At 37.3% G+C, this 143123-nt stretch overlaps 6 protein-coding genes, 2 non-coding genes and 1 pseudogene across 9 annotated transcripts; 5 read left to right on the top strand and 4 right to left on the bottom strand.

The window, feature by feature from the left end:
* Nucleotides 1–27640: 27640 nt before the first annotated feature.
* Nucleotides 27641–46232, bottom strand: LOC131939235 (uncharacterized). Of its 2 annotated transcripts, XM_059297438.1 has the most exons (11): nucleotides 45645–46232; nucleotides 44111–44304; nucleotides 41394–41505; nucleotides 40500–40643; nucleotides 39944–40021; nucleotides 34305–34323; nucleotides 34053–34244; nucleotides 32670–33684; nucleotides 30824–31068; nucleotides 29781–29977; nucleotides 27641–28835 (listed from the first exon to the last, which is right to left on the bottom strand). In XM_059297438.1, the coding sequence occupies exons 1-11, from the start codon at nucleotides 45893–45895 to the stop codon at nucleotides 28511–28513; spliced, it is 2772 nt and encodes a 923-aa protein (XP_059153421.1). In that variant the 5' UTR covers nucleotides 45896–46232; the 3' UTR covers nucleotides 27641–28510. The 2 variants fall into 2 exon arrangements, with proteins under 2 accessions (XP_059153421.1, XP_059153420.1); XM_059297437.1 differs by lacking the exon at nucleotides 34305–34323 and having other exon boundaries at nucleotides 34053–34263.
* Nucleotides 37065–38848, bottom strand: LOC131939236 (nuclear transcription factor Y subunit alpha-like; annotated as a pseudogene).
* A 3715-nt stretch (nucleotides 46233–49947) lies between the features above and the next one.
* LOC131939240 (uncharacterized) lies at nucleotides 49948–62072 on the bottom strand. The gene is made up of 10 exons (XM_059297440.1): nucleotides 61690–62072; nucleotides 59462–59655; nucleotides 57705–57816; nucleotides 57345–57488; nucleotides 55799–55876; nucleotides 55427–55637; nucleotides 54026–55004; nucleotides 53312–53532; nucleotides 52768–52970; nucleotides 49948–51001 (listed from the first exon to the last, which is right to left on the bottom strand). Exons 1-10 carry the CDS (start codon nucleotides 61956–61958, stop codon nucleotides 50761–50763), a joined length of 2652 nt encoding a protein of 883 aa, XP_059153423.1. The 5' UTR covers nucleotides 61959–62072; the 3' UTR covers nucleotides 49948–50760.
* Nucleotides 62073–67317: 5245 nt separating this feature from the next.
* Trnam-cau (transfer RNA methionine (anticodon CAU)) lies at nucleotides 67318–67389 on the top strand. The gene has a single exon. It is a non-coding gene; the product is annotated as a tRNA-Met (tRNA).
* Nucleotides 67390–68291: 902 nt separating this feature from the next.
* On the top strand, nucleotides 68292–69259 carry LOC131939225 (uncharacterized). The gene is made up of 2 exons (XM_059297426.1): nucleotides 68292–68834; nucleotides 69011–69259. The coding sequence occupies exons 1-2, from the start codon at nucleotides 68292–68294 to the stop codon at nucleotides 69257–69259; spliced, it is 792 nt and encodes a 263-aa protein (XP_059153409.1).
* A 3264-nt stretch (nucleotides 69260–72523) lies between these two features.
* Nucleotides 72524–72595, top strand: Trnam-cau (transfer RNA methionine (anticodon CAU)). The gene has a single exon. It is a non-coding gene; the product is annotated as a tRNA-Met (tRNA).
* Nucleotides 72596–73483: 888 nt separating this feature from the next.
* On the top strand, nucleotides 73484–74524 carry LOC131939226 (uncharacterized). Its single transcript, XM_059297427.1, has 2 exons — nucleotides 73484–73939; nucleotides 74276–74524. Exons 1-2 carry the CDS (start codon nucleotides 73484–73486, stop codon nucleotides 74522–74524), a joined length of 705 nt encoding a protein of 234 aa, XP_059153410.1.
* Nucleotides 74525–103593: 29069 nt separating this feature from the next.
* On the top strand, nucleotides 103594–104603 carry LOC131939227 (uncharacterized). Its single transcript, XM_059297428.1, has 2 exons — nucleotides 103594–104178; nucleotides 104355–104603. The coding sequence occupies exons 1-2, from the start codon at nucleotides 103594–103596 to the stop codon at nucleotides 104601–104603; spliced, it is 834 nt and encodes a 277-aa protein (XP_059153411.1).
* Nucleotides 104604–128191: 23588 nt separating this feature from the next.
* On the bottom strand, nucleotides 128192–138302 carry LOC131939229 (uncharacterized). The gene is made up of 10 exons (XM_059297429.1): nucleotides 137922–138302; nucleotides 137178–137371; nucleotides 136398–136509; nucleotides 136019–136162; nucleotides 135646–135723; nucleotides 132926–133136; nucleotides 131270–132284; nucleotides 130690–130907; nucleotides 129518–129714; nucleotides 128192–128921 (listed from the first exon to the last, which is right to left on the bottom strand). Exons 1-10 carry the CDS (start codon nucleotides 138155–138157, stop codon nucleotides 128192–128194), a joined length of 3135 nt encoding a protein of 1044 aa, XP_059153412.1. The 5' UTR covers nucleotides 138158–138302.
* Between the last annotated feature and the right edge of the window lie 4821 nt (nucleotides 138303–143123).

The raw sequence follows: 143123 nt of genomic DNA on the forward strand, positions 1-143123 counted from the left end.
CGACTGCCAAAATCTTCCTTAATACAACCTCGTGCAAAAGTAATGAAAATAAAATAAAAGAAACAAGAAGATGTTTTTTTAAAAATGTTAAAAAAAATTAATTTAATGTGACTTACATATGGAAAATGAACGGCCTCCACCCTGACTAAAGCATTCGCCTGTATTAGCCTCTGGTCTAGTCAAGGCGTTTTTACAGGGCAGATTCTCGCTAGCAGACTGGCTGTTCAATCACAGGCCAAACTTAAGGCCTTTTCATACTTTAGCATTAGCTCGGCCCAGTGGGCGACACGTGATGAATGCTGCTGGTATTATGCAGCGTGTAGCTGGCGAGAAGACCCAGGTTTGAATTAATAGGTTTGTGGTAGAGTGTGACTAAGTTGAAGCAAGTGTTTATAGGTGTAGTGTAAGAGAGTGACTAACTTAACACCATTGTTAATAGGTTTGTGGAAAAGTGTGGCTAAGTTAAAGCAGGTGATGATAGGGGGAAGTGGAAGTAAGGGGGATCTTAGTTGAAACAGGTGATAATATGGCTGATAGAGGCCAACAGTAAAGATGGAGCGGGTATTGATAGATAACCGAGTTAACATTGTTACTTTTGGTATACCAATCTCTTGCATGCTAAAGGATATATGGGTTCATCTATTGTTTCTATTCATGCTCATTCAATGCCGTGTATAAACCCATATATATATATATATATATATATATATATATATATATATATATATATATATATATATATATATATATATATATATATATATATGTCTATTTTCTTATAATCCTACTTTGTGAATAAACTATTTTAGGAGTCTAATAACATAGTTTATCTACACATTTCAAAGTTTTTCTACAATTATTTGGCTTATAACTGCCACGTTTGCAGTTTACCTAAAGTTCACTATCCGTTTATGGTTATTTACAATAATAATATCATTACCCGTTATAGTTTACTTTAAAGGAATCTCCTTTGCTGAAAATTTTTTTGGCTATCAATGGAACTGAACTGTAGAGAAACGCCATGAATGATTGGTTGATGGGAGACTCCTTATAAACACTGTTGTAGGACATCATTAGGAAAAGACGAGAAGTAGGAACACACCAAACATCAAAATTTCCACCAGCGCTGTTAAAAGATGAACAAAATGATAAATAATACAGCTGGAGTGATCTCCCCTAAACGTTCTCGTGTATTCTTGTATAACCGGAACGGTATAGAACTTCAGGTAAACTCGGCCTGTAGATATATTTTTATTACTTTTATATATGATTGATTTTTAAAAATAGAATACAATCGCGTAGAAAATAAACCGGGAGTGATCTCCCCTAAACTTTCTCCAATATTCTTATATAAAACAACAGGGGATGGGAACTCGGGCTATAGACATGATTTTTAATCCATTTTAAGTACTTAAAGTTTTTAAAATAGAATAAAATCTCGTAGACAAAAGAATTGCACACCAAGTGAATGCCAAATAAAAAAGTGCATATTAGTGCGCAATATTATTAGTACTTTAAAAATTTACATTCGTTTTTTTGAGAAATCGGAAGTAGCGTAAATTACTACTTCCGGCCAACGGAAATTACTCAAAATTTAATAGAAGGTAGAAAGGTTGATCAACGCAAGCACCAAGAATGACAAAACGATGTTAACAGAAGATATATTAAAAACAATCCATGTACCTTACGTCTAAAGTATTAGTTGTGTTGGGAAAAGTGAAAACATATTCAATGATGTTTACACCAGAATCCTTTTCAAACAAAGGATCCAGTTTCTTCACTAAAGCTTCATAGTTGTCTACAGTAATATCGCAAGGGGTAGTGTAGGTAGATTCAGCCTTTAATAGCCTAGCATTTATCAGAGAGAAGAAAACCGACGCAATGAAGTACATTTTCCAACCGTCATGTACTTTTCTAATACGGAAAAAAATAAAAAGTTTGTAAAAAGTATATATATATATATATATATATATATATATATATATATATATATATATATCAGATGAATAGTGCTATAAATTATCAAAACTAACAGCAAGAAAATAATCTGATCGACTAGTTTGTCAAGTGGACCTAAATATAATTATGAAACATTCTGTTTTACAAAGGACTAAAAAGGAGACAGTTTATGACACATATAATTCAATCGTTCAAACGTTCGTGATGTGCGGGCTATGTTCGGATCAAGATCATCACGAGTTTGTACCTGGTTTGTTGAAAAAAAATGTATGATTTGTATTTCGCGTTATGCAAATATTGAATCTAAAAGAAAAAAAATATAATAAATATAATAGAAATTTTAAAATAATTTTAAAAATTAATTTAAATGATGCTTACCCAATTAAAATGAATGGGTGCCACTAACGAACCTGTCCTCAGTGGTCGACTAAACAGCCTCTGGTCTAGACCTCGCTGTCAGACCAGGTAGTCGCAAGCTGACTCAATGTTCGATTGGCACAAAAAACAACCATAACATGTAACTAGGTCGGTCAGGTTTTTTTTTGTCGGTAGCTCGCAAGGCTGATGTTGCTTGACGAGGTGTGAGGTCATTATGTTGGTACAGCTGCAGGTATTGGTATAGGTATAACTATAGGTATAGGTATAGGCAGTGGCGTAGGCAGAGGGAGGGGGTTATAACCCTCCCACATGGACCCCTCTGTAAAAAAATGTTAATGTTATAATACCACGCTAACTTATTTAAATCCGTTTCTGAATCAGAATATATATATATACAATTATATATATATATATACAATTATATATATATATATATATATATATATATATATATATATATATATATATATATATATAAATATATATATATATATATATATATATATATATATATATATATATATATATATATATATATATATATATATATTTATATATTTATATATGTTCCGAACTGACGCTATGTGCACTCTGAGTAGGTTATCCCCCTCCCCTCCTCACCACCTGAACGGGACAGGCCAGGTATACGCTGGGTGAGATAATAGACCTAAATAGACCATAAAGTGGTGAATGAAGTTGACCCCTCCCCCTAACATACTGATCTGTTAAATACATACCTGGGAAAATGCGGTAAAGCTGTTAAAACTGACCAGTTGTATTTCCATTTAAGATCTGTATCATTTATGTAAAAAGCAAAGGGTAAATTTTAAAAAAGATATTATGGTAATCTGGCTACTTTTTCAAGCTTTTATTTAACTCACTTGGAAAGTTAATGTAATATAATCTTTGAGATAAATCATCAAGGAAACACCTGTAGTTCTAATTACCTTTTGCGTTAAATCGTTGCAAAAATTAAACGCAAGAATGATATCAATAGAATATCTAGTAAAAGATAACACCGTACATCACCTTGTTAGCAGGTAATTTCCTCAAAACTCTAGCAGAGATGTCTTGTGGTTATCAAATTCTCGTTTGCCAAACGAAAGTGCACATGTCATTTCTGGTGCAGCCTATGTCACTGAGTTGGAATATTCTCGGGCTAGAGATTATTGTTGGAATAATGGACAATAGTAGCAAGTTTTTTACTATCTTGTATAGAGAGCATAGATAAAATATTTTAATCGTGCACACAAACAAATAATGAAACTGACATTTTTTTCTAGCTTTATATCTCCCCACTGTGTCGTATATGGAATACTAGCGTACCCGTCCCCGTGCGTTGCCGCGGGGAAAAAAGAAAGTCTGACAAAATATATAAGAAGGGTTTCACCAATGTGTTACCAATCCTATGTCTTAGACGCATGACCGACCTTGTTTTTTAAAGCGGAGTTATTTAAATGTAAACAATGCCTGTGCTTGGATCATAAATATCATGATACGGGTTTACCTACTCTACCGCATAAAAACATTGAATGTAGGTTAATCACTCACTGTAATAGTGAGGTAGAACACACTTTGGTGACCGCCCATGTGTCAGTGACGTAGAGGGGTGCTCTCGGGAGCCCCCGATTACACTACCCCAGAGGCGCCGCGAACGGCCCCTGGCTACTTAAAACTAAGGTAGGCGCCAAAGTGCTGACAGGACAACCCAGAGAGCGAAATAGCATCCTGAAACAAGGGACACAGATTGCGTCATTTGCTAAAGTGACACAACTCAATAGGATTTTTTCTTTAACACGTAAAAAAAATTATTTGACTTGTAATAAACATCAGTGTGACTGATGCTATTTGTTAGCGTTACTAATGGTGTGTTGTTAGAAGCCAGTGTTTCTTCCAGACTTTTTTCTCCGGGGGGGCACTTAAAATCTTCGGGGGGGGCGGTAAACTTTCTTCGGGGGGGCGGACACTGTTAAAAGTATATATTTTCTATATAAATTATATACATTTCATTTCGTTCGGGGGGGCGGTAAAAATTTTTCGGGGGGGCTTCGCCCCCCCGAAGAGATGCCTGGAAGAAACTCTGTTAGAAGCTCGATCTCGTTTTCTAATTGGATCGTCTAAAAATTGATGACAGTTGCATCATTTGCAAAATGTCGAAACTGTATAGAAAGATTTCCTAGCGTTACAAAGTTATTTTTAGAAGTGTGACTTTTATTTTTAGATTCGAGCGCCCTCTGAAACTTAATTTTTTTACGGAAATATTTTCATTATCTCGATAACTGTAGGCTTTGGAATTGTTTGGATTTTTTTATGGACAAAAGGAAACAACCCGGCTAATAATCTAACCTTGGTTAATTTATCTGATTAATAAAAAAAATTATTACAGGGTCCTCAGCGGTCGATGAGAGCCTTTCTGGGCCGAAACTGAAATTTTTGTTCGCAGCCAAATTGCACCCTACCAGGGCGCAGGTGCACAGGCCTAATTCAATTTAGTGAGCGGCTGTAACGCCCCATCTTATCCAATGTCTACTGCACATTTTAGAACGAACGTATTCGCCATAGCGGTCACGGGAAAGACGAGAAGCCGAGTCAAACCTGCAGGGGCGTCGGAGAACGTGCCTGGTTTTATACAGTCAACGATTATTGTTTCCCATCGTGTCTTCAGTATGTATCTTTTTTTTTAAACGAACATAGGCGCTAAAGTGCTCGCAGGGGGCCCGGGCGCTTCGGTTCGTGCAACCTTCAGGGCGCTGGCGGTTGCGCCTGATAAAGTTTTACGCTGAATTAAGTAGTACCACTTACCCGCTATGCAGGACGCACGATAAACGGATGCCAGGTGCTTATATAGCTGCTCGTGTATTGACGAAAATCCCACCCTCCCGGACGCCGCCCATATCAAATTTTAATTATTTAGTTCAAAGAAACCTTCTTGGGAGTATGCTCGTCAATTCCCCAAAGTTTCATGGCACATGAATGAACGGTGTCGAACCGCATCTGACTTTTTTTTAATAATCTGTATAGAGAGAAAAATTGATCGCACTTTCCCGGGGCGCTTCCCTTGCGAAAGTGTTCTAATCAACTCCCCAAAATGTGGACGCAATTGGATGAACGGTGTGAAACTGCAATCGACTTTTATTTTTTATACCGTATTTTGAGAAAAAAAATCGGGCCTTATCTGGGCGCCACCCCTGCGAATTTGAATTTTTTTTTTTTGCAGAAACCTTCCAAGGAGTATTCTCAACTACTTGCCAATGTTTCATAGCGATCGGATGTAAGGTGTAATAACGCATAAAAGACACACACACATACACACACACACAGACATACTTACATTGCTTTTTATATATAGAGAGATATAGATATAATGCATTGTAAAATGTGAAAAATCACAATCGGTAATTTGACAATATTTGACGTTTAACGACCTTTCGGTGCAAGAAAATCTTAGCCTTAGCAGGTTTCTGTCCACTTTTGAACGATTTTCGGTAATTGGAAATTGTATTTTTTTTCTATTTCCGTTGGAATACGATAACTTGAGAACAGCCTCAGCTGCGTAGGCGAAATTTCGTATATAAGTAAAATATCTTACACTTGAGTCACTTTCAATTTTGAGTGATTTATGATATCCGGCAGTGATAATGTGCTCTATTTCTAAAAGAACTAAAATAATATTTTTTTTTCTCTATTTCTAGTTTCAAAAATACTAAAAAAACAAACAACTTGAGTTCTGTTTCCGTAAGTTATAAGAGATTTTATTTATACGTGATTATTATTTTTTTTCGCTGATTTCTGTAAAAAATTGAGTAATTTCCGGTGACTGGAATTAATACTTTACACTATTTCGATTTCTCAAAAAAGACAATAAATGTTTCCCCCCGAAAGTACTAAATTTCCGCTCAATTGTTCTCTCACTGATTGATTTTTTTTTAAATAACAAAAAACATGCCCATAACCCTGGAAGTGCCATTCCCCTGCTGTTGAATAGGAACATTTGATAAAGTTTAGGTGTGATCAATCCCTTTTCATTTGAAGTACAAAAATAGATGCGTCACTTACGGTGTAAACTTTCACTTTCAAATACCCCCCCCCCCCCCCATACACACACATGCACATTCTTACCGGAGCAAAATGTCCGCAGACAACAAAAAAAAAACGCTTTTTATATAATATTTTATTATATAACTATATGAAACTAAAACGTAAAATATATCGAATAAAAGTGGAACAATAACCATGATCATTTAATGCATTAAAATATATTTGAAAGCTTATAAAGTAAGTATTTTACTAAGTAAATTACTTAGTACAGTGGGTAATTATCGCACCAATATTTTGGCTCAACATAAGATTTTTTAATGAGTAATCTGTGGGTTATCTTGGCAAAGCCCAAAGTAGCCAGTCCATCCACCTTCCCCCACCCCCACATCCAGTATATGAACAAACCTCTTTCTCCCTACACTCCTAAGAAAAATATTTATATTCTCAAGGACTGTAAGTACTACAACTTTGACGGGAAAAAAACTATACCCACACAGGAAAACAAATAGTATTTTGAGTTCCTTGTCTTGTTCATTTTTCCTAGAACCACTTGCCTTTCTCAACTGCTCACTTGAGTAGACGTTTACAAACTTACATAAGTAGCCTACTTCAGCATACAATATAAGAAAAGCCGTGTCTAGCCACTCTTTAATTTAAAATTTTGAATATAGATATTATTAGAAATAACCATTTTTTAAAATTAATAATAGAAGGCTCATCGTTTTCATAGATTGAATGCAATTAAATTAATTTTTATATTATTTTTCATGTCATTGTAATTAAACATCTTCGAATATTTTTTGATGGTAGAACTTGCTCAGTACTTTTCAGTGGAGTTATGAATGTCTTACGAGAGACAGGGTGCTGTTACAATGAGTTACAAATAGAGTTAAAGTATTTTCATGGTCTTCTTATATCAAAACTAGCCGTCCAGGCCAGGCCCTGCACTGGAGTGTGAAAAACATATCTGTAAAGGACCAATATTGGTGTAGTATTTATTAAGCAGATTATGCCCGGTATTGCCCGGGGCTAGGAAATACCTTACTTTTCCAATTAAATGTCTATATGCAAATATGGACGTTTACGAAAATAGAAACAGAAACATAATCACAAACACAAGCGTAAACACAAACACACAAGCAAACAAAAACACTAACAAAAAAAAAACGCAAACACAAAAGCAAACACAAAAGCAAACACAAACGCAAACACAAAGTCAAAAGATAACACAAAGACAAATACAAACGAAAACACAAGCACAAACACAAAAGCAAACATGGACGCAAATAATAACACAAAGAAAACGCTTCTAAAATGTTATTGATCAAAAATAATAATTAGTAAACAGTACATTCAGTATTTTAAAAAAAATAAAAGGTAGTATTTAAAATACTGTGTTTTAACTACCACAATTCACTTTGTCAAACCTGTTTTTCCAACATCAAAACAAATTAATTTTTATCTGTAAGTCATTTATCAAAGGAAGTAGTTGGTACAAATTAACGTAATGTGTGTACTTTTTCCAAACAAAGTTGGAATTTTTGTAAAATGTATGATATTTAATTTAATTTTGATATATACAAATTACAACACTCAAAATAATTAGTTGTAAAATTAAAATTTAATGACCAATATTGTGTTCTTTAGACATCAATTTAGATTTTTGTAAAAAAAATCAACACTTTAAAAATATTACACAACGGCGATCACATTTTTTTTGCTACATAAAAGTTTTTCACAATGCCTCCACAGTGGCACACGGTCCCTCTTATCTTTTTATTTTAGATACAAAATAATTTTCACTTGCACGTATTATGATTAACTTAAATATTTAGAAACAAAATTTAAAATGATCGTGCGCTTTCAAAAAATAAGAAAAAAAAGGGTAGAAATTGATTCATTGTTCAATCCTTAATGAAGTAGCTACCTGTATATGCAAATTAATTGTACATCCAGACCACATGATACGAGGAATCCTAACACAAGTTATTAAATCTAGAACTGACCATGATACAAACCAGCCAAAGGTTGCTCACATTATCTGTTTGTTATGCAATATTCCAACACTTTCATTAATGGGACTGTTTGTCAAACACATTGTATTTGTCCAACCCTGCTATAAACGATTTAAAAAGCTGAACGTTAACCACAAAACGTATGTTAATCGTAGCTTCCAAAACAAACTTTAAGCTTTTCTATTACGTTTTGAGTTTATTTCTAACGTAAAGACCAATGCTAGCTCCCTCTGTCCTGTACACGACATTCAATACCAGAGAAAGCTCTTGAGCTAAACAGACGGCAACATTTTGAAAATCGAGCAACGTTCCCTAACATTTGCCAACAATTGACAATTTCGATGGACAACCGTCAAGTTCGTGTATGAAATCGTGACTTTGAGTACAGTAAGCGGATATTCTTTTGTAAGATTAAGAGGAAGAAAAAAGACATCCTTAAAGGGAGTAAGCGTCCCATGGCTAGAATAAGTTGTCCACTAGACGGAATAAAATGTTTGAAGTGGTTGATATTGACAAACCCGATGCACCACCCCCATAACAAAAAGTTCAGACCCGCCAATGTTAGAAGTGTACTGGTGTTAGTAATTTAAACCGTCGCGACTGGCTAAGATAGTGAGATGAGTCACTTGTCAACTCACGCTTGATCCTGTTACCCACACAACTGAGAGTTCTGTTAATCATTTCTCCTAAAGACATGGGTAGGATGAGTTCAATCAAGGTAGCCGCGATCTTCGTCTGTCTCTGTTTCGTTCTTAGTCCACACGTGTGTTGGGCAAAACTTAACAACACGTCATTGTGTGAGTTGACGCCGATGAACGAAACCCATTTCGTCGACGGCATCTGCGAGTTCTTCAGCAAAGACAGCAGCATAAGAATAATTGACTACAACATCCAGTTTGTCAATGTCAGTTCAGGATTCGATCTCAGCAATAAGTCCAGCAGGTTTGCTTTTCAGCCATGGAGGTAAGCCTCTCTAACACTGCTGGTTTAAACGTACATTAACTTAATGTTTCCCTAGATAAAAAATTATCATTACATTTTTTTTTAAAAACCCACGTTTTCTGATTGAACAGTAAGCCAGAAGATGGAAAGTACCGAACCTTGTTTTTATCAAATTACAATTACTAAGTTATGTCCCTTTTTTGTACAAATCAATAGGAGTCTAAAGTGATCAATACAATTTTTTCCATGGATCAATTTAGTAATAATAATAATTGAAAATTGTATTGTCATCGGAAACAAAGCTTCCCTGAAAATTTCAGCGTGCTAGCTAACTGGGAAGTGCCCGAAATTTCGATCGTAAGATTCGATGGAAAGACAAACAGACGCGAAAATAAGTTAAAGAAAACGTGGGAATAAAAAACACAATTCCTAAATCTTAAAATGTACATTAAAATGAATCTCAATAACGTATCAATACATTAATTACGTTCTAAAATTGATACTCGAAAATATTTAGTACTAGCCGTCCCAGCCAGGCCCTGCTCTGGCTTCTGTGAAAAACCTTTCTATTAAAGACCATTACCTGTGTGTTTATTAATCATCATAAACCCGGCATTGCCCACCCAAACCACAACCAACCAAAACCTAAACAACAAAACGCAAACATAACGCTAACACAATTACAAATACAAACGAAAACAAAAACCTAACAACAAACCCAACCACAACCACAAACACCAATACAAACACAAAGAAAAAACAAACAAAAAAGCAAACGAAAACAAAAACCTAACAACAAACCCAACCACAACCACAAACACCAATACGAACACAAAGAAAAAAAACGAAAAACGAAAACAAATCAAATTCAAACGCAAAACCAACCACCAAAACAAATCCAAAGAAAAATAACACAAATGAAAAAGCAAACGAAAACAAACCAAATCCAAACGCAAAACCAACCACAAACAGAAATACAAACCCAAAGAAAAAAACACAAACGAAAACGAAAAAAGAAATCAAAACGCAACCACTAACGCAAACCCAACCTATACACAAAGAAAACACTAACGCGAACATAAACGCAAAGTGCTCACAGTCTAGCCCGGGGCGGAATCGCCTGTTTCAGCTTAATAAACGACTATAGTACCCCAACTTATTCATAGTCTTTTGCACTCACTTAAACTAACGTAGGCGCCAAACCGAACACGGGAGGCCCGGGGCCCCAAATAGCACCCTGTCTGGGCACCAGAGGACGCCCGGATTCGATTCACTTAAAGACTATAGTAACCTTTCTTATCCATACGCTATCGCACTGTTTAAAGCGAAATTATGCACCATAGCGCTCACATGATAGCCCAGAGCGCCTAATTGAACCCTGGTGGGGCGCCGGCGGACGCGCCTGTTTCAATATAATGAACAATTATAATATTCCAAGCTTAACCGTAAAATACTTACAACATTTGCACTTGACAATCCCCGCTAATTATGTAATTATTTTTTTCTTAAAACCAAAACAAAATAATAAAAAGTAAATTCTTTTCCACTAATGCAATGTTTTATAAAGGGAAGTAATAGTGTTTTCCTAATTTATCAAAGGGAAGTAAGTGCTAAAGGACTAAATATAAATAATTTTCAGACATAATTAGAATTTTTGTAAAAGATGCTATTTTTTTAAAATTGTGTTTAATGAACATGCCGACAATTATTACTATCAGTTTGAAAAATGAAAATTATTTCCCAACACTTTCAATAGTAATTTTTTAACTCATAAATTTAGACTATGAGCACGATAATAATCTAACACTTAAATCCATCGAAGTATGTCCACGACAAACAAACTTATTACATGTTACATACAGAATTGAGCTTTATATATTGGATACAAAAAAAATTGTATTATGATATATCTATCTGTATCTTTAAAAGTAATTCAAAATAGAAATAAAAGGATAAAGTATCTTCTGCGATGTCGTACTGAAGAGATAAAGTGTTCATCACCATACCCAGAAGCATGTACTTCCGTACCCCTCGGAAAAAGAAGAATGCCTTTATGCACTTTAGAGTGAAGATTGTAAAAATAATCTACTTGAGACTGCTTGCTTTAATTTTTTCTTTCTACCACGCAATTGTAAAAAAAAAATTGTTGCAGATGGTTTCGAACCCAGGGCGATGGCAGTTCCCAACTGCTGGTAGTCAGCGAGTTCTATTACGGCCTGCTCAAGTTGTTTATTGCACCTCGTATAGCAGAGAGGGACGTGGTCCTAAGCGTGAGCCCTTATGGTTGTCTGGAGCATCTGAACGGTGACCAGCTGGAGGAGGTGCTGAGGGACTACCTGCTGCAGGGTTAGTAGTGGCTGTACCTGGGGGGACATCAGTATTGGGTTACCTGGGTGAACACCAGTATTGTGTTACCTAGCAGAACAGGCTCTAGTCAGTGTCATGAGAGTTAGGTTTGGATAAAACGGTTCCTCATATGAAGCGATGATCTGTTTATTACGGGAGAGGGGGGGGGCATAGCTTGGGGGGGGGGGGTTAAATGTTAACATGTACATTTATTAGAGCCTGTTTTAAAACATGTCGTGTAAAGATCTATGGCAAAGCCTTACGTGTGTGGTGTGCAGAGTGTTCACATGCTTGTATGTTTTCATCCGTGTCCTAATTTAAGAGTGGTTGTGGATACGTTAAGGTCAACGTGTGCTACTGTTGTGTAACGTTCAGCAGAGTGAAATTGACGGTCATCTGGTTATTCAAATAATTTTTAGACAGAAAGCCAAACATTCAAAATGTGATAGGCGTTCTTGTGTATAGATCATCTATTGATGTGGGAGATTATATTAATTTATCAGCTTATGGTACTGGTATGTTCGCTAGTTGCTACACACGTGACTCAAATAATCGTATTACTGGACTAAATGACGCAATGTTTCTAAGAAAGAAAAAAACCGCAATAACCACCCACACAGCGTGAGATGCTGTCAGAGACATTGAGAAAACACTCTGCATTCAAACTAAACCAACCACGGCCTGTGTGTAACTACGTAGCTTAAACCTCTCACATATGTAAGTCCTGTTAGAGAGGGGGGGGGGGGGGTGACAAGATTAAATCTTAACCATCCACAAGTAGTTCACACAGAACACACTTAAACGTAAATATCAGGGCACTGAGCATAAAACTAGTAGTTCAATGCACACAATTATCAGCCTCAACAAAAGCCTCTCATAAATGAAAGTTAAATCTACATTGATCCATGACTAAACCCAGACCATCATACTACCACGTGGTCTGGATACAACAACCATTGAGACTTCTCAAAGTCAAAGTGACTAAATAGTACGCAGTCACTTCGTATACAAAATAAGAAGGAAAGCATAATAAAACACTATAAAAATAGCTCTACTTTACCATACACCACAGAAATGTGACACAGAAACACTTCCACACACAGGCCACCGAATGTCCCTCCCTGTCCACACACCACATTCGCGAACTAAAAACCAATACTCATCATCATTCCTTTTTGGCCACTGGGAGCAAAGGGCTGCAACCACACATCTCCATCGGACTCGGTTTTGGGCTGCTCCCTTTATCTGCGCCCATGTGAGCCCAGCTACGCACAAGAAAATAGTCCCTAATACAACCATAACTAACATTCAAGATACAAAACAAAGTGGAGCCACCCACCAAAACAAAGTTTGCATAAATAACATCAAAATATAAAAGGAACAGAAAAAGCGACATTCACCTTTTTGTAATAAAATAATAATTAAATTACTCCCCAGCCCCTTACACATACGGGTCATAACTGACATAAAATGTATTTCAAGAATACGGTACCCCTCTCTCCCCCCTCCCACCTACTTCTGAACCCACATACATAGCAACATAACCAAGTAACGTCTACTCGTATTATGAGATTCTATAAAACTAAACTATTATCCCCTTATAAAATATCGTTTAGATTGCTAGATTTTTATTTTCTCTTTAGAAGAGCAACATGGTACCACCTTGATAGGGTAGGGGACTGCTAGCACTGTATCTGCCGTTAATTGTTGTCGTCATTTAGTGCCAAAACGTCACAATGTCGTTCTTGTCGTCACCACTAGTTCACAAGGCCGAACTCACCTAAGCAACAACTAGGTTACTCACAACATGTGTGTCTGTCTGTCTGTGTGTTTGTTTTACACTCATTATCCACACATGTGACTTCTAAAATCTCTCTTTAAACAAAACACTAAGTATTGTCTATGAGTGTAGCTCTGCTGCTATTTACAGAACATTCTTGTCCGTTTCAGACTTTGGTGTAGGAAAATCTTCATGCGGGTCTATTATTCAGTTGTCAAATAAAGTCCAGATTTGCAATAGCGTTATTCGTAATATGAATGGATTGGGGCGTATGGTCTACAGGTGAGTGGATTAGTTCTAAGGTGTACAGAAGAGTGGATTGGGAGTATGGTGTGAAGTTAAGTGAATTGGTACGTCTGCACTGGTGAGTACATTGGGATGTCTGCGTTTTGTAGGTACGCCCACGGTTATAAATGGCGAGCGAAAGTTGAAGAGTCCACTGTGAATGTGTAAGGGAGTATAGCATCTGCTATCATAGAAGTGTAGATTGTAATAGTCAGATAAACGGTACTCAGTGCTGCTATTCATTTAAACGGTACTCAGTGCTGCTATTCATTTAACACATTTGTCGCATTGTGTTGTGTAACGTTGTGTTTGTAACTGTGTTTGTTACCATTGTGTTTGTAACTGTGTTGCCATTGTGTTTGTAACTGTGTTTGTTACCATTGTGTTTGTAACTGTGTTTGTTGCCATTGTGTTTGTAACTGTGTTTGTTACCATTGTGTTTGTAACTGTGTTTGTTACCATTGTGTTTGTAACTGTGTTTGTTGCCATTGTGTTTGTAACTGTGTTTGTTACCATTGTGTTTGTAACTGTGTTTGTTACCATTGTGTTTGTAACTGTGTTTGTTACCATTGTGTTTGTAACTGTGTTTGTTACCATTGTGTTTGTAACTGTGTTTGTTACCATTGTGTTTGTAACTGTGTTTGTTACCATTGTGTTTGTAACTGTGTTTGTTACCATTGTGTTTGTAACTGTGTTTGTTACCATTGTGTTTGTAACTGTGTTTGTTACCATTGTGTTTGTAACTGTGTTTGTTACCATTGTGTTTGTAACTGTGTTTGTTACCATTGTGTTTGTTACCATTGTGTTTGTAACTGTGTTTGTTACCATTGTGTTTGTAAATGTGTATGTTACCATTGTGTTTGTAACTGTGATTGTTACCATTGTGTTTGTAACTGTTACAATTGTGTTTGTTACTGTTACCATTGTGGTTGCTACCACTGTGTTAGTTAACATTGCGTTTGTAACTGTGTTTGCTACCAGTGTGTTTGTAACTGTGTTGCCATTGTGTTTGTAACTGTGTTGCCATTGTGTTTGTAACTGTGTTGCCATTGTGTTTGTAACTGTGTTGCCATTGTGTTTGTAACTGTGTTGCCATTGTGTTTGTAACTGTGTTGCCATTGTGTTTGTAACTGTGTTGCCATTGTGTTTGTAACTGTGTTGCCATTGTGTTTGTAACTGTGTTTGCTACCAGTGTGTTTGTAACTGTGTTGCCATTGTGTTTGTAACTGTGTTTGCTACCAGTGTGTTTGTAACTGTGTTACCATTGTGTTTGTAACTGTGTTTGCTACCAGTGTGTTTGTAACTGTGTTACCATTGTGTTTGTAACTGTGTTTGCTACCAGTGTGTTTGTAACTGTGTTGCCATTGTGTTTGTAACTGTGTTGCCATTGTGTTTGTAACTGTGTTGCCATTGTGTTTGTAACTGTGTTGCCATTGTGTTTGTAACTGTGTTTGCTACCAGTGTGTTTGTAACTGTGTTACCATTGTGTTTGTAACTGTGTTTGCTACCAGTGTGTTTGTAACTGTGTTACCATTGTGTTTGTAACTGTGTTTGCTACCAGTGTGTTTGTAACTGTGTTGCCATTGTGTTTGTAACTGTGTTGCCATTGTGTTTGTAACTGTGTTGCCATTGTGTTTGTAACTGTGTTACCATTGTGTTTGTAACTGTGTTTGCTACCAGTGTGTTTGTAACTGTGTTGCCATTGTGTTTGTAACTGTGTTGCCATTGTGTTTGTAACTGTGTTGCCATTGTGTTTGTAACTGTGTTGCCATTGTGTTTGTAACTGTGTTTGCTACCAGTGTGTTTGTAACTGTGTTACCATTGTGTTTGTAACTGTGTTTGCTACCAGTGTGTTTGTAACTGTGTTGCCATTGTGTTTGTAACTGTGTTGCCATTGTGTTTGTAACTGTGTTGCCATTGTGTTTGTAACTGTGTTGCCATTGTGTTTGTAACTGTGTTGCCATTGTGTTTGTAACTGTGTTGCCATTGTGTTTGTAACTGTGTTACCATTGTGTTTGTTACTGTGTTACCATTGTGTTTGTAACTGTGTTACCATTGTGTTTGTAACTGTGTTACCATTGTGTTTGTTACTGTGTTACCATTGTGTTTGTAACTGTGTTGCCATTGTGTTTGTAACTGTGTTGCCATTGTGTTTGTAACTGTGTTTGCTACCATTGTGTTTGTAACTGTGTTGCTATTGTTTTTGAGTCTTTGTGCATGCGACCTTGTCTTTTCGACCTTTTCTTTATGACGTTGTTTGTGACCATTAAATCCACCTCGCTGTGAGTTTCAATATATTAACAATTTACACTACATGATTTCTTGCACCAATAACAACTGGAAGTGTGAACGTTTCACCTGTTCCTTCACCAGTTGTTGTGGTTACGATGCCAAGAAAAAACTCCAATGTAATGACGTCCACAACTTTTACTGGGTCTACACCTTGGAAATTATAGGCGTCGTCATGACCGTTCTAATCTTTCTTTACATCCCCTTTGTGATTCCTCAAAGTCAAAGGTAAATATTTTAAGTTGCTTACACTACCTTACTTATTCCAAGTTAGAACTTGTGTCTGATTTGTCTTCTTCCAGTGAGGCCCTTGTAGAGCAATAAACTATGACTAAAACTTACAATGCGCACTTTTCTGGGCGGCTGTTTTAAGTTGAGTCCATATTAGTCCCGCGTAACTTGCTTCAATTTCTACCGTCGTCCTCCGTGATTTTCTTGGTTCCGTCTATTTTATTTCTCCCTGTGGATTTCACTCTAGTTCCTGCTTGGCTATAAACTGTGAGCCCGGTTTATCCCTTCTGACAGCATCGCACTTCACCACGGGTGTTCATAGTAGATCCTCTTTATGTTGAAGTTAAGTCTTTGTTTTTCACACTTCATTGTAAAACGATTAGTTGATTTGCAAACAGTGAAATTTATTTTACGAATACTTAAACAAACATTGGTTCGTGTATAAAAATCACAGTGTTAAATAATTTGCTTTTATTCTTTTTTATTCCAAAATGATCCTCCTATTATCAAATTAGATAAGCAATTAAAAAATTAAAGGTTTATAATTTTGTATGATTTACACATTTTTTCGAATTCAAAATCCTCCAAAAAAATTCATGTGTTGAGTGTCTTGTGAATTCAAAAAATTAAGTTTGACAGATTTTAAAATTGATGTAAAGATGTGATGTATGTAGATCTTAGCAATACCACTTGCAAGAGATGTTAACTTTTTCTAGATACCAGACCTTCTACTACACCCCAGCAGACAACATGACCGTCCTGATTGATTTAACGGAGTCTACGTTGTAAGTATTTATATGTTTATATGTTGTTATATGTTATATGTTTACAGTGTGCGTTGCGGCAGAGCGCGCGCTTGCTAAACTGTAAGTCACAAGTTCGGATACTGGGTTCGATACGGTAGCTCTTCCCTGACCCAACCAACTCTAACATTTTATCACACGCCTCGAACCGTCATCAAAACAGTTCGATTTAGCTAAATATAATAAAATACTAGATACACCTCATCTGATTTAGTAGTTAAATCACTTTTAAAGACGGGGACACGTTGTGGGTTGTCGGTCACAGGGCAGATGAAGTAGAGTTCCTATGTGATCTCGTCATTAGAAACTCTATGCCCATCAGCGTGTATTTTCTTTAATATTAGTCAGGGATTCATAAGAGTGGATTTAGAGACCTCCAACGGACTCACGTCTGTGTAACGATCTGGATACTTTTGTTATAAGCTTTTTGCGTTTGATCACAACGTTCCATAAGTTTATGAAATCATTGTATTCTCTAACAATATCCTTTATCTAAGCTCTCTCTTGCGTAGCCCGCGACATCTTGAGCCGACCCAGCATGTAGTGCTGAGACGCCGAGACTGTGATCGAATGCCCCAGGTGAGAGAACTTGTTGAAACTCTGGACACGGACGTCGTGCAGCTGTGTCAGGTGAAACGGGTGGAGCTGGGTGTCAACATGGACAATCTGCTGGTGGAGGGCGGGGCTACCATTCACTTCTCACGGGAGCTGTTTAACGCTTTTGTTCCCTGTGAGGTAAATCTGGGGGATTATATGTTCGATCATAGCTGCCACTGCTCATAACTGCCAGTGTTCTTTAAAGCACCTTTTCATTGGTGGGGTAATAACGACATAACCTCCCAGAGGCACGCCTATGGTATTCTGTGGGTGTGCCGAAGGTGGTATTCTGTGGGTGTGCATTATACACATACACAAACAGTCGAGACTTTTGTGCACAGAAAATGGACAGTAAAACCATTGTGTTTAGTGGTGATGAATGAACCTATTCTAGCGATATAAAACAATACAGTTGGTCTTAGTGATCTTTGTTTCAGCTAACGCTCTCTTTCAATTAATCTTGTTGTAATCGTTTTAACAGGGGCGACTACCCGAGCCTGTGTTGGACTGCTGTGACTGGCCCACATGTGGGACCTGCTGCTGCGCCACCTCGCCCCCATGGAGGGTTACCTTCAGGACCCTCCGGACCCTGTTCGTCATGACAGTGTTAGCCCTCCCCTCCTTCCCCTTCATGTACTACATGGCAGCGGATGATATTGAGTTCCAACATGAAGGTAGCCTCATCGAGTCTCTTGGATTCTCAAGGAAGTTCAACAGCTACACAGGTCCTATGTCTGGGAAATTGTGGGTTGGAGTAGCAGCGTTTATGTACGTCATTCACTTTGTTATTGTAATCATCGACGGCAGCACGTCAAAAACCTTCTGTCAAGTCTACAGTGACGTCTTTGATTTGTCTTCAAAGAGACAACTAAAACATAACCTCATCTGGTCTTTATCTAAACTAAAGAAACTTCAAATACCTATACGAAAATGTGGACTTTTTGCCGTACCGTTCTTGATTGTAACAGTCTTGTTGATTCCTTTTTATATCGTTTTCATCATCTTCCACGCCCCAACTGTGCAATTGGCTTTTCGGTTTTTAAAAAGAATTTGGGACCTGAATAAAGAAGCATCAAACGACTGCATAAAAAACACCTGGCTCTTATTTAAAGTCGTCTTATTTTTCCTGTCGGCGATATCTGTTATCGGCGTTCTCGCCATCGGCGTTAACTTCCTGGTCAATGTGATGGTCATGCTGGTCATCACGGCCGTGGTGGAGACGAACCTGACGTACCGCATCCTGCCTGTCGTCATCGTCTTCTGCATGTACTTCAGGGACGCCTACCGTCGCGTGGAGCTGGGCTACAATTCGTTCTTCAAAGTCCTGCTAAAGGCTGTCAAGTCTAAGGAAATTGGTGCACAAGGGGCGGTCATTCTTCCCCAAACTAATAAGGTGTTCAAAGTCGTAAGCGGGACCCCAGGTAAAGAAATAAATATTCGTCAATTAAAGTAAACGTTTAAAATTTTAATTTTTTTTGTCAACTTATTTTTACCGGTACTGTAAACTGCAGTAAGAAGATCTATTAATGAAAGTAAATGCAGTCAAATGTCTTAGTTTTTCTGTGCGCTTTTTAAAAAATTTGATCGCGATTTTTCGACTGTCGAGAATAGTGTTCTGTTGTTGTAAAATTTGTTTCTACGAAAGAAAAAAGATTTAAATGTATAGCTTGAAGTAAAATTATATATTCGTATTTAATTTAAATATCCGTTATTTTGATGGTTCTAATTATTCGTTATAGTAAAAGAGTGAATCTAATTTATGAAAATCTTATTTACGTTATTTAGTTTTTTATAGAAGGTCTTATAAAATTTGCAATCGTATAACAATTTACTCATAAATACAAGATACTGAATTTATTTCTATCCAAAAAAATAGCAGCTTGATTAATTTGTAAAGTAATATGAAATATGATGTAGAAAATTGATTCGTTGTGCTGACTTCTGTGTTGATTCCACTGATTTTATCAGCAGCGTCTCCCAACAATCTAGCAACAGCCCTGGTACCAGAAGTGGCTCTACGGGTCAACGCTAAACACGGCACCATCCGGTTACACCAGAACCAGCCTCTGCTGTTCATCAGCGGCGATAAATTTCTGCACATGTCCGAGAAATTTTTCTTTCATTGTTGTACCATGGACTGTGCTGGAAGTCCTGGTCCTATTGTAGAGAGTTATGTTAAGGTAACAATGTCCTGGTCCTATTGTAGAGGGCTATGTTATGGTAACAATGTCCTGGTCCTAGAGAGCTATGTTAAGGTAACAATGTCCTGGTCCTAGAAAGCTATTTTAGACGTATAACCATGTTTCCAAAATGCAAAAAATATTGTGTGCCACCGAGTCAATATTGTAAGGTATTCCTCAAAACTAACGTAGGCGCCAAGGCGCTAAATGTATAGCCCTGGGGGGTGCCCAATTGCACCCTGCCGGAGCGTCAGCGGACAAGCTTAATTCAGTTTAGTGAGCGAATATAACACCCCATCTAATCCATAGTCAATCGCACTGTTTAAAACGAACGTAGGTGCCATAGTGCTCACAGGAAAGCTAGGGGCGCCAAATCGCACATTGCCGTGGCACCGCCGAGCAAAATTGAAATTTTTTGTGTGCAGAAACCTCCCCAGTAGTATTCTCAACTTCCCAAAGTTTCATGGCGATGGAATAAAAGTAAAGGTATAGTGATGTATAAAAGACAAACAAAAAGACATTCAGACAGACATACATTGATATATATATATATATATATATATATATATATATATATATATATATATATATATATATATATATATATATATATAAATTTGGTAATACGAATATGGTAAGTGGTGTGATCATAGACACCAAACACAAACGAAACTTTAAGGTTAGACCCGACCCTTGTTTTTTATCACAAAATTATTGTCCGATGAAATATGTTTAACACTCATTCCAATAGTAGCAGCATTTAGCAATCTAACCCGAACGTTTCATACATTTACAAACAACTGTTTTCCTTTGATTGCGAATCATGTCAGTACCCCTCCCCCCCCCCCCCCGTCAAATTTTCTTAATTCTTTATTGAACAGCTCCTATTTTCGAACGGGTGCTACATCTCTGATTGCCCACAAGGCTTCGTAACCAATACCTCAATCAATGGGCCGACCACTTATGCTCACTCTGGTGCTGTGACCTTTTTCTATAACCAATTGGCAAAGCGTTGTTTTCTAGCAATTAAAAGTTTATGTCACGCTCTATCTAAGGAGTGCTAGGTACAAATCTAGAAGACACCGTAGAAGCCATCCACGACCTCCCCCTCCATCGTTATGCTAGGGACTTAATAATCTGTGCTTTTCTGTAGTAGTTCTGTTTAATCCTGGAGATCCTTCATACTTCATTTTGTTCTAAGTTGTAATACGCTTTTATCCTACTCTCACTGGTCAGGTGTAGCAGTTTAATATGTGAACGTTCAAATGTGTTTTCACAGGCCACTATACAAGTGGCTAAAATTGGCGTCTTCCTGTTCATCGTCTTCCTGGTGGTGATGGCGTATGGCAACACCTACAACATCTCGCCCACCAACCACCTGTTTGTCACCTTGTTGTCTGGCCTGGTGCCTTTGTTGATGAGAGACGTCTTCTGCTTGACTAAAGGCTCTAGAGTGGATACTGTCAACACTGACCACTACAGGTAAGTCAACACTGACCACTACAGGTAAGTCAGCACTGACCACTACAGCTAAGTCAACACTGACCACTACAGGTAGGTCAACACTGACCACTACAGTTAAGTCAACACTGACCACTACAGGTAAGTCAACACTGACCACTAGAGTTAAGTCAACACTGACCACGTAAGTCAACACTGGCCACTACAGGTAAGTCAACACTGACCACTACAGGTAAGTCAACACTGACCACTACAGGTAAGTCAACAATGGCCACTACAGGTAAGTCAACACTGACCACTACAGTTAAGTCAACACTGACCACGTAAGTCAACACTGGCCACTACAGGTAAGTCAACACTGACCACTACAGGTAAGTCAAGACTGACCACTACAGGTAGGTCAACACTGACCACTACAGCTAAGTCAACACTGACCACTACAGCTAAGTCAACACTGACCACTACAGGTAAGTCAACACTGACCACTACAGGTTAGTCAACACTGACCACTACAGTTAAGTCAACAATGGCCACTACAGGTAAGTCAACACTGACTACTACAGCTAAGTCAACACTGACCACTACAGGTAAGTCAACAATGGCCACTACAGGTAAGTCAACACTGACCACTATAGTTGACTGACTACTTACCACTACGGGGAATTTTAACAGGATGAGTAAATCTCGTAAAAAATTTCAGATAGTCTAAACAAAACATTTATTAATAAGTCCAACTATTGTAGACAAACTCCACACCTAAAATTAAGACTTTGAACAGGTCAAGCAACTACAGGTAGCACAAACAATAAAATCAACGTGGAAAATACTAAATCACAAGTAAAATACGTTAGCTTACTGTCAATCTGAAATATACAACGTTTTAAAATATATCTACATATCCTCAGATTTCAAGTTCAGCTGATTGAAAAAATGAAAACTTTCAAACAGTCCTGGGTAGTCGAGGATATGTCACTGGAACAAGTGGTTAGCAGTTCCAACAATCAAAACCACAATTTTAACCTAAGTATCGACCAGGCGTCAAAAGACACGTTCATATCCATTTTTAGTACAAATAATACCACACTTAACCCTAGCAATCACGCTATCGAGATATTTTAAATCGTACTCCAATTTTAACGTGTTTACAGGAAAATATAGAAAGTTGCTCCACGCAGAACGTTATGCAATCCTAGCATTTTTTTTTTTTGTGAATGTTTTTTTTCTAATTATTGCAACAAGTTGAAATGATGTTGTTAGGAGTAGGCATTAAATACGCAAACATACAAAGCATGCATGCAAACAATGCAGTAAAGATTGACGTATTGTAACTTTCATACCATCTTGCATAAGCCGTGTATGTATATATATAATGTATATAAACCTATATACAGTGATGGGCTGGGGAAAATTCCCGATGAGCCCCTAGAAACGGTTCTATAGGGTGGCGGGTAAAAGATAGGACAGTCTGGTTCTAAGGAAGCGATTACAGGGGGTGGGGGGGGGGGGGGGTGGGGGGGGGGGGGGGTGGGGGAGGGGGGGGCTGGTAGGATGGTAAAGACAAATTACTCACGCTAGAGATTTCAAGGCACCTGGACATAGTGCTGATCCCATTGTCACTGTAAATTTAGCCGGAAAAAATTTTAGAACTTTAACAGGTACAAACTTTAAACGAAACGGAACTTTATTCGGAACGGGCATTTTAACTTAATCCGGACATAAAACCGGAAATAAAAATGTAGTTTGAAACGATGTGCAACCTGAAACGAAATTAAAAGCGGAAACGTAAATTTATCCGGATACGGACATTTTAAACCGGAAACGAAATTTAACCGGAAACAGATCGTTATCCGGAGACGAAATTTTGCTCAAATTGCAATTTAACCGCAACCTAAAATTTAATCGGAGACTTAATGGAATGAAAGTTTAAAGAAAACGAAACTTTATTCGGAACCTGTATTTTAGCCTGATACGGAAATAAAACCCGAAATAAAGCAAACCCTAACCGTCTCAAAATACTAACGCTTTTTTTGGGGTTTTTTTTTTTTTTGGTATCTTCATGCACGTCTAAAATTAACCATATGAATCAGGCATTTAATTTTTTGTCTAGGTTTTCAATGACATTATTGTTATTATGTATCCATTTTAGCATTTGATGTTTTAAATTTCACAAGCTGACCCTCGACGTAGCATACGCCGTATATAGTTGTTATTTTCTATTTATAAACAATTCATAATTTGTGAATTCGACACTACCCCCCACCGCCCTGCCTCCCCCACCCCCACTCCTCCACCCCCCCCCCCCCCCCCCCCGTTTACAGACGACAATGAAAATATCAAGCAGAACTTGTTATCTGCCCTTAGTTTCAAATCGTTTAAAAACTAAATTATCTGCCCCTAGAAGCCGTCACTTATACGAACAGAACCGGCTCTACTATTGTAAACATTCGGGGTGAACCACAGCTCACCTGACAGGTGGGGATGAGGATGGTGGCTAATATGCGTGGTGTCTGCTATGGTCCCCATGAAGAGAATTGTATATATAGATTACTAATTCTTTAAAAAACTACTTAAAAATCGTATTTTTTAAATATATATATATATATATATATATATGATATAATTTGATTAGCAAGCATATAACTTTATAAAACAAGCACTTTTATCCCTGATACTACATTTTTTTGTCAATGTTTTTGTCAATGTTTTTTGCTAACAAATAAATCAACATTATATTGAGTTGGTGTGGTCGCTGGCAGGGGCGGATTAAGCTTGAGCGGGGCCCCCGGCTGAAGTTTTTTGGGGGCCTCTATAATATATATATATATATATATATATATATATATATATATATATATATATATATATATATATATATATATATATATATGTATATATATATATATATATATATATATATATATATATATATATATATATATATATATATATATCCGAATGTTTGTGTTTTTTAACGCTAAAGTAAACTCATTTTATTGACATAAGCGATCGCTGGTCCGGACTGTATTGTTATAGGGAGCGTCAGCTTAATATAAACAATGTCTGAGTAGGAGGTGTTAACAGCTTGTATTTATAATTAACTGTGTGTTAGTTTTGTAGTAAAACCAATAATTAAGCATTTAAATGTGGGGGCTCTAACTGCAGTCCCCTCACCCCCCCCCCCCCCTTAATCCGCTACTGGTGAAGCTTACATCTTACCTGATAATCTGAGTACACCGAACTGTGATGTTTACCTATATCAACACAGCTTGAACAAGAACAGAAGAAATTATCCGCTCATATGCCGAGGTCGCTGAAACAGGTGAAGAATTCGTCATCGCCCCTTCTAAAACACATCCACACACACAAACACATACACGTGTATTAGAAATAGTAACATTTATATGACATAAATGTGAGTCGATATGCATCAAGTAAATTGGCATGGGCCCTTATTTAAAACTGTCTTTGGAAACCACCATAGCTCTGTTATAACCATTAATTATTATTATACATAAAACTAAAGCCAGTAAAGTAAATCCAGATATAACAGTCCAATGTACTTATGCAATCTAAACAAGTAGAAAATGTGCATCAGCTAAATGCACTAGTAGCCATGTCATCTGACGGCCCAAGCAGTTTTAGTGGCTGACGATGACCACTTAGCACATCCTTCCTTTGTGTAGACCTACCGCTTAACCTGACTGTGGCTGGAGTTGTCGGTGGTGATATATTTCTTCGCTGTGGGTGCATTCAGCGGCCATGTTATAACACTGTGTGCAACTATGAACCTTCTAGAGTCTAGACCCTGCCAATAATAAACTGACACGTCAACCAACTTCTCCAGTTGAACGTTGTATTGTGGTGTAGACAACACATCTCTTGTGATGTGTACATCATCCTCATGTTATGTGCACGTCACCTTCTGATGATGTGAAGACATGCACCCTACACACCATAGACTAGACAACCACACCGCCCTGGATGTTACGTCTGTATGTAAGCTGTCATCGCTAAGCTCACTTTAAGTTCTGTTCGTTGGCTAGTTCAAGTACCCTAACAATCTTCGGTGATTCAGGAATAGTCAGGGTACTTTTCAACCAATCTCACATTACTTAACTAACGTGTTTGTATCGCAAACTCTTACAATTTTCTATAAAGTCTTAAGGCTTTGTTGTTATTTACATTGAGCGATGAATGTCCTCTACTGCCTGTAACATGTTTATTTAATGTTCGTACGTCAACTAGAGCGACTGCCCTTTAACCAAAACATGTACACACTGTGTAGACAATTGATCTCTGTTCTCTGACACATGTCGTTTGCAGTAGGAACATATTGGTTTAAACTATACACTAGCAACTACTTAAAAGTATCAATTTAACACTGATATTTTGAAGTAAGAGTTGATCACGTGATATTTATAATGATGAACGTAAGAAAAATGTGTTTTATTATTTGTTTTATTTACACTGAAATTGTATGTAAACAAATGGTAAATAGTTGGTAAAAAGTCAACTATTAAGCAAAAAGAATGATGAACAAAAAGTGTTAAACAATCAAATAGTAAATAATCGAATGTAACAATCAAATGGTAAACAATTGAATGGTAAACAATTCATGGTTTAACAAATGGAAAAAAGTTGCTGTAAATTAGCACAAAAGAGAAAAGCACAGGTGCAGGTGTAAATCATTTTTGACTTAATTTTCTGACTTATGTTGATATTACATGATGACATCACACAACACAGATTTCAACTGAAAAATGCTACAACAAAATTCATTACACTAAGTTGCTAGGGGAGGTAATCGTATCTGACTTAAACTTTGTTAAATTTCAAGAGTTATTTTTCTTTAATATAAACGTCCATTTACATCTCATTAGATGATTAGATGAATGACTAAAAATTTCCTAGATTATTCTATCAAATGAATTACAGTTTATGTTATTTAAATTTTTATCTACTGTTGGGGAAAAATGTTTCACTTTAAGAGACTATTGCGAATATGACAGAGGTAGGTCAAAGTCTGGTGTTCGGACAAACTAGTTTAGTGGAAGAAACCAAATATTGCAGTCACTTTCCTCAATGATCGCAGTGATTTACATGATAAAGCGACTTAGTAAACACTTTTTAAAACAGATGTGCTAAAATATTGCATTAAAAAATACATTAATCTTGTAGTTAAAAAATTAATTGTATGTACAAAGTCTGTAACACAATTAGGGTTAATTTAATAAATATTTTCTTTAGGACATTTTTATCCGGGGGGGGGGGGTACTTAAAACCTTCGTAGGCGGGACGCACTGTAATTTCTGCTGGGTGAGGAAGTGGTGACAGACACTGGTGTAAGTTTATAATACTTTCTATATTATTTTTTCCCATTTCGTTCTGGGGTCGGAGGACCGGCTTCAGTAGCAGGGGAAAGGGAAAGGGGGGGGGGGGATGTGGGGGGGAGCCATTAATACCTTTTTCCTAAATATATAATTGTGTTTATTTCAAAATTGTGTAAGTTCCCTTTCAAACGTGGCGGTCCACGGGGCAGGTTAAGTAGAGTTCCGCTGTTTATGTGACCTCGACGTATGAAGGGATAGTGTGGTCAACACTATGCCCAGCCGCTTCTACTTGGCCTAACCTAAGTTTGGTACCCATTAGAGCTGGGTTAACTCAGTAAAGTCCTATGATTCTAGTCAGGGACCCAAACTCGAGACTTTAAGTGTTAGTAGAAGAACGCTCCACCGTTCGACTACACCATTCCGATTAATTTCAAGATTAGCATAGAAAAAAAGTTTTATAGCACATACATAAAGTTGTTCAGAATATAAAACTATGGCACAAATAAACATAAAAAATGTGACCTTTGATTGAGTGTTGAAAGAAATAAGTTTTAACGAAATCTTACATCTATGATCGGAGCAATAAAAAACAGTAATTGACCTTTGACACTGAAGACCATTAGGATGAGCTCTGACCTTTAACCTGACGTCTTAATTCTAAGTGTGATCAAAGTCTTGTTTGTCAATGGTTGACATTTACTCCCTGAGATTTCGGAGAGTGACCCGAATCTTCTCATAAAGCTGGGGAAGGCGTGTCGACTCGTGCACTCAAACCAGTACAACAGAATACTTAGAAAACAACACGTCGATGAGTCATAAAACCAACAATGCCATGATGAGAAATTTGACACATGTTTGATGACATAATTAAAAGAGAGAAAACATTTAGCTGAGATCAGTGTTTTCTTCCAGACTTTTTTCTCCGGGGTGGGGGGGGGGGGCACTTGTAATTTATTTTTATTTTTTGGGGGGGGGGGGGGAGGGGGGCGGACATTGGTAAAAGTATATGTTTTCTATAAAAAATTCCATCTCGTTCGGGGGCGAGGGGGGTGGGGGCGGTAGACTGGAAGAAACTCTTGCTGATATGCAAAAATTATTCATAAATCACGACACAAGATGATGTTGAGAATCAAACATGAACGTTAAAGGGTAAGGATTTAGCGAAGAAAAATAGTTCATCTTTAGTTCACATTATAAGACATACAATTTTTTTAAACAAGGTATAAATCCAATGTTCTGTGTGTGTGACGATGGACTGGGGTCGAAACACTCAGAATACGACTTTGTTTGTTAGACTAGGGTCAAGCACGGTAAAATTGCCTTATATGTCTGAAAAGCTTATATTCCTGTTCTCATCTAGAGATTGCTGCCTCCGCCTAGTTCCGGGCCATCCAAGTTTTACTTGCTGCTGGTGTTGGCATTTTCTTGTACAATAATGTCTGGACAGGCACCTGTCTTGAGCTGTCCTATGAGCTGTCCTATGAGCTGTCATGTGGTGCTGTCCTATGAGCTGTCTTGTTAGCTGTCTTGAGCTGTCCTATGAGCTGTCCTGTGGTGCTGTCAAGTTTATAGCTGTCCTATGAGCTGTCATGTGGTGCTGTCCTATGAGCTGTCTTGTTAGCTGTCTTGAGCTGTCCTATGAGCTGTCCTGTGGTGCTGTCAAGTTTATAGCTGTCCTATGAGCTGTCATGTGGTGCTGTCCTATGAGCTGTCTTGTTAGCTGTCTTGAGCTGTCCTATGAGCTGTCCTGTGGTGCTGTCAAGTTTATAGCTGTCCTATGAGCTGTCTTGAGCTGTCCTATGAGCTGTCCTATGAGCTGTCCTGAGATCTGTCATTTGGTGCTGTCAAGTTTATAGCTGTCCTGTGTGTTCTGTGTTCAGACTATAGTTTCACTTGAGCTCTTCCCCTTGACCAGCTTCCCCAACCTCCCCTTCCCCCTCTCCTCATTGAACCCCCTCGACTCCTCACTGTCCGAGCGAGCCCTCGAGAAGTACCTGTTCCTCCTGGCCAGCTCAGCCTCATCCTCTTCCACGTCCTCAGACGGGGTCAGGTCTAGAATTAGGTCAAGGTTGACCTCGTCAGACGTGCTCATGTCTGCTGCACTTTTGACTAGAGGCACCGGTCGATCTCTGAGATCGATATCTACAGCGTCCAGTGATTGACCGAAAGATTCGATTTTATCTTTTAGCTGAGCTTCGAACCTGGACAAGCAAAGTCAGTCAAAATATGGGTTAGTATAGAACTGTATGTATAATTTTAAAGAAAAGTCAGTCAAAATATGGGTTAGTATAGAACTGTATGTAAGAAAAGTCAGTCAAATTATGGGTTAGTATAGAACTGTATGTAAGAAAAGTCAGTCAAATTATGGGTTAGTATAGAACTGTATGTATAATTTTAAAGAAAAGTCAGTCAAAATATGGGTTAGTATAGAACTGTATGTAAGAAAAGTCAGTCAAAGTATGGGTTAGTATAGAACTGTATGTAAGAAAAGTCAGTCAAAATATGGGTTAGTATAGAACTGTATGTATAATTTTAAAGAAAAGTCAGTCAAAATATGGGTTAGTATAGAACTGTATGTAAGAAAAGTCAGTCAAATTATGGGTTAGTATAGAACTGTATTATAATTTAAAGAAAAGTCAGTCAAAATATGGGTTAGTATATAAATACGTAAAGTTTAAAGAAAAGCATGTGTTCCTAAGTAGTAAAGATATTTATGTAAACAAATTTACAAATATGAAAACGTGCTAGATATTTAACTATCATATAGCCTCGCTGTGTTTAGTCCAGATAGAGTTTTAAAGTTATTTAATTAGACTATAATTAACCTATCTTCAAATAGTTAACTAGCATGGACACTGGCTTGCAAAGAAAAGGCGGTCAAATGTTGGAATATGACTAGCCTACCTAACCGTCCAACCATTATTGACATGTCAGTCCGACTATAACACACCTGACGGTCCAGCTATAACTGACCTTACAGTCCAGCTTTAACTGACCTAACTGTCCATCTATAACGACCTAACAGTCCAGGTATAACTTACCAAACAGCTGTGTCTGACCTAACTGTCCAGCTAAAACTGACCTAACTGTCCAGCTATAACTGACCTAACAGCTGTGCCTGACCTAACTGTCCAGGTAAACCTCACCTGTAGTTTGACGTATTGACCGTCTCCACGGGTTTCTTCAGACAGAAAATATTCCTGACGATGAGCGGCACCAGACCAGATACCAAGGTGACAAACAGGTGATTGGCAGGTGAGATGTAGTACACGCTCCCGTACGCCATCACCACCATGAACACAAACAGCAGGAACAGCCCCACCTTGGCGAAGTCCAGTGTTGCCTGCAGCCACAGGAAATATAATAGATGCTTCATTAGCAAGTTATTAATTACGCTTTTTAATTTGCTAGTTTTAATTCCCCTTAGAGCCACATTTAAGAAAAAGTAACAATGGCATAGAAAATAATTAAAAATTAATTTAATTTAAATCTAAATAAAACATTGTGGGTAAAAAGGACCCAATTAACAATATTAATGTTAGTTGATGTAAAAAAAAAATTCAAAAGAAAAGATTTTGTTATATTTTAAGATATTTAATGTTAATATGCTTAAGTGATCTTTTTGAATGCCTATTATAGTATTAAAGATAGAAGTAGAGTTACACTTTAGCACTGGACAGTGGATATAACAGATAAAGTAGAATACTGTGACCAATAGATTCGAAAATAGAGTTGGGTAAGTTCATCCGTATCCATATTTACTTTCCCCAACGTGAGTAATCTACCCATCAGAGCTGGGTAGAATCAGGGACTCATGTATTTGTTGCGATACGAACCCGATACTTTCGGGTTAGCCGTCATCTGTTCTACAGCCCGGCCAGGCCGTGTCTAAGTTTCCCTTTCAATCCTGACGGTCTATGAGGCAAGTGAAGTAGAGTTCACTTGTTTCTGTGACCTCGGCATACGAAGAGATAGTGTGGTCAGCACTATGCCCAGCCGCCTTTACTTTACCTAACGTGAGTTAGGTACCCATCAGAGTTGGGTGGACTCAGGGATGGTCTACTGACTTGAACCCGGATTCGAACTCGAGACTTACGGGTTAGCAGTCTAGCTCTCTACCGCTAGACCTCTCCGTTCCAGGCCGTGTCTAGCGATGCCTATTGGATGAGAATGTTAACACGGCGCCTACCTTGATGTAGTTCTCGACCAGGTTCCCCGGCGCGCCTGCGCAGTCCATGGTGCAACAGTGGAAGAAGAATTTCTTGGACATGTAGAGGATGTCCTCCCTGTTGAGAAACAGCACCAGCTGGCGGCCGTACAGGCTGACCGCCTCGTTCTTGACCGTCATCAGGGCGTGGATCTTGGTCTCGGCCGGGCTAGGAGGCTCTCGCCACATCGTGACGTAGAGAGAGTGACGTTTCTTGGCTGGTTTATCTGGGGGATGATCCAGGGTAGTGTTAGTCAGTTCAATTATCACGGGGTGGGGTGGGAGGGGAGGGGGTATTGTAGGAGAAGAAGAGGAACACAACTACAGCGATGCTACACAATTTAGAGCCCTTGTTACCTAGCAACGTATCACTGGCCCACCCTCTTGTTCTATATTTTAGACTGCCAGCCCCCAGTTAATTGTCTAAATCAAAATACAAGATAAAAGAAGTAGAAAGCCATAGACGGCTAATTTTGGTGAGTTCAGATTGGTGGGTGGATTCTTAGGGGTATATCAAGGCTTTCTAATCACAGATCATTATTTTTTCAGACAAAATAGATCTTACAGTATGTGAAGAAAATATTTTAGAATTATTGAGATTTGTAATTTTTATTTTTTTATTTTTATCTAAATTTTTAAAAATTTAGATTTGGTATGTAATTTTTTTTTTTTTTTTTTTTTTTTTAATTATTTTATTTGCAATTAAAACAAGTACATCAACATCAAATTTTGTAACATAATTTTGAACACCAAATGAAAACGAAAGGTTTTGCAAATGTACATAATTAATATTTACATGATGTCATGTATTTGATTAAAAAAAATTGCAAAGGATGACAGTAAAAGGTCAAATGAAAGTGTCAGAAGTCTGGGTGGGGAGAGGAAAGGAAATTTTTAGAGAGGGTCAATGGGACAGTGAAGCATTTTCTATGTAGGGAAACAACTTAAGTTGACTAGTTGAAAGGGTGTTGTAGTGGTCGCATTGAGTTTTCAAAAGGTTGCTGTGTGAAAGATGATTTGTTTACCAGGAAAAATACCAGAGTTCTCACGAAGTACCTAACACAAATTTAAAATAACCAGAATATTTATAAGTATATATTGAAAGTGTTAACCATACCTTATACAAATATACTTAATGTCAAAAATTAATTATAGAAGGTGGGAAGGGTAGCTGTAATCAGAACAGCATATAATATTAATTTATGTTATGTTTTTACTAATTAAAAATAAATTGTCCTTTGGTTATTGTGTTACTATTGGTTTTCCCTCTTTTAATAAATGTACAAAGTTAACAGTTGTTTCCCTTGTATTATTTTCAAACGGGAAGTAAATCCATGTTAAACAATTCTAACTACATGAACATTGCAATGTGTATAAGCTTAATAAACAAAGATAGCATACGTTGTTGCATTTATTATTATATATTACTATCATCTACATTTATTTATTTCTAAATTGTATATTGCGCTTTGGTGTTAAATGTTATCACATCACCTAACACGTTAAAATATCTCCCCCACACCAGAATGGAAATCAGAGCCTGGGGATAAAAATCACGTGACTCCCGTCTTGTCCTCTCCCCCCTTGTATGTACCCCCACAGCCAGATTAAGGTTTTGTTTGTCATCTACTGATTTGTTTAAGTTCTTTAAATAACTAGAACTTCTATACAACTACACTTAATTAATGAAGCACAACCGAATATTTATTTACCAGTGCAATAGTTCTTGAGGTGTAACACACGAGTTTGTTTCAATCAGCTGCGTCTATTCAAACATACCGACCCACAAGAGATGACTGCACGTGTATGGAGGGCATGAAGTACTCACCTATCTGTTGGTTCACGGCCGGCTCTATGTCGTCATTGTCATCCAGCACCAAGGGTTCCGGAACGATCTGGAAGATTTTGTTCTGCTGCTGGTCAAGTGACTTGAGACACTCCCGTCTGATAGCCTCCGCCTCCTTCTGCTTGATGGTGTTGAGGAGGGAGGTGAAGAACAGGTCGTACTTCTCCCCCACCTGACTGTACGAGTCCCGGATGTAGACCACAAACAGCAGCACCACGGGGAGAACGCGGTAGATGAAGTCGGCCTCCACCACCACAGTCACGATGACCATCGCCAACACGTGAACTAGGAAGTTGGTGCCGATGGTGAGTACGATGAAGACGAAGATGAGAGACACGAAGAAACCGAAGATGCGACAGAAGCTGAAAAACTTGAAACCGTGGGTGGAGGAATGGCATAATTTCCGGCTGCGTTGAAAACTCATTTTAACGGCTTGGATGAAAATACGCAGCGTCGGGGCTTGGATGATCATGGAAAGGGTGAAATACGCAGGAACGAGAACCAACGAGAGCAGGAAAAACAGAGGAACGGTCAAAACTCCGAATTTTCTCACGGGGAAACAAAATCTTCGGATCGTTTTTCTAGTCCACTTGATGTGACCGTGTAGGGTTTTCTTCTTCATGGAAACATCCAGAACTTCGTTGTACAGCTTGCTGATGGCCTCTTCCGTGGCGCCGTCGACGATGATTATGATGGTGTGGAGGATGTACATGGACGCCAACACGCCCACCGTGACACGGCCTAGAGTCTTGCCCAGGTAGAAGTTGAACAGGTGGGTCAGACCCCGGGTCTGGAAGGCTTCGGACATCTGCTGGTAGTCCATGTTCTCGGCCGTCATGGCGTACATGAAGGGGAGGGAGGGGAGCGCCAGGATGAACATGACCAGGACGGTGCGCGTGGCTCGGAGCCAGACTTTCCAGGCCGGACATCGTCGGCACCAGACGGTGCCACAGAACGGCGCGTCGCAGCACTCTTCTAGAGCCTCGCTCTGGCGGATCTACCAATCAAACAAGTGTGTATATAGAGATAAAAATATACACATTTAGATATATTGTTTTTATATAAGCAGTTATATTATACGAATGGTAACTAATATAAAGGCAAATCAAAATAGTTTGATAAATACTAGATGAGCACGTCACACCAGACACCTGACTAACGACTTACTTTATACCTGACAAACACCTCTAACTACACACCTGACAAACACTTTTTACCAGATACCTGACAAACGCCCTCACTTTGCACGTAACAAACATCCCTCACCTTGCACCTAACAAACACCCCTCACCTTGCACGTTACACCCCTCACCATACACCTAACAAACACCCCTCACCACCTTGCACCTAACAACCACCCCTCACCTTACACCTGACGAAGGCGTTGAAGAAGGACCTCCTGGCGTTTGTCGTGGACGCCCCCTCCACCAGCAGCTTGTCCATGCACACATTGTACGTCACCTTCCTGACGTCAGCAACGTACGGCTTCTCCGGCTCCAGACCCTCCACGTGATGGCTCAAGCGGGACATCTTCTTCCAGCTGGACATCTTCAAGACCTTGGCCCTGCCCTCGTCTCTAGCACAAGAAGAACCAAACAAAGGATATTAAAACAAGACCTTGACCCTGTCCTCGTCTCTAGAACAAGAAGAATCCAACAACAGATATAAAACAAACAACAGATATAAAACAGAAAACAGATATAAACAGCCATCACACGGGCATGAGGGGTGAGATATATTATGTAATATCAACAATTATAGAAATAACGCAGAGTTAGAGATTAAAATTTACTTTTAATAATACAAAGCTTATTACTATACGAGCACTTTTTACTTTCTCGTATATACGAAGTATAGAGAAAGTCTTGTAATCGTGCAAAAAAAAAAATCGAGATTTTTGCAAATCTCGACGTTTTACATCTCACTGATACGGAAAAACATAATTTTGCAATCTTGTCCGTATGTCTGTGTGTCCGTGTGTGTGTGTGTGTGTGTGTGTCCGTGTGTAAACACGATAACTTGAGTACCGTTACAGCTAGGTTGATGAAATTTCATATACAAGTATTATATCAAAATCGTAGATCCGTATCAACTTTTGAGCGATTTCGGATAACCGGAAGTGGTACTTTTTCTACTTTGAATTTTTCAAAAGCCTATAACTTGAGTACTATTTCAGATAGATAAATGAAATTTCACATGTAAGTAAAAGATCTAATTCTCTACCTTCTGTTAAATTTTGAGTAATTTCCGTTGACCGGAAGTAGTACTTTACGCTACTTCCGATTTCTCAAAAAACTAATGTAAATTTATAAAGTACTAATACTATTGCGCACTATTATACACACCTTTATTAGGCGTTCGCTTGGTGCGCAATTGTTTTTTACTGAGATTCTATTCTATTTTTACAAGCTTTTATTTAACTCACTTCCTCTGTCGTCAGTCCAGACGGAAACGCATGAGTGAAAATTCGGACAGTTCTACTTGACCGACACGATTCACAGTTGGCACGTGGGTCAAGACATGAAGACAATGCAATCTGAAACTAAATTTGACTTAATTGGATGCCTAATTGATTTTTTATGAATTAATTAAAATTTGGACCGAATTAGTAGGCATGTCTAGCCAACCACACCATACGCGTCATCAATAGCTGCGCCATCACGACCACGTAATGGCTGCGTTCAAAAACCATTGCGCGCCTACTGAACGTGATATTCAGTAGGCGCGCAATGGTTTTTAGTCATGTAACTCTATTGTAGATAAAACATGTAAAGTACTGAAAAAAAAATTCATAAAAAACGTTTTAATAACAAGCTTTTATGTAATGATGCACTAAAAAGTAGAAAATAAATTATAGACTACTATTTAAATAACTATAAAGAAAAGCGTGGGTGTCTTCCATAACATTAGTAAAGGTATCCAATAGATACTAAAGTGACCCACGCTTTTCTTTATAGTTATTTAAATAGTAGTCTATAATTTATTTTCTACTTTTTAGTGCATCATTACATAAAAGCTTGTTATTAAAACGTTTTTTATGAATTTTTTAAAAGTTTCAGTATTTAAAATGGATTAAAGATCATAACTATATCCCCAGTTACCATCCCCTGTTGTTTTATATAAGAATATTCGAGAAAGTTTAGGGGAGATCACTACCGGTTTATTATTATAGAATCTATGACGTGAAAAGCTACTATATTTGGGCTATGCGGGCGAAAACAGCGTTTTTTACGGCAGGTTGACATACCTAATATGACACGTAAATGCAGATATTGCTTATTTAGTTTTTTCAAAATGTTCTTTACTTTGAATTAAATTGGAAAAAACAATTTATAACAATGTACGGTGTAGACGCATTTAATAATAACTTTGTTCTATGCTGTACGTTTAAAAGAACTATAACATTCTTTTCTTTTTCGTCGAGGTCTTATACTAGCACAATTACTAGAGGTTGGCGTGGTCGAGTCGGTAAAGCTCATGGTTGCTTTACCGAAAAGTCACGAGTTCGAACCCTCGGGCAGATGAGGCTCGTTAGCTGGGGACAGCCACTCTTCTAGGAGAGACAACTCCAAAATTAAACAACTGCTGCCTTGTAGTTTATTCTTGGTTGGACAAAAAGAAAAGCAGGCTGAAATCGGAGTCAATGGCCTCAATGACGCATAACCAGTTGACACCTAACGCTTAATTGTGTTGGAGGCGTGGTCGAGTCGGCAAAAAGCTCATGGTTGATAAATTCGAACAAAGTCTCGAGTTCAAACCCACTGGCAGATAAAACTCGATCCCCTTCAACACTAATAATTAAGCACGAAGAAGAAGATCTATTACTTCTTTTAACATCAGAAGCGAATGGTCGTGCAATCGGGGCTAAGCTTCGTTCATAGAAGACCGGATGTATGTTTTCTGGTTTAAGATGGCTGACGGATCTTTCTGCTCCGGAACTGCTTATTGGTAAAGTCAGAAGATAGAATGTGAACAGGCTTGGATACATGGAACGCAATGTTGACACGGATCAAACTCAAGTAATGCATGTACTAGATCCGGTGCTACGGGTTTATAACAAAAGAAATAAAGCGAGAGTGATCTCCCCTAAACTTTCTCGAGTATTCTTATATTGACTTATATAACACTACGGGGGATGGGAACTCGGGAGATAGACATGATAATCCATTTTTTATTATTTAAACTTTTCAAAATAGAATAGAATCTCGTAGAAAAAAGAATTGCGCACCAAATGAATGCCAAACAATATGTGTATAGTAGTGCGGAATGTTATTAATACTTTATAAGTTCACATTAGTTTTTTTTTTTTTGAGAAATCTGAAATATAACAATAGTAATACTTCTTACTTATAACATTATATAAATCACTTTTTTTTACAGAGGTTTATTTTCAAATGTGTAATTGTTATATACAAATCAATGCATATGCAGCTTAACTTGCCATTACATAAAAGTTTCTATGTTTAAGATAATTAAATCTAATATCAGAAGATAAATATATCATTGGTCATTTTTTTATACATATCAATTTTAGGTGTACTTGTGTCAAGCCTATTGTCTTAGAGGATCCATGATAAAAATCCTAAGTGAGATCAATTTAAAAATTCTGTTATCAGGTTGATGGCAATATTTTAATAACATTTTTACTTGAAATTTAACACAAGCACTAATATTTTCTAATATTTTCTGCATTCAGGGGAAAGTTTTGAGCAATACAATCTGGAGAATCTGTCAGTATATAATTCCTGGTTCTGAGATATAGAGAATCTCTCAGTACACAATACGAAATGGGGAGAAAATACTCCGAGCATAAGAATATAATAATAAATATTGGAAGTTACAATAACAACTAATAAAGTCAATTCTTCTTCCACATCTCTTAGGTAGAAATGATAAACTGCTGAAACAAGCAGCACATGGAAACAAAAGCTTCTGAAAATCTCGAAACTTTTTTTACCATCAAACCTGGTATATTGAATGTTTTACACAATTTATCAAAGAATGATCGTTTTTTAACTGTTGTATAACACTAAAATTAAACTTTCTTTCACAAATCTAATGAAACAACATCCAAATTAAAACAAATTCAAAGGTCACTAAAATGATAAACACTTTCAAGAATTCAGTCCAGATTGTAAATTAAATTTTAGCACTGTCTTGGACTTCTAGAGATGCCCACTAATCTGATACTCATGTTTGTTGGCTGCAACTGTTGATGGAGGCTACTTTTGCTGTCTGTCTCGCTGCCCTTTACAAATATGCCCCCACTTCCTCGTGTTCGATTCAAAGCATGTCGATGACGAGACTCGTATAGAAATTTCTGTCTTTCTTTAGGAATCTTTCCTTCTGATTCTAGTTTAGCCCTGGCTTGTCTTCTCTTTAATATCCTGTGGTACTGCTTAGCATTGACGTACAGAGGCTCATCCCCGGTATCACTGGTCGGCATCTGGATTGGTTGGCCTGCTAGTTGTTGGGTTGGTAGATTGATCACTTGTATTCCCTGGGGAAGCTAAACTGGTTTGTTATTAGCATCAACAAGGACATAAGATGTTTGTCCATTGATTGAAACCTGGTTGAGAAAATCATCTGTGGGATGATGTTGGAAGATGAGCTGCCAATGGCTGGTGCTTGAGAAGGCTGGGCAGTCTGAGTTTGGTGCACATTTTGAAGGACATTTGACTGGACTATTGATGCAACCTGAGTATTAGGAGCAAAAGATGCGTTAGAAATAACTTGTGGCTGTCCTGCTCTTATAGTCTGGAATCCTGCAGCCTGCTGAAAACTGGCATCAGCTTGTGCTACCTGTATGACATCATTTGATCCCATCTGAGCCACCTGCACACCATCTGCTGTGGTGATATACTGAATGCTCTGCACAGCTTGAGCATCTTCTGCACTTTGAACCACATTATTTACTGCCACTGTCACTGGCTGATTGGATGTGGGATCATAGATGGTGAAGTGCTGCTCCCCATCAGCCATTGCAGTCAACATTGGGATTTGACAGCAATGTTAGGCTCCTTTACCTAAAATATCTTTTGATTTCTCTCACTATTTAAAAGAATTCAGTCACTACGTGTTGTTAATAAATATTCAAACTACGACCCCAAGGAGCCTATGATTCAAAAATTATTTTCTTTTAGTTGTTCAGAGAAAACGTATTTATATAAATCACAATTTGAAATTCATGAAATATAAATGGAAAGTTGGTGGCCCCCATCAAAAGAAATTTCAAAACTTAACAAAAACAAAATTCAACGAAGCTTGTGCTTTTATTGATTTATAAAAGAAACGGGTTTATAAATTACGAACTAACAAAATAGAAATTCCTTTAAAAACATGTTTTAACAGTTTTAATTTATAAAAAACAATTAAATTTTTACTTTTTTACTAGAAAATTCTTGAATTAATTTGCGTTTTAACTATCTTTATTTGCATATTTAGCGTTGTTTCCCTTAGACTGTTTATTATATAAAAGGGGAGTAATCAATCAATTTAATAGAGTGCCTTCAAGAAAGAAGCAGTACATAATTTTATGTCTGAATACTGTTATTAACTGCTTATATCACTACTTTTAATTGTTTGATATATTTTATTTTTGTGAAATTTCTTTTCTAAAATGGGTGTTGCTTGCTACATTAACTTCAATGACTTTTAGAATTCCTTTGCGGGAGTTCAGAACCAGCAGTCTTTAATACATATTTTAACCACAGAGTTTGTTTTCAACTGCCTTGATTCATGCAGGGGTAACAGTCATTCATTCATACCGTGTGTAACAGTCATTAATTTAAGCAGTGGTAACAGTCTGTTATTTAAGCAATGGTATCAGTAATTAATTCAAGCAGTGGTAACAGTCATTAATTTATGCAGTGGTAGTATTCATTAATTCATGCAGTGCTAACAGTCATCAAGTTATGCAGTGTGTAGCAGTCATTAATCTATGCAGTGGTAACAGTCATTAATTAAGGCAGTATGTAACAGTCTATTTATGCAGGGGTAACATTAATTAATTCATGCAGTGTGTAACAGTCATTAACGCAAGCAGTGGTAACAGTCATTAATTTATGCAGTTTGTAACAGTCACTAATTTATGCAGTGTGTAACAGTCATTAATTTATGTAGTGGTAACAGTCATTAATTCATGCAGTAGTAACAAAGGTCAAGTTGCCAGAACATTTTAACAACCAACCAAAACTTTCATCCTCTCTACTTCATCTACACAAGGACAATGGTAGCAACTACATACAAACATTTACCTGTATGTTTCAGGATTGGTGGTCAGGATGAAATGAAACTTGAGCTCTCCTTTAGGATAAAACACATAATTGTTGAACCTGTAGAAAACACATAATTGTTGAACCTGTAGAAAACACATAATTGTTGAACCTGTAGAAAACACATAATTGTTGAACCTGTAGAAAACACATAATTGTTGAACCTGTAGAAAACACATAATTGTTGAACCTGTAGAAAACACATAATTGTTGAACCTGTAGAAAACACATAATTGTTGAACCTGTAGAAAACACATAATTGTTGAACCTGCATAAAACACATAATTGTTGAACCTGAAGAAAATAAATTACAAATTCAGACAAAACCCAATCATTGCAATATAACCAAATATTAACTATTGAGGTATTTTATAACATTTTTCAATTTCAAAGTTAATTTCAATTTTAAACCGATATTTTCAGGACCGGGTAAAAAGGTTTCGCATTCGAAAGTGATCATCAATATGGTAGAGGAAGTAGAGTTCAACTGTGCCCAAAAACCCGAAATAAAGAAAATCTGGCAGAACCTAAAGTTTACCTGTAACCTTCAGGTATGAACATAGGAAAATACAGGAACAAGATGCAGGTGATTGAGATGATGAAGGCTCGCAGTGCCCAGACCCAATCGTCCTCGAACACGTCATCACAGTACAGTTCTTTAGAGTTGTCCAGCCCACAGCACCTGATAAGATCACAGGTAAATCAGGTGTGAATTGATGTGTGATTAGCTAACTAATTATAATATTGTACAAGGTTAAAGTGTAAATAATTAATACAAAATTTATTAGAATATACATTTCTTAAAGTAAAAGTACCCTTTCGAAACTTAAGGTCCATTTTGCAGGTGAAGTGGAGTTCACCTATTTCAGTCAACTCGGCATATGAAGTGATCAGCACTATGCCCCGCCGCCTTTACTTTCACTAACGTGAAGCAGGTGCCCACAGGCACTGGTGGACCCAGGGACGTCGAAAGTACTCGAAACTTTCGGGTTAGCAGTTGAATACTCTGCCACCAACCACAGTGTCCCATTACAAATTTTAAAATAGCATTGATAATCACCGTCATTTCCCGTTCGTACCCAAGACACATGGGGTAGATAAAGTGAGGTTTAGGGACCTCGGCATATGAAGTGATAAGATAGTCAGCACTATGCTCAGCCGCCTTTCCCTAACGTGAGTTAGATACCTATCAGAGCTGGGTGAACTCAGGGACATTCTACTTATTGATAATAGTAACACATTGTTATTAGTTTGTAGTAAAACTAATACCCATGTTAGTCAATATCCTGCTATTTTTAAATAGGCATTTTCTTTACAGCTAAGGAAATATTAAGAGCGATATTTTTGTACTATTGTTTTTAAAATTAACATTTTGCAAATCGCAAGGGAAAAAACTATTCTCGAGAAGGTTCTAAGATCAGGTAAGGCTTACCGGTAGAGTAATCTCCCCCAGCCGTTGTTGTCGCTGATGTGTGCTGTACAGATCTCCACGTCATCGGAGTACTTGAAGGGATGTTTCATCTTAGACCCGTCTATGTTGAAATCTGACAGGGATAATTGTTATGTTAATTATGTGGATGTTTCATCTTAGACCCGTCTATGTTGAAATCTGACAGGGATAATTGTTATGTTAATTATGTGGATGTTTCATCTTAGACCCGTCTATGTTGAAATCTGACAGGGATAATTGTTATGTTAATTATGTGGATGTTTCATCTTAGACCCGTCTATGTTGAAATCTGACAGGGATAATTGTTATGTTAATTATGTGGATGTTTCATCTTAGACCCGTCTATGTTGAAATCTGACAGGGATAATTGTTATGTTAATTATGTGGATGTTTCATCTTAGACCCGTCTATGTTGAAATCTGACAGGGATAATTGTTATGTTAATTATGTGGATGTTTCATCTTAGACCCGTCTATGTTGAAATCTGACAGGAATAATTGTTATGTTAATTATGTGGATGTTTCATCTTTCACCCGTCAATGTTGAAATCTGACAGGAATAATTGTTATGTTAATTATGTGGATGTTTCATCTTTCACCCGTCAATGTTGAAATCTGACAGGGATAATCGTTATGTTAATTATGTGGATGTTTCATCTTAGACCCGTCTATGTTGAAATCTGACAAGAATAATTGTTATGTTAATTATGTGGATGTTTCATCTTAGACCCGTCAATGTTGAAATCTGACAGGAATAATTGTTATGTTAATTATGTGGATGTTTCATCTTAGACTTTTCTATGCTGAAGTCTTGACAGTGAGACAATCAAGCTGAACTATTTGAACGTTTTATTTTTGCCACATTTTTAATTACGCTGATCTAATTTTTAATAATACCATTTGCTGCTATTTAGTTTCATATTGAAACATATCTAAGAAGCAAAAAATCATTATAAAATATCTGTATAAGAAAAGCCAAAAGAACGCGAAAAAAACATAATACCACATTTTAATATTTTACCAAGTTGAATATAAGATAAAGCTTTCTACAATTCTAGTTTTGAAAGTGTGCCAAAAACCAGATCTTTAGTAAACAGTTGAATCAGCTGGAATATGTGTAGATAACACTAGGAGAACCGCCACATGTAAATATATTAACATGTGTCTATTTTTTTCTGTTTTTCTCGTACTGTACATAAAAAAAAAAAAAAAGCAGGCTAATTCGGACTCAACGGATAACATGCTCAACGGATAACATGCTCATGCGTAGTGCTGAATTATGTTGGAGGGAATCCCCTCCAGTATTGAAATTAACAACACAGAAAGAACGAGTGCACTGTAAAGCTGTAAGAAAAATGTGTTGTATGCATGAAGATATGGGAGTAATCTCCAATAGAAGATCCTACCTGCATTATTGGCATTCTCTCACCTGGTACTCATTAACCTGGGAAAAGATAATCTGACCAAAAAAGCCGGATGTAAGGAGCTGTAAGCAGACGACTGCGTGACGGAATGCTGCACGTGACAGTGGGGATATAACATAACACAGGTAAGTACCAGGTGAGATCAGCTCTGTCTTAAGAGGAAGGTAAAACCAGCATCGAACACAAAACTTAGCTCAACTTGTCTGGTCCGTGTCCAGAGATGAAAAACCCAGACCAGTATAGACTCAATATGTCACGTGATGCATTAACTAGTAAACAGTATGATTTCAAACACTACAGGGTAGTGTTATGTGCTGCAAATGATGCTTAACAAAAACATATGAGATTAACCCATTACGTTGGTCTACTTAAAATGCTAACCACTCAGTCTAATTTGATAAGATTACTAAAACCCTCTCCTTCCACTTCCCTCCAACAACACAAATAAAAAATACACCATGTTTATCATTTTAAAAACTAATAATGGAAACCAAGTAATTCTCGATGAAAATTATTTGAATCATCTATATAATTTTTATTTATTTCAAATATTATTTTGAGATTTTTTTTAATGCGTAAGACAGTTATGTTAATTTATTCATCGAAGAATTGTAACTGTACAGCGAAATAAAAATTAACATACAGAACATCGAAGGCAGTGCTAAGCAATGTTACCTCACCCCGTGTAACACCATATAACAAAAAATAACCCCCCTCCCTCCTGTTATATCCACGATCCCTGAACCATAACACCATATAACAAAACAATAAACCCCTCCCTCCTGTTATATCCACGATCCCTGAACCATAACACCATATAACAAAAAATAAACCCCTCCCTCCTGTTATATCCACGATCCCTGAACCATAACACCATATAACAAAAAATAAATGTTACCTCACCCCGTGTAACACCATATAACAAAAAATAACCCCCCTCCCTCCTGTTATATCCACGATCCCTGAACCATAACACCATATAACAAAACAATAAACCCCTCCCTCCTGTTATATCCACGATCCCTGAACCATAACACCATATAACAAAAAATAAACCCCTCCCTCCTGTTATATCCACGATCCCTGAACCATAACACCATATAACAAAAAATAAACCCCTCCCTCCTGTTATATCCACGATCCCTGAACCATAACACCATATAACAAAAAATAAACCCCTCCCTCCTGTTATATCCACGATCCCTGAACCATAACACCATATAACAAAAAATAAACCCCTCCCTCCTGTTATATAAACGATCCCTGATCCACTCACCCAACAGGAGGTAGTCTCGTATCATGACCTCTATCTGTTCACCCTTGACCCCGTCCAGGCACGTGGGTGGACTGACCCTGAGTGAGAGAGTGACCTTGACGATGCCAGGTGTGATGAAAGGCTTGAGCATGCCGTAGTAGTAATTGTTGACCAGTAGTAGCTGGGAGCTGGATTCGCCCTGAGTTCGAAACCATCTGAAACAGAGGCACCAAATGTCTGATCAAAACAGCCATTGTAATCTAAATTATGTTTCTAACTTACTCATAATATTAAGACTATATTTCTTAATCGAAAGCTGTCATTCGTAAGATTAAATCTGTTTTATAAATAGCGACTATCAAAACTATAATCACTTAGGGCCTATTCGTTTAGTTATTATTGAGATGTGTTTACAATTCCCAGAAGGTTGAAGGTATTGTAAGCTATAAGAATAGATCAATTGATACGAACCTTAACTGGTTATTTTTTCATTTATTTTTAACATAAAGAAGCGTAATGGTGTTTTAAATGAAAACGTTTTCAATACGGTCAAACAACATTTCAATTTCTAAAGTTGGTGTACATACGTGTATAATTAAACCCTTGCAAGATTATTTACAATGGTAAATAAACCGGGAGTGATCTCCCCTAAACTTTCTCGAATATTCTTATATAAAACAACAGGGGATGGGAACTCGAGATATAGTTATGATTTTTAATCCATTTTAAATACTTAAACTTTTTAAAATAAAATAGAATCTCATAGAAAAAAGTATTGCACACCAAGCGAACGCCGAATAAAGATATTCATAATGGTGCGCAATATTATTAGTACTTTATAAATTTAGATGCGTTTTTGAGAAATCGGAAATAGCGTAAATTAGTACTTCCCGTCAACGGAAATTACTCAAAATTTGATAGAACGACGAGAATTAGATTTTTTACTTACATGTGAAATTTCATTTATCTATCTGAAATAGTACTCAAGTTATAGGCTTTTGAAAAATTCAAAGTAGAAAAAGTACCACTTCCGTTTATCGGAAATCGCTCAAAAGTTGATACGGATCTACGATTTTGATAAAATACTTATATATGAAATTTCATCAACCTAGCTGTGACGGTACTCAAGTTATCGTGTTTACACACACACACACACACACACAGACACACAGACATGCGGACAAGATTGCAAAATTATGTTTTTCCGTATCAGTGAGATGTAAAACGTCGAGATTTGCACGATTACAAGACTTTCTCTATACTTCGTATATACGAGAAAGGTAAAAAAAAAGGACTAAATGAAATGTGGGTAGACTTATTATCGGGAATACCACCGTCTTTTAACGTTACTCTGGTCCCAAAATTCCACCCCTTTCACCAAGTATCGCAATCGGGAATTCCCGTGTGTATGGCTGATAGTGAAAGTTGTAGCAATATTCAACATAACGTGTTTTTTAAAGACTAAGAAAAATAATTTAATCCTTAATAAGACACAACTGGCCTCAGCCATACGGGATCCGAACCAGCCACTCCAAGAAGAAATTGATTGTCTTACCTTGATGGCTGGAATGCGTCCTCACTTGCTCGAGCGTCAAAGTCGAATTTTTTATCCGAGATGTTGACAAACTGAATGTGATATTCCAGAATTCTCGTATCGCTGTCTTGGTTGAAGTACTCGTAAATTCCCTCGATAAATCTCGTTTTGTTGACAGGGGTGAACACGCAGCTCGTGACGTTGGATTGTCCTGAACACAACACACAACACCCCGCGATGACAACAAACACGACACACGCGACTGTTTTCATCGTGACCTACTTCCGTGAACTGTTCGTCTAGCAGACGATAACACGGCAGTTATCTCACCCGTGACGCGAGGGGAGGCAATCCACTCGTCAGAGGAGGGGAGCTAACCACTGCACTTCAACTTACGCCACAAAGAAATGTAACACACCTCGCGTTTAAAAAAAAAATTATTTCCTTCTTGGTAGGTCACGCATGAACGCTACTCTCGCCTCGCTGAGAGGAAAACCAGATCTAAGGGGGGTAACCTGGTTATTGATCTGACGTCAGACAAAGGGAAGCAATTCAGGAAGTCTAAATATAGCACACCATGAAACATCGGGTAATCGCTCTTTCTCTTTGAATCTTTTAAGAACGAAAACATAGTGGAGGTTAGATTTATGAATGCTCTAATTAGTGTACAAATTAGGAAAAAGTGCTTTCATATTTTGATTCACAACATAAATAAAGGCATAGGCCTATACATACACATAAATATATATGTATACATATATATATAAATAAATAAATTTATATATAGGCCTATATATATATATATATATATATATATATATATATATATATATATATATATATATATATATATATATATATATATATATATATATATATATATATATATATATATATATATATATATATATATATATATATATAACTATATATATATATGTTTATTTATTTATTTATTTATGCTCGTCTATATTGAATGTAAGTATTTATAAATATTTATATAGATAGATTATAAGTATTTTTATGTATGATACATTATGCACCCATACATATATATATATATATATATATATATATATATATATATATATATATATATATATATATATATATATATATATATATATCAAATTTGTGAACTACTCATTTTTTTGTAAATAACTGTACATATATTGTAGTGATAAATCTGCGACCCTCATTAACACTTGTCACAGAATTAAAGAATCCAATTACCTTTCAATAAACAGTTTAACACGTCCTCACCTACAAAAACACGAGTACGAATCATCCAACATGTACCAATTAGCCGAAAAAAAAACGGTTTATTTTTTGTAACCCACTTGAAGCGACCCTACACACAAAGCTTGACCTAATTTCACGGCCAATAAAAATAACGATTTCAAAGTTACCGCGTTACCGCGTTAGTAGCTAGCCTACTTGCTGGGGAAATGATTGCGACTGTGGTTTTAGTTACGTAAGAGTATTAGATACATCGAGACAATAGTATGTTAAAAGATGAAACATCACAAACATTGAAAATACAGTATTACAGTACTAACATAACATAGATGTCTAGATATTGAAATATCATTTTATGCTGAGATTTCGGGTTTTCCCGATGTCAATATATCTTAAAAGGCAATGAATCAGTGTTTGACTTTGGTTAAGAAAAAAACTGTTTACTTTGTGAGTGTTTAACGTCATAAAAGGCCTATGGCAAATCTTAATGTTAAATAATCTGACGTGACAATATCACTTTAGCAGTTCACAGCACACCGTGGGTTCATGTTCCTATGATTTCGACATGTGCAGCCTTCCTGTGTTGTGTGTGTTATAGCCCCAAGCTCTCATATTTTAGCCCATAGTCCTCGTCTGAATAAACTCAGCACATCGCATTCGATATCACGGCCGGCTGACATAAGCTATAAATAAATCTCAACGACACGGTGACGTCATGGCTAGGGGTGATCAGTACACAGGTGTCGTGGGTGCGAAATGTAATTAATTATCTTTATGACCGCTGTAATTAATTACGCCGCTTATTTAAACTGTCGTTGATGTTAGATCACACAAAATATTTACCACTCCTAAGTGTTTAATAAGACTCTCATACAGTCACCTTTATACTCAACACATACTATAAATGTATATATATATATATATATATATATATATATATATATATATATATATATATATATATATATATATATATATATATATATATATATATATATATATATATATATATATATATATATATATATATATATATATATATATATATATATATAGTTTTTATTTGCGTCCATGATAAGAGGTCAGCAAGTCTAGGTTAAGTATCAAAGGTTATGTTAATATTTGCCGACTGCGTGTGTAAACCTTTATTTTTATTTATCTTAATCTGTCTTCCCAATCTCCAAAGTAAGTTTTGAACATGCTTTAGTTTTTCACTGAAAGCTAAATGTATTAATTTATAGTAAAAATAAATTAATAAATAATAAACACTATTATTAGTAAAGCCTACTCAACAGTTATGCACAGATAACTGCTGTGACCTCCTAACTCATTAAAAACAAGAGTAATGTCCCCTGTGGCTGTGGTATCGCATTTCATGACAAATACAACAGCAGGAAATAGCAGGTCAGTATTGATTGAATGGAGAATCTACGCCTTTACTTGGCGCCACTAGTAATATGTAGTCTGAGTGCTTCTCTTGTATTATTGACAGACTTGCTAGTGCTGTGGGTTTGTGTTAGAGAATCTAGGTCTGCCAGTGTTTCTGGTAGTTTAGCTACACTATTAACAGAATAAACGTTTGTAGTTAGGGGTAATCTACTAATGATGACACGCTTTTTATAAGTATTTTGATTTTTCCCCTCACCAACGTTACACATCATCACAAAGACTCTACCCACAGCTTCAAAAGAACGTCACACAACCAGAGGCGTAGCTAGGGGAGGGCGGGTGGGGCGGCCGCCTCGGGCGCCACCTTAAGGGGGCGCCAAAAGGGGTAAAGAAATTAATTTGAAAGCTCATTTTAAGCTGAGGTATCGAAATATACACTGTCAATACTACGAAAAATGAACGGCTACGAGGCTTCACACACTGATTTAACAATTTTGTGACACCGAAATATAAATTGTTACAGGATAGTAACTGTTAAGAAGCGCCACAAACCTTTCCAACTGGGGGGGGGGGGGGGGGGCTTTTTCACAGACAGGAATAACTATTTAAAGAAATAGGGGGGGGGGGGGGTGCGCAAAATTGATAGTCTGCCCCGGGCACCTGATTAAGTCGCTACGCCTCTGTAAACAACTACCAAAAAAGTTTTCAAAATGGCGAAATAACAGCTAAAACCGATTTTCTAACATTGTTTTTTTTTTAAAGATTCTTTTCACACTTTATGCCCCCCCTCCCCCCGCGTCTAAAATATATCGTCACATTGATCCGACCACTCCCTTCCCTCTAGTTTTTAATACCGCTATGAATGACCCCAACCTAATCCATACACCTATTAAGTTCTATTCTGGGGTCAGGGTCAGCTAGGTCTGAAGGTTATGAGTTCATTGACCTCATCTGATCACCATTAATGACTAAGCAATTGGTTATTGATCCACAGGACAACTCCATACTAATCAGAACAAAGGCATTAGTTTTATGACCGGTAGTGGTCTTTCAAGTAAATGTTTTCATTTTCTTCTGTTTTTATATACCTCAGATGCCTGGGTTTGTTTTGTTCTTAAAAGATAACGCCCGTACCTTTTAGCCGTATAGATTCTAGCTATGTGAATATATTGCCGATATTCCAATATTTATAATACAACAGCCAGCAACGTTCATAAAAGTTTAAATTATGTAATATTTTTTGTTGAGTACCTATTATCAGTCAAAGCACATTAAAACAGGTTTGAATGATTAGTTACACGAATAAAGAAATCATTAAAACATAGTTCAAAACACCGTCAGACTATATTTAACAATGTTTTCACAGTGTTTCCGTTTCTAATCTAGTATAACTTACTTTCTGTTACAAAAAAAACCACTTTGAGTAAATATGATTGTATGACAGTTTATTTATGAATTATTTTTTTAATAAAAAATAATACTAGCGTGTTTGGCATGCAATTCAAATTATATATACATGACAAATTATGGCAATGGAATTATTAAAACATGAAGTATCAGCAGCGTACAGTTTTTGGCAAGTTTTGTGCATTGTTATCTGGCAAATACTAGTAACATCAAATAGATGGCAGATTGGTTGTTGTTATCAGAGTTTCTTCCAGGCATCACTTCGGGAGAGTGGAGGCCCCCCCCCCCCCCCCCCCCCCCCACGAACGAAATGGAATTTATATAGAAAATGGAAGACACAGGCACAGCTTTCTACCTTTCTTGTTACTTTCGGTTTCAAATAGATAAGTAAACTTAAAGAGCCTGTGGTAATGAGATATGATTAAAGGTGATTAAACTGGATTCATTAAGAAAACTACATTTGTGGCATAATTAGTCACATGGGTAGTGGCATTAATAGAGGCAAAAATAGTGGCATGATTAGTGGTGACGAGGGGACGGCGTGGCAAAGCGCGCTATTGCTAACCTTTAAGTCCCGAGTTCGGACCCCCGGGCTGATGCGGCTCGTACGCTGGGAAAAGCAAGCCAGTTTGAAGAGAAAACGCCAGTTAAATCACTGCTAAGATCACCCTTGAGACAAATCAGGCTGAGTCACCGGGCAACATGACGCATAAAATGTTATTTACTGATGTTTGATGGACTCCCCATCTAGATTACAATTGCGTACACAGTAGAAGTAGAAGAGACAATGAACGAGAAACCAACAGGAATAATGAGTACATTGGCAAGCTTCTAGCACTGAAGTCTGGGAAATGCTGATTGTGCTAAACTTTAAATGTATCTAGTCTTTAAGTAACGTTCTATAAACAAATATATTACATTTCAATAGTCATTCAAACACCAGGAATTGTGACACGACTAAAACATATTTTGTAACAGTTACAGCGCATTTTGTAATACATAAAACACATTTTGTAATACCTAAAACATATTTTGTAGTGGCCACAGCTAATTCTGTAACACCTAAATTACATTTGTACCAGCTAAAATAAAACTCTTGGGCTCATACAGGTTCGAGCTTCTGAAGATCGTCGTCTGCTTCCTCCACCTTCTGAATCTCTTCCTCCGTACAGCTCCCATTCAAGTCCAGAATGAGGTCAATCACGTCCCCGGGACTTCCCGTTTCGGAAAGTTCAGATTCGTCATACATGTTGTTGTTTGGGCTGGGGTTGGCCAGGGTCATGTCCTTGACATCCCAAGACTGGCCGAAGGTTTCAATTTTTTCCTTCAGCTGGGCCTCGAACCTGGGGATTGGCGGAGTTAAGCTTTGTAATAGGGCTGGTAAGTAGGTCACCAACCAGTTCTACCTACTTACTCGCCCTATATCCTAGGGTTTTATAAAACTGTTGTTTCTTAGCATGGACGGGCACATTTAGTAAAAGAGTGTTCATCTCTAATTGTGATAAATATCATAACTCTGTTACTCTTAATAGGAGCCATTACAAGATTTTTAGTTAGTTCACAATGTTTGCTTTTTGTGGGTTTTTGGCAAATTTTAATACCCAATTTTGACCCACTTCTAAATACCCAATTACTTTTTAACTTTCTTGATACAATTGTCTTAGATGACAATGCAAGAATATCCAATTTTCAATTTCATTGTATCTTAATTGTTCCTAAAAAAATTATTTAAAGATTACTATATTCAACTATTTAGGGGTCGATAACAAAATTTCATACTAGAAAATAATAAACCGGGAGTGATCTCCCCTAAACTTTCTCGAATTTTCTTATATAACTCGGAATATAGACATGATTTTTAATTACTTAAACTTTTAAAAATAGAATAGAATCTCGTAGAAAAAAGAATTGCGCACCAAGCGAACGCCAAAACAAAATGTGCATAATAGTGCGCAATATTATTAGTACTTAATAAATTTTCATGCGTTTTTTGAGAAATCGGAAATAGCGTAAATTACTACTTCCGGTCAACAGAAATTACTCAAAATTTTATAGAAGGTAGAGAATTAGATCTTTTACTTACAAGTGAAATTTCATGTATCTATCTGAAATAGTACTCAAGTTATAGGCTTTTTAAAAATTCAAAGTAAAAAAAGTACCACTTCCGGTTATCGGAAATCGCTCAAAAGTTTATACGGGTCTACGAATTTGATAAATACTTATATATGAAATTTCATCAACCTAGCTGTAACGGTACTCAAGTAATCGTGTTTACACACAGACACACACACACACAGACACACACACACAGACACACAGACATACGGACAAGATTGCAAAATTATATTTTTCCGTATCAGTGAGGTGTAAAACGTCGAGATTTGCAAAAATCTTGATTTTTTTTTTGCAATACTTTCTCTATACTTCGTATATACGAGAAAGTAAAAAAACAACTTATATTAAAGAAAGCAATTGTTATGACGTCATCAGTATGGTTGGTAATGAGAGTGAGAGGTTCAAGAAAACACAAACGCAATTTCAACTCCTTAATTTTAATGGTTGATACTTTAGTCTTGGAAAAAATAGGAAATAATCTTGAACATCAATAGTGGCCAGCCTTAGAGGCCAGCCCTACAACACTTTACAAACATGAAACAAAACAGATTTACAACCTAGTAAAGATAGCGTTTAACTGTCCTATCCCACTGGCCCTCACCACCCAGCTTGGGGTCTATGCCCTGGCTTAACCTCGAATACAATAGGGTATCTTATTACGTGTTTCCCTAAATTTGCATCCCAGGTTAGTTGGGTCCGACGAAGGCCAAAGACTAGGCGACCGTTACTTCCCTAGCCTGCACTTCTCTATGTGGGGAGGGGATGTCTTCATATCAGGTTGCGGCTGTCCAAATTCAGATGTGGGACGGGAGGGGGGTGGATAAACCACTAGCATCAACAATGGACTCAGTTATAACAGCAATGTTTTGTTTATTCTTTTCAGTGCAGAAAGCTTTCTAATTAAAATGTTTTTTTATTTTTGTTTAATGTTAACATGTTCTATAGATTTCAAACTTCATCATGTTTTGTTCTAGAATTTGAATGTTCGACTTACCTGTAGTTTTTCGTATTGACGGTTTCAACAGGTGTGGCACCAGCCAAACAAAAGACGTTCCTGATGATCAGCGGCACCAGACCAGAGATGAGGGTGACAAACAGGTGATTGGCAGGTGAGATGTAGTAGCTGCTGCCGTACGCCATCACCACCAGGAAGACGAAGAGAAGGAAGATGCCGATTTTAACCACTTCTAGTGTAGCCTGTTGGTGGGGAACATCATAGGTGATGGGTTAAAGGGTCAATGTACAAGGCAGGTCGTATAAGGTTCAGCGATTATATGAGGTGATGAGTCATAGGTGATAGGTTAAAGGGTCGAAGTACATGGGACTTCAAATAAAGTTTAGGGATATTATCAGGTGTTGAAGTAGAGGGATCATTAGAGGTTAACTGGTCATCAGATAAGATATGTTAAATCACTTTTATTTCAGTAACTCTTCTAAAAATAATACTAGAACATAGTTCATAATCAAATAATTATTAACAGGACCATGACTTTGTGACCTTAACATCGCTCTCTACGATAGGACCAGGACATTGTTACCTTAACATAGCTCTCTACAATAGGACCAGGACTCCCAGCACAGTCCATGGTACAACAATGAAAGAAAAATTTCTCGGACATGTGCAGAAAGTCGTCCCTAGTTAGAAACAGCAGCAGTTGTCTCTGGTGTAGTCGGATGTTGCCGTGCTTCACGTTAAAAAGTCTCTTGGGCTGGGGAACCGGAACTTCCGCTACATCAACGGCCATATCGTCTGCGCCATCTGGAAAAGTTGTCCAAAGGACTTTCAGTAAACAAACTAATACATACTTGTAGAGCTCAAGTTTTAAGAACATCAAATTTAAGACTTTTGTTCTTAGCAGAACCATTTTGGCTAAAACAAATACAATTAAAGTTTTTGATCAAACGATGCTCTTGAATAATGCAACGTCCAAAACGTGGATTTCCTGCACTGTCCTAAATTATTATTTTAATCTAGTTTCATGACAGCTCCCAGATTATTTTTAATTAATAAATGCATATTTATACTTTATAACCATCTCTTTAAAACTGCACTAAACTACAAAATATTGCTTTTGAAATGTATTTTTTTTAATTAAAAAAATCAGTACGATAACAGCTATAGAAACAGATGTTTGAAAGACAGGAATATTTGAGTTCTGTATCTGTCCTCAGAAGCCAGACAAGGAGTCAAGGCAAACTGATGCTGTAAACGTCTGAGGCTAAAAATTTGAAAAAAAATGTGCCACACTCACCAGTTTCTGAAGCGTCATCTAGTTTCTCAACATCCACCTTAAAAACTCTGTTGGTTTGTTGGTGTCTGGGTTTCATAGCCTCGGCTTTCACAGCTTTCTGCTCCTTGGACTTAACGGCATCCAGCAATATGTTGTAGAAGGCGTCGTACCCCAGCCCTACACGACTGTACGAGTCCCGGATGTACATGAAAAACAGCAGCACCACCGGAAGGATGCGGTAGATGAGGTCAGCCTCCACCACCACGGTTACGATTACCATAGCCAGCACGTGAACCAGGAAGTTTGTGCCGATGGTGAGTACGATGAAGACGAAGAGGATTGTGAAGAAGAACCAGAAAAGTTGACAGCCGTTGTAAGCTTTGATCCTGTCGTTAGGTTTCTGTTTTAAAGATTTGACTCGGCGATAACTCTTCCGTATAACTTGAACAACAAGCTGCAGCATTGGGGCGTGGTAGATGATAGACATCATCACATACATGGGAAACAAAATGGCTGCCAGTATCCAAATGGGCAAGACGAAAATACCACATCTTTTAATTGGCATTCGAAGTCTTTTGAGTTGATACCTAACCCACGTGACATGTTGTCTCAGCTGTTTCTTCCATGAAAGGTCGAAGATTTCGTTGTAAAGTTGACTGAAAGTTTCAGTTGTGGCGCCGTCTATGATTAGAAGAGCGCAGTGAAGAATGTACATGATTGATATGACTGCGACAATAATTTTCCCAGAAACACGACCAGTGTAGAAGTTGAATTTCCGTTGGAGCCCGCGAGATTCGAACGCCTCCCCCAGAAACTGGAAATCCAGGTCATCAGCGGCCATGGCGTACATGAAAGGGAGGGAGGGGATGACCAACACTGTCATGACGAACAGGGTTCTGAACGCTCGGACAACGACGTTCCATGGAGGCGAGTGGGTGCAGCAGATAGTGCCACAAGCAGGGTAGCGACAACAGTCTTCTAGGGGTTCACTTTGGCGGATCTGTGGGGAAAGGTTTGATTACTTGCGGGAGCTTTTGTTTATACGAAAAATAATCAGGCTAAACACATTATTTTACGGTAGAAAAAATACCGGGTTTGATCTCCCCTAAATTTTCTCGTTCACTCTTATGTAACTTAAAGGAGGATGGTACGTCCAGTGCAATCGGGATATTGACATTTTAAAAATCATTTTTATAACTTTTTTAAAGAATAAATCGCGTTGAAAAAAACGTAAACATTCTGTTTATAAAGAAAGAAAACAAAATGTATTTGCCTTGATGATATTACAATAATGCTTGAAAAATTCCTTTTGACTTTCGAAGCTAATTGTGCACAACAGTTATAGAAAGTTCTTGACTTTCTGGACCACGGGAGTAGCTGAATAACCCACAATGATATTTAACGTGCAGGCAAACACTTTACCTTACACCGGATGAAGGCGTTGAACAAAGCCTTGGTGCTGTTGATTGTTGACCCGCCCTCAACCAGCAGCTTGTCCATATTGACACTAAACTCCACCTTCTTCACGTGACACAGGTAGACAACATCTTTGACCAGTGAAGGTAGAAATTTCTTCACCTTGGTCATCTTCTCCCACTGTTTACGTCTGAGGGCCAGGGATTTTTTATTCGTCCTATTCGACAAACATCAGTTGATAAAATACACACTTTGTACAATACATACAGTTTATGATGATATCAAGCTATTAAAATCTGGGTCTATGGTAACTTCTCTTACAACGTCTGTCTACATTAAATTTAATTAAAAATTGTGTTTCTATGGTAACCAACTTACCTGTACTCCTCGGGATGATGTGTACAAACTATCTTAAACGTCAGATTATCCGCAGGGAAGTAACAATACGTGTTGTACCTAAAGTGATAAGTTACATCAACAGCATCAAAACATAGCTACAGCAACATTCTCTTTACACATTATATTATTCTATTGTTATAATCAAGTACTGATAAGTTTTAAAAGATATATTAATCTAATTCCATTATATTTAATTCCCGAATGTATTTCTAACAATGTCTATTCCAAAACTGTATAGGTAAATTTAGCTTATTTGCTTGTGAAATTGTATTTATCAAACACATTTATCCTATAAATAAATTCTGTTTGGTAGTCTAAAAACTTTCTATTTGTAGTAAGCGAATAGATTCAAAGATTGCTGGGAGATTCTAGAATAGAGATGAATTGTAAAGACATTTAAAAGATGCAATGATAGCTACTGATAGAAACGTCTGTGTATTTGGGGATAGGTTAGGGTATGTATGCAGCCTTCAAAGATCTAAAACACAAGCGTATATAGACAGAATAAGGGCAGTGCATCCAGCCTTAAAAAAGAAATGACAAAAAGTGCATGTAGTCTTTTAATTCGCGGTAAGATAAAAAAGTGCAGGGTTAGATTAAGGTGAATGCATAGTCTTTTAATATGAATACTCCAAAGTGTAGGGACAGAATAAGATGAGATCCAGCCTTTAATAAACAGGGAGTGATCTCCCCTAAACTTTCTCGAATATTCTTATATAAAACAACAGGGGATGGGAACTCGGGCTATAGACATGATTTTTAATCCATTTTAAATACTTAAAGTTTTAAAAATAGAATAAAATCTATTGCACATCAGAAGTGCATAATAGTGCGCAATATTATTAGTACTTTAAAAATTTACATTAGTTTTTTGAGAAATCGGAAGTAGCGTAAATTAGTACTTCCGGGCAACGGAAATTACTCAAAATTTGACAGAAGGTAGAGATTAGATCTTATACTTACATGTGAAATTTCATTTATCTATCTGAAATAGTACTCAAGTTATAGGCTTTTGAAAAATTCAAAGTAGAAAAAGTACCACTTCTGGTTATCGGGAAATCGCTCAAAAGTTGATATGGATCTACGATTTTGATAAAATACTTATATATGAAATTTCATCAACCTAGCTGTAACGGTACTCAAGTTATCGTGTTTACACACGGACAGACACACACACACACACACACACACACACACACACACACAGACATACGGACAGAGTTGCAAAACCCAGTTTTTCAGACTGGATTACGCATAAAACCTCTTAATTTTGATAAATCTGGATTGATAATTTTTGCCCGATTAAAATAAGTCCTCTATACTTCGGATGTGACGAAGGACTGAGGTGTAATACGGTGAAAATTGTTAAAATTTCAATTGATTTTTGTGCACGATTACAATACTTTCTCTATACTTCGTATATACGAGAAAGTAAAAAGGAAGGGAAAATTGCAAGGTCATATTAAGTTGAATGCATAGTCTTTCAATAAGAGGTACATCAATATGTAAGGAGAGATCAGCCTACCTGTAACCCTCGGGGATGAGGAGGGGGATGTAGAGAAAGATGATGACCGTCAGGGTAAGGATAAAGATTTGGAGGGCCCACACCCAGTCGCCGTTGTACACGTCATCACAGTACAGGTGCTTCCGGTAGTCGTATCCACAGCACCTGGTGACGTAGTGCACAAGATAATATTTCATGGGTGGAAAAAATATTAAACTCGAGACGGCAATATCTGCTGACATAATACGCAATAAATCGCATGTTACTTTACACACGAGGCGTTGGTGTATACTCAATGAAGGTTGTTTTTTACACTTGAATACTTGTAACACAGCACATAGCAAAAATACATGTTGAGTAGATTTTCGACCAAGGTCTGACCTGTAGACTAGACGTCCCCAGCCGTCATCATCATCAACCAGAGCTGTACAGATCTCCACAGCGTCTGAGTATTTGAACGGGTGTTTTACCGTGGCGCCGTCAACGTCAAAATCTAAAACATGGAGGAGCAGTTTCAAAAACGTTACAATGAGTTTTAAGAAAAAGTTAAGTATATTGACAGGTACTGTACCTAACATGGATGTGTTGTGATAAAAAGTAATGTGTAAGATTTCGGACTAGATTTTGCATTTATTGTATTAATTAGTTTTATTTTAAATTAGACTATCTGTAATTTTACATGTATTTTTACTGTTTTATTTTCTGCAAGTGGACATCCAGATTGGTTTAATTGGATTAATAAAATATTTTTAATGATTGCTTTATGGTCGTACTGCATATTTTGAACTTCATGATCTTCATGAAAACACCTTTCACACGAAGAAATTGTTTTTAAAACTGGCAATCTCATCTATGTCAGCCTTTACTAATATACAAAGACTAGCTGCATACCCGTGATCCGCCACGATAAATCTTTTTTAAATGTACAAACTTGGGAACAGAACAAAACTAAACACAACACAAACACAACACAAACGCAAAAGAAAACACAAATACAAAAACACAAACACAAAAGAAAACACAAACACAATGAAAACACAATAGAAAGCACAAACGCAACACACAAACACAAAAGAAAAAAAAACGCAAATAAAAACACAAGTGAAAACACAAACACAGTGCCAACACAAATGCAAAAAAAAACGAAAACACAAACACAAACACAACACTCATAACATAAATACAACTTAAATGCAAACATAAACGCATAATGCTTTTACCTGCCATACAGCACTTTATCAATTCATGCATTTTTTTCAGTTCTTAAAATTTAAAAAAAAATGTGCAATAGAGTTTCATGACTTAAACCATTGCGAACCTAATGAGCGTGATGACACGTGTATAATGTTGCGGAATAGTTGATTAAAAATTATCATAATAAACAATACGTTCAGTGACTAAAATAAAAAAAAAAAATAGCCTTTTATCAAACCATGCTATTTATAATATTCCAACAATAATGTCCTCTTACACATCTACAAATTTTGCATTCACATTTTTTTATTAGCGTGATTGAATTTATTTTTAAATTAGCTCCCTTGGCAAAATTACAAAATAGCTTAATTTTTTCGACCCCATTATTATTAAAATGTATCCTTTTTTTCTAGGAATCTAAACAAAAATAATTTTTGACATTGGTCCGTTTAATGTTTTAGTAATTTGTGTGTATTAAATATTTTCTTCAGGTTATGCGAAAGAGTAAAAACGGTGGCAACTATATAATAAATTTAAGTCGTTATATAAACAAAACCTACTCAATTACATATTATAAGACACTGCGATGCAAGTAAAAAGCACGACATGTGGTGTGTTTACTTTTATGGTTCCAAAACTTATAGCGATGACGGAAGGAAGGAAGGACTGATACATTACCAGTCCGCTTATATTATACATTTGTGTGTTGAATTTTTGTACGAATACACTAATACTGATATTTTCACTTCTTCTTCGTTCTTAATTTTTAGTGTTGGAATGGATCCCCCTCCAGCACAAGTATACGTGTCAACTAATTGACATATCTTTCCCCGCCTACAGCCCCCTCGACCACACTCCTCTGTGGCATCATTTATGGAAGCTTTATTAGAATATTTTCAACCCTCTAGCGTCGAGTTTCTAGAACTATCTCCACCTGTACTGACCCCTCAACAGATAATCCCTCAGCATATTGTCCAGCTGGTCATCTTTAAGATCGTCCAGACAATCTGAAGGACTCACACTCAGGACCACGTCCCTCTGGGCGATACCCACTGTCGCGAAAGGCTTCAGCAGGCCGTAGTAATACGTGTTGACCAGCAACAACTGGGAGCTGCCCACACCCTGGGTTCGAAACCACCTGAAACAAACATTTTTTTAAATTACTTTTTTTTAATTTGCTCTCACAAATTGGATGTACATGGTAATAATACTGATCAAAATATAACGTTCATTAACACAGGTATTTTATTTTAAAAAGGATAACATGCAATGAAAAAAAACAATCTCAAGTAAACAACGGAACTGAATGTTATCTAAAACCAATACGATGACACAATGCTCGTGTGTTATCTGAGACGAAGGTTTAACGTCAAGTACTCGAGTGGCGCCACAAGAAACCACGGCGCAGTGTTTAAACAAGATTTGAAGATATTTCTGGAACTTTGAAATTTGAATCGGTTAAAACAGAAATGTTTTGTACTGAATCATTGTGATCCAAACCACACCACCATCCCCCCCCCCCCCCCCCCCACACACACACTTGGCTTCAAATCTTCTTATTGTTAAAGTTTGCCTTTGGCTATAAAAAAAATGTAGGGCTTTTATTATAGGCCTGTTAAATAGTTTTATTCTGTGACGTTTATCATTATCATTTTTTTCCGTTTGTGCCCGAGACACAATGGGCAGATGAAGTAGAGTCCATCTATTTAAACAATATCAGCATGGCGGTGAATAGTAGTGTATACACCATGTCCAACCGCCTTTACATTTCCTTACGTAAGTCAGGTACCCGTCAGAGCTGGGTAGACTCAGCAACGGGATCCGAACTTGAGACTTTCGGGTTAACAGTCTGGCGATGTGTGACTGCAATGCGTAAAATACTCCTCAACCTAGCTCTAAGATCTGCTTTTATTATAACGCCACTATTAAAACATTTTATTGCGTCTCAAACATAGTTTCACAACACGCAAAAGACACACGGTCTACATCGGCACTTAATGAATTCAATGGCAAGGAAAGACGTTCGGCCTTTGACCTTTCGGCTCTGATTTTTACATTGAATTAAACGAGGGCTGCGCATGGTAAAGGTTTAATCACGTACCGCATCAAAGTGTAATTGGTGTATCCTGGGCATGTCTAATTCGTGGTGTAGGCGGGGAAGGATGGGGAGGCATGCGCTGTGTGTCTAAAAATAGACCGGGTCATTAAACAATGCACGGCCTTAGTGTAAACATAAGTTAAACGGTGTGTACACTGTCAGTGGTAAGAGAGGTGGGGGAGGGGTGACAGACACATTACATCGAGATTAAAGTAACTGAGTTATAAAGTGATTACATGGATATAATGTTATTACAGAGTCATTACACTCCACTATTCCTATATATATATATATATATATATATATATATATATATATATATATATATATATATATATATATATATATATATATATATATATATATGTGTTTTTTCCATGATTACATGCTCGTATTATGCGACGACGAACCCAAAAGATGGCCACAGCTAATGTTTCATAGGAATACAATACAACTAGCCCAATATCGTGGCTGTGGTTGTGTACAAATATTACATGGAATTTGAATCAACATTATGAGTTCTAGAACAGTGATATGTAGACATTTGGTGTGTACACCGTTATATTTGATGCTGTAGATTGCTAATATTAGTTGGTACAGGAAGACTACACAAAAGAGAGAATCGAATGATTTTATAGTAAAGTTCTCTTTTTGAACCTGACGGTCCATGGGGTAAATGAAGTAGAGTTTACTTATTTCTGTGACCTCGGCAAATAAAGGGATAGTGTGATCAGCACTATGCCCAGCCAAGTTTACATCCCCTGGCGTGAGTTAGATACCCATCAGAGTTGGGTAGACTCAGGGACGTCGTGAACCCGGATTCGAACTCGAGGCTTTCGGTTAGCAGTCTAGCTCTCTAACGCTAGGCCACACTGTCCTCAATGATTGTATAGACAAGGCCTCGGCTATAGATTTAACACGTCCTACTGAAAACTTTATTTTATTAACTATTAAAATACTACGAAGTAGTATCAATATTGTCTTTAGTCCCTAGCTGAATCAAAAAACTCCTGACCGGCCCTCTATATATCGTTAAAATAGCACAAGAACAAACAAGAAATGCTGGCGACTTACCTCCATGGCTGAAAGGCGTCTTTACGTGAGCGCTTGCTGAGATCGAAATCCGAACTGACGTTTACAAACTTGACGTGGTACTCCAAGATTCTCGTCCCGCTGTCCTTGTTGAAAAACTGGTAGATGCTGTCGATGAACTGGGTCTCGTTTGTCGGTGTAAACTCACACACGTGTGTATGTGAGGGCGGTTGTGGGGTAGCCCAACACACGGGTATACCAAGCACGAAACAAAAGCAGAACAAGGCGGCATATACCTTGACTAGACTCATCCTAGTATGGTCACAGTACTTTCGAATCTTTCACCAGGGGAACTAACGGTACGACACACCTGTAGTTTCCCCCTAGTGACGTCACACTGACACGGCTGACGAGGCCCAGATTTGTGTTGTCCGACACGCAGCGTTGACAAAAGGAAACCGGCGGAGCGTGTCAGACGACACACCAAACTTGAGACGCCCGAGCCACTTATCTGCTTGTAAAGTGTGTGTAGTTGGTGTGTTTTTTTTTAATACCCAGCGCTCTTTAAGTGCTTTCAATTACTTTTAATTAAAGGATAAAAAAAAACTGTCCATTAAGATTAGTGCAGTTGGGTTGTACATAGGTCATAGGTTGTTTAACAAAGAGGATATATCTATATATTGTAGATAACGTTGCTCTCTAAATAGTATATGCTAGAATGACGAACTAATTAATGAAGTAACAACTTATAATCAAAACAAAAAATAGATATACATGCAAATGAATTATAAAACTCAGTTTGATTATTCTTCTACAATTGCGCTTGGGAAAAAAGTATAGGTCCTATATTTTAGATTTAGCTGTGTAGATAGTTAATTTAAAATGTATATTACATCTGTCATGAAATGAGTTTAATTCACACAGCTGGTAGGTCTATATGGGGAAGATGATGGTGGGGTGTCTTACAACTTAGTTTAGACGGAAGCACTTCAGCTACTTATTTAGGTTAAGAGGACAAAACAGAAGCAAATTTGTCTTAAGGAAATCTGGGCAACACTGAGGAGTTAAATATTTATAGAGAGGGGTTTTTTTTTTGTTGGAAGCTTTAACCCAAGATTACGGGAGCGAAACAGAATGGATTTTTTATAAATAACAACACCAGATTGAAACGGCTGGAACTAAAACTTGTATGCTGTGCCATTAAAAAAAAACTAAAAAAATAAAAATATTTTTGTTTTACAAACACAACATAAAATTTGACTGGAGCTGTTTGTTAATCTGTAGATGCGTGTGTGCAAGTATAAATAGTTTTTACGTTGTACAAAACCAGCTTGACCATTAAGTACAGGTTACTTTAGACACCAAGTTTAGATAACGTTGTCATTTCGTGGTTGTATCCCTTGAACTATAGTGACACATTTCAACCATTGCATTATATTCTGTGGTAATTCTTGACCTCTACTGTTCATGTCACCGCCGTTATCGTAATCGAACCATGATGGATCAAAACCTTGATTATTTTGCTTATTAACAAACATTTCTTATTGAAATAGCTATATAATTTTCCTTTAATTGGTTGTTTATAAATGGCGTCACAATTATTGTGCTTCACCATCTATTCAAATATCGTCACAAACTTCCGACACCTCCCATACTCAAAAATAATCTAAATCGTGTTAAACTTTACTTTATGTAGTAAGTTCTTTTTAAATTTTATTGAGTTGTTTCCCCTTAAAACCACTTCCATGACTTATTGCTCCTTATAAATACTCTAATAGACGTGTCCAAAGAGTTATATTTTAATAGTTTTGTACAGAGGCGATTTTAATTAAAAAGGAATTTCTTTTTAGCGCATTTTCCTTTCTGGAGAATTGCGTTTATTAACCCGTCATTTCTGGATGTATGAATGTATGAATGGATGGATGGATGGATGTATGTCCGCAGCTTTAAGTCGTATCTCCTCCTCAACGAAGCAATATCGATGACTTTACCAATCGATTCCTGCCATAATTTAGAACAATATTGCCGAAGAAAGTTTTCAAAAATATCCTTTCATTCGGTCACAAAATGTTTTTTGAATTAATTAAAATTTGGACCGAATTACTAGGCATTTTTATCCAACCACACCACACGCGTCATCACGTTCAATAGCTGCGCCATCACGGTCAGTGGCTGCGCCATCACGTTCGGTAGCTAGGCGCGCAATGGTTTTTAGTCATGTAACTCTATTGTAAATAAAACATGTAAAATACTGAAATTTTTTTTTAATAAAAAACGTTTTAATAACTAACCAATGGTTTTACTAACCCTACGACAGAGCTATTTTTAGATAACATAAGGAAATTGCGCTTAAATGTCACTAGACTTTTTTATTAACTTGTTTTTTTAAATTATTATTAAAATAAGAAATAATAAAGATTGACATTCAAAACTATTAATATAAATGCAAAAAAAAATATTAGACTAAAACAAAAACGAGAATCCAAAACACAGATAAAACCTCCGTGTTGAAATACTTAATCCAACTTAAAGCTTGATACCAAATATCTTTCCAAAATTAATTCAATATACACAACAGTACTTACATTTCCCTCATAATGTCATTTTATTTAGCTTTTAACCCAACGTGTGCTTATGCAAAATTGTGACATTTTCTTCACAAAAGAAATCTAGCAGAGCGTGGTTTCGATCCACGGGTTATGGGCCTAGCACGCTTCCACTGCGCCACTCTGCTTCTATATATAGTTGACATATTATGAATACTATTTAAAATTAGTAGGAAATCTAGAGAAACAGATGTTAAAACCCAGGATAGACAACGTTGCCGTACCTGATATACAATTTAAAAGTCATTTTAGTTGTAACATGTAGGGAGGGGTGGTGAAAATTGGGACAGGCTAAATTCAAAATTTGGGACACTAATGGGAGAGGAGATATGATCACAATAAAAAATAAACAGGACGAATGTATAATTATTTCAATGAAACGGCATGTGTTTACCTTTTCAACATGAACATTAAAAGTTAATTTCCATGCACTGTTCATTTCAGACTTTTTTCTCCGGGGGAGAGGGGGCACTTGACATTTTCGGGGGTGGAGGGAGGCGGACTACATTTTCCAGGGGGAGAGGAAGGTGGACACTGGTAAAAGTATATTTCTATATAAATTTCATTTCGTTGAGCGGGGGGGGGGGTGAGAAGAGACGGTCAATTCATCAACAGCAAGCCAACTAGCCGTCAAATTAGTACGAAATATATAGTGATAGACAACAAACCAAGACATCAACAGCAAGCCAACTAGCCAAGTCATCAACAGCAAGCCAACTAACCAAGACATCAACAGCAAGCTAACTAGACAAGACATCAACAGCAAGCCAACTAGACAAGTCATCAACAGCAAGCCAACAGCAAACCAACTAGCCGTCAAATTAGTACGAAATATATAGTGATAGATGTTAATACCAAGGATAGACAACAAACCAAGTCATCAACAGCATGCACAACTAGCCAAGTCATCAACAGCAAGCCAACTAGCCAAGACATCAACAGCAAACCAACTAGCCAAGTTTTCAACAGCAAGCCAACTAGCCGTCACGTCATTAGCAGCAAGCCAACTAGCCGTCACTTCATCAACAGCAAGCCAACTAGCCGTCACTTCGTCAACAGCAAGGCAACTAGCCAAGTCATCAACAGCAAGCCATCTAGCCGTCACTTCATCAACAGCAAGCCAACTAGCCAAGTCATCAACAGCAAGCCAACTAACCGTCAAGTCATCAGCAGTTGTTTGAATAAGTGCTTTCAAATTGATAACAATGTGTAATGTAAAGCGTCTCTAGGTATCTCTATGTTGTGTCCACTCGATCAACTCGTCTGTTGTTTTGAGAGATTACAATGAAATATTGGTATGGGCAAATGAATTTATTCTTATAGGGATGGGAGGCCAAAACTATTAATTAATATTTAATGGAATCATCGACAAAAAGATTTGAACAAACTTATTTCAAGTTCCGGCAACCCCGGAATTGATCCGTTCAATTTTAACTGGTCGAAGTTTTTTAAACCTTATTGTTCACGGCACAACAAAAGTTTGTTGCGTCCTTTAAAATTTGTATGGGCCAGATCACACATCTCTTTTCAAAACCAGGTGCGAACCGCAGCGGGTGACACCATTTAGGGGGGTGACACCAAGGCAAATAAACCGGGAGTGATCTCCCCTAAACTTTCTCGGATATTCTAATATAAAACTACGAGGAATGGCAACTCAGGACATCGACAATATTTGTAATCCATTTTTAATTACTTAAACTTTTTATAACAGAATGGAATCTCGTAAAAAAAAAAGAATTGCACACTAAGTGAACGCCTAATAAAATGTGCATAATAGTGCGGGATATTATTGGTACTTTATAAATTTACGTGCGTTTTTGAGAAATCGGACGCAAATTCGTGAAGCGTTCCATATTTTTTTCGAACGCCCCCCACGATCAAGCTGGGTACCAGGCGGTAGGACGACGTCCCGAGCCTGGTTGGTGTGGAAGGAAAGCCCGGCGAGAACCGACGGAAGTAGCGACAGATGTGTGGGAAACTCTTGTGGTCGGAGTTTGCTACACTGAGGCCTGCCTGGCTAATGGAAGTCAACCTTCTGAGCCGGTTTCCGTATAAGGAAGGAAGGAAGAAGTACTTTCGGTCAACGGAAATTACTCAAACTTTGACAGACGGTAGAGAATTAGATCTTTTACTTATATGTGAAATTTCATTTATCTATATGACATAGTACTCAAGTTATAGGCTTTTGGAAAATTCAAAGTAGAAAAAGTACCACTTACGGTTATCGGAAATCGCTCAAAAGTTGATCAGGATCTACGATTTTGATAAAATACTTATATATGAAATTTCATCAACCTAGCTGTAACGGTACTCAAGTTATCGTGTTTACACACAGACAGACAGACACACAGACATACGGACAATATTGCAAAATTATGTTTTTCCGTATCAGTGAGGTGTAAAACGTCGAGATTTTGCTCGATTACAAGACTTGCTCTATACGAGAAAGTAAAAATAGCAAAATATATAGAGAAAAACTTAAGGGCGGGGGGTGCAAATCGAAAGTTTGTCCCGGGAAGGGTCGTTACGCATCTGGGGGGTGACACCATTAAGTGCCGCAACGGGTGCTACCCGACCTCGCTACGCCACTGCTCTTCATTCTTCTGTATTATTGACAGAATACTAAATATAAATCTATGTGTAGTGGAATTATTTTAGAATGTGATTTGGTCTTGTGATTTTTAATGAGGTAGGTTTTAACTTGGATAAATTATTAATGTAAACTATAGGCCTATGATGAAATCATTCACTCGAGATGACGCAGATTTAAAAAGAGCGAAATTAGAAAATTAAATGAATACTGGAGTTATCTGAACTTGAAATAAGTTGTCTGTTCTGACGTCAGCGTATATTTAAAATACCAGTTTGTCCGGGTTAAGAATGTAGAAAATTCCATGTCCTCGCGCAGTTGGTTTGGCCAAGTCCTCACCCAGTTCGGCCATGTCCTAACGCAGTTGATTTGGCCATGGAAGTAAACACGAAGAAACACAAATATAGAGATTTAATGCATTTTGTATAGCTTTTCAATTTGTTAATAACTTAATTCCTCAAATTCAAGTACAACAGCAGAGTGGCGCAGTGGAAGCGTGCTGGGCCCATAACCCAGAGGTCCGTGGATCGAAACCACGCTCTGCTAGATATTTTGTTTTCATGACAAAGAACTCATTATTCTTCAGTATTAATGATATTAACTGTAAATCTGTGTGTATTGGAATTACTTTGGAATGTGATTTGGTATTGTGATTTTTAATACGGTAGGTTTACATTGAATTAAAAGGAAATTGATTAATTTAAAATAGTTGGTTAGTTAAAACCATTCGCTCAAGGTGATTTTAAACCATCCTCTAGACAGTTGTATTTAAAGCAGCAGCTCTATTTACATTTGATTTATTAATTAATTTAAGAAATACGAAAAATAAACTAAACTCATTATAATTTGTTTTGATAAGGGTCAACGATGTTACATGACTAGTTATTAAAACAAATTAACTCACTTATACAATAAGTGAAACGATGTTAGTTTAGGAACACGTGATTAGGCGACTATTTATGTCACATGAAGCGATATATAAACATTGTCTAAAGTTTTGACAAGGTGAATCCAGGTTTTGGTCCGCTGATCGCCACTGATGTTATTTTTTCTGATGGCTGTTTACTTTGAGCGAGACAGGTAACAATAGACGTCATTACGTCCAGTGGTTGCGCGGTCACGCCTATCTGGTCATGCGTGTTTAGAGGTGGGGGCCGTGATGCAACAACAAAAATACAAATTTTCTGTTACTTCTGATGATCCTGATGTTTACATTCCACCACATTTTCACCGCAATGCCACGAACGATATTTTAACGAGGTATTGTTCAAGTGAACTGACCATGACGTAACTTCAGCTTAGGTATATGTTGGGAGGGCTAATATAAGGCCAGTGGATCTTTCGATCAACAATTTCATTTCCGTAGTTGGTGGATGAGATTTCTCAGTTTACTGAATAAAAAAATAATGTCTATCCCAGTTAAGGTTCTTGATATGGGCAATCTCGACATGTTCGAAATAGTTGGTGTTAGAAAAGTGAAGACTCTTGAAAGGACCAAACAAAAGATATACTTGGCTACACTAGAGGAAGACCCCACGGTGAAGAAAGTCCTGAAAGTGTTCAAGAATACCAAGAGATCGTACCAAGCTTTCCTGCGTGAAGTGAGAGTGTTGGAGAAGATTTGCCATCCCAACGTCATGGTCTACGAGATTTCGATGTCTTTTCCTAAACACAACGTCATTGGCATGCCGTACTGTGAACTCGGTGCCCTCTACAACATGATAGGCATGATCGGTCAGCGTCAGATTGACCACTACCTCCTTCAGATGTGCAGTGCCGTCAAGTACCTGCATGGTCAGAACATCGTACACAGGGACATCAAGCTGGACAACATCTTGCTGGACGCGGAGCATCACCTGTACATCACGGACTTCGACATGTCCTGCAAGGTCCAACCTGGCTGTGTGCTGGTCAACAGGAAGGTTGGAACTGTTCCGTACATGGCACCAGAGATGCTGCAAAACCCAGAAGGATGGTACGACGGATTTAAGGTAACGTGTCTCTTGTTGCACTTATTAATAGTTTGTGTGCTAGTTAGAAAACATAGTTTTTTACAACCATTAAGATAGTCTTACTAAAACCTATTAGCATAAGCAAAATGCTAGTTGATTTAACATTTTTACGTTTTCTATCTCCAGCTTGACATGTATGCACTTTGTATCCTCAGCTTGACATGTATGCCCTTGGCGTAGTGCTGTGGTGCCTGCTCTTTCAATGTGATTGTGACGAGCCAGAAGAAACCCTGGACTACCTGAAGATGACCAAGACGTTTGTCTGGCCGTTCCCCATGCTGTTGTATAAGAATGTATTGGAGAACCTTCTCCACCCTGACCCCGCCTCCAGGTGGGACATCTCACAGCTGATAGAAACTCTGGGAGAGGCCGCCTGGCTGGCAGAGAGAGTGCAGCAGCTCTAGATGTAAAAGCACGTTTGGTTCGTATGGTCTTTTAGGTTTTATTTTATTTCATCTCCTTTTCTATTTGTCTCCTTTTTCTCTGCATGTTTTTTTCTTCTCACTTTTGTTTCTTTCGTAAATACTAAAATATTTCACGCTAACATTTTTTTCTCACACTTCATGTAATTAAAATCTTGCTGTTTTTAACGTGTCAATCTGTATTTTAACAAATTTACTATCCTAGAAATCAAAATATGTTTATAGCTACTCTATTTGAAACACTCATTAACCTTAAATAATTATCATTAACACGTCTTGATTTACCAGTGCATGGTTCATTGATTGTCAAGAAAAAAATTGAATATTTAACAGAATTATTTTTAAAACGTTTGGCTGTTTTCATTTAATTCGGAATAGCTTCAGTGGTTTTAAATCAGACTAAGAAAATAAAACATTTATTTTGGAATAATTTCTGATGCATATAAGAAATAATGTATGAAATATTACCATAAAGCAAATAAGATTTAACCAGAATTTAATATTTAGATCAGTTTATATAAAATTGCAAATCTATAGTGCTTAATTTAACAATAGATCTCATGGTATTAATGAATTAGCAGTTATTTAAATTTTAGTTCATGCCTAAATAAGAATAGAAAACAATGGAGGCCATTTGCTTCTGGGCCTACATTTGTATATTTAAATTAAGAAAAGGCATCATTAATACATCGCTTAATAGGAATAACATCGCACCTTAACTACCGTAAAACCAGTCGGAAATTTGATATTCCTTTAATTGCTCTTAAACTCATTATTAAACTTTAAACTCAAAACACTTCTAAACATAACATTTAAAAACTGGTTATATATTTTTTTAAAGTTTTAATTTTCTGTAAAACAATAAATATTAATTTTGTTTGATGTGGTAACTAACACACTAATAAACTAACAACTGTTGTGGCCCCGGTTGGCCAAACATTTTTAATCAGGCCACACTGGCCCCGCCATTGTGACGGTCCCAAGCCCGTGAAAACTGAGAGGGAAAATGGTCGATTTGAATTGCTGTAGACCTCCTGGAACATCATCAGATAAATAGAAAATTTAAAGCTTTTTATTGAATTGTTTACCTAGGTCATATGAAGAAAGCATACATTGAATAGCTACTTAACAGAATCGTGTTCGCATATTTAATATAAATATTTTTAAATAATAATTTACTTGTATTTACTTCGCATTATTTTGAAAGTGATAAATTATATGGCTGTCTCTCTTAAAAAAAAATTTAATTTATTAATTTAAAATAATTCATTTCAAAGTTTATCGGTGATGACATAAGCACAAAATTAGCACCCAAACTCATTATGACATGACATTGAGTTTTAAATCTGGAACTTAAAATCTTACATTACGTTCGTGAATATGCTATGTGAGCTTGATATGTGTAATGGCTTGCGGTGTTTGTTTTATCACAGTGCTTTTCTATATATATATTATTAAATTAGATTAAAATTCGTTAAAATGTATGTTTTAAATTAGTTTTTTTTTTAAATGGTTGAGAAACAGTTATTTTTTAATTTGCTTAGTAAAAAAATATAATGCCCCGATCCTTTCATTAGACTGCTTAAAAATGAGTAGTAACTCATTATCGAAAGGACCTATCATCGAGATGACCCATCAAATCTACGATTAGACACTATAAGTATTATATAAGTGTTTTAAGTGCAAGCGCGAACAAAGTTAAAACAAAACAACTAACAGACAAATAAAAATCTGACAAAAACCAATCAACAAACCTTACTTAAACCACTTATTAAAAAATGGACAAACGAACGAAAAGTAACTCACTAATAGACAAACAACCAACGACAACTAGCCCACTAACAGTCAACCAACGAACGATAACTAACCCACTAACAGACAACCAACGAACGACAACTAACCCACTAACAGACAACCAATGAACGACAACTAACCCACTAACAGACAACCAACGAACAACAACTAACCCACATACAGACAAACAACGAACAACTAACCCACTAACAGACAACCAATGAACGACAACTAACTCACTAACAGACAAACAACGAACAACTAACCCACTAACAGACAAACAACGAACAACTAACCCACTAACAGACAACCAACGAACAACAACTAACCCACATACAGACAAACAAGGAACAACTAACACACTAACTGACAACCAACCAAACACGGAAAAATAAGATATTTATAGCAAGCCAACTAGCTGTATAGTCATCAACAACAAGCCAACAAGCCGTCTAATCATTAACATTAACCATATCAGCCCTCATGTCATTCACTATAATAGTTGTCAAATAAAAAATATTAACTGGTGTTAAATATAATAAGATAAGCCAAAACATCAATAGCAAGCCAACTAGCAGTCAAGTCATCATGTATGATACAAATTTCCAAAGGCAAACAGTCGAAAGTATGATTCTTTATTTTGTTTTTCTATTCTTTTCTGTTGGGTTTTTTATGCATATTTTTTAAAAAATTAAAGAATTTTTTTTTTGCTTTATTTAAATCATAATATTTCCGTTTGCTTTTCACTTTAAAACACGCAGATTTAAAATGAGCGAAATTATAAAATTAAATGAATACTGGAGTTATCTGAACTTGAAATAAGTTGTCTGTTCTGACGTCAGCGTATATTTAAAATACCAGTTTGTCCGGGTTAAGAATCTATATATATAATTCTCTTCTGAGAGCCGTTAGAAAACAAGCTGCAAGCGCCTCCTTGCAGTCGCCTCTCTTTCTCTCTATCACTACCACCCCCACCCCACCCCCACATTGTTTGGTGAGCTGTGGTCACGCTGTTTACATTTTACAATCATAGAGACGGGTTTGGTGACGGCTATTAGGGGCAGATAATTTAGTTTGAAACTATTTTAAACTTAGAGGAGGTAACTAAGAGGAGGCTGCTTTCGCGTGGGGGGGGGGGGGGGTTTAGTGTTTTTAAGCAAATATTTTCAGTGGCAGCATTGGTACTGTCGAATTCACAAATTATAAATTACTGAAAAGTAGAAAAACAACAACTAAATAGCGGCGTATGATACGCAGCGGGTCGGCTCGTGTAGGAAATTCCATGTCCACGCGCAGTTGGTTTGGCCAAGTCCTCACCCAGTTCGGCCATGTCCTAACGCAGTTGATTTGGCCATGGAAGTAAACACGAAGAAACACAAATATAGAAGCTTAATGCATTTTGTATAGTTTTTCAATTTTTTAATAACTTAATTCCTCAAAATCAAGTACAACAGCAGAGTGGCGCAGTGGAAGCGTGCTGGGCCCATAACCCAGAGGTCCGTGGATCGAAACCACGCTCTGCTAGATATTTTGTTTTCATGACAAAGAACTCATTATTCTTCTGTATTAATGACAGAATATTAACTGTAAATCTGTGTGTAGTGGAATTGCTTTGGAATGTGATTTGGTGTTGTGATTTTTAATTCGGTAGGTTTACATTGAATTAAAAGGAAAATGATTAAGTAAAATAGTTGGTTAGTTAAAAACCATTGGCTCGAGGTAATATTAAACCATCCTCTAGACAATTGTATTTAAGGCAGTCAGCTCTATTTATATTTGTTTTATTAAACAATTAAAGAAATACGAAAAATAAACTAAACTCATTATAATTTGTTTTGATAAGGGTTAACGATGTTACATGACTAGTTATTAAAACAAATTAACCCACTTATAAAATAAGTGAAACGATGTTAGTTTAGGAACATGTGATTAGGCGACTTCTCACATGAAGCGATATAAAAACATTGTCTAAAGTTTTGACAAGGTGAATCCAGGTTTTGGTCCGCTGATCGCCACCGATGTTATTTTTTCCGATGGCTGTTTACCTTGAGCGAGACAGGTAACAATAGACGTCATTACTTCCAGTGGTTGCGCGGTCACGCCTATCTGGTCATGCGTGTTTAGAGGTGGGGGCCGTGATGCAACAACAAAAATACAAATTTGCTGTTACTTCTGATGATCCTGATGTTTACATTTCACCACCTTTTCACCGCAATGCAACGAACGATATTTTAACGAGGTATTGTTCAAGTGAACTGACCATGACGTAACTTCAGCTTAGGTACATGTTGGGAGGGCTAATATAAGGCCAGTGGATCTTTCGATCAACCATTTCATTTCCGTAGTTGGTGGATGAGATTTCTCAGTTTACTGAATAAAAAAATAATGTCTATCTCAGTTACGGTTTTTGATATGGGAAAACTCGACATGTTCGAAATCCTTGGTGTTAGAAAAGTGGAGACTCTTGAAAGGACCAAACAAAAGATATACTTGGCTACACTAGAGGAAGACCCCACGGTGAAGAAAGTTCTGAAAGTGTTCAAGAATACCAAGAGATCGTACCAAGCTTTCCTGCTTGAAGTGAGAGTGTTGGAGAAGATTTGCCATCCCAACGTCATGGTCTACGAGATTTCGATGTCTTTTCCTAAACATAACGTCATTGGCATGCCGTACTGTGAACTCGGTGCCCTCTACAACATGATAGGCAAGATCGGTCAGCGTCAGATTGACCACTACCTCCTTCAGATGTGCAGTGCTGTCAAGTACCTCCTTGGTCAGAACATCGTACACAGGGACATCAAGCTGGACAACATCTTGCTGGACGCGGAGCATCACCTGTACATCACGGACTTCGACATGTCCTGCAAGGTATAACCTGGCTGTGTGCTGGTCAACAAGAAAGTTGGAACTGTTCCGTACATGGCACCAGAGATGCTGCAAAACCCGGAAGGATGGTACGACGGATTTAAGGTAACGTGTCTCTTGTTGCACTTATTAATAGTTTGTGTGCTAGTTAGAAAACATAGTTCTTTACAACCATTAAGATAGTCTTACTAAAACCTATTTGTATATGCATAAAGCTAGTTGATTTAACATTTTTACGTTTAGTATCTCCAGCTTGACATATATGCACTTTGTATCCCCAGCTCGACATGTATGCAAGTTGTATCCACATTTTGACATGTATGCACTTTGTATCCCCAGCTCGACATGTATGCACTTGGCGTAGTGCTGTGGTGCCTGCTCTTCCAATGTGATTGTGACGAGCCAGAAGAAACCCTGGACTACCTGAAGATGACCAAGACGTTTGTCTGGCCGTTCCCCATGCTGTTGTATAAGAATGTATTGGAGAACCTTCTCCACCCTGACCCCGCCTCCAGGTGGGACATCTCACAGCTGATAGAAACTCTGGGAGCGGCCGCCTGGCTGGCAGAGAGAGTGCAGCAGCTCTAGATGTAAAAGCACGTTTGGTTCGTATGGTCTTTTAGGTTTTATTTTATTTCCTCTCCTTTTCTATTTGTCTCCATTTTCTCTGCATGTTTTTTTCTTCTCACTTTTGTTTCTTTCGTAAATACTAAAATATTTCACGCTAACATATTTTTCTCATACTTCATGTAATTAAAATCTAACAATCTTGCAGTTTTTAACGTGTCAATCCCTGTTTTAACAAGTTTACTATCCTAGAAATCAAAATATGTTTATAGCTACTCTATTTGAAACACTCATTAACCTTAAATAATTAATATTAACACGTCTTGATTTACCAGTGCACGGTTCATTGATTGTCAAGAAAAAAATTGAATTATTTTTAAAACGTTTGGCTGTTTTCATTTAATTCGGAATAGCTTCAGTTGTTTTAAATCAGACTAAGAAAATAAAAAAAATTTTGTTGGAATAATTTCTGATGCATATAAGAAATAATGTATGAAATATTACCATAAAACAAATAAGATTTAACCAGAATTTAACATTTAGATCAGTTTATATAAAATTGCAAATCTATAGTGCTTAATTTAATATTAAATCTCAGGGTATTAATGAATTAGCAGTTATTTAAATTTTAGTGCATGCCTATATAAGAATAGAAAACAATGGAGGCCATTTGCTTCTGGGCCTACATTTGTATATTTAAGTTAAGAAAAGGCATCATTAAAACATCGCTTAATAGGAATAACATCGCACCTTAACTACCGTAAAATCAGTCAGAAATTTGATATTCCTTTAATTGCTCTTAAACTCATTATGAAACTTTAAACTCATAACACTTGTTAATTTAACATTTAAAAACTGGTTATATATTTTTGAGTTTTCATTTTCTGTAAAACAATAAATAAAAATTTTCTTTGATGTGGTAACTAACACACTAATAAACTAACAACTGTTGTGGCCCCGGTTGGTCAAACATTTTTAATCAGGCCACATTGGCCCCGCCATTGTGACGGTCCCAAGCCCGTGAAAACTGAGAGGGAAAATGGTGGATTTGAATTGTTGTAAACCTCCTGGAACATCATAGGAGAAAATAGAAAATTTAAAGCTTTTATTGAATTGTTTATACTGGTCATTTGGTAACAAGACAGTATACATTGATAAACTACTTAACAGAATCGTGTTCGGATATTTAAATATAGATATTTTTAAATAATAATTTACTTGTATTTACTTCGCATTATTTTGAAAGTGATTAATTATATGGCTGTCTCTCTCATTATTTTTTATTTATTAATTTAAAATAATTCAATTCAAAGTCTATCGGTGATGACATAAACACAAAATTACCACCCAAACTCATTATGACATGACATTGAGTTTTAAATCTGGAACTTAAAATCTTACATTGCGTTCGTGAGTATGTTACGTGAGCTTGATATGTGTAATGGCTTGCGGTGTTTGCTTTATCACAGTGCTTTTATGTATACATTTTATCAAATTAGATTAAAATTCGTTAAAACGTATGTTTTAAATTAGTTTTTTTTTAAATGGTTGAGAAACAGTTATTTTTTTATTTGCTTAGCAAAAAAAAATATTAGACTTCCATTAGACTGCTTAAAAATAAGTAGAAACTTATTATCGAAAGGACCTATCATCGAGATGACCCATCAACTCTACGATTAGACACAATAAGTTTTATATAAGTGTTTTAAGAGCAAGCGCGATCAAAGTTAAAAAAAACAACTAATAGACAAAAATCTGACAAAAACCAATCAACAAACCTTACTTAAACCACTAATCAAAAATGGACAAATAAACGAAAACTAACTCACTAATAGACAAACAACAAACGACAACTAGCTCACTAGCAGACAACCAACGAACGACAACTAACTCACTAACAGACAACCAACGAACGACAACTAACCCACTAACAGACAACCAACGAACGACAACTAACTCACTAACAGACAAACAACGAACAACTAACCCACTAACAGACAACCAACTAACAACTAACCCACTAACAGACAAACAACGAACAACTAACCCACTAACAGACAACCAACGAACGACAACTAACCCACTAACAGACAAACAACGAACAACTAACCCACTAACAGACAACCAACGAACCACAACTAACCCACATACAGAAAAACAAGGAACAACTAACACACTAACTGACAACCAAGCAAACACGGAAAAATAAGATATTTATAGCGAGCCAACTAGCTGTATAGGCATCAACAGCAAGCCAACAAGCCGTCTAATCATTAACATTAACATATCAGCCCTCATGTCATTCACTATAATAGCAGTCAAATGAAAACTTTTAACTGGTGTTAAATATAATAAGATAAGCCAAAACATCAATAGCAAGCCAACTAGCAGTCAAGTCATCATGTATGATACAAATTTCCAAAGGCAAACAGTCGAAACTATGAATCTTTATTTTGTTTTTCTGTTCTTTTCTGTTGGTTTTTTTTATGCATATTAAAAAAAAAATGAAAGTATTTTTTTTTGCTTTCTTTAAGTCATAATACTTCCGTTTGCTTTTCACTTTAAAACACGCAGATTTAAAATGAGCGAAATTATAAAACTAAATGAATACTGGAGTTATCTGAACTTGAAATAAGTTGTCTGTTCTGACGTCAGCGTATATTTAAAATACCAGTTTGTCCGGGTTAAGAATGTAGAAAATTCCATGTCCTAACGCAGTTGATTTGGCCATGGAAGTAAACACGAAGAAACACAAATATAGAGATTTAATGAATTTTGTATAGCTTTTCAATTTTTTAATAACTTAATTCCTCAAAATCAAGGTCAACAGCAGAGTGGCGCAGTGGAAGCGTTCTGGGCCCATAGATATTTTGTTTTCATGACAAAGAACTCATTATTCTTCTGTATGATACAATATTAACTGTAAATATATGTGTAGTGGAATTACTTTTCAATGTGATTTGGTGTTGTGATTTTTAGTGCGGTAGGTTTACAATGAATTAAAAAAAGAATATGATTAATGTAAAATAGTTGTTTTGTTAAAAACCATTCGCTCGAGGTGATTATAAACCATCCTCTAGACAGTTGTATTTAAGGCAGTCAGCTCTATTTACATTTGATTTATTAAACAATTTAAGAAATACGAAAAATAAACTAAACTCATTATAATTTGTTTTGATAAGGGTCAACGATGTTACATGACTAGTTATTAAAACAAATTAACTCACTTATAAAATAAGTGAAACGATGTTAGTTTAGGAACATGTGATTAGGCGACTATTTATCTCACATGGAGCGATATATAAACATTGTCTAAAGTTTTGACAAGGTAAATCAAGGTTTTGGTCCGCTTATCGCCACTGATGTTATTTTTTCTGTCCGCTGTTTACCTTGAGCGAGACAGGTAACAATAGATCTCGATACGTACCAGTGGTTGCGCGGTCACGCCTATCTGGTCATGCGTGTTTAGAGGTGGGACCGTGATGCAACAACAAAAATACAAATTTGCTGTTACTTCTGATGATCCTGATGTTTACATTTCACCACCTTTTCACCGCAATGCCACGAACGATATTTTAACGAGGTATTGTTCAAGTGAACTGACCATGACGTAACTTCAGCTTAGGTACATGTTGGGAGGGCTAATATAAGGCCAGTGGATATTTCGATCAACCATTTCATTTCCATAGTTGGTGGATGAGATTTTTTAGTTTACTGAATTAAAAAACATTGTCTATCCCATAAAGCAATATTTAAACATTGTCTAAAGCTTTGACAAGGTGAATCCAGTTTTTATCCACTGACCGACATTGATGTTAGTTTTTTGTGTCGGCTGTTTACTCTGAGCGAGACGGGTAACAATAGATCTCGTTAGGCCCCACTGGTCACGCAGTCACGCTTATCTGACCATGCAGTCTAGAGGTGGGGTCGTGATGCAACAGATTTGTTTACAAATATGTTTTTATTTAGTATATTTTATTTAAAAAATAATTAAGAAAATTAATTAGTTTTGTTTTTTTAGTGCAAGAATCTAATGACCCCCCCCCCCCTCAATTAGACTGTTTAAAAAAACAATAAGGCATGGAAGTAGTTTGAACGTTTGCCTATCTTTCACACTACAGTCGTGTGTCAGTGACTGCTGAACAATCCTCAATGTATTAGATCAATTTACTTTTTACAAAACCACTATCAAGTTCTATAAAGCAAATATTTTTTAATTTAAAAAAAAGTCGAATTTTGAAACAAATAATTTTGAATTTTTTGTAAAAAAAAGGCAATTTGCGGCCCCCTAGATGCCGCCCCCCCCCCCCTTGCACTCACCCCACGCGTTGCGGGGTTCTATTCCGCTTCTTGAATAGAATGGAAGAGGTAAAGTATAATGTGATAGACGTTAATAGACATCAATAGAATATGGTAGAATATAGTTCAGTTTAGTCAAAATAATTAAAATTGAGAATAATGTAATAGCTTAAAATTTTAAAAAAATAGTAGACGACAGTAGAATAAAGTAGAATAAATTAGATCGTACAAGAATATATTATAGCACCGCAGTAAAAAGTAAAATGGAGTAGAATTTAATATTCTTTCTTTAACATAAAAAACCACACAACCTGAGACTCACATATCATTATATCATATAGCACGCACCACAATCCACACTTAATCGCACTAACACTTCAATCCACTCACGGCACATCATAAATACCACTCGCCAGGACATACACGCTTACCACTACGTATACCACACATACAGGAAGTACAAATGAAAACAAATTAATGTGAGGGAGTTAAATGGAGTCGAAAAGTCACTAGAGTGAAGTAAAGGTAAGTTTAGACTTAGTAGCCTTCTAAATATTTTAAATAGGTAATAATTTTAAATAATTATTACGGTATATCAACACGCAATGTTAAACAGACGGCATGATCGCATCAAGTGCTACGTATTTTCCTTAAAAGGTGCATATTTACATTTTTTTAACTTCATTCATCATTTCATTTCATCCACTAGGGAGCATAGGGCTGCCGTTACACTTATCAAGCGGACTCTGTTTTGGGCTGCTCTCTTCACCGGTCTTTGCTACTTCCACTACCGTTCTTCTCCACGATCTCTTCTTTTTGCAATATAAACGCTTGTTATTAAAACGTCTTTTATGAATTTTTTCCCCGTACTTATTAATGCGATAGAGTTGCGCACCAAATGAATTTGATGAAGAGTGTGTAATAGTTCGGAATAGTTTGATGAGACACCCTACTAATTTGGACAAAATTTTAATTAATTCATAAAAAATAAAAAATTAATTAGGCATCCAATTAAGTCAAATTTAATGTCATGATGCATTGACTTTATTTCTCGACCCACATGTCAACTTTGAGCCGAATCTATCAGTTAGAAGTGCCCGAATTTTCGCTCGGGCGTTTCGATCTAGATTGACGACTGACGATTGACGACACAGGAAGTGAATTAAATAAAAGCTTGTAAAAATTGAAAAGCGATATAACATGCATAAAATCTTTATATTTGTGTTTCTACGTGTTTACTTCAATGGCCAAACCATCTGCGTTAAGATATGGCCAAACTGTGTGAGGACATGGTCAAACTGGGGGAGGGCATGGTCAAACTGTGTGAGAACATGGCCAAAATGTGTGAGGACATGGCCAAACTGCGTTAGGACATGAAATCTTTTACATTATTAACCCAGACAAAGTGTTATTTTAGTATTATACACTGAAGTCACAACATAAACAGACAACTTCATTCAAGTTTAGACAAATCCATCCTTCTCACTTTCATTTATTCTTTCCTATTAAACCTACGTGTTTTAAAGTATAAAAAAATTGAAATATTATGATTTAAAGAAAGCACGAAAAATACTTTAATTTTTTAAAATCTATGCATCGAATAAATAAACCGGGAGTGATCTCCCCTAAACTTTCTCGAATATTCTTATATAAAATAACAGGGGATGGGAACTCGGGCTATAGACATGATTTTTAATCCATTTTAAATACTTAAAGTTTTAAAAATAGAATAACATCTCGTAGACAAATTAATTGCACACCAAGTGAACGCCAAATAAAAAAGCGCATAATAGTGCGCAATATTATTAGTACTTTTAAAATTTACATTAGTTTTTTTGAGAAATCGAAAGTAGCGTAAATTACTACTTCCGGTCAACGGAAATTACTCAAAATTTAATACAAGGTAGAGAGTTAGATCTTTTACTGACATGTGAAATTTCGTTTATCTATCTGAAATAGTACTCAAGTTATAGGCTTTTAAAAAATTCAAAGTAGGAAAAGTACCACTTCCGGTTATCGGAAATCGCTCAAAAGTTGATACGGATCTACGATTTTGATAAAATACTTATATATGAAATTTCATCAGCCTAGCAGTAACGGTACTCAAGTTATCGTGTTTACACACGGACATACAGATAGACACACAGACAGACACACAGACAGACACACAGACATACGGACAAGATTGCAAAATTATGTTTTTCCGTATCAGTGCACGATTACAAGACTTTCTCTATACTTCGTATATACGAGAAAGTAAAAATGAACAGAAAAAAAGAAAAGACAAACAAAATAAATATTTATACTTTTGACTGTTTGCCTTTGGACATTTGTATCATACATGATGACTTGACTGCTAGTTGGCTTGCTGTTAATGTCTTGGCTAGATGGCTTTTTGCTGATGACTTGGTTTGTTAGCTTTTGCTGTTGATAACTTGACGGATAGTTAGCTTGCTGTTGATGACTTGACGGATAGTTAGCTTACTGTTGATGACGTGACGGATATCACTCATAAGTTGATACGGATCTACGATTTTGATATATTACTTAATTATGAAATTTCATCAAGCTAGCTGTAACGGTCCTCAAGTTATCGTGTTTACAGACACACACATACACACACACAGACATACGGACAAGATTGCAAAACTATCATTTTCCGACTCAAGGAGGTGTAAAACGTCGAGATTTAAAAAATATCTTGCTCTTTTGCACGATTACAAGACTTTCTCTATACCTCGTATATACAAGAAAGTGAAAAAGACAATGAACGAGAAGCTAACACTAATAGTGTATACACTGGGAAGCTTCTAGCATGTATCTAGTCTTTATGTAACGTTGTATAAACAAATATAATACATTTCAATAAAATAGCTAAAATAAACATCTTGGGCTCATACAGGCTCGAGCTTCTGGAGATCATCCTCTGCTTCCTCCACCTTTCAAATGTCTTCCTCCGTACAGTTCCCATTTAAGTCCAGAATGAGGTCAATCAGGTCCCCGGTTCTCATGTTGTTATTTGGGTTGGGGTTGACTAGGGTTATATCCTTGACATCCCAAGACTGGCCGAAGGTTTCAATTTTTTCATTCAGCTGGGCCTCGAACCTGGGGATGAGCGGAGATATATTTTGTAATACCCAAAGGTTTTATGAAACATTATTGTCGTAACATGGACGTGCGCATTTAGAAAATTTTGAGAAATATTATGCTCTAACTATAGAGGGATAACACTTTTGTCCATCCCAGTCAAAGTCTTCAACAGAATATTATTAAACAAAATGAAGGAAGCGATAGATCCCCAGCTTCGAGATCAACAGGCGGGCTTTAGGAAGGAAAGGTCATGCATAGACCAAATTGCTACCCTGCGCATCATCATTGAACAGACCCAAGAGTGGAACTCATCTCTCTATATTAATTTCATAGATTATATGAAGGCCTTTGATAGCCTGGATAGGCAGCCAATGTGGAAATTGTTGAGACACTACGGGGTGCCACAGAAAATAGCCAACATTATTATGTCTTTATATGAAGGTCTCAAATGTAGAGTAGTGCATGGCCAACAGACTACAGAGGCCTTCCCAGTACGGACTGGAGTAAGGCAGGGTTGTCTACTTTCACCGTTCCTGTTCTTGCTGGCCATAGACTGGATTATGAAGATGTCAACAGAGAAAACGCGAAACGGTATACAGTAGACAATGTGGAGCCAGCTGGATGACCTGGACTATGCTGAAGACCTGGCCTTTCTTTCTCACACACAACAGCAAATGCAGGATAAAACCAACAGTGTTGCTAAATTTTCTACATGCCTGGGCCTGAACATCCTTAGAGGGAAAAGTAAAGTTCTCAAAGTCAATGCATCAAACAGCAACCCTATAACACTGGCAGAAGAAGCCCTAGAAGAAGTGGATAGATTCACCTACCTTGGAAGTATTGTTGATAAGCCGGGTGGGACAGAAACAGACAAAAAAGGACGGGCAAGGCAAGAGCAGTCTTCAACCAACTAACAAATGTTTGGCGTTCTGGAGATTTAACCCTTGGATTAAAAAATCCGGATCTTCAACACACTAGTAAAACCTGTTTTACTCTATGGAGCCGAGACACGGAGAATAACTGCTATAAATAAGAAGAAAATACAATCATTTATAAACGCACGCCTCAGAAAGATCCTGCGAATTCGCTGGCCTAAAACCATCAGAAATGATGTTTTATGGCAACGGACAAATCAACTGCCAGTTGAAGTAGAGATCCTCCAGAGAAAACGGAAATGGATTGGCCAAACACTCAGGAAGCCTAACAAGACTGGCCCTCACCTGGAATCCACAAGGCAGGAGGAGGAGAGGCAGACCAAGAAAGACCTGGAGACGTGACCTGGAAGAAGACACCAAGAAGATTGGATACACCTGGGGACAGTTGGAGAGACTAGCCCTGGACAGAGACGTCTGGAGAGCTTTTGACAGCGCCTATGTCCCAGTATGGACGACAGGCAAACGTAACGTAACGTAACTTTTAATAAGAGCTGTTACAAGATTTTTAGTTCACAATGTTTGAATTTTATGGATCTTCGGCAAATTTTAATACCCAATTTCGACCCACTTCTAAATTAGTAATTTGTTTCTTTCTTGATACATTTGTCTTCGATGACAATGCAAACATATCAAATTTTTAATTTCATTGGATGTATAATTATTCCAATAAAATTATTTAAAGATTACTATATTTAACAATATAGGGGTCGATAACAAGATATAATACTAGAAAATTAAAAAGTAACTTTTATTAAAGAAAGAAATGTTTTATTTTATTCTTTTCAGTGCATAAAACTTTCTTATTAGAATGGTTTTTATTTTTGTTTAATTTTACCGTATTCTATAGATTTCTAACTTCATCATGTTTTGTTCTAGAATATGAATGTTCGACTTACCTGTAATTTTTCGTATTGACGGTTTCAACAGGTGTGGCCCCAGCCAAACAAAAGACGTTCCTGATGATCAGCGGCACCAGACCAGAGATGATGGTGACAAACAGGTGATTGGCAGGTGAGATGTAGTAGGTGCTGCCGTACGCCATCACCACCAGGAAGACGAAGAGAAGGAAGATTCCGATCTTAACAACTTCTAGCGTTGCCTGTTTATGGGGGAACATTGGTGATGGGTTAAAAGGTCAATGTACAAGGCAGGTCGTATAAGGTTCAGTGATTATATGAGGTGATGAGTTACAGAGATCATAAGGTTAGTTTTAGAGCTACAGGAATCGTCGTGTGAAGTAGTTATGTGAAGATATAGATATGTTATAAAATAAACAAGCTAAATAAAGATATATGATTGGATATATTTTTGTTTAAATTATTCTTAAATAATTTTTTTGTTTTTAAATTACAAGCCTTTAATTCTCTATAAATCTTCTAGCAAATAAGACTAGAACAAATTATTATCAAATTATTGTTATTAGGACCACCATTTTTTTACCTTAACATAGCTTTCTACAATAGGACCAGGACATTATTACCTTAACATAGCTCTCTAGGACCAGGACATTGTTACCTTAACATAGCTCTCTACAATAGGACATAGACATTATTACCTTAACATAGCTCTCTAGGACCAGGACATTGTTGCCTTAACATAGCTCTCTACGATAGGACCAGGACATTATTACCTTAACATAGCTCTCTAAAATAGGACCAGGACATTATTACCTTAACATAGCTCTCTACGATAGGACCAGGACATTATTACCTTAACATAGCTCTCTACGATAGGACCAGGACATTATTACCTTAACATAGCTCTCTACGATAGGACCAGTACATTGATACCTTAACATAGCTCTCTACAATAGGCCCAGGACTCCCAGCACAGTCCATGGTACAACAATGAAAGAAAAATTTCTCTGACATGTGCAGAAAGTCGTCCCTAGTTAGAAACAGCAGCAGTTGTCTCTGGTGTAGTCGGATGTTGCCGTGCTTCCCGTAAAAAAGTCTTTTGGTCTGGGGAACAGGAACATCTGCTACATCAACGACTATATCATCTGCACCATCTGGAAAAGTTGTCCAAATGACTTTCAGTAGACAAACTAATACTTTCCTGCAGATCTAAAGTTTTAAGAAATCAACTTTAAATCTGTTGCTTTTTGCAGAACCATTTAGGCTAAAACAAATGTATTTAAAGTGTTTGATCAAACGATGCTCTTGAATAATGCAACGTCCAAAACGTAGATTTCCTGCGCTGTCCTAAATTATTATTTTTTTCTAGTTCTATGCCAGTTCCCATATTATTTATTATAAAGTATGTGATATATTTTATTATCTTCTCTATAAAACTGTACTAGCCTACAAAATATTTATTTTGAAATTAAAGTTTATTTAAAAAACTTTTTTTGTTGGATAACTGCTTTGGATACAGATAATTGAAAGACAGGAACGATTGAGTTTTCTATTAGTCCTCACAAGCTGTACAAAGAGGCTAGACAAACTGATACTATAAATGTCGGTAGCAAAAAAAGTGCAAAATGCGCCAAACTCACCAGTTTCTGAAGCGTCATGTAGTTTCTCAACATCCACCTTAAAAACTCTGTTGGTCTGTTGGTGTTTGGGCTTCATAGCCTCGGCCTTCATCGCTTTCTTCTCCTTGGACTTTACGGCATCCAGCAATATGTTGTAGAAGACGTCGTATCCCAGCCCTACACGACTGTACGAGTCCCGGATGTACATGAAGAACAGCAGCACCACGGGAAGGATGCGGTAGATGAGGTCAGCCTCTACTACCACCGTCACGATGACCATAGCCAGCACGTGAACAAGGAAGTTGGTGCCGATGGTGAGTACGATGAAGACGAAGAGGATTGTGAAGAAGAACCAGAAGAGTTGACAGCCGTTGTAAGCTTTGATCCTGTCGTTAGGTTTCTGTTTTAAAGATTTGGCTTGTCGATAACTCTTCCGTATAACTTGAACAACAAGCTGCAGCATTGGGGCGTGGTAGATAATGGACATCATTACATACATGGGGAAAAAAATGGCTGACAGTATCCAAATGGGCAATACGAAAATCCCACATTTTTTAATCGGGATTCGAATTCTTTTGAATTGATACCTAACCCACGTGACATTTTGTCTTAGCTGTTTCTTCCATGAAAGGTCTAGGATTTCGTTGTAAAGTTGAATAAAAGTTTCATTAGTGGCGCCGTCTATGATTAGAAGAGCACAGTGAAGAATGTACATTACTGATATGACTGCAACGATAATTTTCCCAGAAACACGGCCAGTGTAGAAGTTGAACTTCCGTTGGAGCCCGCGGGATTCGAACGCCTCCCCTAGAAGCTGGAAATCTAGGTCATCAGCGGCCATGGCGTACATGAAAGGGAGGGAGGGGATGGCCAACACTGTCATGACGAACAGGGTTCTGAACGCTCGGACAACGACGAGCCATGGAGGCGAGTGGGTGCAGCAGATAGTGCCACAAGCAGGGTAACGACAGCAGTCCTCTAGGGGCTCACTCTGGCGAATCTGTGGGGAAAATGTTTGATTACATGCGGGAGCTTTGGTTTATACATGTGAACTACTTAGGTCTTCTTTTTTAATTATTTGATTTCATGATTATTTAATTGGCCTTGAGTGGTCTGTTGTTCAAACTAAAGACATTTTTCATCACGCTCATATCACTGAGTTCGGGTGGCTCGTGCTTTGGCTACTTTCTCCCAATGGTCCTTAACATTGAGGTCAACATCCCATAATTTTGGAGTCGTATATATGGCAGGAATTTTCTTCGCACGGGAGCCCACTAGACATCTACGGTGAGAGAAAGCCACGTACGACGCCATGTTGTATTTTTCTAGTTTAAGCAGCAATTATCTCTAAGAACCAGTGTATTCAGTATTTTTCTGTGTCTCATTTTATTAACGTGTAGGCTATGTTGATTACTTAGGTACCTTATCCAGTGTTAGTAGGTTCAGTGTGTTGTTCTCTAAACTCGTAAGTTGGGTTTTTCATTATTTGTATATTTCTATTGTTTTTACATAGTTATTTATTGTTTAAACTTGTATACCTATTAGAAGGTTGTAGATTGATTAAAGGTATTATTAGTTGCAGAAAGTCTTCGTGTGTTTTTAGCCTAGACATTATGTTCGAGTCCACGGGGAGTTTTTGTTGTCTGGTAATCTTTTAGTTTCGTAAGTCATCAGTCTATGACCATCCAAAACGAATTCGGGTATTGCGTTATCTTTACCAGCGTTAGAGGTACGTAATATACAACAATTATTTAGGCTTAACACGTCATGTTACGGTAGAAACAAAACGGGATTAATCTCCCCTGAACTTTCTCGTTTATTCTTATGTAACTGTAATGGGGATGGTGCGTCCAGTGCAATCGAGCTAAAGACATTTTTTAAATTACTTTAATACATATTTTTTTAAAGAATAAATCGCGTAGAAAAAAAAATTGCTAAAACAATTGCTAACAAAAACGCTAACATTCTGTCTTTCAAAAAAATTTTTTTTTTAAGTTTATTAAATATTTAATTTACAACATTTTATTTCACAACGAGTGTTTGAGTTTTGACCTATATAAAACTAGGCATGCTGCCCAGCTTCGCTTAGGCTTTCAAAAACATTGAGAATTTGAATGCTTAATTAATTCGCCCGAGGGTCGGTCTTCGACCTGAGGAGTTATGAAGAGGTTCCTCCGTGGACATTTTTTTTTCGATTTATAGCTCATATAAGGCGCAGGTCAGTCGAGGTCAGTTTTGACCCCATCATCGTAGACTTTTCGGCCAACCGGCCCCCGTGTTCTGTCGCCCCAAGGCAAGATTCTGCCAAATTTGAAGCGCCTGCGGCGCCGGGAAGTGCCCTATCGGGCACCCGACAACTTTGCTTTATATATTATAGAGATAGCACATTGCATAGATAAACAAAGATTTCAATAAAGTAATTAAGGCCTGAAATACTTTAGTATAGAAATGTATTATTTGAATAGATGAATCTGGAATATCTAGATCTAGAATCCAAATAAATAAAATAAATGTTACGAGTTTAGGCCGGAAAAATTGTATTGTATACATTTCTTAGTGTACGTAGATCTAAATCTAATTTGAATGAAATAGTTCATTTCTTTTTATTCTAAACACGGCAGATGACGTCATTAGTTAATGTATAAGCAATAGTGACGTCACAGTTTTATGCGTTCTTTTTCACATCTATTAATGCTTTTCCGGTTGCATAAATAATACTGTTTCTCTACATTCAAATACGCCTTTAATTTTTATTTTTCTTCTTTAAATAAAATTGTGGTTATACATTTAAAACATCTAACATATTATTTTCAACAAAAGTCCGTATAAAGTTCTCCATATATCGCTGCCGTTTCTGACGTGATGTCCGGCGAAAATATTTTGCGGACAGACAGAGAGAGAGAGAAAGAGAGAAGTGCGCACATGGGGAATTATATATTAGGATAACTAAGTCCGGTAAAAGTGGTCAAAATTTTGCTTGAAATTTTCCGCCTCTAACTGACGATAGACATGAAACGTCAGTGGCCATTGTCAAAGCGTCAAGAACTTAACACCGTATACAAATAAATTTTAATAACTTTCAAATCAAGCTTAAAAAAAATATCAAAACATCAAAAGAATTTAATTATTGAATATGTATTCATATGTATGAGGGAAAAAAAGAATGTTTTTAATTTAGTCTTGGTGGTATTACAATAATGCATGAGAAACTCTTTTTGACTTTCGAAGCTATTTTTAGTACATTTGTAGAATATTCTGAACTTTGCTTGACCACGCAAGAAGTTGTGAAAAGCACAACGATATTTATCGAACATGAACCTGGCCTTCAACTAGAACCTAAACCGGAAAGTTAAATATAATATATATATATATATATATATATATATATATATATATATATATATATATATATATATATATATATATCCTAATCCCAATCATCAGATATGAAATTTAAAATTTTCTTAGAAATTTTTTATGCACGTTCTTATTGTGCTGGCAGAGTTAGTTTACTTGCAATGTTGCAGATGACTACTTTACCTTACACCGGATGAAAGCGTTGAACAAAGCCTTGGACTTGTCGATTGTAGACCCGCCCTCAACCAGCAGCTTGTTCATGTTGACATGGAACTCCACTTTTTTCACGTGACACAAGTAGACAACATCTTTGACCAGTGAAGGTAGAAATTCCTTCACCTTGGTCATTTTCACCCAATGTTTTCGTTTTATGGCCAGGGATTTTTTATTCGTCCTTTTGTACAAACATTAGTTCATAAATACACACTTTGTACAATACATACAGTTTTTGATAATTTCATGCAAATAAAATTCTGGGTCTATGGTAACTTTACCTAAAACATCTATCTTCATTAACTTTAACAGTTTTTTTCTATAGTAACCAACTCACTTGTACTTCTCTGGTTGATGTGTACAAACTATCTTAAACGTCAGATTATCCGCAGGGAAGTAGCAATACGTGTTGTGCCTAAAGTGACATGTTACATCAGCACCATTAAAACATAGCTACAGCAACAGTTTAAAAAATGAAAGATAACGTGCAAAGTCAGTTTAAGCTGAATGTATAGTCTTTCATTATGAGTTATATCAAATGTAAGGAGAAAATACGGTTAACAGCCCACCTGTAAGCATCGGGGATAAGTAGGGGGATGTAGAGAAAGATGATAAACGTCAGGGTAACGATAAAGACTCGCAGGGGCAACACCCAGTCACCGTTGTGCACGTCATCACAATACAGGTACTTCCGGTAATCGTATCCACAGCACCTGGTGACGAAGTAAACAAGATAACATTTGATCAGTGGGACAAATATAAAAACGGGATCGCAATATCTGCTGATGTAGTACGCAATAAATCAACAGTTACTTCATACGGAATTGGTGAATACTCAATGAACGTTGTTTTTAACACGTGAATACTTTAGTTATATATCACAGACATATTTTTAAAATGTTGAGGAGATGTATTAACCAAAGGCCTGACCTGTAGACTAGACGTCCCCAGCCGTCATCATCATCAACCAGAGCTGTACAGATCTCCACAGCGTCTGAGTACTGAAACGGGTGTTTGACTGTGGCGCCGTCAACGTCAAAATCTAGAACGTGAAAAATATCAGCTTCAAAAATATTTCAATGAGTTGTAAGAAAAAGTTAAGTAGGTACATGTACTGTACCTAACGTGGGTGTGTATTGATAAAAAATAATGTGTACGATTTAGAACTAGATTTTGCACTTACAGTATGTTTATTAGTTTTATTTAAAATTAGACGATTTAAGATTTTCCATTTTATTTTACCGGTCGATTTTCTTCATGGGGTCATCTAGATTGGTGGAATTGGAGTTAATTAATGATTGTGTTCATGTTGTGCGGCGCATTCTATGTGCAGGAACAAATCACCCTTCACACAATTTTTTTTAAACTGACGATCTATTTTATGTCAGCCTTTACTAATATGAAATTGCTCTTGTGTTAAATTTTTCTGTACGAGCACATTAATAATTAAAGTCTTAATTTTAATCTTAAACTAGAATACCCGTCATCCGTTGGATAACTGTGGGTTTCGGGGGTCATCCATAAAGAAACATCACGTCTGTCACTCAGAGGCATAGCGAGCCTTCCCGGCGACCGGGGACAAACTTTTCGATTTTACCCCCCCCCCCCCCCCAAGATTTCGATTTTCAACCCCCCCCCCCCTCAAACTTTTGATGTGCACCCCCCCCCCCACTCAAACTTTCGATTTGAACCCCCCTCAACCTTTCAATTTATTTTTCCAAACCATTTTGGCGCCCCAACATATGTCCCCCCGCCCCCCCTCCACCTCCCCCCGCCTCCCCTTCCCCCCCCCCCCTCCGCCTCCCCTCCCGCCCCCCCCCCCTCCTCGCTACGCTACTGCAGTGTCACTTATCGTCACAAAAAACAGACCCCACATTCAAAAATATGTTTCTTATCTTTTAAAAACACCGAAAACAACGATTTCGGACTATCCCTTCATATACTGACGTCACATGTGACCTACTCAACTCTACTTCACCTGCCCAGCGTCCCGCCAAGTCTCAGACAACATGTTTTTATCGTTTAAAAAACGATTCCAGCCGAGCATGTCTCTGACCACACTATCCTTTCATATACTTAGGACAAAGAAACAGATGAACTCTACTTCACCTGCCCTGTATCCTGCCAAGTTCAGATAGGCAACTTTATCATTCACATCTAAAAAAAAAAATTGAAAAAAAATATCATTGACATATTGGTCTAGAACCTGTACCACCCGCATGAGAGCGGACTACGCTACCAACTTAGCTATTTACTCGTGACGTCACAAATGAATTTTTATACTATACTTTTGAGTCTCCGCGCATAGATCTAGATCTAAGTCTAGTAGTAGAATCTAGTAACTTTCAAATTAAATTTTATCTTAAATTAGCCAAACAAAGATTTATATAAAATAATTAAGGCCTGAAATAGATTCTAGATGTATTAAGGCCTGAAATAGATTCTAGGTGTAGAATTTACATTAAGTCTAGATCTAGAATTTACATTGAGTCTAGTGACCTAGATCTAGGCTAGATCTAGATCTAGGCTAGATTCATAACTTTCCTTCGACAGCTGATCTTTAGATCTAGAGAAATTTATTGTAAAACTAAATGAAAAAAGACAGTTTAAAATTGATATAAGTGTTGGAACGTAATAAATACAGCAAACGGACGTATTGTTAAAGTTATGACCGACAGAAAATTAGATTTAGAACGCGTTAAACTTTTGAATGGGAACACAATTTTCTTCGATAGACGCCGCCATTTTATTGTACTAAAGAGTAAACAAAAAACTGTGACGTCACGGTCCCGCCGAGTGTAGTGGTCGTTCTAAACTTTTTAAAAAAAATGGGTTACTCTGCGTATGAATAAATCAATAAATTAATTAACGTCTTTAAATAAATGTGTGATTAACAGTCTGTCTTAAAACAAAAAAATTTCTCTACCTACATACTATTTTACAGCTTTCCACGATGAGTGCAACCAAGCGAGATAGTCAATCAGGCAAACAAACAAACAAACAAACAAAAAAACAAATAAATATTCAAACATGTAAACAAACTTGACTTTTAGTAGTATTAGATAGATAGATGTAACGCAAGTGTGACGTTTCGGTATGCCGAATGACAGTTTAAATTCCGTATCAAATGCCCTTCCTCTACCATAGACATTTACATAACATCTTCCCCCGCGACCAGCCCCATCTACCACAACCATTTGTGGTGTCATTTATGGAAGCTTTATTGGTATTTTCTTAACCCTCTGGCGTCGAGTTTCTAGAACCATCGCCAGCTGCACTGACCCCTCAACAGATAGTCCCTTAGCATGTTGTCCAGCTGGTCATCTTTAAGATCGTCCAGACAATCTGAAGGACTCACGCTCAGGACCACGTCCCTCTGGGCGATACCCACTGTCGCGAACGGCTTCAGCAGACCGTAGTAATACGTGTTGGCCAGCAACAACTGGGAGCTGCCCAAACCCTGGGTTCGAAACCACCTGAAACAAACATTTTTTTTTAACTTTTTTTTTATTCTCACAAATTGGATATACACGGTAGTTATACTGTTCAAAATATAACATTCATTAACACTGGTATTGTATTTAAAATAAACCTGGAGTGATCTCACCTAAACTTTCTCGAATATTCTTATATAACACTACAGGGGATGGCAACTCGGGACATAGACAATATTTTTAATCCATTTTTAATTACTTGATCTTTTAAGAGAAAGTCTTGTAATCGAGCAAAAAAAATCCAGATTTTTGCAAATCTCCACGTTTCACACCTCCCTGAGTCGGAAAAACATAGTTTTCCAATCTTGTCCGTATGTCTGTGTGTGTGTATGTGTGTCTGTATGTCTGTGTGTCTGTGTGTGTGTAAACACGATAACTTGAGTACCGTTACAGATAGGTTGATGAAATTTCATATATAAGTATTTTATCAAAATCGCAGATACGTGGCAACTTTTAATTGATTTCCGATAACCGGAAGTGGTATATTTTTTACTTTGAATTATTCAAAAGCCTATAACTTGAGCATTATTTCAGATAGATAAATCAAATTTGATATGTAAGTAAAAGATCTAATTGTCTATCTGCTGTCAAATTTTGAATAATTTCCTTTGACCGGAAGTAGTAATTTATGCTATTTTTGATATCTCAAAAAACTCATGTAAATTTATAAAGTACTAATAATATTGCGCACTATTATGCACATTTTATTTGGCGTTCACTTGTTGTGTAATTCTTTTTCCAAGAGATTTTATTGTATTTTAAAAACTTTGAGTATTTAAAATGGATTGAAAATCATGTCTATATCCCGAGTTCCCATCCCCTGTTGTTTTTTATAAGAATATTCGAGAAAGTTTGGGGGAGATCACTCCCGGTTTATTTTACAAGAATTAAAAAATAGAGTGTGTTGCAATCATTGTTTTTAGGTTGTTTTTAGGTTGTATTGTGGGTATATTTTGTTGTTGTATTTTTATGTTTAGTGTGATAATTTTTTTTGTTTTGTGGGCCTACATTTAGTGTTGTTTCTTATTTCTTCAAAGTAATACTTTCAATTTATTTTACATCATAGCGAAGCAATGACATACAGCTAGTGTATATATATATATATAAATATATATATATATATATATATATATATATATATATATATATATATATATATATATATATATATATATATATAATGATAGAAAAAAATTGGATCCCCCCATGAGACGATTCTGACTACGCCACTGATGGGTGGACAGGGATGTCCTACAGGGATTTTCTAGGAATCCGCACTTAAGACTTTCCGGTTAGCAGTCTAGCGATGTGTTTCTACGATGCTTAAAATACTACTCAACCTAGCTATAAGATCCGCTTTTATTATAACATAAGTTAAACGGTATGTTCACTATCAGTGGTAAGAGAGGGGGGAGATGACAGCCACATTACATCGAGATTACACGGAAGTAGCTGATTACAAAGTGACTACATGGATATAATGTTATTACTGTATCATTACACTCCACTATTACACAAAGATTACTAAGTCCATTACATTATATATATATATATATATATATATATATATATATATATATATATATATATATATATATATATATAACGATGTTTTATCTTTAGTCTGTTAAAAATACAGTTGGGTGTAGCTTTGTTTTCTCTATAGTTAGCGCGTTTACGTCATGGTATCACCCCACCCCCTAGTAATAAAAGTCGATTCGTACGTAAAAGACTATTTAACTCTAATTAATTATTAATGGAACTGGCAAAAAGTATTTTTCTTATGTACATTTTGCATTTTTTTTTTTGCTTTGGTTTCACCTACCTAAATGATGTCACCCAGTGCGATCCTCACCCCCCGCCCCGCTCTCGTTACGCCTCTTCCTGATTCTGTGTTTTCATCCCCTGGCGTGAGTTAGATACCCATCATAGCTGGGTGTGATGACGCAAGATTGCGTCAGACATGTTTAGCAGATATAGGTTAGCAGAAACAGACTATAGGCCTAGTTGGTTGGTTAGAGAGGCCAACGGGCGCACAGGGCTGACCGGTCACGTGGGACGGTCAGCTGACCACTGAGGCGTGGGGCAGTAGAGCGATAGGCCAGGAGTTGTTAGGTAGCGGTCAGAGACGGCCGAGAATGTAGATAGTTAGGAGATCATGATTAGCTAGCGAAGGTAGAAGGTGTTAGGTTGTAGAATGTAGAATGTAGAGAACAGTTAGTGTTGGGATTGGTTATGGGAGTGCGTAGTAGTAGGTAGCATGTGGTATGAACAGTCAGTAGTAGAAGTAAATAGTACAGTGTAGATAAGTTAGGTAGAAGCTTGAACATATATATCATTTTAATAAAGAACAATTATAGTTGAACTTGAACTGTGTGTTATTGGATTCATTCGTTCTGCCTTCTTAAAAATCCCCACCCTCACAACTGGTGCAACAAGAAGAACCTCAAACAAAAGCTTTTTCGTACCATCACAACTGGCGGAGCTCGGGACGAACCGCGGATCGAGTACGGGAAAGAAAGTATATTGGTTTTACTCATGACGGAGTACGACTTGTGTATTGCTTTCTCTAACTCACCACAACAGCGGATTTCTTCACCGGAACGAGTTTGGATTAACAACACAAGGGAACAGTCTACATATTCAAAAAGATAAGTACCTTCCAACATTTGTTTAAACGTTTGGGTTACCCGTGCTGGATAGCTTGTACCAGCGGTTTTTCTGCCTTACCCATTCTGTTGTTACGCCCTGTTTTCTTAGTTTTGTTGACTTTCCTCAACACACACACACACATACACAACCATGGAGGCAGAGTTTCAATGCTATATACAGGGCATACCATTAGACAAAACAGGAGAAGAAGTTGAAACATTTGTAGAGAATAAGTTAGAACTCAAGATAGACAAGATAGTAAAACATGTCAATAACAAAAGCAGAGTTAGCGTTAGAATTAGAGAAACTGAAAGTACATCAAATAGATAACACGCATCTGCCCTAGAACACCAACCCCATGACCAGGAATTTGACCCGGACCGTCCCCATACATGATTTTGAACAACGGACAAAAGTGAAGTCAAGTCGAGGTTTTTTTTTTGTTAATATAAGTAGTCGAGAAAATCGGCGTGAAGTCGATACAAGTTGAAGTCAGTGTAGTCAAACTGAAGTCAATTGTGTTATTGAAGTCAGTGAAGTCAGTCAATAAGTTGTTAAAGTCATAGTTGAGGTCATAGTGACGTAGTTGAAGTCATGTAGCAGTCAAAGAAAAAGTCTTTGAAGTCATATTGAAGTCGTTGAAGTCAAAGTGAAGTCTTTGAAGTCATATTGAAGTATTTGAAGTCAAAGAAAAAGTCTTTAAAGTCATAGTGAAGTCGCCTAAGGGCTAAGTCGTTAAAGGTTTGAAGTCAAAGTGAAGTCGTCTAAGTCGTTGAAGTCGAAGTTTAAGTCAGTCAGTGAAGTCTATTAAGTTTAAGTCAGTCGAAGTCAGTCAGAGGTCTATGAAGTCAGTCGATTTAGTTGTTGTCGCAGTGAAGTTAGTCGTCAAAGAGAATTTAGTCGTCAAGTGAAGTCGAAGTCGGTCAGTGATGTTTATGAAGTCAATGAAGTAAGTCGTCAAATTGAAATAAGTCATCATAGTGAAGTCAGTCAAGCTACTGAAGTCTAAAGTGAAGTCAGTCGTTAATTTGAAGTCAGTCGAGTTACTGAAGTCAAAGTGAAATAAGTCAATTTACTGAAATCAGTCAAGTTACTGAAGTCAAAAGTGAAGTCAGTTAATTATTCAAGCCAGCCAGTTTAGGTCAAGTCAGAAGTCACATAGTGAGAGCTGCTCCACTATATGATTACGTTGGAATATTGATTTGAAATGGCACTATATTATTGATATACACTTACATGTCTATTCTTTTTGTGAAGCTATTTCTAAGCTCTAGTAGTGTTTACGTCTATTGAGTTTATTAGGCTTTACAGATTGTTGTTAGATTAGAGTGTACTATTTTTTATTTGGTTAATTTTGTAATGTTATATTTGTATGCTGTATGTACCGCCAGACAATTGTTCAGCACGTTAAATTTGGGATTGAGGTGTTTTTTTTATGGAAGGTACCTCTGTCTGAATACTTGTCTGCGCGGGCACTAAAATGGTCACGTAAAACCATTGCTCATGGTCTCGTAATACAATTTTCAGACCCACTACGCTTATTCAGAATGAGACGAGATGAAGCAGACACTTCAAAGAATGCCGCCACCTGAAGCCCTGATTACGTTGAATTACCTGGACAGCGAACAGCCCTGCTTAACAGAGAATTGCCCTGGTCAAGACAGCGGACGCATCGCCACCGCTTCGCCCCCGCACTGGGGTTGAATAACAGACCGCCAGCTACGTACACCTACGTCGGCACATACAAAGGGTAGAAGACCCATCGTCCAAGTTCCCAGCGTGGGAATGTTACGTCATTGTTCGCCACCGCATCAGAAAGCTCCAGTTCGTCGTATAACCACTCTACGTGGACGTCTCAACCAGCGTTGAGATGAGATTGTTGCGTCATCACATTGACCAACGAAAGTTACGCCTACACCCGCCTCACGGGAATTTACATTAAAACTCGCCACAACCCACCCACCACAGAGGAACGCAAGCAATTACATAACACTTACACATACACTTACACTGCTCACCGAGCCCGTTCAACCAGTTACACATTCAACTAAGATTAGCTCAAGGCCAGTACACGACAACCTAGCCATAACTGAGTTACACATGATTGAATTCACACATACCATAACATAGACATACATTAGCAAGCAGAGACACCAGTCACACCACAAGATTTCAGGAACTAGTCACACCACAAGATTTCAGGAACTAGAACAATGACATTTCTTTCAAGAACACAGACACAAGAGTTTATGTTTTTGTAAACTGTGCTGTCCCATTTTTTATTTGATTTATATGATTGATGTTAGGGATAGAATAGAGTAGTAAGATAGATAGTTGTTGATGTATAAGATTAGTAGCAGACGCTGAAAAATATAATTTGTCAGCTACAGAAAGGGAGAGAGATATGTGATGACGCAAGATTACGTCAGACATGTTTAGCAGATATAGGTTAGCAGAAACAGACTATAGGCCTAGTTGGTTGGTTAGAGAGGCCAATGGGCGCACAGGGCTGACCGGTCACGTGGGACGGTCAGCTGACCACTGAGGCGTGGGGCAGTAGAGCGATAGGCCAGGAGTTGTTAGGTAGCGGTCAGAGACGGCCGAGAATGTAGATAGTTAGGAGATCATGATTAGCTAGCGAAGGTAGAAGGTGTTAGGTTGTAGAATGTAGAGAACAGTTAGTGTTGGGATTGGTTATGGGAGTGCGTAGTAGTAGGTAGCATGTGGTATGAACAGTCAGTAGTAGAAGTAAATAGTACAGTGTAGATCAGTTAGGTAGAAACTTGAACATATATATCATTTTAATAAAGAACAATTATAGTTGAACTTGAACTGTGTGTTATTGGATTCATTCGTTACGACTTCATAAAAATCCCCACCCTCACACTGGGTAGACTCAGTGACGTTCTAAACCCGGATTCGAACTCGAGACTTTCGACTTAGCAGTCCTCTAATGCTAGTCCGCACTGTCCCCGTTGATTGTATAGACAAGGCATCGGCTATGGATTTATTTTATCCTATTAAAACTATCTTGTATTCCCTATTAAACTACTACAAAAAAGTTTCAATATTGTCTTTGGTCCATAGCTGAATCAAAAACTCTTTCTGACAGCCCTCTATATATCGTTGAAATAGCTTAGTAACAAACATGAAATGCTAACGACTTACCTCCATGGCTGAAAGGCGTCTTTACGTGAGCGCTTGCTGAGATCGAAATCCGAACTGACGTTCACAAACGTGATGTGGTACTCCAAGATCCTCGTCCCGCTGTCCTTGTTGAAAAACTGGTAGATGCTGTCGATGAAATATGTCTCATTTGTTGGTGTAAACTCACACACGTGTGGGTGTGAGGGCGGCTGTGGGGTGGCCGAATACGCGGGTATACCGAGCATGAAACAAGACCAGAACAAGGTCTTGACGAGAGTCATCCTAGTATGGTCACTGTACATTCGAATCTTTCACAATGAGAATTAGCGTTACGACACACCTGACGACGTCCAGATTTGTGTTGTCCAACACGCAGCGTTGACAAAAGGCAATGAGGATGAGGTGTCTTTCTTCTTAGTTTAGACGGAAGTACTTCAGCAACTTATTTAGTCTAAGAGGAAATAAATAGAGGAAATTTTCTCTGGTCAACACTGGGAAGTTAAATATTCATTCAGAGGGGTTTTTTTGTTGGAAGAGTTAAGACAAGATTACAGAGGCGACACGGAGTTGACGTTCTTTAATTAACAATACTAGATTTAAAATGCTTGTACTAAAACTTATATGCTGTGCCATTACAAATACATAAAGAATTAAAATATATTTTTACAAAAACAACATAAAATGTGACTAGAGCTGTTTGTAAATCTGTAGATGCACGTGTGCAAGTATAAATAGTTTTACGTTGTACAAAACCTGCTTGACCATGAAGTTACTTTAGACACCAAGTCGAGGTAACGTTGTCATTTCGTGGTTATATACATTGAACTATGGAGATACATGTCGACCATTGCATTTTATTCTTTGTTACTTCTTTACCTTTTGTGTTCATATCACATCTGTTATTGTAATCAAACTATGATGGATCGAAACCTTGATTATTTTGCTTATCAACAAACATTTCTTATTGAAATAACTATATAATTTTACACTAATTATTGTGCTTAATTTGAACCCTCACCTCCTAATTATTTATCGTTACAAACTTCCGACACCTCCCATACTCAAAAATAATCTAAATCATGTTAAACTTTACTTTATGTAATGAGTTCTTTTTTTAATTTTATTGAGTTGTTTCCCCTTAAAACCACTTTCATGACTTATTGCTCCCAATAAATACTCTAATAGACATGTCCAAAGAGTTATATTTTCATAGTTTTTTACAGAGGTAATTTTAATTAAAAAGCAATTTCTTCTTTTTTAAAATTATTATTAAAATAATACATAATTAAGAATGACATTCAAAATTATTAATATAAATGCAAAAAAAAAAATTAGACTATAACAAAAACGGGAATCCAAAGCACATGTCAGACCTCCGTTTTGAAATACTTACTCCATTTTAAAGCATTATACCAAATATCTTTCCAAAAGTAATTCACTATAGACAGCTGTATTTAAACATACTCTCATAATGTCAATTTGTAGAGTTTTAAACCTAACGTGTACTTATACAGAATTCTAAACATTTTCTTAACAAAAGAAATCTAGCAGAGCATGTTTTCGATCCACGGACCTCTGAGTTATGGACCCAGCACGCTTCCACTGCGGAAATTTCTACTGCTGTATGTTTCCTACATATTATGAATAGTATTTAGAATGAGTAGGATATATATAGACATGTTCACACACAAAATAGACAACGTAACCGTATCTGATACAAAATTTAAAATTCATCTACTGGTAACGTGTAGAAAAGAGGTGGTGAAACGTGAGACAGGCCAATTCAAAACTTGCGATAGTAATGGGAGAGGAGATATGACCAAAATAAAAAAAATATAAACAGTTAGGACAGATGTATAATTCTTTCATTGAAATAGCATGTGTTTGCCTTTTCAACATTAAATATTATTTCCATTCAGTGTTTCTCTCAGGGTACTTTCTCCGGGGGAGGGGGGGGGGGCACTTGAAATTTTCGGTGGGGGGGGGGGGGGAAGTAGGGTAGACACAGATAACAGTATGTATTTTCTGTATAAATTCCATTTGATTTTTTTCTTATAGGGATGGGAGGCCAAAACTATTAATTAACATTTAATGGAATTATCGACAAAAAGATTTGAACAAATTTATTTTCAATTCATGCAAACCCCAATACTTTTTGACCCGTTAAATTTTAACTGGTCGTAGTTTTTAAACTTTAATGTTCACGGCACAACAACAGCTTTTGGTATCCATTACGATTTTTGTTTTAAAAATATGGGCCAGATCACATATCTGTTTTCAAAACCAGTAATTAAAAACATAATTTTCAAACAGTGGGAGTTGTTTCCAGGAATCGATTTATTTACTTTAATAGCTCGGGGCAGGGGGTAGGGGTGGACCTTAAAGGTATGCTGTAGTTGTCCACACTAAACCCTAGTTACGTCATGAAGAAACTGGTTATATGAAACAGAGCAGCCAACAAAGTGTTTTCAAACGTGTTAAAGTGTCGCCAATAGAATGGGTAAAAGTAAAATAGTAACTGGTGTTGAATATAATAAGTTAAGCCAAAACAGCAACAGCAAGCCAACTAACAGTCGAGTATGATACACCATGTATGATACAAATGTCCAAAGGCAACAAGGCGAAAGTATAAATATTAATTTTTTTTTCTGTTCTTTTCTGGTCGTTTTTTACTTTCTCGTATATACGTAGTATAGAGAAAGTATTGTAATCGTGCAAAAAAAAAAAATCGAGATTTTTACAAATCTCGACGTTTTACACCTCACTGATACGGAAAAACATAATTTTGCAATCTTGTCCGTATGTCTGTGTGTGTGTGTGTCTGTGTGTGTGTCTGTCCGTGTGTAAACACGATAACTTGAGTACCGTTACAGCTAGGTTGATGAAATTTCATATATAAGTATTTTATCAAAATCGTAGATCCGTATCAACTTTTGAGCGATTTCCGATAACCGGAAGTGGTACTTTTCCTACTTTGAATTTTTCAAAAGCCTATAACTTGAGTACTATTTCAGATAGATAAATGAAATTTCACATGTAAGTAAAAAATCTAATTCTCTACCTTCTGTTAAATTTTGAGTAATTTCCGTTGACTGGAAGTAGTAATTTACGCTACTTCCGATTTCTCAAAAAACTAATGTAAATTTTTAAAGTACTAATAATATTGCGCACTATTATACGCGTTTTTATTCGGCGTTTGCTTGGTGCGCAATGTTTTTTTTATGAGATTCTATTCTATTTTTAAAAGTTTAAGTATTTAAAATGGATTAAAAATCATAACTATATCCCCAGTTACCATCCCCTGTTGTTTTATATAAGAATATTCGAGAAAGTTTAGGGGAGATCACTACCGGTTTATTTTTTCCTTTTTTTTTTCCGATGCATAGATTTTTATAAATTAAAGTATATTTTGTGCTTTCTTTAAAATCTTAATATTTCCGTTTGCTTTTCACTTTAAAACACGTACATTTAATATGAGCGAAAACATAAAATTAAGTGAATACTGGAGTTATCTGAACTTGAAATAAGTTGTTTGTTCTGACGTCAGCGTATATTTATGATGCCAGTTAGTCCGGGTTTAGAATGTAGAAAATTCCATGTCTTTGCGCAGTTGGTTTGGCCATGTCCTCACATAGTTTGGCCATGTTCTCACCCAGTTTGGCCATATCATAACGCAGTTGGTTTGGCCATGGAAGTAAACACGAAGAAACACAAATATAAAGATTTATTGCATATTGTATCGCTTTTCAATTTTTTCAATAACTTAATTCCTCAAACACAAGTACAAAAGCAGAGTGCCGCAGTGGAAGCGTGCTGGGCCCATAACCAAGCTCTTCTAGATATTTTGCGTTCAGGACAGAGAACTTAAAGAACTCATTATTTTTCTGCATTAATGGGATCTGGTGTTGTGATTTATAATGCGGTAGGTTTACATTGAATTAAAAGGAAAATGTTTAATGTAAAATAGTTGGTTAGTTAAAAACCATTCGCTCGAGGTGATTATTAACCATCCTCTAGACCAGGGGTACCCAACCTTTCTTTTACTCTAGAGCACATTCTAAAATATCGGTTGGATGGCGGGCACCACCTAATTTAAATCGACAAACTCCTTCCATAACTTGTCATTTTCCCATAATTTATTTTCTTATTTTCTTATAGTCATAATGTATTAATAAATAATAAACAAAAATGTTTCAAAATAATAAAATTATTTGGCATTTTTATCAAATTGCATACACACAGAGAAATGTGTTTACAAAACGTAAAGAAAGTAAACAAAACACATAAATACAAAGAAAACATTTAATTAAAAAATATAATAAAGTCAATGTGGTCTTTGGTATCGCAGTTAAATGGCCAGAGATTCATAATTAGGAGCGTATGACTATAATCCTGTTAGCAGACAACCATAAAGACGCTCATCGGTGAGTCGAGATCTATATCTTGATTTTTTTAAGTTCATGTTTGAAAATAAGATTCGCATAACTATGTCGAACCGAAAAACGATTCAATTTTTTATGCCGCTTTTTTCAACAATGGGAACTTTTCTCACTTCGGGTTTTCAGCCTGTGAAGGCACTAGCCGTTTCAGGGTAGCGTAAATAGTGCAGTCTGGCTCGCCGCTAGACAAGTTGGGACAAGTATCGAACATATTTAATAAACCTAGGCAGTAAAAAAAATTAAAACTGTAACAAATGAATAATAATAAATCATATTTTAAAATAATGCTTATGAAAAAAATTCTGTCGAATAGTTAGAGGCAGGCACAGGGTTGGGAACCCCTGCTCTAGACAAATTGTATTTAAGGCAGTCATTTGATTTATTAAACAACTTAACAAATACGAAAAATAAACTAAACCCATTATAATTTGTTTTGATAAGGGTCAACGATGTTACATCACTAGTTATTAAAATAAATTAACTCACTTACTTATAAAATAAGTGAAATGATGTTAGTGTAGGAACATGTGATTAGGCGACTATTTATCTCACATGAAGCGATATATAAACATTGTCTAAAGTTTTGACAAGGTGAATCCAGGTTTTGGTCCGCTGATCGCCACTGATGTTATTTTTTCTGATGGCTGTTTACCTTGAGCGAGACAGGTAACAATAGATCTCGTTACGTCCTAGTGTTTGCGCGGTCACGCCTATCTGGACATGCGTGTTTAGAGGTGGGGCCGTGATGCAACAACAAAAATACAAATTTGCTGTTAATTCTGATGATCCTGATGTTTACATTCCACCACCTTTTCACCGCAATGCAACGAACGATATTTTAACGAGGTATTGTTCAAGTGAACTGACCATGACGTAACTTCAGCATAGGTATATGTTGGGAGGGCTAATATAAGGCCAGTGGATCTTTCGATCAACCATTTCATTTCCGTAGTTGCTGAATGAGATTGCTCAGTTTACTGAATAAAAAATGTCTATCCCAGTTAAGGTTTCTGATATGGGAAATCTCGACATGTTCGAAATCCTTCGTGTTAGAAAAGTGGAGACTCTTGAAAGGACCAAACAAAAGATATACTTGGCTACACTAGAGGAAGACCCCACCGTGAAGAAAGTTCTGAAAGTGTTCAAGAATACCAAGAGATCGTACCAAGCTTTCCTGCGTGAAGTGAGAGTGTTGGAGAAGATTTGCCATCCCAACGTCATGGTCTACGAGATTTCGATGTCTTTTCCTAAACACAACGTCATTGGCATGCCGTACTGTGAACTCGGTGCCCTCTACAACATGATAGGCAAGATCGGTCAGCGTCAGATTGACCACTACCTCCTTCAGATGTGCAGTGCTGTCAAGTACCTCCATGGTCAGAACATCGTACACAGGGACATCAAGCTGGACAACATCTTGCTGGACGCGGAGCATCACCTGTACATCACGGACTTCGACATGTCCTGCAAGGTCCAACCTGGCTGTGTGCTGGTCAACAGGAAGGTTGGAACTGTTCCGTACATGGCACCAGAGATGCTGCAAAACCCGGAAGGATGGTACGACGGATTTAAGGTAACGTGTCTCTTGTTGCACTTATTAATAGTTTGTGTGCTAGTTAGAAAACATAGTTCTTTACAACCATTAAGATAGTCTTACTAAAACCTATTTGCATAAGCATAAAGCTAGTTGATTTAACATTTTTACGTTTACTATCCTCAGCTTGACATGTATGCACTTTGTATCCTCAGCTTGACATGTATGCCCTTGGCGTAGTGCTGTGGTGCCTGCTCTTCCAATGTGATTGTGACGAGCCAGAAGAAACCCTGGACTACCTGATGATGACCAAGACGTTTGTCTGGCCGTTCCCCATGCTGTTGTATAAGAATATCTTGGAGAACCTTCTCCACCCTGACCCCGCCTCTAGGTGGGATATCTCACAGCTGATAGAAACTCTGGGAGCGGCCGCCTGGCTGGCAGAGAGAGTGCAGCAGCTCTAGATATAAAAGCACGTTTGGTTCGTATGGTCTTTTAGGTTTTATTTTATTTCCTTTTCTATTTGTCTCCGTTTTCTCTGCATGTTTTTTCTTCTCACTTTTGTTTCTTTCGTAAATACTAAAATATTTCTCGCTAACATTTTTTTCTCACACTTCATGTAATTAAAATCTAACAATCTTGCAGTTTTTAACGTGTTAATCCCTATTTTAACAAATTTACTATTCTAGAAAACAAAATGTGTTTATAGCTCCTCTATTTATAAAACGCATTAACCTTAAATTAATTATTATAAACACGTATTTATTTATCATTGCATGTTTAATTGATTGTTAAGAAAAATTGAATATTTAACAGAATTATTTTTTAAAAGTGTGTCTATTTTCATTTAATTCGGATTTGTTTCAATGGTTTTAAATCAGACTAAGAAAATAAAACATTTCATGTTGGAATAATTTCTAATGCATATAAGAAATAATGTATGAAATATTACCGTAAAACAAATGAAATTTAAGTAGAAATTAATATTTATATCCGTTAATATAGAATTGCAAATATCTATTGGTTATTTTCACATTGGATCTCACATTAGAGCTCACATTAGAGCTCACAGTCTTAATGAATCAGAAGTTATTTAAATTTTATTATTGGCCTAGATAAGATAAAATTGAACACATTTTTTCCTGTGTGCCTACATTTCTATATTTGAATTAGGACTTCATTATAACATCGCTTAATAGAAATAACGTTGCTCTTTTACTACCGTAAAAGCATTTGAAGTCTTAGACTTGAAATTCCTATAGTTGCTCTTAAACTCATTATTAAACTTTAAGCTCATAACAATTTTTAGGCATAACATTTAAAAACTGCTTATATTTTTTTTTAAAGTTTTAATTATCTGTAAAACAATAAATAATAATTTTGTTTGATGTGGTAACTAACACACTAATAAACTAACAACTGTTGTGGCCCCGGTTGGTCAAACATTTTTAATCAGGCCACATTGGTCCAGCCAATGTGACGGTCCCAAGCCCGTGAAAACTGAGAGGGAAAATGGTGGATTTGAATTGTTGTAGACGTCATTGAACATCACCACACAAATAGAAAAAGTAATATCGGTTTTATGTTGATTAGTTTAGCCTGGTCATATGGTAAGAAGACAGTATACATTTATTGGTAAATTGCAATACGGAATTGTATTCGGATATCTGTATATAAATATATTTTAATTTACTTGTAGTTACTTTAATTTTGAAACCGATTAATATTTATACTTAAAATATAGACTGTCTATTTTTTTTTAAATTTAGTATTTTAAACAAATTCATTGCGCAGTACATATGTTATGACATAAACGACAAAAACAGCACCCAAACTCATTAAGGGCATGAAATTATTAAGTTTTAAAACCAACTTAAAAACTTACATAACCATCGAGAGTATGCTATATGAAGCTTAATACGTGTAATGTCTTCCTGTGTTGTCTTTATCATTATTCTATTATGTATTAATTTTATTAATTTAGATAAACATTTCGTTTACATGTATGTTTTTATTTAGTTTATTTTATTAAAAAAATAATTAAGAAAATAAGTTAGTATTGTATTTGCTTAGTGCAAGAATATAATGCCTACGCCCTCCTTTCCCTCCATTAGAGTGTTTTGAAAAAGAGTAGTAAGTCAGTGAAGTTTGAACGTTTGCTTATCTTTCACAATACAGTCGTGTGTTGTTTTATGCCACGCAACAGCGTGGGTCAGTAACTGCTGAACAATCACCTATGTATTATATCAATTTTTTTTTTACAAAACCATTATCAAGTTGTATGAAACGAATATTGTTGGGGAAAAAAGGTCGGATTTCGGGCCCCCTAAACGGCCTGCCCCCTCAAGTACCCCCCCCCCCCACGCATTTCTTGGTCTGGCTGTATGGTAGTTCTGTACCTTGAATAGGAGGAAAATGTAAAGTATAATGTGATAGACATTATGAGACATTAATAGAATATGGTATAATACAGTGGCGTAGCAAGGTCGGGTGTCACCCGGTGCGGCACTTAATGGTGTCACCCCCCCCCCCAGAGGCGTAGCGACCCTTCCCGGGGACAAACTTTCAAGTTTTCGATTTGCACCCCCCCCCCCTCAAACTTTCGATTTGCACCCCCCCCCCTCAAGTTTTTCTGTATATATTTTGCTATTTTTTGCCTTGGTGTCACCCCCCTAAATGGTGTCACCCGGTGCGGTCCGCACCCCCCGCACCCCCCTCGCTACGCCCCTGGTATAATATAGTATAGTCAAAATAATAATAAAATTGAATATAATGTATGTGGTGATGTAATGTGTATGAAAGGTGAATACGTGGAACGGGTCACTGCGGGTGTGTATGTAGCATGTGTGAGACGCGAGGCCGGGTGTGTTGACATGTATGTTGTTGTACGGAGTGAACGAGGGTACAAGGGAAGCGACTGGTCGGGTGACAGTGGCTGTGTTGTGAGCGGGAGAAAGGTGGTGTGTAGGGATGAATGCGGACGGCAGTTGAAGGTTGGGCACGAAAGAAGGCAGGTTGATTTGGTGACTGAAGGATAGAGAAATAAAGGACTGTGATATCTAACTGCAATTGTGTTGTGCATTTCTTGGATATTTCTTCAACCCTCACACACTTGGTGGAGCTGCGGGACCCACAATTGGGGAATAGAACAGATCTCCTGTAAGTGACAACATTTTGAGTTTTTGAATTAGTTGAATTATGGAGGAACCAATGAGTTTGTCAGAGATGTATAGACTGGGCAAAAGCAACGGATACGAGGGAGAGAAGTTGGACGAGTGGGTGGAGAAAAGAATGAATGAGAGTGAAGAAAGGAGGGACAGATGGTGCAGGAGGGAAAGAGAAAAGATGGAGACAGAAGCAAGAATAGAGGTGGAAAGAATGAAGATGGAGCAAGAAAAAATGGAAGCGGAAGCAAGAATAGAGGTGGAAAGAATGAAGGCGGAAGCAGCGATCGAAAAAGAAAGGCAGGAATTCGAACTGGCACGAATGAAGAATGAAGGTATGAAAAACATACCACACATAGATATGAACCATCAAAACATCCTATCAAAGTTGCCGAAATTTCAGGAAGATTCGGAAAACATAGATGCGTACATCAGGAGATTCGAGACAGTGGCGAGGACGACAGGCTTGAGCAATACGCAGTGAGTAACTCAACTCCTTGTCTTAATAGGAGGGAAGGCATTGGATGCATGTCAGGGCCTGAGTGAGGACGACATGAAGGACTACAGAATATTAAAGGAAACCCTCCTTGAGTTCTTCTTACATAATGAAGACTCGTATAGGAAAAAATTCCACAACAGACTACCATCCAAAGCTGAGGATTTCAAAAACTACGTGCTGGATCTAAAAACCACGTTTATGAAGTGGCTAGAAACGGCTAGAGTGGAGATGAAAGTTGAGAATATAATTGAATTCATTTTGATAGACAAAGTATTGAATTCAGTAGATAAGCAGCTACTAAGTTACATACAGGAAAGAAAGCCCTCCACCCTAAAAGACCTTACTGACCACTGCCAAAAGTACATCATTGCACACACGGATAGACCAATAGCTAACAAAGAATCAGAGTATGAATCAATCTTCTATGCGAAGGCGACAGGCGGTACAGCGGAGTATGTTGGCCTAGAGGCAGTAAACTACAGAGATGACAATCGACGGCCAAGGAGATATGGAACACAAACCAACGGCACAAGATACGTTGGGAGGTGTTTCAACTGCCAACAACCGGGTCACATGATTAGGAACTGTCCGCATAGACATTCAAATGTTGGGGGCAACAACCAGGCTGCGGGTCAAGAATACCCCAGAGACACAAACACTCATGCGGCACACAGTTATTACAGCCAACAACATAGACCGCGGCAGGACGGAAATCATAACAATGATTACAACGGCCACAACAGTAGCCCAGATAATGAGGGAGTAGAACAAGCACCGTTACTACAGATCGCACCGAAAATACCAACACTAATGGTGAATGTGGGAGCTCATACTGTAGAGGCGGTGAGAGACACGGGGTGCTCTACTATTGCTGTAAAAAGTAGCTACGTCGAACAGCACCAATACACGGGTGAATGGAAAATGGTAGAGGTGTTTGGTGGCACGGTCATACGCCTACCGATAGCACTGATAAACATTAAATCACCGTATGTGACGGGACAAGTACGAGCTTTAGTATTCGAACGGGGATCATTCGACGTAATCATCGGGAATGATATCGAGAGAGAGACCATACCACAAAACTATCATTCTAATGCAGCGGTAAGGTGATATTTGGACTGGTCACTTTCTGGGACGGAACACACAACAAGACGGCGGTGAGACAACACACGTGTAAGACATTTGTTATACAATATACAGTATGTAGCATGGCGTCTTTCGACAAGTTGTACCGAAGGAGAGGAAAATAGACGTCGTATCCAAAGTTTAAAACAAGTACCGGTATCCTTTTTGTTAAGGGTTTTGTCGTATGTATGTATATTGTTAATTGTTATATACGAGAAATGTAAATGATGATATTCTTACAGAGACTGAAGGTGGATTGTACCCAACAAAAATATGCTACTGGTGGTGCCGAGTCAACGATCGGTTGTCGTTTGTGTGTGATTTTTAAACCTATTTCAAAGGTTCTATACAGGGTTACTATGTAGCTATTTTCTGGAATGTAATATGTACATGATACTATGGTTTTGTACTAGATGTATTTTACAGAGTACAAGTCTGATATGGTGCGTCTATTCTGTGTACTACAGACTTACGGAAAGTCTTTGGAGGGACCACTTAACAGTCCCATTGGAACTGTTAACATCGTAGTTATGTATATATACATATTGTGTTGAGTTATTGGTTTTCTTACATTTTTTTGTTAAATCCGCTGATTGCATCAGCTAGGGACAGATGGAGGGTATGTGGTGATGTAATGTGTATGAAAGGTGAATACGTGGAACGGGTCACTGCGGGTGTGTATGTAGCATGTGTGAGACGCGAGGCCGGGTGCGTTGACATGTATGTTGTTGTACGGAGTGAACGAGGGTACAAGGGAAGCGACTGGTCGGGTGACAGTGGCTGTGTTGTGAGCGGGAGAAAGGTGGTGTGTAGGGATGAATGCGGACGGAGTTGAAGGTTGGGCACGAAAGAAGGCAGGTTGATTTGGTGACTGAAGGATAGAGAAATAAAGGACTGTGATATCTAACTGCAATTGTGTTGTGCATTTCTTGTGGCGTAGCGAGGTCGGGTGTCACCCGGTGCGGCACTTAATGGTGTCACCCCCCCCCCCAGAGGCGTAGCGACCCTTCCCGGGGACAAACTTTCAAGTTTTCGATTTGCACCCCCCCCCCCCCTCAAGTTTTTCTGTATATATTTTGCTATTTTTTGCCTTGGTGTCACCCCCCTAAATGGTGTCACCCGGTGCGGTCCGCACCCCCCGCACCCCCCTCGCTACGCCCCTGGTATAATATAGTATAGTCAAAATAATAATAAAATTGAATATAATGTAATTGAATTAAAATAATAGTAGAATAGAAGACAATAGAAAATAGTAGAATAAATTAGATCGTAGAAGAATATAATATAGCACTCAGGTACAAAATAAAATGGAGAAGAATTTAAAATACTATCTTTCACATAAAAAAAACCCACATCCTGCTACTCACATACCATTATAGCACATAGCACGCACCACAATCCAAACAATCGGTTACGGCACACCATAAATACCACTCGACTGGGCATACACCATTACACCCCTACGTATATCACACATACAGGAAGTATTAAGGAGTATAATGTAATAGAAGAAAAGTCACTAGAGTGGAGTAAAATAAATGAATAAAGCCATAGTTACCTTCTATATATTTTAACCAGGGAGTATTATGTTTTATTAACACGCAACGTTAAACATAATTATGACATGCTCGCACCAAGTGTAAATTCCGTAAAAGATGCATATTTACAATTGTGTTTTTTTTTTACTTCACTGGTGAAAAATTATTTTTTTTTACAAATTAATTATGTTTTGCATCAAATTACTGCAAGTAACATTTGTTCTTATTATTTGATGAAAATAAAATATTACATTTTTATAACTAAATTTTTTTATTATAGTCGATCCAGTAGCGTACGCAGGGGGGAGCAGGGGGAGCGGCCGCTCCCCTTCTGGCCATTTTTAGCAAAGTGGCGCCTTTTTGGAAACTTTTTAAACTCAGAGTTTTAAACATTGATATTTGTTTAAAAAATTAGCTTTTGTCGGCAAATCACAAGATTTATTTCATGCAGCAATTAATTATAACAGTAATAGACTAGTAGTGTCTACGTTTACAACACGTATTAGCAGCTGTATCAGTTTGTCATTCTAAAAATAACCATTACGATGCATTGCAATGTTTAAAAAATCTCTACGAGTAGTACCACTTGGCAAGAGGGGTGTTAAGTTTAAGCCAACTGTATAATGTATTTGCTTACGAATAAGTGAATTAGAAAATGGTGCATAAAAAACTTCAAACATAATAATTATGTAATTATTACTCTATATATACAGTTTAAATCGTGTAGTTTATTTTTTTTAATTACAACTGCGAAGCGGTGGGGAAATTTTGACAAGGTCAAAAACGGCATCACGATGAAGTAGTAGTATTATGACAGTTTGATTCAGAGTTTCTTCCAGGCATCTCTTCGGGGGGGGGGGGGGGGCAAAGCCCCCCCCTTCCCCCCCCCCCCCCCCCCGAAAATTTTTTACCGCCCCCCCGAACGAAATGAAATTTCTATAATTTATATAGAAAATTTATACTTTTAACAGTGTCCGCCCCCCCGAAGAAAGTTTACCGCCCCCCCCCGAAGATTTCAAGTGCCCCCCCGGAGAAAAAAGTCTGGAAGAAACACTGGTTTGATTACGATTACAAATTATATGAAACAGTATCAACTTTCTATTAATTATTATTTTAGTTTGCTAGATCTAGATCTATATTATATTTGAATAATGCTATATTTTGTATTTAAAAAAAACAACTCAATTTAAACTAAAACTGATCGCACAGTAAATTATCTGCTACTTATTTAAATCTATTTTTTAATCAGTATACATGCGTAATTGAATATGTATGTTTAGAATAGTCATCTAAAAACTGATGTTATGTTCACTCTGAGTTGGTTATCCAACCCCACCTCACCACCACAATTGTGTAGAGCGACATTATTGTCACACCTAGGTATACGCTGGGTTGGATAATTGACCTAAAGTGACCGGACAGTGGTGAATGAATTTGAACCCCTCCTCCCCCCAACCCACCCCGAACTGATCTGTAAAGTACATTTGGGAATACGCGTAATGATGCACCAAAGTACCATGCCGCCAGAATCATAGCTTTTGAAAATCTCTCTGAATATTGTTTTTGCAATTACCAGTAAAGGTGTGTGAGCAATACAGTGATCTAACCCATACCTTCACATTAAGTTAAAAAATTATCTTTAGAGAACACAAAAAGACAATAGCTAATTAAAAAGTGCATAATTTGAAATATAAGACCGTTATTTTAGTTTTATTTAGGCTATAATACCGAATAATGTACTTAATCATTGAAAAGCTGTCTTTTATAGCAACTCTGATTTTAAAAACTTTCATTATGCTGTAAAACTTTAGCATTTATGATGACAATATATTTAATTCTTATTGTAGACAATATTTTTGTAAAAACGAATAGTGTTGAGCTACTTTATTAGATTCTTAGATTTGTTATGATATTTATAATAAAATGTGTAGACATATACATATTTATATTAAGATATTGATTATTTCCCCTTTTCGCTTCTCTTTATTAATGTCCCAGGAATTATAATATAATTCTTTTACAAGGATTACGAAACAGATTATGCTGCGTTCATTGTTTTGGTTGCAGTGTATATATATATATATATATATATATATATATATATATATATATATATATATATATATATATATATATATATATATATATATATATATATATATATATATATATATATATATATATTGTTTTTTTAGAGTGATACTTTTTTTGTCGGTTTAAATTGTGTTTTTTTTTAATTTCTTCAGAGTGCTAATTTAAATTTATTTTACATCATAGCGAAGCAATAACATACAGCTAATATATATATATATATATATATATATATATATATATATATATATATATATATATATATATATATATATATATACTTAATATATATATATATACTTATATAGTAGATATTACAAATTCGGCGCCTTTTTTGCTATTTTCGCTCCCCCTACACCGAAAACCTGGATACGCCTCTGAGTCGACCTATGCACAATAGCCTATTATTTGTCGTTTCCGGAGCTAACGTATCTATATATATAATTCTCTTCTGGGAGCCGTTAGAAAACAAGCTGCAAGCGCGCCTTACAGTCCCCTCTCTTCCTCTCTATCGCTACCACCCCCACCCCCCACCCCCTCACATAGTTTGGTGAGCTGTGGTTCACGCTGTTTACATTTTACAATCAGAGAGACGGGTTTGGTGACGGCTATTAGGGGCAGATAATTTATTTTGAAACGATTTTAAACTTAGAGGAGGTAACTAAGAGGAGGCTGCTTTCACGTGGGGGGGGGGGGGGGGGATTTTAGTGTTTATAAGCAAATAATTTCAGTGGCAGCATTGGTACTGTCGAATTCACAAATTATAAATTACTGAAAAGTAGAAAAAAAACAACTAAATAGCGGCGTATGATACGCAGCGGGTCGGCTTGTTAAATAATAATTTCCTCGCATATTAAATTATCATTGTGTTGAAATTATAAAATGATTTTCAAGCCAACTTAGTTGAACAATAGAAAATTAGAATAAAAAGAACGATGACAAACTAAAAATGAAATATTTTTTGTCGTACTATTTAATTTCTTTATCCATCTTTATTTCATTTTTAAATCAAATGAACTAATCAACACATTAATAAAATAATACTGTCTTTTTTAAATATATGTGGCCTGATTGTGAACCCGTCCGACCCCTGCTATTATAGGTTACTTTTCACAATGATATACGCTTCTCTTACGTTTAGCTTAATCGTAAACCCGACATTTAAAGTTAAGTTTAACCTAGGTCATTGCAAATATCATAATTTTTCCCTAAAATCTATTTAATCATCGCACTTAAACTACTACAGAAAGTTCGACAAGAATAGTTAAAAACAAATGTTTTGATATATAACAGACCGCCTTTGGTTACCATAAAGTTGTGTGCGTACTTAACGGGAAAAGTAAACATAGTATTAAAGTTTAACCTCAATTAATAATGGCCGTTAGCACCAAAAGGAAAAAAAATGGAAATTATATATAAACTTTGATAACAAAGACAATATTACAGTTATTTCCCTTTTATATAATTAAATCATAATTTAATGTTAAGATGTGATTGAAGGGCATCAACTAATGATGTGATTTCATTGAGTACAATAGACTAAATTATTTCAGATTTAATGACAAAGCGACTTTACCGATGACGGCCTAGCGGCTTATAATATAGATTTTTTTAAATACCGTAATACTGTAATTATTACATATTGTTTTATGCTAGTATTTGATTAAATAATAGTTAGTTTGGGGCTTTAGTTACATTTAATTTAAGCTTTTTAATAAGATTTTAATTTAGGAACAGAGTTACGTTAAATTAAAATATGTAATCGTAATTTTTCCCACCCATTTTTATTTTTTTTAAATTTGAAAAGTAAACTAAAACCATAGTGTTAATGAAGTTATTTAAAATTATATAAAACTGTTATGGTAATTATTTAAAGATAAACACATATCTCATTTCATTTAAGAAGCAATCAAATGAATTTTTTTACTCGAAATTAATCCTTTTCCCACAATATTTTTTGCTATATTAAACTAAAGTTTTGTGGAAATACAGCGGCTTCTATTAGCAAATCATAGTTCCACAAATAGAAAATTTATAGCAACTAGATGAAAAAAAATGGTGATAATGTTATATAGATAGCATTTGGTTAGAGATGAATCCGAATAAACACAGTTGCCATTTGCACGTTAACCTTAAAATAGCAAAGGTAGCTCCTGGCCAGGACGTCAAGTATGCTATATTTACAAAAGTTACATTAAAACCACAAGTTTTTTAAAAACTTTGAAACAAAATAGCTAAACCAAAATTTTTAGCCTCATACAGGCTCAAGCTTTTGAGTAATTTCTTCTGCTTCCTTCAGCTTCTGATTGTCCTCCTCTGCTTCCCCCAGCTTCTGACGTTCTTCTTCTGTGCCGTTCCCATTCAAGTCCAGAATGAGGTCAATCGTGTCCCCTGGACGGCCGGGTTCTGATATGCCGGATTCGTTGTTGTTTGGACTGGGGTTGGCAAGGGTCATGTCTTTGACATCCCATGACTGGCCGAAGGTTTCAATTTTTTCGTTGAGTTGGGCCTTAAATCTGGGGATACATGGTAGAGTTTAGGGTTTTTGTGAGCAAGCGTTTAGTGGTGTGGTAGGTAAGCGTTTAGTGTTGTGGTAGGCAAACGTTTAGTTTTGTGACAAGCGGAAGTTTAGAATTGTGACTGTGTAGAGGTTTGTACGCAACTGATAAAAGAGTGTTCAACTCATTACAAATATTGCAACAGTTTTTTAACCTTATTCTTGAAATGTTAATTTCGCCTGACCTGTAATCTTTTGTGTCCATGGTTTCTGCTGTAGGGGCATCAGCCATGCATAAGACGTTCCTGATGATCAGCGGCACCAGACCAGAGATGAGGGTGACAAACAGGTGATTGGCAGGTGAGATGTAGTAGGTGCTGCCGTACGCCATCACCACCAGGAAGACGAAGAGAAGGAAGATGCCGATCTTAGCAACTTCTAGCGTTGCCTGTTGGTCATGGACATAATCAGTAGAGGGGGGGATCAAAATACGGAGGTCTTGATAAGGTACATGGCTTATCAGATGAGGTGATAAGATCAATGAGTCACGAGAGATGGTGAGAAGGTTCGGGGTTCAGGTGAGATGTAAAAAATGGGTAGATATGGACGTATTAAGAAACAATCAAGTAAAGCGTAGTAGATTAAATGTGGGCGACGTGTCTGGGCAGTTGAGAGCACGACTGCTGACTCAGGACCTCAAATCACTGGTTCGAGTCGTTAGGCTGTGGTGAGTACAAGACACACGTTATGGAGAGTAAAAGCGGTTGTTTCCCTTCAAATGCCGATGTCACAAAAACAGATGAGCTCTACTTCACCTCCTCTTGTTTCGCCAGGCTCGAAAAGATAACATTTTTTACACAAAATTTAATAGATGTTTAGAAATTTTAATCATTGTCAGTGCATAGATTGCTTCAATGATAAAACAAGTCTCATTATTAGATCCATAATGATGTGCCCCAGTATCATGTCTTTCTTACCTTATCTATCTATCTATATACAACTAAAACTCAACTTTGTTCACATGTTTCGATATTTTTTTGTTTGTTTTTAGTTTGTCCGTTTGATTACAGGAGAGGATCTGCACTATGTGTAGAGCTGTAAAATAGTATGTAGGTAGAGAACAATTTTCTTTTTCAGACAGACTGTTGATCACAAATTAATTTAAAGACGTTAATTAAGTTATTGATTTATTCATTGGTAGATTAACCACATTAATTTTAAAAGTTCAGAACAATGACTTTACTTAAAGTGAAAAGTGACGTCACATGATTTATTTACTTTTTACATCAACAATGGCGGCTTCCGTCGAAGATTTTGTTGCCGATTCAAAACTACAGCGCATTATATAGCTAATTTTCTGTCGGCTATAGCTTTAACGATGCGTCCGTTTGCTATTTTTATTAGGTTTCAACACTATCGTCAATTTTTTAACAGTTCTTTTTATTTTAGGAGGCCTATACAATACATTTCTCTAGATCTACAGATCAGCTGTCGGAGAAAAAAAAGTTATGAATCTAGCTAGATCTAGATCTAGGTCACTAGACTTAACGTAAATTCTAGATCTAGACTTAATGTAAAATCTACATCTAGAATCTATTTCAGGCCTCAATTATTTTAAATAAATCTTTGTATTCTTCAATGATCATCTAATTCGAGAGTGCATGGGATTTATATATCTAAGTTCTAGATCTAGGACGTAAATTCTACATCTAGATCTAGATCTAGACTTAAGATAAATTCCACATCTAGAATCTAGAACTAGAATCTAGAACTAGAATCTATATACTAAACTACTTCGGGCCTTAATTATTTTATATAAATCTTTGTGATATAGGCCCTAATTAAATTTAAAATAATAGGACCTATTCGCGTAACTGGTTTCTTACTTTGTAGTTTATTATAGGACTAATTCTTCATTGATTGGTTATCCAATACCCATATAACTAAGAAGGTAGTGTAATTGCTACCGTGCAGTTGGTGCGGGTTCGAGACTCATCACGGAAAAGTTGTTTTTTTTTATATTTTTTTTAAACGTGAATGATAAAGTAGCCTATCGGGACCTCGCGGAACACAGGGCAGGTGAAGTAGAGTTCACCTGTTTCTTTGTCCTCAGCATATGAAGGGATAGTGTGGTCAGAGACATGCTGGGCCGGCATCGTTTTTTAAACGACAAAAACATGTTGTCTGAGACTTGGCGGGACACTGGGCAGGTGAAGTAGAGTTGAGTTGGTCACCTGTGATGTCATTATATGTGGTCAGACCCATGCTCAGCCGAAATCGGTGTTTTTAAAAGATAAAAAAACAACGTCTTTTTGAATGTGGGGGTCTTGTTATTTTCTGATGATAAGTGACAGAAGTGATGTCATTTATGGATGACCCCCGAAACCCACAGTTATCTAACTAGATAACGGGTAGTCTAGTATCTTCTAACAATATGACAAGAGCAGTGTTAATCCCATGTAGTTTATATTAGGAGCATAAGATACCTAAACATAACACTCTACTCTAGAAGCAGAATTACCTTAACATAGCTCTCTACAATAGGACCAGGATTCCCAGCACAGTCCATGGTACAACAATGAAAGAAAAATTTCTCGGACATGTGCAGAAAGTCGTCCCTAGTTAGAAACAGCAGCAGTTGTCTCTGGTGTAGTCGGATGTTGCCGTGCTTCACGTTAAAAAGTCTTTTGGGCTGGGGAACCTGAAATTCCGGTACATCAACAGCAACACCGTCTGTACCATCTTGAAAAATGTTTATTAAAATCTTTAGTAAACAGCAATATCAAGCTGATTTTTTGTGTGCAAATTTCAAATAAGTTTTTTAATGGGCGTCACACACAAATATATAAAATAACTATATAACTTGAAGATGTAAAGCAAAAACTTTCAAAGAAGCAGTATAAAGTAAGAATAAAAAACGTTTTAATAACATGCTTTTGTATAATCTATATACTACTAAAACACAAGTTTGTTTACATGTTTGAATATTTATTTGTTTGTCTGATTTGGTACTGAAAGGAAACTGCTCTATATGGGGGGCTGTAAAATAGTACGTAGGTAGAGAATAATTTTTTTTATTGCAGACAGACTGTTAATCACACATTTATTTAAAGACGTTAATTAATTGATTTATTTATTCATAGGTAGATTAACCACATTAATGTTAAAGTTTTAAAACAATGGCTAAACTTTGACTGAATAGTGACGTTTGATAACTCATTTTTTTTTATTTGTTATTGGGGAGAATCTGCATTATGTGTAGAGCTGTAAAATAGGATTTTGGGTGGTAAATATTGTTCCTTCTTAAACACACTGTTAATTACAAACTAAAGCCGTTAAATAATTTATTGATATATTCATTGGTTGATTAACCACATTAATTATAAAAGTTTAGAACAATGATGTTTTTTTTTTTTTTACAACATGTTTTCAATTATTTTTTCTTATGGCCTATATGTGAATGATAAGGTTAACTATCAGGACCTCGCGGGGCACAGGGTAGGTGAAGTAGAGTTCACCTGTGTCTATGTTCTCAGCATATGAAGGGATAGTGTGGTCAGAGTCATGCTCGGCCGGAATCGTTTTTTTTTTTAAAATACAAACATGTCTGAGACTAGTCGGGGCACTGGGCAGGTGAAGTGGAGTTTAGTAGTTTTTAAAATATAAAAAATGTCTTTTTGAATGTGGGGTCTGGTTATTTTGGGATGATAAGTGCTGGCAGACGTGATGTCATGTATGGATGAACCCCCGAAACCCACAGTTATCTAACTAGATAACGGGTAGTCTAGTAATGCACTAAAAAGGAGGAAATAAATGATTTTGAATATACAATACTACATTACTATTTAAATAACTATTTTAAAAAGTATAGGTCTCTTCCTGAATATTAGTAAAGGTATCCAAGAGATAATATTAAATTGTGACCCACGCTTTTCTTTATAGTTATTTAAATAGTAGTGTATTATTATATATTTAAAGAAAATCATTTATTTAACTTCCTTCCCCTGTATTTCGACAGTCTATCTGTCGTTAGACGCCATGGATCGAAACGGGCGAACAATATTTCGGGCACTTCTAACGGACAGATTCATTTAAAAGTTGGCACCCCGTGGGTCAAAAAATTGCAATAAACATGCACCAAAAACGTTTTAATAACAAACTTTTATGTTATAATGCGCACAAAAGGAGAACATAAATTATTAACGACATTGTTTGATGATGTAGGCCTAAAACCACATCTTAATTAAATAAATCGCTCCAAACAGTGGAAGTTGATACTTTACAAGGAAAAATACATGTAGCATTTACGGTATTAATCTCATCAACGCTTCGCACATTTTTTGTATATTCCTATTCAATAATCAAAACAATCTCACGAGTAGAACAAAATGTCTAACTCACCAGTTTCTGAGACGTCATCTATTTTCTCAACATCCACTTTATACACTCTGTTGGTCTGTTGACTCTTGTGCTTCATAGCCTCAGCCTTGACGGCTTTGCTCTTTTTGGCCTTGACGGCGCTGAGCAGTCTGTTGTAGAAAGTGTCATAGCCAGTCCCAACCCGGCCATACGAGTCCCGGATGTACATAGCGAACAGCAGCACCACGGGAAGGGTGCGGTAGATGAGGTCAGCCTCCACCACCACCGTCACGATGACCATCGCCAGCACGTGAACCAGGAAGTTGGTGCCGATGGTGAGTACGATGAAGACGAAGAGGATTGTGAAGAAGAACCAGAAAAGTCGACAGCTGTTGTTAGTTTTGATCCTGTCGTTATGTTCGTGCTTTAAAGATTGGGCTTGACGGTAACTCTTCCGTATAACTTGAACAATAAGCTGCAGCATAGGGGAGTGGTAAATGATGGACACCACCACGTATAAAGGAAACAAAATGGCTGACAGAATCCAAAAGGGCAAGACGAAAATCCCGCATTTTTTAATCGGCAGTCGAAGTCTATTGAGTTGTGAATTGACCCAGGATATATGATCTCCCATCTGTTTTTTCCATTTAAGTTCGAAGACTTCGCTGTAGAGGTGACTGAAAGTTTCAGTAGTGGCGCCGTCTATGATTAGAAGAACACAGTGGAGAACGTACATGAATGATATTAATGCAACAATAAATTTCCCAAAAATACGTCCAGGGTAAAAGTTGAACTTCCGTTGGAGCCCACGGGATTCGAACGCCTCCCCCAGAAGCTGGAAATCCAGGTCATCAGCGGCCATGGCGTACATGAAAGGGAGGGAGGGTAGGGCCAACACTGTCATGACGAACAGGGTTCTGAACGCTCGGACTACGACGTGCCATGGAGGCGAGTGGGTGCAGAGAGTCCCACAGGCAGGGTAACGACAACAGTCCTCAAGGGGCTCCGTCTGACGGATCTGTGAGGAAAGTTTGATTACTGCTTTGAACGTATGTGTAAACAACACATAGACAGTGACTACAGAACGTTTTTGAAGACGACAACAAAAATTTTAATTATTGTATTTTTTATATATATATTTGTGATTTACAGTTGGGGGAAAATACAACAGGCGAAATGTTTATTATGTTTCTTTTTTTTTTAATATTGAAAACTGAACCTGAACCCAATTCGAAACTCGACCAAAAGCCCAACCAAGAGCCCAAACCCCTTTTTCAGCGGAACACGAACATGAACCTGGCCTTAGCTAGAACCTGAACCTAAACCTTAATCTCTTAACCCTAACCAGATATATATCCTAATCCCAATCATCAGATATGAAATGTAGAATTTCAAAATTGTCTTAAAATATTTTTTTCTTCACGTTCGTTTGATGCTGGCAGAGATAGCTTACTTGTAGAGTTGCAGATAATTACTTTACCTTACACCGGATGAAAACGTTGAACAAAGTTTTGGACTTGTCGATTGTAGACCCGCCCTCAACCAGCAGCTTGTCCATGTTGACCCTGAACTCCACCTTCTTCACGTGACACAGGTAGACAACATCTTTGACCAGTGAAGGTATAAATGACTTCACCTTGGTCATTTTCACCCAATGTTTTCGTTTTATTGCCAGTGATTTTTTCTTGGATCTTTAGTAATAAAAATAACTAAAACTAGATTATTTGGAGATATTTAAGTTCGATTTTCGAAGCTAACGGTCCATGGGGTAAGTAAAGTACGGTTCACCTGTTTCTGTGAACTTGGCATTTAAAGGGATAGTGTGGCCAGCACTATGCCCAACCGCCTTTACTTTCCCTTAAGTGAGTTGGGTACCCATCAGAGCTGGATGAAGATATAAATAAACAACAAATATATTGGGTCTACAGTAACTTCAACTAAAATATGTGTCTTTTGTAAATTTATTTTAGGTACCGAGGTATATTGTAACTTAAACCTCAACATCAGTGTATGTGTTAACCTTAACCGAAACATCTCGATCTGTAGTAACTTTACCTTAAACCCCCCAGGCTTAGGTAACTTTACCTAGAATGTCTGCTGTCTGTAGAGACTTTAGCTCTCTGTGTCTATGGTAACCTTACCTACAACTTTAGCTTCCATGGCAACCTTACCTACAACTTTAGCGTCCATGGTAACCTTGCCTACAACTTTACCTTCCATGGTAACCTTGCCTACAACTATAGCTTCCATGGCAACCTTACCTACAACGTTAGCTTCCATGGCAACCTTACCTACAACTTTAGCTACCATGGTAACCAACTCACCTATACTTGTCAGGTTCATGTGTACAAACCACCCTAAACGTCAGATCCTCTTCTGGTATGTAACTGTACGTTTTGTACCTAAAGCAGCATATAACATCAACCGCATTAAAATATTTTATAACAAGAATTTAAGAATTATTAGAGGTTATATTCAAGTATTGATAGCATGGGAAAGATACATTAATTAAATTTCCCGTATGTAATTCTACGATTGTGGATTTCAAAATAAGGTACGTACGATTAAATTTATGCCAATATTTTTGGAACATATATCTTATTCATTCTTATAGATAAATACATTTTATTTGGCAGCGTAGACAATGACAGACTTGTAGTGCGAAAATAGATTCAAAGATTGAAGGTAGATTGTACATTGTAGGCTAGATATCAATGATCTATTGATTGCCACTGTCTTATGCGGAGTAGGTTAGATACATGTCTATAGGGTACTTTAAGGTGTATGTTATTAGCCTTAAGGATATAAACGTCAAGTGCAGTGCTTCTTTCAGACTTTCTGTTTCTTGAAGGGGGTGGGGGCACTTAAATATTCCGGGGGAGGGAGGGCGGACTAAATTTTCCGTGGTGGGGGGGGGGGGGTGGACACTGGTAAAAGTTTATATTTTCTATATAAATTCTACTTCGTTCGTGGGACGGTAGTCCTTCTTCGGGGAAGCTACGACCCCCCCCCCCCCCAGGAGATTTTGCCCAAGTGTGTTGGGACAGCATAAGGCGAGTACCTGTAACTCTCGGGGATAAGGAGGGGGATGTAGAGGAAGAGGATGAGAGTCATGGTTTTGATGAACGCTTGCAAGGCCCACACCCAGTCGCCGTTGTAGACCACGTCACAGTACAGATCCTTCCGGTAGTCGTATCCACAGCACCTGGTGACGTAGTACACAAGATAATATTTTGTTGGAGAACGAAAATCAAACGCTAGACTACAACATCTGATGACGTAGCACGCAATAAACCAACAGCTGACATCACACTTTTAAAAGAACGCGAAATATTATCTTTAGCACGTAAACAACTCAGACATAGAGCAAGGGCCTACTGTAAAGTAATCTTGAGATGTCTAACCAAAGGCCTGACCTGTAGACTAGACGTCCCCAGCCGTCATCATCATCAACCAAAGCTGTACAGATCTCCACAGCTTCTGAGTACTGAAACGGGTGTTTGACCAAGGAGGCGTCTACGTCAAAATCTGGAGCATGGATCAACCAGTTTGATTGTATTAAAACATTTAAATGTGTTGTATATATAGGTTAGGTATATTCACTGCAGTTAGGAAATTGTATTGATAAGATGCTTATAGTTTCTGGCAACATTTGCCCATCAGTCCTCTAGCATCTCCACCTGTACTGACCCCTCAACAGATAGTCCCTCAGCATGTTGTCCAGCTGGTCATCTTTAAGATCGTCCAGACAATCTGAAGGACTCACACTCAGGACCACATCCCTCTGGGCGATACCCACTGTCGCGAAAGGCTTCAGCAGACCGTAGTAATGCTTGTTGACGAGTAATAGCTGTGAGCTGCCTTCGCCCTGGGTTCGAAACCATCTGTAACAAATATTTTTAAAAAAAAATTTCCTGTTAAATAATATGTAATACTTTGTAAAATAAATTCTATTCAAACTCTGTTAATGAATACAGGTGTTTTATTTCCCAAAAGCTATTGTTCCGAGTAAACAAAGGGGTTTGAATGTTATCTAAATCAGACACCTGACACCATGACTGTGTGTTATATGAGACGGAGATTAGAGGTCAAATACTTTGGTGCTGCTAGAGTGGAAAAATACGGTGCAGAGTTAAACAAGATTTAAAGATATTCCTGGATACTATTACAATTCAGAATACGTTAAAACAGAATACTGTAGTACTGGATCATCGTAATCCCGGCACCACCCACATCTTCACACCCCTCCCCTAACCTTATTCTTCTAAATTGCTAGTCTGTAAAGTTGTAACAGTTAAAAATCAACGTTGGCTATAATCGAGATCAAGTTCCTTAAAAATTAAAGAAAATTTTTACTTATTTTTGTGTGTGACTGTACGCATGTGTAAATATAAATCGAGCAAACACATCATCATTAAAAATTGAGTTATCAGAGCACACAAGAAACACGCAGCTTATCTGCACTCTATGAGTTATACAGCAATGACAGTCAGGCTTCGACCTATCACTACTGATGGTTGCATTGAATTAATCGAGGGCTGCACATCATAAAGTTTTTTAGACGTACCGAAGCAAATCGGAATTTGTATATCTAGAGCACGTCTATTTTTGGGGATTTTTCCAAGGCGGAAGATAAATTATGCCCTGTAGGTGTCTAAACATATTCTCGTAAAACGATTTTAAATTTTAATGGACTATCGACTTCTTAAAACAGCCTACTAATAAGTTTGAGCGACCCCAACCCTTCCCCAAATAATGTCGTTGATGTCGTATATCAAAAGGCCAGTTTTAGCATCAGTTATCATCGCTCCAGGTTCAGACAGTATTTACGTTAAAGCGACATATCAAATACTTTGCTTAGGAAAAGAAATCCATACAAACTAAATCTTCTTAACCATTTCCCAAATAAACATGTGTATGATTGACTCTAAAAATCTAAGCTAATTAAACTGGCTTGCTATGGGTTGTATATATTATACTCTTTAATGCGGACTGCCAGTATTTAAACCTTGCCATCCCTATAGTAAGAACTAGGTACGACTTTTTTTGTAATTGCATACGCCTGTAAAAGTTCTGAACTTTTTTTACTGTGACCAATCCTATCAATGAAGTTCTGACCAATCCTATCAATGAAGGTGTGACCTTGCTGTTTTTGCATAGGTCTGTAACATCTGACCTTTTAAAAATGTGTTAACCCCTTTGATTGTCCCAATCCCTAACCACCTGAGCGTGAAAGCCGCAGGTGTGTGGACAGGTAGTTCTGTGCGTGGGGGCTAAGTATGACGTGGGCCATTGGAACCAGCGATGCACAACGGTGGAATAGTTCCTGCTCTGGTGCTCCTGTCTTTACTTTAAACCTGCGGGGGCGTTCGATGGCACAAGTCAGTCGTTTTGTATTGTTATGCAAGAGCAGAGGTTGGGAGGAGGTGGGGGGGGGGGGGGGGAAGGTTATCCTTTGTCTAAAGATTTCAGTTTGGTGAGGTTAACTAAAGTCATAACAATGTACGGAAAGGGGACGGCGGAGGGGTGTTACATAATATTAAGTGTAGGGTGTTAAGTGATATTTAATATTTAACTTATATATGTAAAGGTAACAATCAGTGATAGCATTATCGGATTTAATTTAAACATACATAACCGTTTACATATATAGTCGTATAAATTGCAAGACATCAATGAGAGCTTTAACGATTTGTTATTTTGAGATTTTTAAAAAATTACACAACATGTTAAAACACATAGACAGTATACTCTCTCTCTCTCTCTCTCTCACTCTCTCTCTTTATATATATATATATATATATATATATATATATATATATATATATATATATATATATATATATATATAAAATAAGATCTTAATGTCAATATACAAACTATATTTGGTTAGCTACAAAATAGAAGGCAGAATAATCATTTTAATTTGGTTGCCACCTTAAAAGTCTCTATGTTAGATCACAGACTCAGGTCTTTTGTTCTGACAACATTTTAATAGATCTACTGGTCAGAATTTTACAAGGTCTGAGAAAACGTAATTTTTAGAATGCAAAAGTTTCAAAATTTACCATGAACTTTTTTTTTCCTTGAAAGCCATTACAATTACCTCATAACAAACGTTTTTTTTACATGAAGAGCAAATACTTAAAATTTGGTGGGTATTGTATTATTAATTTAAAAAACGATTATTAAATAGCCTACATAAGAACTCCAGCTTTCCAATGATGCCAAATACAATGTGATGTCGATTATCAAACTTATCGCAGAGAACGTGCAAGATTCAATATGGTCATAAAAAAATTTACTTTAAACACTTTAAAAAATTCCCATAAAAGTTGTTATTTTCTAAATACAAAAATGAACGAAGTGTCAAAACCTGCAAGAAACCCTTTTTGACGAAAAATCAAGATTTTGGTGATTTATTTTATGCGCATATCCTTATAAACCAGGGCCCCGTTTCAACTTAATCCACCCTCGGCAGAAGCCAACAATTGAAGCCATACCCACCCTCTGAAATCGCCAACACAACGTCGCGTACACCTGTAACAAACACCAGCAACAAACGCTCGCGACTTACCTCCATGGCTGAAAGGCGTCTTTACGTGAGCGCTTGCTGAGATCGAAATCCGAACTGACGTTCACAAACTTGATGTGGTACTCCAAGATCCTCGTCCCGCTGTCCTTGTTGAAAAACTGGTAGATGCTGTCGATGAAATGGGTCTCGTTTGTTGGTGTAAACTCACATAAATGAGTCGCTGAAGGTTGCTGTGGGTTAGCCCAACACAAATGAGAACAGAGAACGAAACAGCAGAAGAAGGCAGCCCACAGCTTAGATGTACTCATTCTGATCTGGTCACCGTACACACGAATGTTTCACGAGGAAATGAACGACACATCTGTAAGTCACCCCTGATGCCGCCAGACTGACACGGCTGAGGAGACCTGTGGGTCCCAGAACACCACGTTGAGACAGGAAACCGATGAGGCGTGACAGACGCGGGGGTGGACTAGGGACACCGGGACAAACCTGGTGGGCCGCAAGGAGAATAGTCCTCTGCCAGGATAGGTGATGTCATAAGCCCACTAGCGCTCTGATTTACAAAAAAAAGATTTGGTTGAGTAATCTCACAGCACTGTGTTTGCACTTTTCCACCCCCCCCCCCCATTTTGTTTCATGCTCTGCTGCATAAAGTTGGCTTTTTTAAATCCCGTTCCCTCAAACAAGGTTGCAATTTACACGGAACCAAATAAAGCTTCCAAGAATTAAAAGATAGTATTTAAAAATTATATATTTTTAAAAATTACTGAAGTGTACAGCACATTTTTTTCAATCTGTGGATTCTTGTTTTCAAGTGTAAGTAGTTTTATTCTTTTGCACAATCATCACGCAATCATAAACAGTAACTACCACCCGATAGAGACTCTAGTAGTCTTTCATTAGTTCTTTCCCTTGGACTATGGAATTTTTTAAATTCAAATTTAATTTTTTACCATTATTTTAAGTTACTTGTGTTGCTGTTGCTCTCGAATGTTCCTACCACACCCGCATCGTAACCCAAACTGTGGTGTGTGAGGCGGGCAGACGATAAAAGCCTTGATTATGCCACTTATAATCCTCGTCTCTTCTTGTAATAGTTTTCTTATTTTTGTTGCTTAATTTAACCCCTCGAGCTCTTTTCAAAATATTTCCTGTGTTGTTGACCCAGCCAATAAATAATGAGATAATGTAATTAGGGTTAATCTATTTTACCTATGATGACTTAGCTTATATATTATTAACAATTAACAAATATTGTTCAAAATAAATAAACGAATTGATTTCTGTTACAAGTTATGAAACATTCTTTAAATGGGAAAAACGTTTAAATTGTGTTTTAGATTATTACCCACTAGACCTCCGCCCCATCAGTTTTGTGACGTCACGGTATAGATGACTTATTAGTAAACACAACAGCACAAAACACATTTAGCCAACTGCTTACAAGCATAGTAAAATTAAACGACGAAATTGTATAGTTTTTTTTTATTGTATGTAAATCACAGAGGAAAGAAATAATACTGTTCGCATCAATTACTTATAACAAAGTATTGTTATTTATGTCTATTATCCATGTCCTGAAAATTCAAAGCCAAAAACAATTAATTACAATAAATACGCATCTATTAATGTTTCCCTCATTCTTGTGGCAAAAGTAAATGTAAAAGTATTGTAAATTTTTGTAACAGTTTTTAAATATAATAATGTCACACGTGCCATTTTATTATTTAACGACTGTACAAGAAAGATTATAGATAAAATATGGTAAACAAATTTGACTGAGTTGAGAATTAACTGGATCTTGGGGTAGGGAAATCATGTAGTAATGGGAACATGACGTAAAGGGGTCATGGGGTTATAGGGTCATAAGGGCCATGAGATCATGTGCTTATGGGATTATGAGATTATCTACTCGGGAACTCTGGGGGCTGTGTGAATTATGAGATTATGGTATATTGGTGACATTGTATAAAGGGATCATGGTATAATGGTATCTATAATGGGGCAATGATACAATGGGGACGTAGGGGTCATGGTATATTGAGGCCATGGTATTATGGGAAAAGGATATAATGGGGTTATGGTATAATGATGTCATGGTATAAAAGAGTCATTGAATAAAGTGGTCATGAAATAAAAGTGGTCATGATATAATGAGGTCATGTTAGAATAAAATAATGGTTTAAAAGGGTCATGGATTAAAGGGGTATTGATAAAAAAGGGGTCATGCGATCTGTAAGTTTAAACGTCAGAGTGCGCGTCATTAGGCGCAGAGACGTCACCACGAGCTGATGGGTCACCCCCAGCAGACGATCTAACTTCCGGTATGCTGGAGTCATTGACCGCTGGTGGGTAAAAATCCTGTTGTCTTGACCGACGCCTGTATCGAGCCTCGTCGTCAGAATCGTGTTCTTCGTCTTTTGTTAGATTGATTATATTGTGTATAGCGTTTTCAAAAATGTGAGCATCGATACTGTGCAGAATCGATTTCTTATTCTCCTCGTGATCCCTGACCACCTGGTCACGTTGCGCCTGATTGTCGTACGGTCTCGCGATCTGTTTCCACCTGTACGCACCTGTGTCTGCAGGTGTGTTCGCAGGTGTGTCCACAGGCAGGCCGGCCTCCACGTCACTGGTGCTCACCGTTACGTCACCATTCACCTGGTTCCTCTCATTCCGGACCGTGTTGTCTCTACAACACCCGGGGCTGATCTTGGATCCGAACCTGGTACTGATGGCTCGCCTGGTCTGGGGTCTGTCAGGTGCCATGTCAGACAGGTCCAGAACTAGGTCCACGGTGTTCATGTCATTGATTGTACCATTTGGCACGACTCCCGTAGAATTGATCTGGCCACCTCCTGTCATGGCTGATACAGATGGGTACAAGCTAGACACACCGCTCACAACGATGTCGTCCACCTCCCAGGATTGACCGAAAGATTCGATTTTCTCTTTCAGCTGGGATTCGAACCTGGTAAAAAGGATGAAAAGAGTGTCTTTTAGCTTTAAGTGATATTAGTTTAGATAACTTTGTACTAGAAAACTTTTGAATTAATGGTTTAATCCGAACTGCTAGCTATATCTACTAGTCTTAATCAAATGTATCATTACACATAGCAATAGCTATAAAGACAGACTTTTATTTAGCAAGCTTAATGACACTATAACCCACTATTAGATTTATCTCTAAACCTGTAATCAGACTCCCCTAATCCCCATTGACCTGTAAATAATAAGCCCACCCCCCCCCACACACACACTTAACACATCCCCCCCCCCTTCGCAGTGTTTCTGCCAGACTTTTTTCTCCGGGGGGTGTGAGGTTGGGTCGGACTAAAAGTTTTGGATAGCGGACACTGTTAAAAGTATATATTTATATATTTTCTATTTAAATACCATTTCGTTGGGGGGGGGGGGGTAGACTCTCTTCGTCGGGGGCTCTGCCTGGAAAAAAAAACCTGTCGCTTCGCACACTGCCCTGTAACTAGACCCTATCCGCAGCTTATAATCAGACCCACACCCCACCACCACAACTTGTAATCAGACACCCCCCCCCCCCCCACTGACCTGTAATCAGACGTATTAACCACTGGTACTGGCTGGCTGCTACTGAAGATGTTCCTGATGACGAGGGGGATGAGACCGGAGACGAGGGTGACAAACAGGTGGTTGGTGGGGGACACGTAGTAGGCGCTGCCGTACGCCATCACCACCAGGAAGACGAACAGCAGGAAGATGCCGATCTTAGCAAACTCCAGCCCTGCCTGGTGGGGAGACAAAATTTCTTTGATTACTTTTAGAAATATTCTTAGTTTAAAGAAAATACAATGTATTACATTACAATATCTTAAAGACAAACAAGTATGGATAACCGGTCTAATTGAACTTAGTTAATTTCTTTGCGCTTAATTTTTTTTTAAATTTTTTCACAAGTAACTACCAACTCGTATATTTTATAAATGTATGGCAGTAACTGCTACCAGATAGGATTAATATACGGGCCAGACCTATTCGTCCTTTATCTCACACTGTACAGTACAAAAATTATATTGAAATATTGTTATTACATAAACATTTGTCTGAAAGTGAGACCATTTTCTCGGATGTAAGCCTCAATATGATGACACGGAGTCGACTCTATGACTGTAACTTGTTTCATTGACACTGTTAAAACACTCTACCACAGGATATGGTTACCTGTAAGCTACGTGACGTCACATGTAGAACACTCAATTTGACCTTGCCTCACCTGCACGACATGTAACCAATGCACCTGTAATTTACCTTGACTCACCAGCACGACATGTAACCAATTCACCTGTAATTTACCTGAACTCACCTACACGCCATGTAACCAAATCACCTGCACGACATACAAATACAACCAAATGACCTACACGACATGTAACCAAATCACCTGCACGACATACAAATACAACCAAATCACCTACACGACATGTAACCAAATCACCTACACGACATGTAACCAAATCACCTACACGACATGTAACCAAATCACCTGCACGACATGTAACCAAATCACCTACACGACATGTAACCAAATCACCTACACGACATGTAACCAAATCACCTACACGACATGTAAACAAATACCTGTAATTTACCTTGACTCACCTGCACAACATGTAACCAATTCACCTACACGACATGTAACCAATACACCTGTAATTTACCTGAACTCACCTACACGACATGTAATCAATTCACCTGTAATTTACCTGGATGTAATTCTCCTCCAGCTCCCCCGGGGCCCCAGCACAGTCCATGGAGCAGCAGTGAAAGAGGAACTTCTTGGACATGAACAGGAAGTCATCCTTGTTCAGGAACAGCAGCAGCTGCTTCAGGTGGAGCCGGATGTTCGAGTTCTTCACGTTAAACAATTTCTTCGTCTGCTTCGTCACGTTACTGGCGTCTGCTCGCACCAAAGTTGCATAACCTACAGCGATAAATAATTGTCATTTAAAAATAATACTCGTAGTTTATAATAAAGACAAAGAAATAAAAACCAAAGAATTATCTATATTGATGTGCTAAGCGGAATTACAAAGCCTTTAAACCCACAAATTAGTAAAAGGCTTTTCTATGGTGATAACTAAAATGGTATATTTTTTCTTGAAGCTTTAGAAAGGCCTATTACTATTTGAGTAAGCAATACAATGCGTTTTCGAACCTTTAAAAATGCAATTATTTTTCAGTTTCAAATTAGTTTGTCTTTCTATAAAATATCTTAGTAGCAAAATGATATTTAAAGCTATTTTAGTTTTTTAAAGGTATGCATGTCTCTTGTTTCTCGCTCACCTTTCTCTCTGTTCAAAGGCGCCTTCACGACCTCATCGTCTGGGTCAAACGGGACGGCCTGGGGACTGATCTTGAAGACTTTGCTGATCTGCTGGTCCCAAGACTTGAGACACTCCCTCCTGAGGTCCTCGCTCTCCTTGTTCTTGACGGTGCCCAGGATGGTGCCAAGGAAGGCGTCGTACTTGGCGCCGACCCGGCTGAAGGAATCCCTGACGTAGATGAGCAGGATCAGGACCACGGGGACCACACGGTAGATGAGGTCCGCCTGCACGACCACTGTCACGATAGACATGGCCAGCACGTGAACAAGGAAGTTGGCGCCAATCGTCATCACGATGAAGACAAAGGTCACGGTCACGAAGAACCAGAAGATCTCGCACGCGTTGTAGAAACGTTTACCTTCATCCGGGTTCTGGTTACACCCCCGGGCTTGTTGTAGCAGCTTCTTCCACGCTTGGATGACGACGTTGATCATCGGAGCGTGGTAGATGAAGAGGACGAGGCCGATGATGGGTAAGATAAAGATAGCGAGGATCCAGATTGGGATGATGAGGATGCCGCACTGCCGGATGGGGTTGCAAGCCGTGCGGATGATGCTCCGGGATTTGGACATTCTCTTGCTGAGCTGGTCCTTCTTCTCGGCTACATCCAACACGTCGCTGTACAACCTGCTGATGTTCTCGTCTGTCGCGCCGTCGATGATGAGAATAACCACGTGAAGCACGTACATAAACGCGAGTACAGCGACCAGAACTTTCCCGAAGATTGGACCCACGTAAAAGTTGAAGGTCATCTGAAGACCTTTTTCCTCGAATGTTCGAGAAAGATTTTGATATTCCAGGTCGTCTGCGCTCATGGCGTACATGAAGGGCAAGGAAGGGGCGGCGACCAGTGCCATGACCAGGACGGTCCTCACAGGTTTGAGCCAGGCATGCCATGAGGGGCAGCACGTGCAGATGTGGTTCCCACAGATGGACGTCCTACAGCAATCTTCAAGGGGATCACTGTGACGTAGCTGTCAACAACATTGTACATTGTCATCACATTTTTCTAATGTTTAAAAAACTCAAAACTCAAATGGTTTGTCTGTTTTATTAATTAATAATTAATTAATTCATGTGGGTATTAATTATACTGTCTTAAGAATGTTTCTCATCACAAAACAAGCCTCAATATAAATGGTCCTTTTGAATCGGCAATGGCTGTCTTAATAAATTAACAAAGGTTCAGTAAATGTAGCTTACCCCTCCCCCCCCCCTCCACCAACACTCATATCACAACAAAAAGAAACTCCACTTTTCCCAGAATTAAACCTTTACGGTAAAGATCAACACCTTATAGGACTACATCACAACGTCAATGCGAAATACAGAACTGTTTTTCACTACACAGTGTCTGACACCCCCCACCCCCCCCCCCCCCCACCCTCTAATCTATCTACTCTAACCACTTCCGAACTATAGGCCTATGGTATTCATAGATAGCAACATAATTTTAAACATAACCCAGCCCCAACTTTGCCTATTGTGTGTGAAAACTATTCCAGAACTAGATGATTTCATAAATCTAGAATTTAATTTATCGAGCCAATGGCATGTTATAGACATTACATAACTGTATATACATCTTTGAGCATGTTCAGAAGCTTGAGCGTACCTTGCATCTGACGAAGGCATCAAACAGCGACCTCCACATGCTGACGGCCGACCCTCCCTCACTTAACAGTTTATCCGTGCAGACGTTAAAGTTGACCTTTTTGACCTTGACCGTGTAGATCACTTCCGGCTGGAGCCGGCACATCTCAGAGGCAAACGTCTTCATCTGTTTCCACAGTCGTGACGTCAGAATCTGTGCCTTCTCCATTGGTCTGTGTGACGTACATCCGGTCAGGTGAAGAGTGGAGTAGATAGTACACCAGGGTTAACACAGGTACAATATGTATTAGGGGAATACATTTTATAAAGGTGTAGAGTAGATTAGATGGTACACCAGGATTAATGCAGGTACAATATGTATTAGGGGAATACATTTTATAAAGGTGTAGAGTAGATTAGATGGTACACCAGGGTTAACACAGGTACAATATGTATTAGGGGAATACATTTTATAAAGGTGTAGAGTAGATTAGATGGTACACCAGGATTAATGCAGGTACAATATGTATTAGGGGAATACATTTTATAAAGGTGTAGAGTAGATTAGATGGTACACCAGGGTTAACACAGGTACAATATGTATTAGGGGAATACATTTTATAAAGGTGTAGAGTAGATTAGATGGTGCACCAGGGTTAACACAGGTACAATATGTATTAGGGGAATACATTTTATAAAGGTGTAGAGTAGATTAGATGGTACACCAGGATTAATGCAGGTACAATATGTATTAGGGGAATACATTTTATAAAGGTGTAGAGTAGATTAGATGGTACACCAGGGTTAACACAGGTACAATATGTATTAGGGGAATACATTTTATAAAGGTGTAGAGTAGATTAGATGGTACACCAGGGTTAATACAGGTACAATATGTATTAGGGGAATACATTTTATAAAGGTGTAGAGTAGATTAGATGGTGCACCAGGGTTAATACAGGTACAATATGTATTAGGGGAATACATTTTAAAAAGGTGTAGAGTAGATTAGATGGTACACCAGGGTTAACACAGGTACAATATGTATTAGGTGAATACATTTTATAAAGGTGTAGAGTAGATTAGATGGTACACCAGGGTTAATACAGGTACAATATGTATTAGGGGAATACATTTTATAAAGGTGTAGAGTAGATTAGATGGTACACCAGGATTAATGCAGGTACAATATGTATTAGGGGAATACATTTTATAAAGGTGTAGAGTAGATTAGATAGTACACCAGGATTAATACAGGTACAATGTGTATTAGGGGAATACATTTTATAAAGGTGTAGAGCAGATTAGATGGTGCACCAGGGTTAATACAGGTACAATATGTATTAGGGGAATACATTTTAAAAAGGTGTAGAGTAGATTAGATGGTACACCAGGGTTAATACAGGTACAATATGTATTAGGGGAATACATTTTATAAAGGTGTAGAGTAGATTAGATGGTACACCAGGGTTAACACAGGTACAATATGTATTAGGTGAATACATTTTATAAAGGTGTAGAGTAGATTAGATGGTACACCAGGGTTAATACAGGTACAATGTGTATTAGGGGAATACATTTTATAAAGGTGTAGAGTAGATTAGATGGTACACCAGGGTTAATACAGGTACAATATGTATTAGGGGAATACATTTTATAAAGGTGTAGAGTAGATTAGATGGTACACCAGGGTTAATACAGGTACAATGTGTATTAGGGAATACATTTTATAAAGGTGTAGAGTAGATTAGATGGTACACCAGGGTTAATACAGGTACAATATGTATTAGGGGAATACATTTTATAAAGGTGTAGAGTAGATTAGATGGTACACCAGGGTTAATACAGGTACAATGTGTATTAGGGGAAAACATTTTATAAAGGTGTAGAGTAGATTAGATGGTACACCAGGGTTAATACAGGTACAATGTGTATTAGGGGAAAACATTTTATAAAGGTGTAGAGTAGATTAGATGGTACACCAGGGTTAATACAGGTACAATGTGTATTAGGGGAAAACATTTTATAAAGGTGTAGAGTAGATTAGATAGCACACCAGGATTAATGCAGGTACAATATGTATTAGGGGAATACATTTTATAAAGGTGTAGAGTAGATTAGATAGTACACCAGGATTAATGCAGGTACAATATGTATTAGGGGAATACATTTTATAAAGGTGTAGAGTAGATTAGATAGTACACCAGGATTAATGCAGGTACAATATGTATTAGGGGAATACATTTTATAAAGGTGTAGAGTAGATTAGATAGTACACCAGGATTAATGCAGGTACAATATGTATTAGGGGAATACATTTTATAAAGGTGTAGAGTAGATTAGATGGTGCACCAGGGTTAATACAGGTACAATGTGTATTAGGGGAATACATTTTATAAAGGTGTAGAGTAGATTAGATAGTACACCATGGTTAATACAGGTACAATGTGTATTAGGGGAATACATTTTATAAAGGTGTAGAGTAGATTAGATGGTACACCAGGATTAATGCAGGTATAATATGTATTAGGGGAATACATTTTATAAAGGTGTAGAGTAGATTAGATGGTACACCAGGATTAATGCAGGTATAATATGTTTTAGGGGAATACATTTTATAATGGTGTAGGTACAGGTGAAGAGTAGATTAAATGGTACACCAGGGTTAATATAGGTAAAACACGTATTTGGTGAATTAGGAGAATACATTTTATAAAGGTGTAGATGCAGGTGAAAACTTACCTTAATTTTTTTGGGCTCTGTGTCATGATGAGGTTGAAGGTCAAATTATCAGGTGGGTAGTAGGCGTAGGTGTAAATTCTGTAAATAGATTGTGCATAGGTAAGTATAAATAGTTTCAGATACATTCGGAAAGTCAGTCAGTAAATACATGTAATAAATTAGATTAACACTAACATCACAACAGCACATACTTCTTGTCTTTCCCTTGTCTTTCCCAACGGCATTTGGGAATTTGTCAGATAAAAATTCATACTATTTTCCCAACACTGCCACACCCACAGACACAAACACTGACACAAACACTGACACAAACACTGACACAAACAATGACACAAACACTGTCACTACAAACACTGACACTACCAACACTGACCTGTAGCCTTTGGGAATGAGCAGCGGGAAGTAGAGAAACAAAATCAAGGTCAAGGCCAAAATGAACGACCTCAGGACCCAGACCCAGGTACCCTCGTAAACGTCATGACACGACATCCGTTTGTCCGAGTCGTAGCCGCAGCACCTGGTGGGGGTGGGGGGGGGTGTGGGGGGGGGGGGTGGAAGGTCAAGGACGATCAGTTTTAGGACTAAATGGTCAGATATTGAGTGTCAAACATGTTTACCTCTAATTATAATTACACCATAAGACCAAGTTTACCAGAACTCCATCTCATATGTACATAAGATCACCTCTACCACGCTTCGTATGCTCACATCACACCTGTCTGTTTGTATCCACTCACGTGCAGACAACTCACCTGTACACCAGCCTGCCCCACCCCTCGTTATCCACAACCTTGGCCGTGCATATCTCCACGTCATCTGAGTACGTGAACGGGTACTTGACAGCTGTCTCGTCAATGTAGAAATCTGCAGACAGGAGTCAACAAAAGACAAGTTCTGACAGGAGTCAACATAAGACAGGAGTCAACATAAGACAGGAGTCAACATAAGACAGGAGTCAACATAAGACAGGAGTCAACATAAGACAGGAGTCAACATAAGACAGGAGTCAACATAAGACAGGAGTCAACATAAGACAGGAGTCAACATAAGACAGGAGTCAACATAAGACAGGTTCTGATAGGAGTCAACATAGGACAGGAGTCAACATAAGACTTGAGTCACCATGATGCAGGTTAGTTCAATACAAGCCACACAATTTTGCAAGTCAGTGTCATTTGTTATAGATCTTTGCAGTGAGCGCCCTACTGCGACTGTGTGTTTATACTTTAGCAGATGGTCTACTAGAAATGTCTTGGTGACACTAGAGACTGACCTGAACATACTGTCGCTGACACTGACAAGCTGCTACTGACCGTGAAAATGCGTTAGTTTTTTTTTTTTTTAAATAGATTTTAGTGACCTTGCTGAAATGGCTAAATGAGTTGACCGGGGTTAGATATTCCCCATCCTGTAATAGGATTATGACCTCGGCAAATTACCTGTGAGTTCTAATAACGTTGGTCAAGTATATGTTTTGTTCCATCTGACCTACTGACCGTGGTCAAGTGTTTTGTTCCCGCTGACCTACTGACCTTGCAGGAGGTAATCCCGCACCCGCGCCTCCACCTCCCCAGCCCCAGCGGCCTGCAGACAGTCACCTGGACTAACAACCAGCGGCACATCTCTAGAAGCCACACTCAGAGACAGGAACACCTGCAGCAGGCCGTAGTAGAAGTGGTAGATCAGCAACAGCTGGGAGCTCCCTATGCCCTGAGTTCGATACCATCTGAGACAGAGGTTGCATTGTCATAAATCGGAATATTTAATATTTTAATTTATAGCAAAACCTAGTTTTAAATATAAGAAACCCTGACATATACAGAATACGGCGGAATTCAAGGTTAACAAGTAAAACATATAATGTAGGTAAAATAGGGTTGTACACAATGCAAATTCAGCAAAGGCTTGAATTCGGCAGGTGACTTTCCTGCATCAGGACAATATTTCTTACTTCGGATGCAAAATTTACCTGTAATAGGTTCAATATTTACTTGTAGCAGTTGCAATATTTACTTCTTACAGGCGTAATATTTACCTGTGACATGTGGAATATTTACATGTGAAAGGTGCAATATTTGCTGTGACAGGTGCACTATTTACCTGTAACAGGTGCAATATTTACCTGTGACATGTGCAATATTTACCTGTGACAGGTGCAATTTTTAACCACGACAAGTGCAATATTTATCTGTGACAGGTGCAATATTTACCTGTGACAGATGCAATATTTACCTATGACAGTTGAAATATTCACCTGCGACAGGTGCAATATTTACCTGCTCGGCTGGTAGGCATCAGGTCCAGTCAATGAGCTCAGGTTTAAGCCGATCACGTGGTACTCCAAAATTTTGATGTCGCTGTCTTTGTTGAAAAACTGAGAGATGTCTTCCACAAATGTTTTATTGTTCACTGGCACAAACTTGCAGGCCGGAACCGGCGCATTTTGACCGGACGATGACGTCACATAGCATCCAATGATAACCACAATAACAGGCCAAGGCGACGCTTCCATTGTTTATATTGTTGTTTGTAAGGTAAATGCGAAGGGAAGTAAGTCTTTATGCCAAGGGAAGTAAGTCTTTATAACTCTTGTCCAGAAATTGCAGGTGGTTACATCTACACTTTAAACTTTCCCACCTCATCTAAGTGCCACTGTCATAACGACAATTTTCTATACAAATCAATAATCGAGTTAAGTAACTATTGAACACCCAAAAAAAATCAATAAATAGAAACACAAAATGCCTGATCCATATTTGTACTGGGGTGTAGGTAAATAAAGTGGAATCGATTACTTCAATGTGTTGAAAGGTATCGATCCTTATTTCATCATCAGGTGTTTGGGTGTGACGAAATGTTGCCAGGTCGCACGTCACAATACAACTACCCCCCCCCCCCCACACACACCCACACTACACGACCCACAACCCGACCCCCCCCCCCCCCCCACACTGTACGAGCTCTGGCCAAAGCTGACCTACACTAAGTCAACCAGCAACTGATTGCTATAGAAATTGTATTTGTTATACTTTGTTACAAAAAAAAATCTTCATTCTTATAATAGATCTAAACCATGTTAAAATTTTGCTGTTGTTAGTTACAAAAGACAACTTTAAAATTATCATCAGAAAGAAAGATGGTTCAGCTTTTAAGATTATTGAAATACTTAAGTAAAGTTTCCCTTTTCGAACCTGTCGGTCCATCGAGTAATTAAAGTAGAGTTAACATGTTTCTGTGGATGTGGTCAGCACTATTAAAATACTAATACGTTTTTCTGCGCATTGTAAACAGTGTTTCTTCCAGACATTTTTCTCCGGGGGAGGGGGGCACTAGAAATTTTCGGGGGGGGGGGGGGCGGTAGACTTTCTTCGGGGAAATGGACACTGTTAAAAGTATATATTTTCTATATAAATTATATAAATTTCATTTCGTTCGGGGGGGGGGGGCGGTAAAAAAAATTCGGGGAGGGGGTGGGGGGGGTGGCAAGCCCCCGAAGAGATGCCTGGAAGAAACTCTGATTGTAAACATTAGTGTTGATCAGTCAATTAATTGTGAACCATGAATAGTTTTTAATACATCAGTATTGAAAAGCGTAATTGATTATTATTTATTATTATTAGATTAAGACATTTGAGATAAAATGTTAAATTTGAAGTCATTTAACTATCCGTCTGTTATTATATTGGCACGATATAGGACAGAGAGGAAGGGAGGGAATGATCTAAAGGACAATGGGACGAACCGAAAACAAAAGAACTCACATTTTAGCGGCCTATCTAAACATGACGTGATGGAAAAACTTTACTGAACTTTTTTAGTCCTAACTTTAAATCGTATCAACTCACAGAACAATGACATATAGCCCAGAGCTGTCGTAGAAATACGTGAAAATATACAAAAGAAATAAAATAATATCTTACTAGTAGACTCCAACACAAACAAACCACCAGCACAGACTTTCACAATGTACAGGCAATAAATGTACATGGTTTCACTTGTATGCACGTTTCCATAATAAATCTGATGGGTGCAGGGTTGGTGGGGTGGAGATGTGTTATGTAGGGGGAGGGGGAGATTTCTCAACCACATACACAGTTAGTTACAAATCGAACAAAGCCCAAGGGGTTTAGACGGGGTAAAAATCTAGTCATGTTGGGTGGGTGGTGGTGTCTAAGCCTTGAGTTCAATAGGTAGCTATAAATAGCACGCTGGTATTTAACTGCAAGCTGAATGAATGCATAAGTCGTTAAGAAAATCTACATACTACTGCCTGACAAAAAAAATCGATTTTGGTTATTTGATAGTCCATTCACTTTCTGAAAGCGGCACCCTATTCTAACCCTTTCCCCCGCCCCACCCACTTGAGTAATATCATGTAACGTCTTTCAAACGTTGACCGAGACAGCTAGACTTGACATGGCAACTTTCCGCTGCAGAAAGATTTCAGAAAGGTTAAGGGAACATTTTAAAATTTGAAAAACAAAATGAGAAGAATTGTGTAGACCCTAACACAAGTTAATCTAAGAGGAAATTAAAACAATAGACATTTTTATCTTAAAGAACTGTCACCAGTAAACAACATATTTTAAGGTTTTTTAGTTGCAATGAAGACTACTTTTCGGCAGTGAACTATCACCCATGTAAAGTAAGGGAAACAACTAGGTCGACCACTCGTGGTATTAAATTAGTTGACTAGAAAACTTATGAAATATTTTACATTCACTCGTCCTTTTGTGTTTAACATCGAAGCCATCGCTTGATTTCATTGATTTATTGTTTTGCGCTGATTTACACCCCTCAGAGTACACAAATAAGCTCAGTTTATAAGAAATCCAAATATTCAATCAGACTTTCCTCCAGGCATCTCTTCGGGGGGGGGGGGGGGGGGGGCGAAGCCAGCCCGAAATTTTTTTACCGCCCCCCCCCCCCCCCCCACCCCGAACGAAATGAAATTTATATAATTTATATAGAAAATATATACTTTTAACAGTGTCCGCCCCCCCCCCCCGAAGAAAGTCTACCGCCCCCCCCCCCCAGAAAATTTCAAGTGCCCTCCCCCCCCTCCCCCCTCCCCTCCCCCCCCCCGCGGAGAAAAAAGTCTGGAAGAAACACTGCATTTAATCTACTCAAGCAAGACAACCAAGTAAATCGCGTTTGAATCGCTTATTTCCTTTTGATGGCCAATATGATTGAGTCGAAGTTTCTCTTCTTATTACGTAGAGGCGAAGTGGTTTAAAACGATAACGGTATTAGGTAAATAAGATGTTAATGAATAGAAATACAAAATTTTAAAAAATCGAAAAAAATAAAATAAATAAAATAAAAAATCAAGCTGAGTACGGTGTTGTAGCCCCTTAACGTCTAGCACCTTTACTTGAAACTGCACTTCAAATAAACCGGTAGTGATCTCCCCTAAACTTTCTCGAATTTTCTTATATAAAACAACAGGGGGTGGTAACTGGGGATATAGTTGTGATTTTTTTAATCCATTTTAAATACTTAAACTTTTAAAAATAGAATAGAATCTCATAAAAAAAACATTGCGCACCAAGCAAACGCCGAATAAAAACGCGTATAATAGTGCGCAATATTATTAGTACTTTAAAAATTTACATTAGTTTTTTGAGAAATCGGAAGTAGCGTAAATTACTACTTCCAGTCAACGGAAATTACTAATTTTAACAGAAGGTAGAGAATTAGATCTTTTACTTACATGTGAAATTTCATTTATCTATCTGAAATAGTACTCAAGTTATAGGCTTTTGAAAAATTCAAAGTAGGAAAAGTACCACTTCCGGTTATCGGAAATCGCTCAAAAGTTGATACGGATCTACGATTTTGATAAAATACTTATATATGAAATTTCATCAACCTAGCTGTAACGGTACTCAAGTTATCGTGTTTACACACGGACAGACAGACAGATCACAGACAGACACACAGACATACGGACAAGATTGCAAAATTATGTTTTTCCGTATCAGTGAGGTGTAAAACGTCGAGATTTGTAAAAATCTCGATTTTTTTTTTTGCACGATTACAATACTTTCTCTATACTACGTATATACGAGAAAGTAAAAAGGTAAACTTATGTTCTTTTATATTCATAAATCTCTAAATGATGATAAGTGCAGTTCTTGCTTTTTTTTTTTACTTTCTCGTATATACGAAGTATAGAGAAAGTCTTGTAATCGTGCAAAAAAAAAAATCGAGATTTTTTACAAATCTCGACGTTTTACACCTCACTGATACGGAAAAACATAATTTTGCAATCTTGTCCGTATGTCTGTGTGTCTGTCTGTGATCTGTCTGTCTGTCCGTGTGTAAACACGATAACTTGAGTACCGTTACAGCTAGGTTGATGAAATTTCATATATAAGTATTTTATCAAAATCGTAGATCCGTATCAACTTTTGAGCGATTTCCGATAACCGGAAGTGGTACTTTTCCTACTTTGAATTTTTCAAAAGCCTATAACTTGAGTACTATTTCAGATAGATAAATGAAATTTCACATGTAAGTAAAAGATCTAATTCTCTACCTTCTGTTAAATTTTGAGTAATTTCCGTTGACTGGAAGTAGTACTTAACGCTACTTCCGATTTCTCAAAAAACTAATGTAAATTTTAAAAGTACTAATAATATTGCGCACTATTATGTGCTTTTTTATTTGGCGTTCACATGGTGTGCAATCAATTTGTCTACGAGATTTTATTCTATTTTTAAAACTATAAGTATTTAAAATGGATTAAAAAACATGTCTATAGCCCGAGTTCCCATCCCCTGTTATTTTATATAAGAATATTCGAGAAAGTTTAGGGGAGATCACTCCCGGTTTATTTATTGATGTAACCATTTTCATCTGATGTTGCTTCTTCCTTGTCAAGCCGATTTGTTCTGCTTTTTATTTCAACTGTGTTGGAAACAGAGATCATCTGCTCAAGTAACATACAGATATTCATCCAGTTGTTTGATATATGGGAAAATGCACATATCTCCGTGTACGTATCATATGATATCGTGTGTCACATACATCTCCGTGTACGTGTCATATGATGTCACAAGCCACATACACATATCTCCGTATACGTGCCATATGATGTCATGTCACATAGACATATCTCCGTGTACGTGTTATATGGTGTCATATGTCACATACACATGTAATAAAATGGAATTTGACCAGCCTGTTTTAGTTTTCTGTTCCTAATTATAACATTTGAAAATATTAAATGACATCTACTTTCATTTTCGTATGATTTATTTATAAAAACACACAGATCCATATCACAAAAGTTCTGAACCGTTTTTATATTTTAAAAACATCTGAAAAATGCAATGAACACATTAAAAAGTTTAAAGTGGTGGGGATTTTAGTGAATTTGGTACTGAAGGTCTTCAATTTAGGTTTTTAATGAAGGTCTTCAACTTAGGTTGTCAATGAAGGTCTTCAACTTAGGTTGTCAATGAAGGTCTTCA

The sequence above is a fragment of the Physella acuta genome, unplaced genomic scaffold (genome assembly GCF_028476545.2).
Source record: "Physella acuta isolate Inbredline_101_S28 unplaced genomic scaffold, ASM2847654v3 ptg000269l, whole genome shotgun sequence".
NCBI lineage: Eukaryota > Metazoa > Mollusca > Gastropoda > Physidae > Physella > Physella acuta.

Coding starts and splice junctions, on each gene's coding strand:
- LOC131939225 (XM_059297426.1), top strand. CDS start 68,292: ATGTTCGAAATAGTTGGTGTTAGAAAAGTGAAGACTCTTGAAAGGACC. Junction 68,835..69,010: donor GATGGTACGACGGATTTAAG/GTAACGTGTCTC, acceptor TTGTATCCTCAG/CTTGACATGTATGCCCTTGG.
- LOC131939227 (XM_059297428.1), top strand. CDS start 103,594: ATGTCTATCCCAGTTAAGGTTTCTGATATGGGAAATCTCGACATGTTC. Junction 104,179..104,354: donor GATGGTACGACGGATTTAAG/GTAACGTGTCTC, acceptor TTGTATCCTCAG/CTTGACATGTATGCCCTTGG.
- LOC131939226 (XM_059297427.1), top strand. CDS start 73,484: ATGGGAAAACTCGACATGTTCGAAATCCTTGGTGTTAGAAAAGTGGAG. Junction 73,940..74,275: donor ACTTCGACATGTCCTGCAAG/GTATAACCTGGC, acceptor TTGTATCCCCAG/CTCGACATGTATGCACTTGG.
- LOC131939235 (XM_059297437.1), bottom strand. CDS start 45,895: ATGAAAACAGTCGCGTGTGTCGTGTTTGTTGTCATCGCGGGGTGTTGT. Junction 41,506..44,110: donor ACGAGACTACCTCCTGTTGG/GTGAGTGGATCA, acceptor TATCCCTGTCAG/ATTTCAACATAGACGGGTCT. Junction 28,836..29,780: donor GTCAATACGTCAAACTACAG/GTGAGGTTTACC, acceptor TTGCTTGTCCAG/GTTCGAAGCTCAGCTAAAAG.
- LOC131939229 (XM_059297429.1), bottom strand. CDS start 138,157: ATGGAAGCGTCGCCTTGGCCTGTTATTGTGGTTATCATTGGATGCTAT. Junction 133,137..135,645: donor CAGAGCCCAAAAAAATTAAG/GTAAGTTTTCAC, acceptor TACGTCACACAG/ACCAATGGAGAAGGCACAGA. Junction 128,922..129,517: donor GTTAATACGTCTGATTACAG/GTCAGTGGGGGG, acceptor CCTTTTTACCAG/GTTCGAATCCCAGCTGAAAG.
- LOC131939240 (XM_059297440.1), bottom strand. CDS start 61,958: ATGAGTCTAGTCAAGGTATATGCCGCCTTGTTCTGCTTTTGTTTCGTG. Junction 55,638..55,798: donor CATCATCCCGAGGAGTACAG/GTAAGTTGGTTA, acceptor TTTGTCGAATAG/GACGAATAAAAAATCCCTGG. Junction 51,002..52,767: donor GTCAATACGAAAAACTACAG/GTAAGTCGAACA, acceptor GCCAATCCCCAG/GTTCGAGGCCCAGCTGAAGG.